A 121,098-nucleotide genomic window follows, 5' to 3' on the forward strand; every position below is an offset into this window, starting at 1 on the left:
ATCCTAAAAGGACAGGAAGCCTAGTTACTCGTGTGCTGTTCCCTCTCCCACACGCACATCCATTAATGCCTGAAGCCTTGATTTTTATTTAACTATTTGTTTCAATTAGGGTAACAAGTTTTATTAACGCTCCCTAATAAGTTACTCTGACAAAATTCAAGGCACTTCCCATGGCAGCCCTGGGAAGGGCCCGGTCGATGGCCCGGCAGCATCAATTGGCGCCGCCTGTAACGAGCCGAGGGCTCCAACATGGCTTCCAGCTCAAGGGAGAAGCACCTTCCAGGCTCACCCACCTCCACCGCGTCTGCCACCTCTTGCAGGGCTGTAGCAAAGCCCGTTTCCATTTCTTTTGCTTTTTACCTTAAGCCCTGGGAAAGAATTGGCACCTTTTACGATGTGCCTCTAATGGACCTCAGTGCCTACCGGTGAGCCAAAGAGACTGGTGGCAGCTTGCTGCCTTCGTCCCACCTGGTCCTGGGCCTTGAGGGTGGACAGTTGTCACATTCCCAGGGGACAGGGAGGGTGGAGGTGCTTGAGCCAGGCACTTTCATGGACCCTGGGCTTCGTTATCGGGTCTGGCTTTGACTTTGGAGCAAGGAACCCTGCAAAAGCTGCTTTGGTCTGGGTCCTCCGAAGGATGGAGGGGTCTAACTCTGATCAACAGGATATAGATTCACATACCTTGGTCTCTCTGTCCATCATTTCCTTATATATAAGGCATATATATACATATATCTCATGGGTGCTCTGTACTTTTCAGCATCAGCCCTCACGATTTAACTCTTAACGCTTTTTCATGGCTACTAACTGCAAGAGATTTGACACAAAAAAATAGGTGTTGCCTGAAAACCACAGCAAAAACCTACAAAAGACATTTAGGGAGACTCCGGAGCCCCCATTACTTCCTTTATCTAAATGACAAAGGATCGTATAAAACTTCGTGTGTCGCCCTTTGCAGGCTCATAGAAGCAAAGAGAGGAGACAGGACCTGGCTGGATCCACATTGGGCCTGGCTGTTCTAATCTGCTTTCCTAAGGCACCAGGTCATGAAGGATGCGGGAGAGGAGCGAGGATATTCCACGATGAGGGATAGGGGCTATAGAGGTAAATCAATAAGAATCTGGACTTCCATGAACACCCAGCTTCCATGAGAAACACACATTACGTTTCCCAGCAAGAACCATTTTGCCGTCGCATCATTGTGAGTTCTCCCCTAATCTGACTCTTTGATTTTTCCTGGGTGATGCTTACAAAGTGTAGAGGCCCTTACAGCATCACACAGGAGAAGTAGCTACCGGGAGAGGGTCATGAGGTGCAGGAAGATTTCTTTCTCTTCTGCAGCAGCACGAATAAGAAGGGCAACGTGCGTTGCCTCCAGAGTGAGCTTTTCACTGGTGTGACATAAAACAGAGCATGGACAGACCTGGCCGGAAATGGGCAATGTTGGATCACAGAATGACAGAATCAGAGAATCTTCTAGGTTGGAAGGGACCTTCAAGATCATCTTGTCCAACCATCAACCTAACTGACAAAAATAAACACCCACAAAACAACAAAATGCAACACCATCACTAAACCGTGTCTCCCAGCACCACGTCAACCTGCCTTTTGAACACTTCCAGGGATGGTGCCTCAACCACTTCCCTGGGCAGCCCATTCCAATGTCTGATAACCCTCTCAGTGAAAACATTTTTCCCAATATCCAGCCTGAACCTCCCCTGGCGCAACTTGAGGCCGTTTCCTCTAGTCCTGTCGGCCGTGACTTGGGAGAAGAGACCGACCCCTGCCTCTCTACACCCTCCTTTCAGGGTGTACCTGTATCACCCAGCTGAGCTCTCACAGCCACAAACACCACCGAGAACAAGGGTGTCTCTGCAGGGGTTATAAACGAAGACAGAAATTAGAGTACGAATCTAAATCAAGCCAGATTATAAAACCGGCAAAGATTAGGGCAATAAAACTACCCAAAATGACATTCCAGCCACGCAACCAGCTTTGTATGAAGTAGGACTGGCAGCCAGCTCAAGAGCTCCCCTAATCCATCTCCCTGCCCCAGACATGTCCTGCCTGGTCCATGCTAGTCCAACAGCCCTGGCTGCTAACTCCCCTCTGATGCCTGCTCCTACAATCACCCTGATTTTTAGATGCTCTGTGTCAGCGGTGCCGACCTAATCAGAACGTTTCATTCCTCAGCACACAGGACCGCCCTCCTATTTTCTTAGAAGGAAAAGTTAGGATATTTTTACAATTCCCACAGAACAGCATTCTTCCTGCTGACCTCGTACCCCCACCACAGCAGTGATGGCTTTGAATTTCATACAGAGTTCTTCGAGAAAAGGTTTGTGAGCTTCAAAGGCTGACCGGGTTTTCTAACTGTATCTGCCGAGTTTATAAAAGATGCCGCCTTTCGCTGCCAGCCTGGCCAAGCTTGGCCCATATACCATCAGGGAAAATGATAAAGGTTGAGTTTAATTTTCATTTTCTTTTTCATGTAACACGTCATCCCATTCCACACAGTTTAGGAGCCTTTCTGACATTGTTGAATATGCATTTTCTAATTGGGGGGGGGGGGAGGGAACAAAAATAAACTTCCAGGGGAAAATTTGCCACCAGCATTTGCAGCTAAGTTAGGTCCAGAAGTTAGGGACCTTTCTGTGAATAAGGCAATGCCATAGGTCAGCCGCAGCTTTTAATTCTGAAAGGAGGTCCAAGAAACAGAAGAAAAACATCTTTGTGATTGCCCCTCCCTTCCCCTCTAACTATTCACCCTAGAGGACATTGTTAACATATAATAACTGGGCATGTCAGAATCAATTAGGCAACTCATAATAAAGCAGATGCTGCTATTGTGAAGACAACGCAGTGAAAGTATGGGTGTAGGAAGGCCCTCAGCACAGTCCGGGCTAAGCAGATATGATGCTAATTGAATTCTTGCTGGCAATTTTTCACCCCTAAATGAACAAGAAAGAGAGGAATCTTAGAGTCTCATCTGTTTAGCTTGTGAACAGGAAAATGTTTTCAAGCCCAGTAAATGAGCAACCTAATCCACAGGGATGTTAGCAGGAGGGGTTTCTTTAAAAAAAAAAGCGATGCCCCGAGCCCCTGATTTGTTGAATTTGAGTTGTGCCCTGTTCCAACAACACCAGCAGTGATCAGGGAGTTGGTTATTTTATTTAACCTTAAGGAAACTGAGCGTTTCTGCAGTTTTTCCTTGTCCAGAGGCTGGAGAACCCACAAGAGAAGGCTTTTCATGCTGCCATCCAGCCTGCCACTTGCTCCAAGGCACTTTCAGAGCTTTACGGAGGCTCTGATGGCACAAATAGTCCAAGTACAAACAGAAGAAGGATGTACTTGGACCCTGGGCACCTGAGTTGAAAACAACTCCTCTATATGCCCCTTTACTGCTAAACCCACACCCAGAGACCTCTCCCTGAAAACTTGCCAATTCTCTCCCATTTTCCTTCATAATTCTGCCAGGAGGAGGGAAACTCAGCTTCAAACCCCAGTGTTTAAACCTGATGGGATGTCCCTGAAGCATCCTCTGACCACTGAGCAGGTAGAGGTACCTGCTGGCCAGAAGAGCTGGGGTTCAGGGGGACCCCTGGCTCTTCCTGCCTCCCCCGAGCCCAGAAAAGAGACACGAGACCTTCCCCTGGAGGTTTAGTTGCCCGTTTGCGCGTTCAGCCACACTAAACCCAAGGTGAGGACTCCCAGATTTTTACGTGGACTGAAACCTAAAAACCTGCTGGGTATTATTTTTAACTAACAGCCTTGCTTTTTATTACTACTGGCACAAAAGAAGTGATTTCTCCACCTCATAGTTATCAATGAGTAATTAAGTCTCTTCTAGTAACCCTATGCTGAGAAGGCCTTTTAAATTAAAATATTTTCCATTTGATTTTGTTAGTTGCTAAATGAAGATCGGGAAAAATAGGCTAATTGCAGCTATCCTAATTAAGCTCCTACAATAACCCATAATTACACCCATATTTATCACCTGTGTGCTGGACACTTTAACCTGTTGTGGTTTGTAATTAGCATGTCTGCGTCGGGGGCTGGAAGCGAACATCTTTCCTCCCCGGGTCCGGCTGGAGTTTTGATTGAAAGTGTGGAAACAAACTCCCCGTTTGTGAAACTCTAATTGGGGTAATTGAGGTGGTTTTCTTATTAGCAGCAGACCTTGGTTAGAGAGCTGGGCTGGCTTTTGGCACGCCGGGTGACTCTAAGTGTATTTTATTAAAGAGAAATTGTGGCATTACTGCTGAGCAGCACAAACATGGCCTTTTGGGAGGAGAGAGATTTGATCTGAGAGTTTGATCTCAGATCAATACTTGGGCTTCTAGCTGACTCGCTCTCTCCTTGCATTTAGGGGTGGGAAAAAAAAATAAATCTCCTCGTGCCTCAGTTTCCCCACCCGCAGAAAGGAGACAGGCCAGTGATTCAGGGGGTGGAGGCATCGCCCACACAGCATCCCTGATTCAACCCCACTTTGTCCCATCTCCACAGCCTGGCACCCCCTCAGCTCTCAGCCCTTCAGCCCGAAGAAGCCCAACCTGCCCAGAGGAAAGGAAAAACATGGTGCTTACAGCTGCTCCGTGCAGCTGCCGGGGGGTCTCTCCTCGCTCCTGATGTTCACAGCAAGCGTTTGCCTTCCTCCTTGGGCTGGGAAGGTGCAGGATGGGTCAGGAAAGGTGGGCACACCCCAAGCAAACCCACCTGCTCATTCCTATCCTCCGAAGGTGACAGAGGGTGGTCGGGGGGTGTAGCTGGACGTGGGGACACGTTTCAGAGCAGAGCTAGTTCCAGCTTTTCCAACTTTTACCCTGGTTTTAATCTCCTCTTGCCTTAAAGCGCCATCAGGCCAAGGAGAGCAGAGCTCAGGCACTGCTGTGTGTCTATCTGCAGCTCCCTGGAGCTGACAACAGGTTATTTCAGCTCTGCTTTCTGTAACAAGGGGGAAATAAAAAGAAGAGAAACCCCTCACATCCACAGACTAACTCAGAATAATATTGAGGTGGAAAAGCTAGGTCCAAATACCCCAAAAATGCTTGGGAAAAGGCTGGAATCCAGCCAAACTGCATGAAATGCCAGCCCCTCTTTCGAGGAGGGGAGATGTGGTTGTACTTTTACTCCTGGGCTGTTCTATGCTGGGGGGCTGGGGGCGGGGGGGGGGGAAGATGTACAAGTTTCAAGCGCTCCTGGTGCCGAATGGAAGCGCTTTCCTTCGGCTGAGAGCACCTGATTTAATGGAGACACAAATGGGTTTGCAGGGGAAAAAGCCTCTCCTGGCTGCGCTTTGCAGAGCTGGGGGCAGACACGTCTCTGTGTGTGTGTCCCCCCCCAACCCTGCACCCCTGGGAACCGGGGGGGACCCGGTGCTGGCAGTCACTGGGATGGATGCTCCAGGGTGAGGGGTGGGCTCCCTGGGGCTGGGAAACAGCAGCTTTGAAGGGCTCGGTTTAACAGCAATAAGGCTGTGAGTTTAGGGCACCCCTCAGAAGCAGGACTGGCATTCCCTAAATTCAAACTGTGCTGACTGCAAGGGAGAAAAATCTCTTTCCCTCTGGCGCCCACGGGACTGGCAAGCCCTGAGGAGCTGCTGGTTTTTCCGGGGAAAACCCCAGTTTCCAGCAGGTCCCTGGACATCCCCAGCACAGCTCTGCAGAGAGACCCTTCCCTGGAGCCTGTCTCTGCAAGAAACCCGAGGGCTCAAAGGGTCCTATGGTGTAAAACTGCAAAGTAAGGGGTTTTTTTTCGTGGCTAAAATGTTAGTGTTTCACAGGCCCGGAGAGCTGTGGTGACAGGAATGATTTCTCAGGGTGCTGTTAAGACCTCAAGGGGAGAGCTGCCCTTCCCTAGGGGAATGGTCCCCGACTGAAAGAAACCGAGGCTCCCTGGCCTCCTCAAAACACCCAACAAGGTGGGCTTTGATTTCTGAATCCTTTCTTACCACCTTTTTTCTTTCTCTCCTCCATCAGTTGCTCCTCCTCCTCCCTGGGTGGTCAGAGAATTTCTGTGGCCGTTCTGCCTGATGTTAAGGGGTGAGCTTTGGGGTCTGGGTCCCCTTCTCAGAGTATGGGGCAGGGAGGAGGGACAGCCTGTAAAACCATCCAGTTTGTGGCCTTCTGGATGGATAAACTCTCCCCTGATAGACTTTGGGAGGTAAAATACAGCGGGGGGGGGGGGGGCGGACACATGTATGTACTCTGTGCACTGCAAAACCAGTGTTATCCTGCCTGTCTCACCTGAAAAAAATAGAGTCCATGGTCTGTGTGCACAGAGAGATGGCAAATGTGTTCGAATTACAAACTGCTGTCTTCTAATAAAAGTGCTCTCATCTCAATTAAACTCTGTGGGTGTGTGGGGGGGTGTGTGTCAGTCTTTTGAGGACAAAGTTCTAGGTAAGCCCCACGACCAAAGCCACAGAGGCTTCAGCAGAAACCAACCAGTGCCACGATGTTTATAAGTTGTGAAGTGTATTGTAAGACTCACCAAAAAAAAAAAAAAAAGTAAAGAAAAAATGAGGGGTGTGATCTTTGCGCTAAGCATCACTGCCTTTATGGAAATACTCAGAGGAAGGAAAGAAGAAATTTGTTAAATCATGTCATTTTACTGCTCTGAAATAAAGGGCACCCAGCACTGCCCACGCTTATGAGGCCATTCAGAGCTGATTTATCGCTTGAGACCACAGAGACAAAATCAAGCCATTACAACCTTTTAAAAGCTTTCTTGCAACAAACTAAAAATATCCATTGCTGACAGATGCAAGCTGTCAATAAGGAATTTAAGAACTCAGTATGAAGAGTGGAAAGAGTGCAAAGTCTTGATAAACATCTCAAATTGGGTCTTACTCAGTGGGAAACAAGTAGTTTATAGTGGTAATTGTAAAGGGCATTTTACATTGAATCAATTAAATGAAAATCTTTTAAACCCTTTTTAAAAAGAGACCTTTTTAAGTTAACAGGTGATTTTAATTGGAACCATGGGACTTGCATCATGGGAGGTGGGTTGGGGTTTTTTTGTTGAGATTTTTTTTTGGAAGCATTCAATATAGGGGAAAATCGATACACTTCCATCAGCATTTGAACTCCTAGAGTCTTGCAAGTTGAATAGTGAAACTAAGCAAGAATTACAGTTTGCTCTGGTTTCGTGTGGCTTTTCCTAGCAATTAAATATGTCTCCATCATAACTCCTTAATTGTGAAAGCTGCAGGAGAATTTATCAAGACTGAGTTACCTTGGGATAACTATTTTTAGTCAGAATCCTCTGCCATAGCCTACTATAAAATAGCATACATTTTCAGAGATAATTTACCTTTAGAGAAGATGTCAAACATCCCAGCTGACACAATCAGAACCGGTAATCGCATGTGAGCAGGATTTTACTTTTAAATTACTTTTCTTACACAAGAAGACAGTTCCTTTTCTTCACAACCTGCTCCAGAACTATCAGCAGCAGGGAATGCCTGCGAGCCCCCGGGACTAACGAGCAAAAAAAACCTTCCCTCAACAGCAAACTGGCACTTGCCTTTTCGAGCTGGTGAATTCCTTTGCTTCTCAGTGCTCTGCACTTCGTCAAACCTGGCACTGCAAGGTGTGATCCAGAAACACCAGCTACCTGCCTGGGAGGAGGCTCAGGAGAACCAGGGGAAGGAATAACAGGGTAAAGTCTTGGAACTGGCTCCCTCTATGGAGCCCCGGAGGCAGAGGTGAGCTGGGTTAACCTGTGGATCCTTTCTCCCTCCCAAACAAAGTTCAATCTTTGAGTCCCATCTCCTAAAAGTCTCCTGTATCTCACCCCAACAGGGAGAGCTGGGGTCCAGGGAACTGCTGGAGGGGGAGGAAGGTTTGCAGCCCTGCCGGGAGGGTAAAACAGGCAGCAAATGCATCACACAGCCTACCTGGGGATTCTCCACGGCCAGTCAAAGGAAAGATCTTCCTTTCAAAAAAAAACCCCAAACAACTAAGTCTTTGATGATGCTCCCTTTTGCCAGCTTTGAACAGCTGCTGCCCATGAATTTAAACGTGTCCATTAGAACCAGTGCTGGAGCTGGAGGCTGCTCAGCGGCGAAATCTGTACAGAGACGGCGAGCTCCTCTTGTAGCTGGGGGAAGGAGCCAGCAGAGACAACCCTGGTCCTATCATGACTTTTCACTGGCCAGTCAGACACTCAGGGCATGGGTTTGCTTCCCGGCTTCGAGTGGAAGGAAAATGCCAAAGGGGAACCGAGAAGTTCCCCCAAGGAACACACGGAGGGAGAGAGCAAGGGCAGCCCGGCAGAGCTGGGCACCTTCATGCAACCAGAGCGTCAGCAGCTCCGGGGATTTTACTGTGATCTTTGCCAGAGACAGTGCACGTTCCTTAAAGCTACCCTGGAGTTACATCCCGGTGTTATCTCAAACAAATGAAAACGTGCGAGTCTCTAAAAGCAGCATTCGGGCCTCCTGGGTGCGGAAAAAAAAGCCTGGAGGAATGGCCTGGCTTGAGTGCTTGGAGGAGTTCAAGGGAACCCCAGCATCTCCCCTGCAGTTCCACCCTTCCCTCCCTCCCTGAACTGCAGGACTGAGAAAAGAGGCCAACCAGACTGAATAAATCAGGCATTGCCGGGAGTTTAGTTACTTTACAGAAGTGTTTGAGGCACAGGGAACATGAAACACACACACATGCACCCTCAAAGCATCAAACCAGCCTGTATCTCCTGCCTGCTTGCCCCCGTGGGGCTGAAACCTCTTTTCAAGCAGCCAGGAGCCGGCAGGCTTCAGAAATAGCTTTAGCAGGCACTAAAATGCCCTGCCCCACCGCCAGGGCTGGCTTTGTAGCCCTCCCACCCTTCCCCACATAGCATTCCCACACTGGTGGGCGACCGAGCGGCTCCAGAAAGCCGGGAAATGCCTCCCGCATCCCAGCAGGACGAGTGGGGAAACTGAGGCAGGGCCGGCGAATCACTGCCGGGGGGGGAGAAGGCGGCAATCCGGCCTCCGCATCTTCCTCCGTGGAATTGATGTGCTTCTGCCGTGCACTAAGTGATTAGTCCGCGGCTTCGCCGAGTGTAAAGTTATGGAGCGGGAGATCCAATCACAGGCACAACTCCGGTTGTGCTACAGGCCTATTTGAAAGGGTAAGTGTTCTGCATTTATTTTTTTCTTTTTTTTCATGCCTGCAACAATCTAGACAAATAGGCTTTTAAATTAAGCAGTGATTTGGAATATAAGTGAGTGCATTTAAGCTGCTAAGAGATGGAAAGATCCTAATGGCTGAAATATTTGTCATATCACAAATAAACTGGCTGTATCGGGAGCTACTAATATAACTAATTTTTACCAAATCCTTCACTGCTCTGTGATAGAAAATGAGGTCAGCATAGGTTGAGGCAACATAAAATGAGCAGCTGCTAGAAGGCAGCACAGAATACTGATAAAGGACTCTGCAGAAACTCTATCGCCTGCCCACGGAAAAAAGGAATCAGTTTGTTCAAATTAAGATACAGCTTTTCCAGAGCATCCAGGGTTTTAATGAAAAGGTGCCAACGAATACAGGCTTTCAATGGATCCGGAATACAAATGCGTACCGAGATACTTCCTCAAAGCCTCCCTATCCCCCTCGACCTGGGTTCACCCCGTTTTTCCACACTTTAACCGTGAGGTCTGTGCGACGTTTGAAAGGCACCAGGGTGTGAGAGAGGGCAGGAGCGTGCCCCGGTGCAGCCGATGAGAGTCCCTGGGATTTCTAGAGTTCCTCTGGTTCCCGTGGGGCTTTCCAGTTGCTGGAATGAAGCCCTGACTTAATCTGCCACTCACAAGGGGGAAGAGTGAAATGAAGAGGAATTCAGAGGATTTGGGCCACAGAGAGAGTCTCAGGCAGTGCCAGGAACAGCTCTTACACCTCTAGAGGTTCCGGAGCTCCCCAAATTCACCTTGTTTCTGCCATGCCCCCGCGCAATCCAGTTACACCAGTACAAGGTGCTCTAAGGTGTCACGTGGAGGGTAACACAGCCGGGGAAGAGAGGGAAATGCGCAGTGTCAGAGATGCAGCGACAGACTGTGTTGTGCCTACTGTGCTTTTAAGGCTGCCTCAAACATTTGGGACCAAGCGGGATGCAGCCATACTCTGGTTATGTGAGAAAAACAACAGAACTGTTTTCATTCTCATGGGGAAAAAAAAAAAAAAAAAAAAAATCAAGAAAACTTTGGAAGGGGAATTTCCTCCCTCCTTTACAGGCATGAACAGCCTGTCTTTGAATAAGGGAAGGATTCAGGTTGTAATATTTGGCCCTTTTCATTCCTAAACCACAAATGAGTGAAAAAAGCACAAGGAACTCCATTGGTCAAATGGGAAACTGAGGCATGGGGAAACTGAGGCAGAGAGAAATTGGGGCACAGAATGTCTTCCATAAGGGAAGAGACCGAATGTCTTCTCCCCCCAGGCAGGGCTGGCAGTGTAAAGCAGATTTTCTAGCTTTTCTAGCTTCCCTATCAATAAACTGGGACCGACTCCACCGTGGCAAAAACAGGTCAGAGAGGGGACCGGGGAGTCCAATTATTATTTGGGGTGCTCTGTTAATGCAGGTTCATATAATCCCGTCTCCCCGTGCCATGCGAGAGGCCGGTGTGGCCGAGAGCGGCTCTCCCGGGATCGATACGCAGAGAGTCCTGGCGGGGGAAGAGCGACCACTTGGGAGCATCGGACAATTTAAGAAAAATAAGATCAACATGGATTAGCAATAAAACTTAAAGCTTGCTGCATTTCCTAAATGGAATGGTAGAAGGGTTCATATTTGATAACCATTAAATGGTTTAATGAAATAATTATAACCCAGACTCCTGAGCCCGGCCACAATCAATAACTATGAGCTCTAAGCAACAGCATGATCCAAGTTCTGCCATTTTCACAGCGCTCCCCAGCAGGCAGAGTGTGCGACTATAAATGCGATTGACAGTAAAGTTGCATTAAAACATCCCCATCAAGGGCAATAATAGATTAAAGGCTACCGAGGCGCTGCAGTTGGCTGGTCAATATGCTTTATTTTCTGCATCACCCCCAATTTTGCCACCCTCCCGCATACTATTAGTGGGAGTCGATTTGCTGTCAATGACTGGCCCTGGCAAAAGATGCATTAATGCATGCTCACAAAAGCAGTGCGCATGGCATTATCACTTCACTCGCTTTCAAATTACAGCCTAATGCTGTCTCCAGGCAGCTTGTGACACGTTAACACTATGTGCGGTTTGTTGGTATCGGGCTAAATATTTCATGTCTAAAGATTTCATCAGAGATTCGATGACAGAAATAAACTACCGCCCGGTGGGAAATCATTCCGAATAATAGAATTAGGCATTGTTGGGCAATCGACGGAAAAAGGATGATGATGTGGGATGGTGGAAGAAGAGCAGAAAAAAGCATGAGGGGAGAAGGAGGGCTGAGCAGGGGGCTGCCAAGTACCCATTTCTCTGCTAACTAAAGGCGGTGTTATTAATGAATCCAGTGCCAGGGCAGAGATTGCAAATGGGGTGATTGTACCTTGCTCCCCAGATAGGAGGCTTAGGTGCTCTGTTGCTGCTTTTAAATATCAAAGAACCCCCCATAATACACAAAACACAGACATATATGACCAGAAGTTCGCTTTATTTTCTGCTGAAGCATATAAACCAGCCCATAACATGTGTGCCTGTGCATCCCTCTGCCACAGGCTGTATTATCCTCCAGAGCTGGTGAAAAGGGCCTCGGAAACTGAAGGCATCAACCAACAGCAGGATGAGGGGGGCAGGCAGCGGCAGAACATCCCGCCCCACCGCAGGGCTCCCGGCTGACCCCCGGAAAGCACAGTCGGGGCAGGAATTGGGGGACCCCACGAGCTGCTCAGAGCTCAGACACAGGGAGGGTGGGCTACGCAGCCCCTCACATTGCAGTAGCCAGAGGGCCAGTGTGATAGAGCCCGGAAGGTTACCCAGACCTGGACCCCGCTGTCCGGCCAGGCTCCCCAAAGGCAGCCCCGGCTGCCTATCTGCGAGCGAAAGCCCTTTATTCAATGCTGACTTGGGTGCACAGCTCAAAGGCAGCAAAACCTATTAATCCTTGCTTTTTTCAAGGCCCCAGGACCTCTGCATTGACTACCTCCTCCAGCAAGCGCTCCTGTCTTTCAGCCTGAACAAAACAGCCACAGAGTCAATCGTGTGATGAAAAAACAGGCACTTGACCAGAGAGAGGAGACAAGTGCTGAGGCTCAGCAGCGAGCAGGCTGCCTGGTCTCCTGGTTGAGCTGCGTTTTGCCTTTACAGCAAGCCCTTCTATAATGGCAATTCCAAACCACAGCTTTGATTCATGCCCTTTCCTCACAACCAGCTCCTGCCACCCACCACTGAACCCCCAGCTCTCGCTTTTCCTGAGCTGTTTTTATTATTGTCTTTTTTTAACGTGGGTTCCTGAGGATTATTCGAAAGAGTTAACAGCACCTTTGCAGTCGTTGGGGGTTAGAGAGTTCCCTCTTCTCCAAGGCAAAACAGTCAAGCACAGCTTGGCTAATTAACCTTAAGGCTACTGCAGATTATAAACCTGCATTTACTTGCAAAACATGAGTGTTTAATCCCCCCAAACCCCATCTTTTAATACTGCTTTCTTCTTCAAGAAACTGTGAAAGTTCCTTCAAAGCTCCTTTTCTTTGCATTTTGCAATACGTGGAGAAAAGAAACTGAGCCTGACTCCCGGAGCAAACACGTTTCCCTCCCTCAACAGCAAAGTGCTTAATGTTTTATAATAAAGCTGTACAAGAAACCTAAAGCTTTTCTCTTACCTCTGCTGCCGGACTCCCTGTGTAACCCTGTGGTTTTCCAAGAAGCTGAATTAGGTGCTTGACTGGGACCGAGAGGGCTCCTTGGAAGCCCAGCCTGACTCTGCCCCAGCTTTGGCTTCCCCAGCTGGATCACTGACTCCAGCAGGAATCTCCTTCCAGCCCAAACTCAGGCTACACACCTCTATCCCAGTTTTACCAAAAAATAAACACACTCTCTCTCTCTCACACACACATACACAGAAAAATTTTGTAATACCCCAAAGCAGGAGCTTTTACAGGGGCAAACCAGTAACATACTCCTTACCTGTTCTTCAAAACAGCCCCAGCACTCTTTGTCTCTGCAAGCAGACACCAAAACACTTTGAAAAGGAATAAAGACTTAATTCACCTTGGTGAAGGCACCCAGAAAGCAGTCGGTAGCGTCCACGCTGACTTCTGAGCTTGCAAAGCAAACCCTTAAGCTAATTCCTGCCTTGTGAACAGGCTACGCAGCATCTTCGTGTTACCTGCAAGGGAGTCAGGGATTCCTCCTCAATGGAACCAAATTCAGCCTCCTCTGGTGAAATACCAAGTAAAAACCCTCCCTTAAGCCTATTTACTGAAACATTTTTCATCCTTTCTTCTAAGACAGGCTGCACTGGTCACCGATAGATCTCAGTTTAGCTGGACTTTGCTCGACTGACTATTCTTAGGTCTCTACAGCGTTTTGGCGTAGCTGCCCCTGGACATCAGCATTTCAAATCCTCCCCTGATCTCCAGTATGAAACCATGAAGGAGAACAAGTCCCTCAGCATTTCCATACCAAGCAGAGAGACTTGGAAAAGGTCCTCTGCTCACCACCAAGGCTCCAGTGGGAAGCCACAATGCTGACTTCAAAATGAATGGTCTTTCCTGTCCAAAATTGCTGTTACCAGACTAACACAACCTAAAGGCTTCGGGAAAGGCAACCTGGGTGAGAACTCCCAGGGAGGTGAAACCCCGGTAGCTCCTAAAACCCCCAGATAAACTATGAATTAACTTTGCCCTTTCTGTTAAGGCAGTAACCAAAGGAAGGGATTCCCACAGCCAGCTCTCTCACAGCCCTTAGAGCAGGGGAAAAACCAGGCAGATATTACCAAAAAATAGAAATAGTACTAGCAGAGGACGCGGGAGCCGAGTGGCCTGAAATCAAAGCCTTTGCAAGAGGTTCTGGGCTGCAAAATTCACCAGTTGGGAAAACTGGGAACCCAAATGGGGAGTTTGCCTCCTGCAGAGCTCTGCTGTCGCTGTCAGACGCAGAGTTGCTGCTCTTCTTGGCCCCTGCAGAGACAGATCTCGCTCATCGGTAAAGAAAATTAAGCTGAAAACCCCGCCGCTTCGGAAAAACACGAGATCCTCGAAAGATCCACAAAATAAAGTTGTATAGACATTACCAGTGTTTTGGGGTTTTGCCTGATTTCGTGCTCCCGGGGCAGCAGCATCACCGGCCCCCAGCGAAGAGGGCAGCACCACAGGTGCCTGCCCTTGGCATCAGCCTCAGCAGGAACGGCTGGGGAGATTCCAACTAATTACCCAATCTATACCTAATTAAGAAACACTTGTAGCAGAAAAATAAAAAAAATAATGAATTTAAGTTTTTTAACAAATAAGAAAAAAAAAAAATAAAGTTTTTAAAGAAAAGAAAATAACTTGAATTCTTCTTGAATTCAAATTCTTCTCAAATTAGCCATGCATTCCCCTAAAACCAGCTCCCCTGTTCTGCACACAACTCTCGGGGCTCCTTTGTTGTTATGAATGTAAAAACTCACAATTTTGACACTGTTTTCATTCATTTACTTCCCTAAAACTTCGCTATGCCCTCGTGCAAGCCCTACTGTGACTGTGACCCCCCACAGCAGCCCCTTCTCTCCCCCTCTCGGTTTCACCGCCCCCATGGCCTGACCCTCACCCTGTTTCTGCACTTTTTCATGATTTTCACTGGGAAACCTCATCCCTTACCCTGAAAAGCCTGAAAATTCTGAATCCCAGCTCCGAGAACCCCCAGAAATGCCCTTCCGTGAAAACAGTGCTGGTTTCTAAAAACACCCTAAAACACCACTTTCCAAAAACTATTTTCATTAAATCTCCCCTCCGGCAATAAAGGCACTGCACACTCGTAATGAGAGATGCTGCTACGGAGGAAATTAAAGGCCATAAACATATTTTTGGGGATTTAAAGCAAAAGCTGCGGGGGGGGGGGGGGGGGGGGGAAGCAAGAAAAAGCGCCTCCTCGTTATTTCATGGTCTCTGCTGCCATCTGGTGGCCATTCTCCAAGAGAAAAAAATGCATTTAACCGTAGAAACAAGATGTTCACCCGACAGCATGGGGACTTTTTTTTTTTTTTTTAATTTTTTTTTTTCCACTTTTTAAACTTTTTTTTTAGCTTTTAAAATTTTTTTAACTTCTTTTAAATTTTTTTAATTTTTTTTATTTTTTTCATTTTTTTATTTTTTAAACTTTTTTTTTTTTTAGCTTTTTAAATTTTTTTTAACTTCTTTTTTTAACTTTTTTTTTTTTTTTAACCCCACCCCCACTATTTTGTAAGAAAGTGTAATTAATGTTTCGGTTATTCCCCAGTTATTAACTTGAAATTATAATAGCCTCCTGGCAATGCGAATGACATTGCGATGAGCGGGCGCAGACATCACGGGGGGGGTCACAAAGGGACAGTCCTGCCTCACCACAGCACTGTCCCACGCTAAGGTCACCCACTGTGCCGGCTTTGGCTTGGACAGGGTTAAATTTCTCCAGGGTGGCTTGTGAGGGGCTGCGTTTTGGGGTTCCTGACAGAATCAGTGACGACAGCGCAGGGATGGGGGGAGTTATTGATGAGCAGTGGGTGCCTTTTCTGGTCACACACCAGTGGACAGGATGGGGGGGGCACAAGGGGGACATGAGGGGACACGGAGGGATGTTCCATACCATATAACAACATGCTCAGCAATAAAAGCTGGGGGGGGGTAGAAGTGGGAGGAGGGTGGAGGTGGACGTTCAGTGTGATGGCATTTCATGGATTCACAGGATGGTTCAGGTTGGAAGGGACCTTAAAGATCATCTAGTGCCACAGGGACACCTCCCACCAGACCAGGTTGCTCCAAGCCCCCTCCAACCTGGCCTTGAACCCCTCCAGGGATGGGGCAGCCACAGCTTCTCTGGGCAACCTGGGCCAGGCTCTCACCACCCTTAGAATAAAGAATTTCTTCCTAATATTTAATCTAAATCTCCCCTCTTTCGGTTTAAAACCGTTCCCCCTTGTCCTTGCGTCCCCAAGCCACCACGACATGCGACGGAGCCCTGCCTTTCCTGGAGGTGGCTGCCCATCTGCCTTGGTGGGGTGAAGCAGTGAATGAAGTCCTTGTTTTGCTTTGCTTACACAAGCAGCTTTGGCTTTCCCTAATAACCCATTTTTATCGAAATCCACAAATTTTCTCACTTCTACCCAGGGGGGGTGAGCATCCGGCTGCGTGGGGCTGAGCTGTCAGCTGGGGTTCAACCATGACGCCCACCAAGCAGCTGAAGGGAAGGCAGTGGGTGTCGTTTTTCTGGGTTTTTAGAACGGCTTTTGATGGTGTCCCTCATGGTGTCCTTCTGGACAAGTCGTCCAGCTGTGAGATAAGCAGGGACATGGCGCACCGGGTGAAGGACCAGCCAAACGGCAGGGCTCAGGGGGCTGTAGTGAAGGGGGCTACATCTGGCTGGGAGTCAGCCACCAGCCGTGTTCCTCAGGGCTCCATTTTTGGGCCAGTTCTGTTCAATATTTCTGTCAATCACCTGGATGCAAGAGGTGAGTCCATCCCTAGTCGATGGGCTGATGGTGCCGTACCAGGAGGTGCTCAAGGGACAGGAGGCCTTGCAGAGGGACCTAGATGGATTGGAGCATGGGGCAGTCATTAATGGAATTAATTTTAACAAGTCCAAGTGCCGGATTCTGCATTTAGGGTGGAGTAACACCAGGCATGAGTATGAATTGGGAAAGGGGCTGGAGAGAAGCCCTGGAGAAAGGGCAGCAGGCTCAAGAGGAGCCAGCACAGGGTGCCCCAACAGCCGAGAGGGCAAATTGCATCTTGGGGGGCATCATAACGTCACTGGATGGTCAAAAGCGGTGATTATTCCGCTGTATTCAGCATTGGTGTGGCCTCACCTCGAGCATCGTGTGCAGTTTTGGGCCCCACAGCTTAGAAAGGATGTGAAGGAACTCAAATGTGTCCAGAGGAAGGCCACCAAGCCAGTGACGGGGCTGGAGGGCACGGACAGCCTTGTGAGGAGTGGCTGAGAGCTCTGGGTTTGTCTGGAGAAAAGGAGGGTGAGGGGTGACCTCCATGAGGGGACGTGGAAAGGGAGGTGCTGAGCTCGTCTCCCTGGGATCCAGTGAGAGGACACGTGGGAACGGCTCCGAGCTGCGCCAGGAGAGGTTCAGACTGGACATTGGGAACCATTTCTGTACCCAGGAGGTGGTCGGACATGAGACCAGTCCTCCTGGAGTGGTGGTGGGTGCCCTGTCAGTGTTTAAGAGACATTTGGACAATGCCCTTAATGCCCTTAATGATAACATGGTCAGGCAGTTGGACTAGATGACGGTTCCAAGTCTTTTCCAACCTAATTAGTCCATCCCAGTGATGATTTTTATGGATTGCAGTCACAACGTAATGAAAACCACCGCTCCACCGCGCCAGGCTTCCCTGGGAGCAGAACTGCTGGCACTAGAGGCGGGAAGGTGAGATAATGAACGTGGTAATTAACGGTGTGGAACCTGCCGCTCGCACGCTGCGCCCTTCCCTGGATTATGCCTCAAAACGCTTTTTTTTTCACCCGGGAGTCCTGCAGGGTGAAGGTATCAAGGGCAGCCTCCCCTTTACCATCCAGAGGAGGATCCAGAACGACCTGGGTGCAAAGAGGGCAGACAATGAAGTGTTTTAGGGCTCTCAGCTGCTCCTACCTTGGCATTTCATCAGCCCCTAAAATCCATCCATCCGACCGGGAAACACGGGCTTCGGGGGCCAATGGGAGGTTTGAGCTACTGAAAAAAAAAGAAAAAAAAAAAAAAAAAGATGATAAAAATCCCTCAATTCTTCTCCATTGTTGAGAAAGTAACTCAGGGTAAAGTGTTTCAACTCATGAAGTACCCAGATAAAAAATAATCAGGCTTAAATTAGTGATTATTCTGGATAATTCCTCTATATGTAGTAAGGGATATAAGAACTAAGATGATTTTTATGGTTCAAAGACTTAATGAAAATCGCCACTGCACCGGGAGCAGCGCTGCTGGTACTGTATATACCATATATATTGATAAACATACTAATATATAATAAAATACTAACTATAATAAGCAACATAATTGCTTATTCTCCTGAAGAGGCTGCCCAAAGCCACCTCCCACCTGGCAACAATTTATTTAAACGAAGAACCGCCTCCAACTCCCCTTCCCACGAGGAGGTGGTGGTGGGGGGAAACTTTACGTGATAAATCGGAGGTGGCGGGGGAAACTTTGGTGCGATAAACGCTTGTGAGACCAAGGGACAACTCTCCACTTTCTATTTTTATACTATATTTTATAAATACTCTTTACTGTTGTGTGTTTGTTAAGCTCTTCCAGTTCTCTGAAAATACTGATTTATTTTCTTTTAAAAGGGCTGCCTCTCAGCCTCGATTACCTTAATGCAGGTCTAGTTTATTGTTTTATTTTTATTTCGTGTCCCACAACCACTATGTATATTAAAACACTAGAAAGGTGTTTTGATTGTGGCACCTGGCCCCAAACCCCCCCATTTCACTGCTCCCCCACCACCTTGTGGCCACCAAAGGCAGCTTTTGGGCTGGAAAGAGCCCTCAGGCACTGAAATTAATGGTAAGAAACCATTGATCTCTCAACTCTCTTGTTCTGGAGTGTGTAGCTCTAATTTTAACTAGATTTCACTAGAAACCTCTCTCAAATCTGCTTTATGTGGAGCCTGAGGTCACACTCAGATGTGTCCATCTTTACTGAAGTTTATTTTCACCTTATTTTTTCCACACTCATCAGTACACAAAGAAGTGACCACACAAACATTGTGATGCCCATTAAATAGTATTTTATTCTTTAGGACATGAACTGCATTTCCACTTGTTTACAGTACTGTAAAGTGCAATGGTATTCATCTCCCCTCCTGTGCACATGTTCAAGTATTTAAAATGCCCAGAAAAATGGTTTGTTTTTTTTTTTTTCTTTTTAATTTTTTACAGCAGCTCAGTTATGGAGTTTTAAATCTGGCAAAATATACCCAGATGTGCCTACAGGTTTGGGTCCTTCACTCTTAACCCCCACCTGGGGGTCTCCTCCAAGACTAACTGCTAGTGGAATGCATTTCCCTGGTGTCCTTAGTCCACCTCCTCGATGGTTGGTCCAGAAGAAGCTCCACCAGATGGAGGAGCTCCACCACCAGGGAATCCACCGGGCATCCCACCGGGCATTCCTCCCGCACTCTGGTACAGCTTGGTGATGATGGGGTTGCACACCTTCTCCAGCTCCTTCTGCTGGTGCTCAAACTCCTCCTTCTCAGCCGTCTGCAAGGAAAACAATATCTCAGTTCCCACTGCTCTCAGAGGGTACAGTGCAAAAGTTACTTTGTCTTCTAGCCTATCTTCTCAAACTCTCAATGCAGATCAATTTTTCTGCTTTGTCTAGTTTTAACAAACCCAGCCCACTCATTTAGGACTCTCTCAAATCAATCCTACAGTTACATTGCTCCTGTAGGAAGAGGACTTCATTTAAGGTTAGAGAGGATCATACTTGGAAGCTACCCAGCCTGAATGAAGAGCAATTTAAAAGCTATATAAATGCTTGCTAGCTGTGGTCGCTCAGACATCCAAGGAAGGTACTTGGACCAACACGAGTCTTTCGACTTCTGGTAGAAACTACGAATGGCTTTGGAAATCACTTTCATCACAGCAACCAGGCATTCTCCATCCTCTGGAGCTTTCTTTGTATCTCGGTGAGACTCCAGAAGTAAACACTGACCCAACATGGGACATGACATACCTGATTCTTGTCCAGCCAGTTGATGATTTCATTGCATTTGTCCAGGATCTTCTGCTTGTCCTCATCAGAGATCTTGCCCTGGAGCTTCTCATCTTCTACAGTAGCTTTCATGTTGAAGGCATAAGACTCCAGGGAGTTCTTAGAAGACACCTTATCACGCTGCTTCTCATCTTCTGCTTTGTACTTCTCTGCTTCCTGGACCATCCGCTCAATGTCTTCCTTGCTCAGCCGGCCTGTGGAACACAGGTAACGGTTTCCCCATTAGCCATTTTCGGTGAAGGATTGATTACATCCTCCCATGCACTACAAACTCATTAAGACAGAAGGCAAATTATCAGCTGGCTCACGTCCCACCCTCAGAAACACACGATCCTTACCCTTGTCATTTGTTATCGTGATCTTGTTCTCCTTGCCAGTGCTCTTGTCCACAGCAGACACGTTCAGGATGCCGTTGGCATCAATATCAAAGGTTACTTCAATCTGAGGTACACCTCTGGGAGCAGGGGGGATACCAGTCAGCTCAAACTTGCCCAGCAAGTTGTTGTCCTTGGTCATGGCACGTTCTCCTTCATATACCTAGGGTAAAAGAACCAGCAAATTAAGTCCTAAGTTTGACCACACGTTACTAAATTGTAATGGGGTATTATCCTGCAGTGACATGGTCGCTCAGACATCCAAGGAAGGTACTTGGACCAACACGAGTCTTTCGACTTCTGGTAGAAACTACGAATGGATTTGGAAATCACTTTCATCACAGCAACCAGGTACATCCCAGCATCCCTTGCTAATGGCAAGGACACAGGACCTCAGGCCTAAGCTTTACTTCAAGGATCAACCTCTGGGAAGTGTTGACAGGGCCTTGTAACTCAGTAAGCACCTCATCAGTCCACCCTAGTGTTTCTAATTGCCTACCTGGATAAGCACACCAGGCTGGTTGTCTGAGTAAGTGGTGAACGTCTGAGTCTGCTTGGTGGGGATGGTGGTGTTCCGCTTGATCAGGACTGTCATGACACCTCCAGCGGTCTCAATACCCAGAGACAGAGGAGTCACATCCAACAGCAGCAGATCCTGCACGTTCTCAGACTTGTCTCCAGACAGAATAGCAGCCTGAACAGCTGGAAGAGAAAAGCAATTAAGAGCTCTGCAACAGATACGCTGCACCCCACAGTTAGCCCCATTGGCTCGCTCAGACATCCAAGGAAGAATTTGGCCATCATTAGTAGACTTCTGGTGGAAACTACGAATGGCTTTGGAACCTGATTCATCATTGCAAGTCCAAGTTCAGATTTCTTACTGCTTTGAGAAACTTTACCAATTCAGGTGGAATATTTAGGGCCTACGCTAGTACTCCTGAGACTTCAGTTCAGATAGTACCTAGCTAGCCAAGACCACCACCCAGTTTTAGTTCAGATGTGTATTTGTCATTACCTGCGCCATAAGCCACAGCCTCATCAGGATTGATGCTCTTGTTCAGCTCTTTGCCATTGAAGAAATCCTGCAGCAGCTTCTGAATCTTTGGGATACGGGTGGACCCACCGACCAGCACGATGTCGTGGATCTGTGACTTGTCGAGCTTGGCATCCCGCAAAGCCTTCTCCACAGGATCCAGGGTGCCACGGAAGAGGTCGGCGTTCAGCTCTTCAAAGCGAGCTCTGGTGATGGACGTGTAGAAGTCGATCCCCTCATAGAGAGAATCAATTTCGATGCTGGCCTGTGTGCTGGAAGACAGCGTACGCTTGGCACGCTCGCACGCAGTGCGGAGGCGACGCACGGCCCTCTTGTTCTCGCTGATGTCTTTCTTGTGCTTGCGCTTGAATTCAGCGATGAAGTGGTTGACCATGCGGTTGTCAAAGTCTTCTCCACCCAAGTGAGTGTCACCTGCGGTGGATTTCACCTCAAAGATGCCATCTTCAATAGTCAGAATTGACACATCAAAGGTGCCACCTCCAAGGTCAAAGATAAGAACGTTCCTCTCAGCACCAACCTGGAAGAGATCAATTTTCATAATAACGATTAATTTTCTACTGCTCATTTAGCGGGCTTACTAGTTGGACATCAGAGGTACAAAGTCTTCACGTAGCCTACCTTTTTGTCCAGCCCATAGGCTATGGCAGCAGCAGTTGGCTCATTAATAATTCTCAGGACATTGAGCCCTGCAATGGTTCCAGCATCTTTTGTAGCCTGACGCTGAGAGTCGTTGAAATAGGCTGGTACAGTCACTACAGCGTTAGTAACAGTCTGCAAAAAACACAAGTAAAAAGAATCAGTTATGTTCATTAACTACCCATGCATACTAAACTCTATTACATTCCACTGAAGTCTAAAATCTCACCTTCCCAAGATATGCTTCTGCAATTTCCTTCATTTTGGTTAAAACCATGGAAGAAATTTCTTCTGGGTAGAAACTCTTTGTCTCGCCTTTGTACTCCACCTGGACTTTAGGTCTGCCAGCATCATTCACCACAGTGAAAGGCCAGTGCTTCATATCAGACTGGACAACAGAATCATCAAATCGACGCCCAATCAACCGTTTTGCATCTGGGAAAAAAAAAAATCGGCCACATTCAGTATGTTCATTCACAAGGAAAAATATAAAGTTCTCCCTAAAAACAATGCACAAAACCCAATACACTGTATTTAACCTGGAATTCTTACTGCCTTGGCAGCATTCAGCCACCACAGCAGAGCTACAGCTGCTGTACCACAAACCACTGCCCTCTGGCAATTAGACCCAGACACTTAGTCAAGACCAATTAATACTAACTGCCAAAAACAACCTTCAGCACAAACAAGCTTTTTAACTGTGAGGCACATACTTTCCCAAGACGTAATTAAAGCTTAATTATTAGTCGTATTATTGAGACTAAAAACAAACTGGGAGTTTTAAATTACAAAAGGAAGCTTTAACTCTGCTATCAGTAACGTCCGTCATCACCACACTGGGCTTCCGTCCTTTAAGTGTGCCTATTTTGTAGCCTTACCAAAAACTGTATTGGTTGGATTCATCGCGACTTGGTTCTTTGCAGCATCGCCGATCAACCTCTCTGTATCCGTGAAGGCCACGTAGCTTGGCGTGGTCCGGTTGCCCTGGTCGTTGGCGATAATTTCCACCTTCCCATGTTGGAACACGCCAACGCAGGAGTAGGTGGTGCCAAGATCGATCCCGACAGCTGGTCCCTTCGACATCTTGTCTGAAGGAGGAGAAAAATAAATTCGGGTGTAAAATTAGGACTCAAAACATTTCACTGCTCTGTTTCCCTGCGTTTTAACCCGCCACGGCTCTACCGCAGGCGGTAATGCCTTTTAAACCGCTATCACGTGGCGGCCGACCACGTGGCGCCAAGCCACGTGGCCCAGGACTCCGTTTCCCACCATGCCCCGCGCCGCTGCGGTCACGTGGCCGGCGGACATCTTTGCTGCTGGGAGATGTAGTCTCCGCCGTAGCGAGCACCGAGCCCGCCCGGCCACGCGGCCTGGCACAGCCCCAGACCCGCCGCCGCCACCCCCCCCCCCCCCCCGAGCCCTCGGGGCCCACGGCCACCGCGATGCGGTCCTGCAGGTCTGTTCCTTTTCCTCCATCTCCTCCTCCTGCCCGCCTCCGGGGACTACAAACCCCAGCATCCTCGGCCACCCCTCCACCTCTCCCCCCCCTCCCTCCCACACAGCCCCGGGTGCTCCCGGCGGGAGATAACGCGGACGGTCAGTCTCCTCTATCCCTCTCCCTCCCCCCCCCCCCCCCCCCCCCGGCCCCCCCAACCATTTCAGGAAAACAAGGATATCAGAAAAATCGCCGCTAGATCGGATTTAAGAAAGGAAAAAAAAAAGGGCAGGGCGACCTCATCGAAACGGGGAGACCCATCGCTGCAGCGATAGAAGATCCTTCACCCCCCAACCCAGCCAGATCCCCCGCAACGCAACCGCCTACGCCGGGCAACGGCTCCCTCCCTCCCGCCCCGCTCTCCCCCCACCCCAGGCCGGCAGGCCCCGTTACCTGAGCGGCGCGGACAGGCCCGGACGCGCACAAGGGAAGCTGCTTCTGTGAAGTAACTGCTCAATGAGACCTGTGGGCGCCCGCCCCGCCGCCTTTATATACCCCCTCAGAACCTTCCAGAAGGGCCCGCCCCTCCGCTACGCTCCAGCCAATCCGCTCGCGGGGACCGCCGCCCTGCCCGCCAATGGCCGTCGGCCGGAACCCGCACCCGCCGTGACGTAGAACGGAAGAGGGCGTGCCCGCCGGCCGGCCGGTATTCTCGAACCTTCATGCGCTTTCCCCGCTCCCCCCACCCGAACCGCCGGCCGCGCCGCAACGGGCGGGGGGCGGAGCTTCGCGGGCGCGGCAGCCAGTGAGAAGCCTCCAGGGGCCGCATGCGGGTGACGACATCGGCTAGCGTAGGCTGGAGAGGGCGGAGGCAGGGGCAGAGAGAGAGTGGCAACCAATCGCAACGCGGCGTCCGGAGTCTCGTTTGCATATTTCGCGCGCCAGAGAGGAAGGCCGCTTGGGGCGAAAACGGCCAATCAGATCGCGGGGCTGGCGGGTTGATTTGCATAGAGGGAGGTGGGCTGCGGGAAGGGGGAGCTGGGCGGGGGGGCACAAGATGGCGGCGGGAAGGGGGGGGGGGGGAAATGGCGGCGCCACGCTGGGGTCAGCGATTAAACGCGGTTGGCAGCAGAATTAACGGCAGGCGGATCAAATCCAGCCAAAAAAGTGAGGGTTTGGCTTTCCGGTGGGAATGCTGGAGGGGCAGGGGGCCTACTCTGGGGCAGAGCCCTGGGAGATCGCCCTCTGCCCTGAGAAGAACGATGGCATTTTGCATTTTGATGCTCGCGACGTGTTGCCTAACACTTCCTGAGGGCTTCCTGCAGCATTTTTTGCTTCAGTAAATTTCTCTGAGTACGATAATTATACCAGCAGCTCTAATCCTTCATGCTCTGTTTAACGAGGCATAAGGCAGCGTCCTCTGATGTCTCCCCACACCTCATTCTCGCCCGGGCAGAGGAAACCATGTTGTCTCTGGTGTTTTAGGGTGACACCGGCTTCTCCACGGTGACACCCGGCCTCCACAGCGCCTCCAGCCCTACTTTTTAATCCATCCTAAGGTTTTCTTGCCCATAATGGCTGCCAATGCGCCAGGCTAAGGGACAAGGTGACACCCCCACATGGGTGCCGCTCGCTGCCTGCCCTCAGCCTGGCTTCCCTCAGCGGGAAGGGAAAAGGGTGGCAAATTGTGGCCGCTCGGCGTCCTCGGGGGTGAAGGGAGCAGATGGAGGGTCACAGACATTCGGCTGGTCTCAGCACCGGAGGCTGGGAGCGGATCAGAGGTCAGGTATCACGCTGGGTTGGGCTCCAGCAGGAGCGCTGGGAAGCGCCATCGCATGTTTACCGTGGCGTAAAAGACGGTGTGGAAAAGTCAGAGGGAGTCGCTTGGAGGATGGCTGCATGAAAAGCTGCAACCTGGCCAGCCTCTGTCACCCCACGCGGTGGGGAAAGGGGCAAAGGAACTTCTATAGCTGGGGCAAGAACTGCCACGGAAAAGCATCTCTTAACTCTGCCCACAGGCTTGGCCTTGGACAAGACCACTCCTGGTAGCTCCTTAAAAGTCCAATATCGAGAGGGGGGAACTATTAAAATCTCCCTTTTCAACCTGACCCCAATGAAATGACTGTTGGTGGTACCCTGCTGTGCGCTCGCCTGCACCCTCAGACAGATGAGGTGTTAACGCCGTCTTTCTTTCAGGCAATTTTGAGTGACCTCTGGTAGGGAACATGACGCAGGTAGCCCGGCTGGTAGCCCACTAATGTGCAGATTCTCAGTGCCACATGCCACCGGGCTCCTGCGGCAGAGGGGGTAGGTGTGCTGAGCCAGTTTGTGGCTCCAGTCCTTGCTGTGCCGTGCACAGGACTGGAACCTGAACTGGGAGACTTAGTTTGGAGTTGGTACTTGGGTGTACAGGGATAGAGACAGGAGTGGCAACAGGAAAAGGAAGGGGGGGTCCGTATTGTCGAGCACTATGTGCCACTCTCCTGTGCCTTTAAAGATAAGGGCTGTCAGTACGAAGCATCAGCCCGTATCTGACCAGGTATGGCATGCGAAGAGCACTCCACCCTGTCCAGAGTACAGGCCCCCGGTCTTCACGGGAGATGCTTCTCGGGCACGCGGTGCTAATTCACACTGAATACATCCCACACCAGCTCTCACGGAGCAAGGGATTGCAAGGGATTGCCTCTGCTTTTTTTTTGTTTGTTTGTTTGTTTGTTTCAGTTTTGTAAATCATGGGCAGAATCTCAGTAGGATCTAAGAATAGCGCTACCTGCAGCTTGAAATTAAATTAGTGACATTTCGATGTGCAGCCGTAGTTGGCACAGCAGCCTGATAGCGAGTGAAGGCAGCCTAAAGCACCAGTGAGTCAGTGCAGGGAGGAGGAGGAGGGCAGTTTGGCAAATGACTCATTTCATCAGAAACTGAAGGCTGTTAACATACTGGACAAAAGTGGCTCGTTTACTGTATATCAGAAAAATTTAAGGCTCAGCAGGCTGGACAAGTATTCTGTGCGGAGATTTTTCAAATTATGAATTCCAACATTATTTTTTGAAGCTGATTTAGTATATGAGAGATCAAGCACTGCTTCTCCTTTAAGTGTTTTAAAACAGAATTGGAAAGAGAGTGGAGATTATCAAAGACACTCTTCCTGTTCACAACAGCAGCATTTGCTGTTTACACCACACTTGCAGCTGCACTCCCCGGCTGAAGTTTGAAAATCAGGCATTTCCAAGGCCGTCCCTTCCCTTTCCCACCACGTTCTCCCCTTTCAGTGTGTCAGTACAAACCGATCCAGGTTAAAAATAACCCAAGATTCCTGATACTGTACAAAAGGATGCAATTGCACAACCCTCTCAAAACCTGTATCGCCTCATCAGGATTTTGGATGTCGCCGACTCAGAAGGGAGCCAGTAAAAGCATTTCCTCATGAATCAGGGACAGAGAGGAGGACACACCTATGAGACCACTGTGTTGTCACCCTGTTTTGTTTTAAATACTGCGTAATTATGTTGCAATTTTTACTCCCAGATTTCAGTAAAGAAGATTGCTGACGTTGGAAGACCTCGGCGCAAAACACCCCCGGGGGGAAAGAAGGCTGAAGCACTGCGAGAGAAACCAACCACAGTTATGTTTAGTTACCCTGAATTCCACCTACGTCTCCCTGGCCGGAGATTCCTGTGAGCTAGTTGGAAATGTTTTATCTGCAGAGAAGATCTAAACTGTCTGAAGTGTCTTAGTTGTTCAAGGTTTCATTCATTTTCATTGTTTCATGGTTTCATTTCTCCCTGTTCGGGAGGGACTGAAAGGCAGTGGGTGGTTCAGGAGTTGGGTCACAGGCGGAGGAGTGGGAGGTTTATATCTGTGCTGTGTCTGCGCCGCCACCGTTTATCTTATTAAGCTTGAAGCACCTACGTCCTTGGCAAAAATATCTCAGGTGAAATTGTTGCATGTAAGTCAAAACACCGTTTACTTCAATACACCCGAGGTTTCACCTATTTCATACCATGTCACATAACTTAGACTGGAAAAAAACCTACCCCAGCTTCCCCACGCAAATACGCACATAGTTCCTCGTTAGCTTAAAAATGGTATTTTTGACTCCCTACTTTTTTTCCCTTGGATTCAGCTTGACAGCATGTAACACATCATACCACAGAAGATGCAGCACAAGTTTAGTTGAGCTGTAGCGCTTCAGCTGCAGCACATTTATTTATAAAACAACCAACCAAAAAAAAAAATATTATGAAATCATTGATTCAAAGGAATCAATAATAAATATTTGCTTTCCTCTGAGTTGTTCAGACACAGTACAAGTACACCAATTATAGCAGGTAGAAGAGATGTAAGCGTAGTTTAGCTGCTGAGAAACAAAAGAAAGCTACGTAACATTGTATGCATTTAATCACACTAGTAATAACTGGTATATGACAGTAAATGCTTTAAGTACACTATTTTACAAAATAGAGTTTGGCTTATGGTGCATTTGCTTCCCTTATGCAACTCCTGATGGTCTCATCCGGAGCTCAGAAAATGTCCTTTGGAAAATAAAATACCTTTGAAACCATCTCTTGTATTTCCCTTGAGTAATAAGCGTTTCCCTTTGGGCTTCACACTGGCAACCAAAGTGCAAAATCGACTTTGTGTTCACCTGTGAGATGGCTGGAAAAAGCAGACTGACTTCTCTGGGCAAATTCTCCCAGCTGGCGGCAGGTGGCCACCGGACTGTGGATGGAGCATCCTCCTCTTTGCTAATTGCAGCTCTGGCCTCTGACTCAAATCTAACCTGCAGCATTTGGTACCCGGGCTGTGGCCAGCTCAACTGTTAGAATTGTTACCCATATTTTGGGGTAATAAGCTTCTGGTTGCTCAGGCATGTGTTCTTTACTGAGAAAAGCATTCCTGGTTTTATACGCATAGAGTAAGATTCCTCAGATGCAACACAGTTAATGTTAAGCACAATAAGCAACCATAGAAGGAGCCACAAACTAGTTGAGCAGCCCTGCTCGTGCTCTTTGGGACTTCCCAGTTCTGGAGTGCCTAAAACCTTCAGGGTCCAGGGAAAGAGCAACTGTGGAGCAATCCCACTTAGAGCTGCTGCTTCCCAGCAGTGACAGCCACTACCAAATCCACCAAAACACGGCCGGCCCAGGAACCTGCCTCTAGAGCGGCCAGGGAAAACAGGTAAAATCCCACACTATCCAACACCAGGAGCTGTCACAAAGTAGAACTTATCAAAAACCCAATACCTGATGTCTCCTCTCTTTAAATCTGTGACTCCAGACCACCTTCCCTGCACAACGGATCCAGACTTTGTCCTGCCAAGGACAAAGGCTGACTCTGGGATACAGAGAGCAAGTGAAATTTTGGTATGTGCGATGTAAATGGGTGACTGCTCCTAGGAAAAAAATTCTCGGGTCATACAGGGCAAGTTTGAAAACTATTTCCCAGAAGGAAGTAGCCCAAGCTGGGCTTGGCTTTGGTCAGAATGTCTAAGATCTCAAGCAAAGAAGTTAAATTCCACGTCTCAGTCAGAAAAGGAGGTTAATGACAGTCCCTGGAGTGAAAGAATTATAGAGTTGTGGTTCTTCTGTGCTGATCCACCTCCTGTAAACTCATTCCACAAATTGGAGAAAACCTTTCCTCCCTCAATTGGAAAAAAAACCCCTATTTTTAAAATAGAAAATCATCAGTCCAGGAATACAGGAATCTAGAACCTACAAGTGCTCAGAGCCGAGTCCTTTGGAGGAAAATATAAATGACAGATCTGCCTCCAGAGGAAGCCTGTCCCTATCTCCCATCGTTTCCTATTAGCCTTCAACTTGACATGTAAGACTTTCTAGTCCTTGGAAATGTTTATTCTGGCTAATCTAATCCCAGAGAATATTTTTTATGATTCTTGCTATTTTTTAAGAGTTGTGCTAAGGGTTAAGCCTCAACAATAGCACGTGGTCCAGCGTTTGGTGTAGAAGTGGGACACTGCACACAAATATTTTCTAATGGAAGCAGCATTGTGCTTGTTTACCTGCTCCTGGTGTATTTTCCTCACTATGTGCTCTGTCACTATCCTTCAGTCTTACCTGGATGCCTGAAGGTCAGGCTCAAGAATGCTGTTCGTTCAGTCTTGAGAAGAGCTCTCCATAAGGCTCCTATAGCACGGCTCACCCCAAAAACGGTGAATTCACAACCTGGCGAGAGCAAAGATATCTTCCAAATGCTTCGTCCAGGCTTTTTGGTAGATTGGTGGCCCTTGCTTTCGGAGGTAGAGCCTTCCTTCTGGATTCAGTGCCCAATCTGCATCACACTAAGGCTCATTCGCCACAGATCCCACCACTCCGGTGGAGTCACTGTGGCTTTGCGGTGCTGGCCATAAAAGCAGAGTCAGGCTCCTGGCCGTATCTCTCCGGGTGCATCGTTACGTTTATTCTGGCAATTAAAGCACCTCTGTTTCCTTGACATAAAGGGTCCTTCCTCTTTAGCAGAAAGGTTAGTTCAGACACATGCCTTTTTGAGGGATCCTCTCATTTCCCCTTTAGTTACAGCCTCCAGAAGCATTTCACCAGAAGACTGAAAGCAGAAAACGTCTGTTCCCTTTGGGGCTGATCACCAGACAACCCTCAGCAGAGAGTCTGCCTCAAAATCTTCAGGTAAAACAATGCATCTTTGAGAAAGTTCTCCGAAACCAGTACAAAAGACTCCTCCTTCCCCACAAAACCTCTCTGGAATATTATGAGTCTTTATATCTCCGTTGATCCCTTTTAAAAAATCCTGAGGTTTGGCTTCATTTCATTTGCACAGCGCCCAGCTGTTGTAGTTTTAAAATGCGCAGTGTTCCATTTCCAAAAAAAGATAATTTAAAAAGAAGGCTCCCTTTTCCCTCAAATGTATCTTTCTTTAAAAAAAAAATAATTCTGTATCAGAAGCTCAGTGCTGGAAGATGTAAGAAAGAGTTGAGTGGGAGGGCTTCTTGTGGGGTGAATAATCACAAGTGATTAAAATTAAGCTGACCAGTAAGATAACTAATCTAACAATTCCTATGTGACTGGTGGTATGTGAAGTGTTTCTGGACAGCAGGAGTCTCCAGAGGGTTGGTGAGCAGTCACACGGTCTGGAACGCGTGGCTCTGGGCAGGCACCATGACCAGCGTCGCTCCCATTTTCATCAGGTTATTGTAGTCAACTTTCTTTGGCTCGATTTCTTTCCCTTCCGTCTCCCTCTGGCTGTACTGGGGAGGAGTCAGATGGGGAGTAGCTTCCGTTGACAAAGTCCGTTGGCTGCGAGAGGCACTGTTGGCTGTCGACCTGGTCGAGGAGGAACCCGAGCGTGAGCTCCTGGAACCGGAGGAAGAGGAACTGGGCTTGACGAGATGGGCTTTGGGTGCCTCCGCATCTTCTCTGCAATCGAACAGATGACAGGGCTCAAATACCACAAAGAACAGAAACACTTATACATTTTACCAGATCGAATTGCTGCTGCAACAAGCAGTTGCTTAATGAAGCTGCAAATCACCAGGGCAGATTTGGCCAGCAGTTTGAGCAAGGTACAGGGTTTTCTGAATTCGGTGCTAAGTAACTTTGTGGACTGAACTCCCTGTTGCTCTGCGGAGCTATGGCTTGGATGGATTTAGAACACGCGCTGCACACGACTGTCTCTGTGTGTGTGGCTCTGAGGTCTGTGGAACGAATGCCAAGTGTGAGTACAAACAGTTCAGATAGAACTGTCTGCTCTGTAATCCTTACTCATAACGACAAATCACCTAGACAGGACCAGCTGAGACCAGTTTTTCTAGTTAAAAAAAGATGTGGGTAGTGAAAGAAGTGCAAGAACTGGGCCCAGAGAGAGGAGAGGTAACACTCATGCGTGAAAAAGTGATACAGGAGGCTGAAGCTCAGATTGAAAATAAGGAGGCATGCAAGACTTGAAAGTAAAGGGAAGGGAAGAAATCAGCAGAGGCTACCTTCTTGCTGGCAACCTGACCGCCAGGCAGAATAATCGGCTGCTGAATGGATTATAGAGACGCCTGATGGTAAAGAGATGTCATGTGAGGGCAGGCAGTCATTTACAAATAGAAATAGAAGGATGGAACAAGGCAAGGGGTTTCTTCAAGGGCAGGAGCAGCTAAAACCCATTCCTGGAAAGATCTTTTTCCAGCGCTTCCCTTCCTGAGAAGTTCAGGCTTGATTGGCTGGAGACAGATCTCTGCTCAGGGGAGTTAAGGGGCAGACCTCACACGCGTGTAACAGAGGAGCTCAAAGAACATGCGTCAGCGTTCCCGGTACACCCACTCAGGGCCAGGCTTCTCCTTTCTGCACACAGGGGATTTCTCACCCTGAGCTAAATCCAGAAGCACAGTTGTTCAAAATGCTCAAGAAAAACTGTGGGAACCTGCCTGCCTAGTAGCATTCCCAACATAAATTGCAATTGAAAAACAAAAAACCAAAAAAACCCAACCCCAAACCTCTCAGAACCACAGTGGACAAGCGGGTTGAATTTAAGTATGGGAAAGGATTATGCAAATGCTTTAAAATGCTGAAATTGCAAGCCTGAGAGAGAATATTTTGTTGAGTTGTACGCTAATTTGTCCTGGGGGAAAAAGAAGACATTTTCATCTATGTAATCATCTGGAAAGTCTTCACAAAGATGATTCTCAAGAAATTTGTCACTGTTATTTCAAAGAGACTTTGCAAGCTTTTTAGAACAACCTTTTAAGACACTTATATGTAGGTTACTTAAAACTGTAGTGAAAAGATGTGTGAAACTGAAAGAAGGGAGGGTAGGAGGTGAGGGATTAAAAAAAGGCGGCGTTACCTAATTTCATTTGGTGCCTCCTCTTCCTCGTATCTCTTCTTTTCTTTCCTCCTTATCGTCAGCCTCACCACCAGGAAAAGGAGGGAAAGTCCCAGCACCACGCCACAAACCGCTCCAGCGATCATGCCGACGTTTTGTGCATCTGTTGCCCAGAAAGCAAACGTGTCAGTCAATAAACTCTCACTATAGAGTCATATAGGATTTCACGCACTACAATTTATAGCACCAGGTATAAATCAGACCAGAATGTATTAATCTACTTATTTAGGCGTGTCTACACAGAGAAGCTGAACCAGTTTATCTTCAGGGATTGTTTCTAAACCTGAGCTAACAGTGAGTAAAGTGTTCACCTCTGGAAGGGTGGGATCACAAGTGCTACGCCTGCAGCTATGGGTCAGAACTGAAATGAGGAGGAAAAACCCTCTCACAAGAGCACAGAACCACAGAAAGCAGAGACAGACAGGACAACCCACCTGCCAAACAAAGCACCAGTTTCCTACAGGCAGAAGAGTGTTTGAACTATGAATGTTTCCCCATCAGGATTTTTTTTTTTCCTTCAACTTGCCCTGAAATGATCTCAATCCACTTGCAGAATGAATTATTCAATTGGGAAAAAAGTGACCTGAGGGGGCTGGAGAGGAAGGAGGAAAGGAAGGACGTACTCTGCAGGTGCAAGGCATTTTCACCCAAAATAACACAGTTAATGAGAGAACACTTCCTAATGTATGATACTTTATGACAACTCCTTGTGATAAGAGTGGTTAGGTTGGGTTTGTCTGAAAGTAGTTTCCTTAAGGCTCGTCCCTACGGAGGGTTTAGCAAACCAAAGTGAGGTTTTAAACCAATTCAGTTCAATTGGCATAAAAGCTGCCTGGATGCTTTTACTTCAGATGCCTGAGGCGAACAGGTTTTCCTTGCTACATGACCATATTCCAGCTATTTCAGGCCTGGCTGGGCACAAAAGTTCCAAAGCTATGGAATCTCCACAGAAGAGACTCTGCTATTAGCAGCCATTTATCACAGCAGATCCAGCTCCTGCCGATCTCCCCCAAGAGTGGCTCATAAATACCTGAAAAACAGTATTGTTTGGATTTGTCCTCAGTGCTGGGGCTGAACACCGCCCTTTTCCTTGCATATGCAAAGACACAGATAGCTGGACATGCACACACCCTTGATGGGGTTAATCAGGTTAACGTTAATGTTAATCTCTGCTCGGGACAGAATTTCTTACATCTGGATTAAAACCAAACTATCAAAAGTTTTTTTTTATTCTACACATTACTTCATGTCAAAGCCACCATTTCCAGTTTACTGTCTCAAGTGCAGCAGGTAAGTAATTGGGAATGATGGACCATCCACACGGAGATTTATACTTGAGAATAATCTCATGCGATCGCTCCAGACAGAAGAACCTCAAAAGATGGAGACTCTGGAACCTTTTAACTCACCATTTTTTCCTTCATATTTCATTAGTCATTCCCAAAATCCAAACTTCTAACGGACCAAAACATCTGAGCCCGAACAATGCATCTACCACTTCAGGTTATACAGAGGGCTGCTGTAATAAATGCAATAAATAAGACAACTACTTCATGTGACTCAGGTATGAATGGGCAAAGGTGTGGCAGAAAGTTTACCGGCTGGGATGGGGCAGCTGAGAAGCAGCGCTGCTCCTGTGGTGGTGCCAGTACTGGTTATGTGCCAATACTTACGCTGTACCGTCACCTGAACAACGCAGCTTTCTTGTCCAGCCTCATTGGTGGCAATGCATTGGTACAACCCCGTGCTCATCTGCGTAAGGTTCTTCAGGAGGACTTGGCCGGGATTAGAAATGTCTGAAACGGGGAAAAACAACATGGGGATTAATCAAAAAAAGGCAAAGAAACCTTAACAGTGGACAGGACGCAGAAGCACAAATTGAACTTCTGGATCCAATCAGTTCAGGAACAATCAATGATGCCTCAGAAAAGGCATCATTTAAGCATTTTCTTTGTCAACCTTCAGCAAAACACTACACAAACTCCTCATGCACTTCCTTGTTGAGGGTGGAGCACACCACAATGTTCAGCTGCAGCAGCGAGAGGCACTGTTACACCATTGCTATCACTGCCACCAAGAGATCTCCGTTTAAAAAGCAGGGACACGACTGTACACGTTTATCTGGGCAGTTATCTGGCTGTGAGCGTTCTGAGAGCTCTGGGAGGAAATGACCTGACTTACTGACTCTCGATGTAGGCGGGAGATGTTCGGCTCTCTCATCTTCCTCGTTTATGCGCTGCCATCGGTAGGAGATGGGTGCAGTGCCAGAGGCGGATCGGCACTGTAGTGACAGTTCCTTTCCTTCCAGCAGCTCCCCTTCCAGCCAGCATTTGGGCTTGGAAGGTTTTTCTGGAAGAAACAGAAGACAGGTCAGGCAAATGCAGCAGGCTATTTTCTCAGTGGAAAACCCTTTCTTTGGCAAAACACGTAATTTAAGCAGCTTCCAAGAGCTGTCTTCTCTGGAATGCATTAAGGAAATACACCAGAGATGTTTGTTAGGGGATTTTAGCTGCAACCCTGTGCAACTTCATAGTCTAAGAAGTGGAGCTGGCTGGCTCAGACACAGAAATGACACATTATAATCCTCTGGGACAGTTTCCCTCATGAGTACTTGCATCAGAGGAGCTCTATCACTGTCTTCCTCTTCTAGGTACTATTTAGAGAACACCCTTCTTCCCTCCCCTACTTCTCCATTTCTTCCTTCTCTCCACAGCAGCTGGCAAGCCACAGCACTTCTTCTGTGGGATGACAGTGTAACATGCCGCAAGCCAACCAAGAAACTGAAATCAGGGAAGAGAAATGCTAACCCCGGCAGATTATTTGTCACCTCCACTGACTTGGAATAGTTCGGGACATGAACCCAGAGTCCTCAGCAGGGGATCTGGACAGGGTGATCGCCTGATTCAGCTTAGCTAGAATATCAGTCTCATTTGTGTGATGAGATCATAGAGATTATTTGGAAAGAATGGTTCATATGATTTTGCAAGTGATTATAATTACCTCCAAACAGTTCTTTAGGCTCTTCCTGTGTCCTGTCCTTTGCCAAAAAAAATGCAAAGGCAGATGTGGAGTTAAGACAGTGAAACCCGATCGTGAGATGTCTTTGTATTTATACCCTGCTGAAATAAATCTCTCTCCAGGAAACAAGTCTAGCGATTTTTTTTCTTTGGAAGAACAATAAAATGACCTTACCTACAACCTTCAGGGTGATGCGGGCCCATTCGTACTGCCCAGCGTTTTTAACCTTACATATGTACTTCCCCGCATCGCTGGACTGCAGGGATATGATTTGTAAGGACGCATCTCCAGCAAGGAAGTTGGATGTGAAGGAAACGCGCCCTTTCTGTTCCTCATTCAGGTCATCATAAACACGGCCTCCAGAGTAAGTGATCACCTGAAGAGCAGAGAGAGTCACTAATGAGCCAGCTGTAATGTTACTTTCATGTGGGACAACAAATCGCAGCATTTCCCGGAACTGCAGACCAAGGTTCTGCACAGCTAAGTGACGTGCCAAGGGCCGCTGTGTCAGGGTGGAAAATTAAACCTGGATTTTGAGTCTGAGACCGATACGTAAACTGTATTTATGCTAAAGATTTATATTGGAGCATTTATACTAGTGTCAAAATAGGCACCAGCTGATGCCACAATATATAAAAACAATCTTTAATTTTGGCTGGTTTTGCCTAGCTAATTTAAGTTACGGCAGACTTCATTTTCCTAAGTACTAAACTACTATACTTTTTCCTAAAACCAAGGTTTCAAAAACTGGGCCTACAAAACCCAAGGTCAATTCTGAAAACCTCAAGGGCACTTCTGAAGTTTATCCAACAGTGACTGATTAAATAACAGTGTTAGTTTAAAGAAAACTCAATTGTAACACAACCTGTTCCAAGACAGCACGCGTGGATATCAAATAACTTCTATATTGTTATAAATCTCTCTAAATAAATCAGCTGTGTTTTCTACACATCGCTTACTTCATTAGAATAACTTGCAAAGATAATCACAGAAGCCTCTATAAATCAATGGCTGCTGCTGATGTCAACAGAGAAATAAGACAATTTTCTCAGCAGATGCTAACGAGGGCTGAACCTACCGCTTTTTGTACCGTTTCCGAGATGTGCAACAGCCACTCAATATCCAGGCTCCCTTGCTCCAGGAGGCCCAGGCGGTGGTGACAGGGCAAAGTCACGTTTTCTTCAGCCACTCTCTTAAATTCAGTCTGAGCCTCGGACAGCCAAACCGAACAGGAAGCTGAAAGACAAGACACCGGTGATTAGAGACCAGGATTAAGGATGCATTTCTGCACCGACAAGTGTTGCTAGCTTAGGTTTCGCCGGATTCTTCCTCATTTGCTTCACAGCATCAAAGAAAACCCAACGGCTCGGCTTCCTGGACAGATTGCAGCTGATGAAAGGGGACATCTAGATGTACATAGGCAGTTAGTTTCACACTAATATTTAAGCACAAAGAACAGATGGCTTCACACTCCAGAGCTGTCAATACTAAAGTCACACCCACATCCTCTACGCACTCAAAATTTCAGATAACCTCCTGGGTTTTGCCTTTGCCTTTTATTACCTTAACTCATAAGCAGTATTTCCACCCAAAAGACCTTCAGAGCCCATCGCTTTATTCCTATGTCAGTCTGACAAGGCTTGGAGTCTCCTCCCTAGCACTGGATAATGTTCGTTGTGTGCATTTCAGCACTAGAAATAAGAGACCAGCCTGGGAACAAGAGGGTTAATCCTAAGAAAGGCACAGTACAAATAGGCTAATGAAGTGTCTTTGAACAGCAACGTCTTTTTAAAAAAGAGGATGCAATTGCCAAGGTGAAACACTAGAGGGAAGCAGAGCCTTTTAAATGGTCACCATTAAAACCCAAAACACATATTAACTCCCTGAAACCTGGACCAGGAGAGGGCGCACCGCAGGAAAACATGGTTTTCACCCTGCACTGGGTTAGTCACCCTGAAACTCCCACTTTCTTTCCGAGTTTCTTTCTATACTGCATCCCTGCTAAAACTGAACAAAATCGGGGTGGTTCTTGGCTTTGCCTGTCTCCAACTTTTGATAACTCATGGACTCACCATGGGAAGTTCAAACTCAATTAAAACTGACCCCAAAGGTCAGAGGTATGGAATATTAGGGTGTTTAGGTCAGGGACCCCCCCAAGGTCTGCTGTGACACCAAATAAAAAATTTCCCAACCAAGTTTCTAGGACACAAATACCATCTGCTTTTCATGTATAAATCTTCAGAGCACAGTTGGGTTGCTGTTAAGTTTTTGCTGTGCAAGAAGAAAGCCTAAAAGCACTTTTTTTCCCCCCCTGTGAAACAAAGCAAGATGAAGTATCTTGCTTCTTGGACTAATTATTGCGAAACTGATGAAAACTGTGAGAGTTGGCAGCACTAGGAAGTCACATCTGTGATGGAACACACAATCCTGTGATCACACAGCAAGATTACTGGCAAGAGCATAAGAAGCTCTAGTTACATGGGCTAAATTTGTTCCTATACTTTAACTTTTCCTTTACCTTCAAGGGAAAACAGAAAAAGCCAGGAAAAATGATGTCCAACATGACACCTCATTCAGTTCATTCTGTGTCTTCAGGACCAATTCTAGTTTTAGAAAAGTCATTCCGTTCCTGCTCCCGTTCTCAGATCTGCCTCTGAGTTGTTAACATCACCATCCCTCAGCTCCCGATATTTAATCAATACTTGCCAAGCACTTCTATAGAAGGTATCACCTATGATGTGTGTGCACATACATAAAATGCCTAGAATTTTAAGACAGGTGGAGTCTTGCAAAGGATTAAGCTCTCCTCCCCAACACGGATCTCTACAGGAATCGATGAGAGTGAAAGCTCCTTTTCAGCCACATTAGCTGCTTTCTTTAAAGGGAAAATTAATCCAGTTTATCACTGGATTCACTAGTCTCAAAGCTCCATCTGCCAAATACAATTATTCATTCCGCCTAAGATGAACGCCTGCTTTCTCCTACAGCCCACATTGCTGCGGGCTGCCTTCATTAACATGCTGCCACTCGCTAGATGGCTGATCAATAAGTTTAATTTAAGCACCACAATAGTGAGCATTCACATAGCATTTGCAACATTTTCAAAGTCCCGTGCCAGCAGAGCACAGAGGTTTTGTGCACACCTCACAGGGTATTCTATGTTTTAAAAATGTAGTTTTATGATAAAAGCGCTGATGAGGATTATAAATCACCTTTTGAAGGAGCGTAACAAGCATCACTTTCATTCCTCTCTGGCACAGACAGACTGTTTTTAAGAGAGCTCACACCTTGGTTTCTTCTTCTTGCCCCCAGCAAACGTTGTGGATTTGAGAAAGGACCCCGGTGCCTATAAACTCATCTTCTAAATGGGAATGAGATGAGGCAGACACCCAGTGAGAGAGCGACTGCAAACTTCTAAAGGACCCTTTGTTTTTTCAAAGGTAGACGCAATCAGAGATAATTTGGAGCTGATTCACCACCGAACCGATAACCAGGTTGTCATGCACAATGTACTTTTTCCATGACATGTCTGTCTTAAAATAACCCAACTTGTCCCTTTAGTCCTTATTTGTTCTTCAGTAATGCCCGTGAAATCACAAGGAAGTCTGTAAGTTTTTCAGGTGTTCTAGACAAAACCCTCACTCTTTCCAGTCACCTATACCTGTACAAAGTCAAAAGGAAGCTCAAAACACAGCTCTGTAGAAATACCCAACAGAGGGTGCCAGCTATGGGAACTACCCCTGCAAAATCCAAAGAGAGCTTAATGTAAAGAAACCTCAGGCCCTTCAGTAGTTTGGGTGGGATCTCACTGTAGCAAGCAGTGATGAAATGGACGTTTACCTTCAGATTTGTGCTGGAATTTACAATATATGCCCGAGAAAGAAAAAGAAGGAAATAACCAAGAGGTGGCTTGAGTATATTAAGTGCTTTATTACTCAACAAAATAAAAACCCTCTGAAGTTCTCTTGTATTTGTGTCGATGAGGCCTAGCAAGAACAGGTCAAAGAAATGAAATTTTGCTGATGGTGCTTTTACTGTTTATTTTCCCCCCCTGCTCACTTTAGGTTTAATTTAAATGAGTACTGAAGGAGAGTGTCAGCTTATGGACAACCCCTTTCAAGTAGCAAACTCCTGCATACGCTGACCAGTTTGCAAAAGCTGCCAGCAAACACTTTAGCTCTGCTGGTTCCCAGCTGGCTCCGTACCTTCCCCCTGGAAGAGCTCCACAGCCACAGGAGGGCAGAGCCCACTCGGAGTAAGACCTCAAGGGCTGGCTCCAGCAGACAATAGACTAAGACAATAGATGATTTTCCCAGAAGTCAGACCCAAGAGTCTCGCTCACTACATGCCACATATATGCAGGCTCCGCTGTTCTTCCCCAAAAACCCTCTTCCCTTTCCACATCCTGCCTGCGGCTCTTTCTGCTGCAAAGAGCAGTTGGGGAATTGCTTCTTCCAGCTTTACTCAGGCCTTACTCAGCCCCTGTCCCATGACTTGGGAGGGAGGTTGGTTGGTTTTCCTGCAGAGCAGGAACCCTAAAGCTTATTGTGACTGCAGTATTTTGAAAGCATTGGCCCTGGGCCTGAAAAAAAAAAAAAAAAAACAAACCTTGGGTGCATCGCCAGGCTCGCTGACACACCACAGGCGACACAATGTTCTGTATTTTGGTGGGGGAAGACACCACTGTGATGTTCAAATGTTTGTTCTATTGTTCAGAAGACAGTAACTCACCCAACACCCTGCAGACAAGGGAGAGATATTATTTGTCCTCCATCCCTCACTGCTGTTTTAAATATCCAAGGAATACAGAGCAACTAATCTTTTAAACAATAGCAAAGCTGACACACCTACACAGGCAGCACCCAAACAGCACAAGCCGGGATTTACGAGGGGAAGGGCACAGATTGGGCCAGGACACACAAAGGGAGTCTCAGCCCTGTCACCAACAGGCCCTTCTGCCTTAAATATAGCAGATTTTAAAGAAAAAAAAAAAAAACACAAAATGGACAGTATCCTCCATTTTTCTCATGCAAAGAGGTCAGTCTTCAAGAACTGCCCAGAACTCATTTCAACACTTAAAGGACTACTAATTTTGAACATATCGTAAGTTCTAAGATGGTGTGAATTTCAGAAAAGCCTGCCCTTCAAACCAGGTTTAGAGGGAAGGAAGCAGCTCCTGTGCACTGTAGCATGTGCTGAGCAAATTGGGACCGTGTATTTGGCCTTATCACAGATTGCAACCACCCAAAATAGTGGTTTCATGTGTGAATCCTTCATGTGATGATACATGCTTTTGGATACGTGCTATTATGAAGCTTAGTTTATTTTCATGCCCATCCAATAACAAGTGCACGTATATATACAAATGCACATTATATATATCAGCAAAATAAACCTATCTGCAAGGCACATAAACATACAAACAAAATCCAAGTGAAAAAGAACGTTTCACTGACATTTTTATTTGTAGGCAAATTCATGTGCTAAAAGCTAAAAAGCTTCCAGATTTAAATATTTCATTAGGTTTAGAAGGCAGCTTGAATTAGGGAGCAACGCTAAATATAGATTATACTTCTAAAAAAGTAATAAGTCATGCTGTATCACTTAACTGCTAGAATGAGGAAGAATAGCCTAGAAGAAGACTCAGAGAATTGAGATATAAGAAAACCTTAATGATGCTTTGTGAACTTGGCCCAAGCCGTACCCCACACCAAGTTCATTTAAAATGTGAGTATCCACAACGGGTCTTGAAAAACTTTCAGTTGCTCCAGGCACTTCTACGATATTTCTTCAGATACACTTCTTGTAATTGATTTTGGCTTTTTTATCAAGAATGACATTTCCAACAGACTATTCCAAGATGCTGATGTCCACGGAGGAGTAGAAATGCAACCTGCAATTTTCCTGCAACCCGAGACATCCTGTACAAGCACTTGAGGGCAGCGACTCAGGAAGCAAGTGACTCAAATCTGCTGCTGAGGAAACCTTTCTTCAATACAACAGCAAAAGAAGGAATTCCAGTAATACCTACACACAGTTTATAGCACTGTCTGGACAATTTCCATTTCACCTGTGAAAAGTGCTCTGCTTTTGTTCATTAATATCAAAATGTTTCCTGGATGAAAGTGTGACAGGAACAGTGAATGGCCACTGTTGTCAAGGCTCATCACATCCTCTCTGAAAGAAGAGCAGTCCCCAACAGACAAGTTTTCTCCAGTGCAACCAATAATTTTGTGGTCTGATTTTTGAGTCCTCCTTGGGATACTCTTAAAAGAATTATTTTCACATCTATGATTCCACTAGCTGAAAATAGAGTGCTTCCGAGAAGGAAGTTTTGGTCCTGTAGTCCTCCCAGTAACACACATTCTTCTCAAAATCCAGGCAGGCTGTTGGAAGAAGTCACCTCAGTGCATCCAACAGTCCCATGCTATAGCTGGTCTCAGCTAAAACCTGCAGGCTGAGCTGATTGTAAAGTACTTTATTTTAGTCAAAATGATCCAAATCAGCAAAAACTTCTTACTTAAACAGTTTCAATTAGCCCAGAGAAAAATCAATACTCACAAGAATAAATACCCAGAGAATTACTCAGGCTTATAGTGTTCTTCTAGCTGAATAATCCTACACATTTGACTCGCTTGTTGTTGCACTAAAAACATTTATCCCACTCAAGAAAGTATCTGAAAAGAGAGTATCTGTCTAAGTTAAATACATACAAGAATAATATGTTTGAGAATTAAGAAACAAGAAGCCCAGGACAGCCTGCCATGTTGCGAACTTTGAACCACTCCTTCACGCCAGGAATTTAAGACATTTCACATCTGTTAGAGTTTGGTCTTTCTACAGCCTTGCAGGAAATTATTTATGAAGTTTTCTAAGGAAAAGCCAAAGCCTGACCCCCACTCTGTCTAGCCGTCATCACAGTGGTAACGAGCAAAATCTGAGCATTTTGCAACAAGCAAATTTAGAATTCTACATGCTTAAATAGGAGGCTGACAACTACTTTTATGCCCAAAGAATTACATGTTGAATAAAACTTTCAGAGATGCACGAGTGATTTGGAAGCTCAAATCGGCTAACTGCTAAAGACACTACGGACACTAGTTCTACAGTAAAGTATTTGAGGCTCAGTAGGCCTTAAAATTAAGCTCTATTGAGGAACCAAACATTTCCCCCCCACTATTACTGTTCAGTAACAATGAGACACATGCACATTAAGGCTTTTATCTCCCCTTTGACTCTTTTCCCCAGTTTGTGCTGTGGATAAACCAGAAGACAGCGCGTAGCTATGTTGGCTTGTTCCAGAGCTGTAAGGAGAACCCACAAGGTCAACCCCCCCCTGCTCACCCTCAGACCACACTAGCCCTAACAGTTACCCTGACAGCATTTTAGGCCAAAATAAATAGAAAATGGTGTCTCCTTACAGACTGCTATTTTGCATTCTTTGCGCAAGGGAGGAGAAGCTGGGGGCAGGCGAAGTCTCCTAAGGATAATTAACTCAGCCAAGGCTGTGCTCTGGGACATCTGCTTTGTGTATTCCTTGGCTGGCAGAGATGTAAAAGCCAAAGGTCGCCTTCTCCCGAGAGCTCGAGTGCTCCAAGTGACCAAGACCTGGCCCCCAGTGCATGCTGCCTGCAGCCCGCTCCCCTCCGCCTCCCTTTGATTTCAGGAATTCGGTTGTGAAGCAAAAGCATCTCAAATAAGAAAAATGTGAGCTAACAGTCAGCTCCCCCAGGAACAGGCTAGCTGTGTTAAAATAAAGAGGTCAGCCTATCCCCATCCATATCCACACAGCACTGCAGAGGTTCTCGGTAATTGGAACCACATGTGCTGGGGGCTGAGGTTTGAGGAGGCTGTTGAAACAGAAAGCAAAGGGGAAGAGTCCTGCATGTTGCTGAGTTTCCAAGTGGTGACGTGAAGCAATTGGAATTGCAACTGCCAGGGAGGTAGGAAGGCCCAAGGAGAACAGAAAAAGCAATGTTTCACAAAGCAAAGCCTCTGATTTTTAGAGGTGCAGGAGGGGACTAAAATTTGGCTGGTGATACGTGGGCTCCCCCCAACAGAAATAACACCAGCTGCAGAAGCATGGGCAGCAGTTGGCCACCAATCCTTCCCTGGGCAGTCCTGGAAGAGGCAGGGAAGTGATCTGTGGGATAGCTGTTACCAGAGTACAAACAGCAGACGTGACATGTGTTTTAAATGCACCATGGCTTCACACTGCCCTGAGGCACAAATGAGATGGTTCACCCAGAGCAGGTCCAGGTCTCACAAATGGCCCCAGGAGCAAGGATGCAATATCCCCTGGGGAAAACTCAGGATTTCTCTAGTACATTAAAGACAGGATCCTAGAGTACCCAGTAGACACATGCAATCTAAGGACCTTACCTAGACACTCCTAGAATCAAGAGGTAAAATTCTACCCCTGAAAATTCCAACAAGAAGTTTGCCTTTAGCACCACCACACACAACTGAATCCAACACTTGATTCCAATATTTGGAATACTGGAACAGACATGGAAGCTTTCCCTTAGCTGAGGATCTTTCACAGGCAGCCAGCAGCTATGTATGTCCTGTGGCTGTCCTTTTTCTCATTGCATCTTAAAAATCAAGTGCAAGTAGGAGATTCCGGGTTTACATCCCTGGAGACCAGAGAACAGAAAACAAGGCCTCAGAACTGCATCCTCCTATTTAATGGTTCACAGAGTGTTTATACAGAGCAATGCGTTAAGTTCCTTAGCCTTTAGTCCAGGCAAATGAGTCCGGCTGGGCTCATGTTCCCTTTCTCTGAAAGATTCTCTGGGCTGCTTTGTATACCTTCCAAAGCTTTGTGTTGAGGGAAGGGAACAAGACATTCCAACCCTAAACATCAGAATTTTAACTCCTTTTGCCCGTTTCCAAATAAGGATTGAAAGTATAAGAGGAAAGATGGTTTCTGAAATAATTTCTAGGGTATCTTCTGTCTGAGAAGTATGCTTAGACCTCAGTCTTCCAGTGAGCCTATTGTTGCTGTCAGTTCACAGACATAAAAATGAAGGCACACAGAAATGAAGTTATCTGCCCAAGGCAGACACCAAGCAGAATCCAGAATACAAACCCGAAGAGACAGCAACAAAACTGTTTTCAAAGTAGTATTTGTCCATCAGATCTTTCTTCACGGATTTCAAAATCCAAGGAGTAGGTTGCATCAGCTGAGGTAACTCTGAAAATCGGGGAGAGAGGAAGAGGCTTGAGAGGTTGATAGAGATTCCCAGTAAATCAATTCTTGCACTGAGGATTCCCTCTCCTTTTTATTTTCCTAAGCACCCGTGTAAGATGTTAAACAGAAAGCACTGAACTGATTGTGCTTTTCTGCTGCTTTCTATCATAGAAACTCAACTTTTTTTAAGCTTGCCAAAAAAGGTACCAAGAAACCCAGAAGGTCCTTATCACAAGTAAACTCCATGCCCTTCCGCATCTTTCTCTCGCAGAGATTCTCAACGAAGTTTGATGTGGTTTTAAGGTACCGGCTTCAGTCCCTGTTCAGCACATCCGTGTTACCTCAATGAGATGTTCAGTTGCGTACTCCTAATTGCACATAACATGGTATGACATCTCACTTATCCACTACAAGCACTACTAATATGATACAAAATGAATGCCTAATGTATTAGCACTCTGTCACTTTTCGTATTCTCATATTCACTCAATCTCAAATCCTCAGCTACAGCCTACCCTAGGGCAGAAAAATGAACAGCAGCAGCAGCTCCTCCCCCATCACCCCCATAAGTCTTGTGAAAGAAATACATTAAACTCTGCAACACTTCTGGGATGGACACGAGGTGCAGCCTTCTGGTCTGGGCACGGGACCAGGAACAGCAGCAGCTTAATTCTAAGAATTATGTTACAGATACCTTCTACTCAACTGTCTGCAGCAGCTACTTCTCACCAAGGCTATAGTAGTTGGGATCAATTACTTCGTATTTACTGAACCCATCAGAGGTTAGAAAATTAAAGAAGCCTCATTCTCTTAATCCTCATCCTTGCACTGGCTTCAGTATGAACCAGAAGGAAGAAAAAAAAAAAAAGGAGGATCAGGTTCTTAATTATCTTATCACTGATTCAACTCCCTCCCTGCATCTTTGCTACAGTTTGGCACAACAGCGTACCAGCCGCAAGCAGACTCTGAGAACAGATACATCTTTTCTCTCATTTTTTTTTTCCCACTGTTACCAGGAGTTACGGCATCTGGACATGTACACTAAGGTCTCAGATGAGTGGAGGCGGAGCTCTAAATCCCACTTTCTGAATCAGAGCTACAAGTTGAGCAAGTGGGGATTACTGAGGAATGCAAACCAAACTGTAAATGCTGGAAGAGACACCCACCAACTGCATTTTAGGAAGCTGGCATCACACAGACAATTCATTAAGTCTCTGCAGACTATTGCCTCGCATTGTGCCGAAGGATGTCTGATCTTTGGTGGGGCCTCGTGCTCAAAAGGATCCTGAGGTTCTTCCCAGTAACATTTACAAACCGAAGATGAGACTGAATACTATACTCGTGAGAACTTGCATCGACTTTTAAAGAGAGAAGCATAATTTGGAAAGCATTCTCCCCTCAGAGAGACAGCTTTCTGAAGCGGAGCACAATAGCTATTTTAACTGACAGCAACACCACACAGCTGCTGAAAGGGATTCTGAAGTTCAGAAAAGGACTGAAAAGTCAGACACAGGAAATAAAGAAACGTTATTTAACACCAAAGTATGATAGATTCCTGCATTGTTTTTTTTTCAGTGACTCTCAGGAGCACAGCTGAACCTAAGGCATTCTGGTACACTGACAATAGCCAGAGACAGTGAGGTCTCAGGAAGACGATTCCACTACCCACAGGATTCCAGTGGAGGAGCCGAGGGCCAAATTCCAACTTCTGGATCCATTCCACTTGACAACAGCCTACAATCCTAAAAAGGACATGACTATACAATAAAGTTACATTAATCAAATTGGTTAAGCGCAGCAACAAGGCTGCAACCTAAGAACCAACCTAAGAAAAATAAAGAATTACTGAATATTTTTGCTTCTGTGAAAGCTTCGGAATGTTCAAAAATATGTGGAAGAGTGCATTGTTTATCATTTTTCAGCTATGTATTTACCTATAAGCCTGTGCTGTTTCTTTTTTAATCTTGCTGTAGATTTATCAAACCCTAGTCTTATTTTAGAAGTCCAAAGCATGAATTAAGTTACCACGCAAGATGCTTGGAAAACACGTGAGGACTAAAACAGAAAGCAGATCCATTTCACTTCCCTCAGAAATAGAAGCAAGCTCGAAGTCCTGACTTTTAAAACCCAATTTTAAACTGGGTTTCAAACATGCAGGTGGAAAGACTAAAACAAAGCTTCGATATTACCGGAGCTAAAGAAAACCTGCAAACTGTTGCGGGGGGGCGACGGGACATGACACAACAGGAAGGGATACTAGTGCAGAATTAAACAGCTCAGAATCCATTGGAGCTGAACCACACTGAACTCCTTCATTCCTAATGGTCACGTCATCAACATTTGCCTCCGCAATAGGAACACAACTGGTGGGGAAGCACATTTTCTTCTCTGCTCACCGTAGGGCTCCAATGCCAGCAGCCGAAATGTGTGTTACATATATTTTGCATGTTTGCAAATACCAAGGGCTCTGCAAAGCAACAAAATCCGCAAAAGCCTAGGGCCATTGCTGGGGGAAACCCTGACTGAGAACATGCAAGCATCATGCTTGCCAAATCTTCCTGTGACCTTTGCTCAAAAGAGCAATCTAGTTCTCCTCTGGCACATGTTCCTCTCCTGAAGCGAGGGATGCCCCAAGTAAGACTGGAGAGACAGAGCCCTTTGTAAAAACAGGCACTGGGTATCAGCCTTCCAAGAGCAAAAGAGCCCTGTCTGAGAGCTCGCAGTACGTCACGGAGCTCTGGTGAGCAAGCACAACGTTTCCAAGATGCTGAACAGGAAGAAGGGTTTGGAGGGGAGCAGAGGGTCAAAATGGGATTCCGGCAACAGTTGAACAAATCTGCTAACTGGATGTGAAAAGGTCAGGCATCTTATCAAGAAGCATACTGTAAAGGTCAGGTGAAGTATACCGAAGTAAGCCTAGGAGGAAAGGGTAGCACACATGACCAGTTCCACCACTGTGACTCTAAATTTCCACCCTCCTTTTCAGTTTATTTAGGAGCTCTGACCAACTTAAAAAGCACCGAGCTTTTCCTGTGTTCTTATTCAGACTGAGGTCCCTACCACAACTTACTCTTCAACATCAAGAAATGTTTCTATCAACAGCCCTGACTTGAGAACAAAATAAATAGACTATACTACATTATTATCATCTTGTGAACAACTATATTTTGGATTTTGTTGTGATTAAGATGTGCATGCATCATCTTTCAGAGCCACTTTTAAAACTGCTGTTGAGGACAACAAATGGTATCTGTAGCACCTACCATAAACTCCTGATATCTCAGTTGCAACAAACTGCTTCAGAAGCCAGAAGGGACCTCCAGAGATCATCTAGTCCAATGCTCTGTTCCAAGCAGAAACTCCAGTCCCTTAATCACCTTCGTGGCCCTTAGCTAGACTCATATTTGTCTCATGTTGGGGAGCTCAAAACTGGGCACGCTACTTCACATGTGATCTCTCCAGTGCCGAGAAGAGATGAAGGATCCCTTGACCTGCTACCTCCAGTCTTCCTAAGGCAGCCCAGGATGCTGTTGGCCACCTTTGCCACAAGGGCATATTCCTGGCTTGCACTCACTTGTTGTCCCGCAGAAGCCCAGATATTTTAGCTGCAAAGCAGAAAGGATATAAGGTACAGGACTCACAGGATAAAAGGCTCCAGAGCTAGTGCAGGAATACAGGCAAACACAGGTCCCTGGTAGGAAAACTCAAGCTAGAAAAGGACCTCAAGCCCTGATGCAGAAGTAAAGTTTCCTGGACAAGCTGCAGCTTCTTGGCGCCTCACTTCTGTCCTTTTCAATTTATGTAAGAAAACCTGCATGCCTCAGGGATGCATATGTAAAGCTTACAGAGGGAACAACAAAATTATAGAGAAATCAGAGCCAGACTTCTCAGAGATGCACAATAGAGCGGATGAGAGACAATAGACAAGTTCTAAAAAGGGGAATTGTGATCAGATAATAGGAAAAAATTTCACTGTTGGGCTGAGCAGCCCAAGGTAAGCCGACCCTCCTTTGAGCCAGAGACCTCCAGAAATCCCTGCTGATTTATACTCTTCTGTGACAAGCTCTAAGTGTTACAGGAGGTTAAGGAGAGACCTGTGAGGCTCAAGCCCCACTCGCTAAGCCTTAGGTCTTCCTGCTTCTCTGCAGCTTCCAGATACCCAGAAAAAAAGCACACAGTGCTCTTCTCCCACTGCCTTCTCTACAGAGAAGTTCTTAAGTGCCACGGTTTGGTTTCAGCAGCCGTGACACACAAACTGTGTACACAGCTGCTCCATCGGGGTGGTGGGCTCTTCCATGATTAAGTCCATTGTAATGTCTGGCAGCCATCTGCCAGCCACATCTACAGCAAACCCCAGCTCTCCCAGCACGTGTGGTCTGTGGGGGTAACTAAGCACATAATTTATTTGATGAATTCAGCTTTTTTTTTTTTTTTTACTGCTGACAGTATCTGTGAGCAGGTCACAGCTGTCTCCAGTTTCACACCAGTACAAGCTTTTTTTTTTTTTTTTAATTCTTCTCTCCATATGATGGAAAAAACAAGGTGTTTTAACCAGATACATCACCTGATACTGCTTCCTGATTGCCTGAAGTTGCAAGTAAAGGCATTATCTACTTAACATTGAGTTTTCCCCAGTATTTACTTGGGTAACACTGAAATTTATTTCAAAGTGCCAGAACAATAGCAAAATCATTAACTGATCAAAGAAAGTGGCACAAAAAGGGGCAAAGCAAATGAGCTAAGGTAAAGCACAGTACTTGACGTTATCCAGCAATGCTCTGATTTGGGGAACTGAAGCAAGAACTGGGGAGCTCAAACACTCCAGTTTGTTTCCATACCCTATTGGTGATCCTGGAAATACACATAAACCCAGTCTCGCAGGGAGGTACCCTCTCTGCAAAAGCCACAAAAATATGCTTTCCTGCAAGTTGAAATCAACTTTTTATATTATTGCCATTCAGTGGGTTAATTTTGTCTTCAAAAATTCCCAATGTTCTTGAGCCGGAATTGCCACAAAAAGCCGCCAAATATTTGGCTAGTCTCTGCAGTACTCATGGGTTTTTGCTGGTTTGGCTTCTCTAGGAAAAAAAGTATTTTCTTTAATAGGAGCTGACACAGCTTCTCCCCCTCTGTTTTAAGAAGGCGTTTGCAGTCAGAAGGAAGACTGGATAAAAACACTGTCTAAACTGAGCACTCCGATCTTCCTCTGCCTCCCCAAGCTGCTGTTCAGCCTCATACCCTTCACCAAGGGCATACACAGCTGCAGGTCTTCAGTACCTCTGCAAACCAGCCATCAAAACACCTCAACTCTAACTTGTTTGTCCTTTACCTTGCACATCCAGAAACCGTAGGTAACTCAAGCCTATCTATTACTCCTCAGGGACTTGGATATCACCAAAGAGACACCAAAGGACAAAGAAAATGAAATACATTCAATTAGGTCTATCACTTATTTACTTTTAAGCCTTATGGACTTCATCCAGTAGCAGTCAATTAACTACTTTCATATTGCATAAGCAAAAACATCCTTAACACTACCCTTCCCCACAGTGTGACTTGTGCACATTGTACAATTAAAAGGACAAATTCATGACTCCCCTTGACCCTCTCACACCAAGATCTCAATGTTCTTTTCACAGCTGTATAGCAAAGCTCCTAAGTATCAATGTTTTCAGTTTGCAAAGGAAAAAAGCAGATATGGAAAGCTCAATTTGCCCACGGATAACTAGGGACACAAGACTGACCAAGTTCCCAAGGAATCAGTGGTAGAGTTGGGAATAAGATCTGCAATAAGATACGCAATTCACAAGGTCCACACAAATCAAACCACACACTGGAAACACCTCTGGACTGGCTACTTGCAGAAGACAGGAGTTCTCAGTGCCCTGAACCACCAGGCCAAGCTTTAACTCCAGCTAAATTAACTTATTTTATAAAAGGCAAAAAAACCGGGCTATGAGTTACATTGAGTCTCATGCAAATTACCACTCAGTGCCAAAAACCTATGGAAAAAACCCCTATATTCCTACTGTGCTGAATTTTACAAAGAATGGCACCCTAGACACAGACCATGGGGGGGGGGGGGGGGAGGGGAGGGGAATCAGCTCATGTCAGCTCATTACTTCTAGTTACCAAATAGGACAGAAAGTGAAGCCAGCACAGAGCTCAAGCTGCAAGGAGGTAGCTGGCTTCTTGCCCGATACATCGGTTCATTTTTCTGAGGCCCCTTCGAGCTTCACATGGCTAAAAAAGGAAGTTGGAAAATGTTCTACTGAAAACAAGAAATGCTGCATCTCTCCCTCTCGCTCCCTGCCTGGAAGGAACGTCTCCAAGGTAAGCTTCAGCCACCCAAAGGAAGAAGAGCAGGCTGCTATGATTTCATCTGATTCTTTGCTTCTTAAGGGAGGCATGGGAATAGTGACCAGCCATCAGCCATTCTTAACACTCATCGTGTTCCCAGCTGCTGCTGAAGAACTTGGCTGTAAAATACAGGTGTCAGGTTGTACCATGTCCCCTCCAGCTCTTTGAGAAACTCCAGATCCTGGAGAAAAACACGGTCAGTTTCTTTTACACTTAGTGCTGGTGCCACATGAGCACAACTGGCAGCTGACCATGTCTCCTTCTGAACCCTGCACAATTGTTACAAAACCTAAATATTTACCCATTATTACTAAAAATGGCAACAAAATAAATCTCTATTCAGACTACAGGAGCGAGGTTTTCCTGCAAGGCTTCTTCTGCCTGGAACCACCACAGCACAGGGAACAAACACCCCAGAACAACTCCTCAGCACTGCTGCAAACATCCCAGTGGTCCCTTTCATCTTCAACCCCACGGTGCTCATTAAGAAACCAGCGTCACCAGTACCATGTTGGTTTTGAGAATGTAACACTAGTTCATTGGATGGAGAACAGAACAGCCGCTTCACCCCAAGCTATGAAGCAGTGAATTCCAAGAAAACCCCTTGTCCTTTCAAAACCAGCCTCCCCTCCCTGCACCAGGGTTTGGGTCCGGCAGGGGGGGAAGGCAGTTACACAACTGCTGCAGGAACCGAGGGGGAGAATGAATGTCAAAACTTGCTAAAACATGAACCCGGGAGCCTTGCGGATTCAGTCTCTAACATCCATCAAACATGATTAATTTTAATGTCACAACATTTTAATGTCAATTACTTTTAATGTCACTGCTTCTTACTTACTAGCGCAACCACATTTTAGAGCTGATAAGAGATTCCCCCAAAAGAACTTTTAAGATCAAATAAATAAACAATCAAAAATAAATGCGACAAACACAAGCAGCAGCCTGGTGCCTCCCTGCTATTGTAAAGCTCTTGATGTGGTGAATCTGACTATTTCAAAGGCTGAGGCGGTTGAGAAACAGAGCATCTGAGGCTTTCATGTTTAGGGCCAAATTGCTACTTAGTAAAAATTTGCTTCTACTCCGTTTCTCTGACTGCATAATTCGGCTAATTCAAGATGTCTGTTAGACACATGGCTCGATAATATTTACATTAGGCTAAGCCCTCAGACAAGGATATATTTTGTTTAGTTGCTGTGTAGAGAATAACAAAGTCATGATTGCGGGTATCTTAAAATGTGTGTACAAAAGGGGAGACAACAGGCAAGTAAGGACTGAAGAGGAAAATCACAGAAGAGGACTCGAAGCTTAAAATCCTTAGGTTATCAAGTGGCTGGGGAAAAACTGGACAGCTGAAGATTTTTTCAAATCAACAGGGATGTTAACTCCTCATATCACTTCAAAGCCATTCAAATGCTGCAAATTTAAAAGCCTGTACTTTGATTCAAATCGCTCTGAGGAGCAGCAGATAGATGGGAAAAGAAACAGCACAGAACACGTACAAAGAGGGACAAGGAAAGACCATACTCTGTACCTATATATGTACAGTACTTGCTTGTTGTGTGCTACTCTGGAAAGCAATTAACAGTATCCTCCTCTTGATGCAACATTCAAATAGCTACTGTACATCCAGAAAGTTAATTGTTTTTAAAGACTTGACTCAAGCTGAAAAAAAAACTTGTGGGTATAAACAACAGGAAAAATTGATACTTGAACTTCTGTTTGTTAAGCTTTTTTTTTTTTAAATAGCTGGAGAGATTGACAAAGCCCCAAACCCCATGGGGTTTCTCAAAACAACAAAAGAAGCCTTGTACCTATCTTTAGAATAAATTATAAGACTGAGGATAAGCAAGGGCTCTATTCTAATATGAAACTTAGATGGATAAGAAAAAAAGATGTTTACAGACAAACTACAGAAAACAAAGAAACTGGAGAGTAAATCAGGCACCTGCATGGTCTTTTTTAGAGCCCAAGAACTGACTTGGTCCACTCATTATGGAGATACACTTGTCCACCCACATTTGCACTTGCCACCTCACTTTATGGGAACGTTCTGTGGAACTACTGCAGTTTTACTTCAGAAAGCATATTTTTTAGCACACAACAGTTCAACAGGACATTTTAAGTGCATAGTTCCATCAGTGTTACCAAATTAAATCTCAGCCCATAATACAATTGTAAGAATGAAATGCAGCACTTATTAGTAGATTTTTCAAAGCCAGAATAGATGAGTTTTGATCATCCAAGTTTTCAGTACAGCAGAGACCACAGAACATCACTGTGATATTTGCACAGTTTGACAGGTCTATTCCAAAAAATAGCCCTGCTTGCTCCACTGATAGACTGCTTCAGCTGCACATTAAACTCCCTGGTAATTCCTCAAATTTTAGCTTCTATCTTGCATTTGTCAAGGTTCAACTTCTAGCTACCAGCTCGTGAAGTATTGTAGATTACAGAGCCCTCAGAGAACAGTTATCTAATAAAGACAGCAGGGGCTGCCCTGATCTTGGGCTCTGTCCGGGAAGGGGGGAGGATTCGCACCACCCAGCCCTAGCTGTCAGTCTGTGTCAGGATCCAGGGCTCATTCAGAACCAAGGGTGGGATTTACATAACTTGATGAGTTTGTCTCCCTCTTTTCAGGGAATCAATCACAGCACCCTGCCTCTTGATCTGGGCAAAGTGTCTATCATGTCATCCTCATGTCTGTGTTCGCCTGGACACACTGGTGCTCATCAAATAAACATTTACTATAAAAGGTATTCAGGTAAAACACAAGAGGTGCCTAGAGATACCAGACAGCATGTTCTGATAGAGGTTTGTGTATATCTGACAGCACGCACAGCCCAGAGTCATCTCCCAGTCTTAAACAGTTCACATTCCTTCCTTGAGCTAAACCCTGTTCGGATGCTTTGTTTCAACAAGCTGAAAAGCAGCCTCATACCGGGGGGTACTGCAAAGACCTCTACCCTGACCCACACTAAGCGAGACTCCAGGCACAAGTTCGTAAAGCACCACATTCCAATTATTTACACATTTCCTCTATGCTGAACCAGCCAGAGGGGAAAAAAGCATGGCTGTGAGGCTGCAGGGAGATCTGGAAGGCCAGCTCCTCACAAGACCATCTGAGGCTACGTCAAACTCCACAAAGCCAAAGCTCAAATTCCTCAACAGGTTCTCCAGCCTCTTTTTGTTCCAACTCCTCTATCAATCTAAGAAATTATCCAGCCTGTCTTCTCTGTTACAGCCAGCTCAGATGCACTGAAGTTCAGCAGTTCAGACCTATACACTCGACTGCTGTCCATGCCATTTATTTATACTCTGATATCAGCCATGAAACATGTTTTCCAGTACAATCGCATCAGTAAGGTCACACCAAAACACACCTTAGGCAAGTTTTCTCCATAGACTGGTTCCCTCTTTTCCACGGCAAGCTGCATACATCAGGTCAAGGATGTACATTTGCTAAATAGCATCCCAATTATTTTTCACCTGTGCACCTTACTTCTGCCATGCACTTACAATCCATTAGAAGACAGAGTTGCAGTCACAGCGGGGTTGTAGTATAACAGAACACCTGCAGGACCAGCAAAACCTGACACACTGTCCTTTCCCACAACCCAAGAACTGCAAAAGCAAGACTTGAGTTCTCAGTTCTTTAAACAGACTTTTCCCTTCTGGAAAGATCTCATCTCACAGGGCAGAAGACTATCCAGACTATTTCTGAAACTGGCATCATTAGTGGCTATTCACCCCTGGTGAGAAGACACGATGGTAAGCACCTAGTGTTGGAATATTACAGACTGGCAAACGCAGAACACCCATTTTGCTCAGGAATGGACATTAAGAAATGGAGCATCTGGCTACTAGAAGACAGATTCAAAGTGCTTAACTTCTATTCAGGAAGACATTAGGTACTTAATAAGCTCAGTCACAAGTCACATTATGCATTTACATACTTGAAGTAATGAATCTAATTTTCCCCTAACTGCCTAATATTTGGCAATAAGTTTCCCACATAAGCACATGATTCCACATACTATCAGTTATGGCTTCTCTTCCACCTGGAGGAACTGGACCATTTTGGAGTGAAACAGTCATTTAGGTTAACTGTGAGTCTCATCTGGTCCAGTTATTCCTAGCTCCTTATTTCCATGTTTGCTGTCAGGCAGGAGGAGTCTGACTCACTGGCTGAATCTATATAAGAGAAGTGAAATACTTATTAGGGTTACTGTAGAGTTTCCAAAGCATCTGTCAGTCTGATGCAATTGTGACAGCTCACAGAACTCAATCAAGGGCATGAATAACTGTGACGAAGCTATGGGCCACAGGAGGAAGTATAGCTAAATGAGTACATTAGCTACTTGCTGACTATCAACATCAGGAAAAATCTGGCCAGGGAAGGGTCCCTTTTTCACCCTATTCCTGTATTATTTCTTCAGACAAGCTTCCTAATAATAATTGGAAACAAAGTAACAGGGTAAGTGGTTATTCTAACCCTTATTGTACCTCTTATTCTGTAACACATCCTTATTAGACACTAGCATTCTGACCAGGACACAGTTTTAATGCATGAATCTTGCACTGATAATTAACATGCCTATTTGCTCTTTGGTTGCTGTATCTAGAGTGACAGAAGGTATACACCCCTCATTTCCCTGTTACTTTACCCTCCCAGCCTCTGCATCCTGCGTTTCCTCAGCCCAGCAAGCTCAAATGGAAAAGCTGCAACAGCTCCATAACACTGAAAATAGTTTATTATTATGTTTGCCTAGTGGAGAAGGGAAAAGAAATCAAATGGCTCCATCCTGTAGATAACAGCAGTTCATCAGCCCCAGACCACACAAGTCTCCGCATCTGGCCCTCATTAACATCTAAAAACAAAACTAAAGAATCTGTCTGCCAGGCAACGGGTCTTACTTGACATTTATGCAGAATAAGCCAAATAAGATGTGCCCACTTGCAGGGTCCCTATTGATCCTCAGGGATCATTTGGGATGATTATATGGACCAGCATGACTGCAGCAGGCATAACAGGGTATGGTGATTAAGATTTACAGTCTGGTTTGTGGTGAGGCCAATTCCCTTGATCAGGCAGCTGCTTCTGGCATCCTTCAGGACAAACTGCTGTTTGGGGAGGGAGGGCATGGTGCAAGGGGAGGGACACTGTCATGGGTTTGCTCAGAAATGTTTTATTCAGGCTGTTTATCCTCAAAAGAACGTTTTCCTTTTAGATTAAATTATCTGGATTCTGTTTATTCTAAACACAGGAGACAGGACTCACACATTTCCTCTTTTAGGAAGTATGGCTGAGTGTATTTCCTACAAAATTTATAATTTGTATGGCTCCTGAAGATTTCAAACTCTTCTTTCCATGCTGGAAGAACTGGCACTGTCAGAGCACAGTTACATCCCAGTGGCATGAAACACAAATGCAAACAGACAACAGCTATAAGCTCTTTGGAAAGGGAAGGCTGATAAAAACCATAATCAAACTATTTACCAATACTGCACACCGTTTTGTATAAAGACCATAAACCACATTATATAATGAGATATTTCCCTTTCTACACATTGGGAAACCAAGGCTCCAAAAGGACTTTTCAAACCACATACTGGGATTACAGTTGAAATGAGACAAGTTAATGAACAACATATCTGAACCTTACCAGTGAAAAGTTTTCATTCTAGTAAGACATAGTCACCACTGGAACTGGAAGCAAAAAACACAGATTCCTGCCTTCCCATCTCTTCTCTTTCCAAATCTGACTCTCTTGCTGTAAAGATACTACCAAATTTTGTAAGCCGTTTTCCATTCATTAGTCACACTCTGCTTCCTACAGGAAGTTGCCATCTCCACCTGAATCACAAAGGAAGTGTCTTGCTCAGCTTTCCAAGAGACCTGAAAGCCAGATAATGAACAGAGCTCCTCTGCCCACAAGGCCAACCTGTCTCAACATTCACAGCACAGCTCAGGAGTGATGCAAGTCTAATGTTCCAGTATCTTTAATCTCTCACAGCTGCCTAGGACATCTTTCCTGGCATCTACTCTGAATGTTCATATATTATGCACTACTTCTGGTTCGGAGGGGGACGTAGAGAATATATGAACAGTGACTGCTATTTAAAATGTCTGCAGAAATAACATTTATCTGCTACATCAAGTCTTCCCTGTCTGCAGAGTATGACCATAACTGATGGTGGGTGTTTATAAAGCATGCATAATCATTACCTGCTCAATTGCTGCTGTAATGCATGGTTGGCACTAAGTGCTGCCCATCGTGGGGCTCCACCAGCTTCCTGTACTAGGGGAATTCTTCATGTTTTGCTTTTAATTCTGCATCATAATCAGGCCCTAATTTTATGCGTACTGGCTCAGGATATTTTTCCTTTCTTTTACATTGTCAGTCTGCTTGCCACATCCTTGCTGAAGGGGATTCCTCACTTTAAGTCCTTCTCTTGGTAGGGCAGGATGGCCTCTTTTGGTTGAGGATTATAGGCTCTGACAGTGCTGACACAGAAAAATAAAACCCCAGAATGATTTAAAGCAATGAGCAGGGCTGTTCCCTCAAGATCAGAAATATATAGCTACTACTGTCCTTTCCTCCTGTAACTCAGACCCATTCTAAACCTGGCTACTTACAGACCTTATCCAAAGAGAGCAGGTCTCAGACTCTTTGACAACCTCCACCCCATCAATGCACTCTTCATTCACTGATAAGATTATCAATTTTTAGTAATAAAGAGACCACACACTGTGAACTAAAGTATTTATGGCCCAATATCACAACACAAATAATATTAACTGGGGCAAAGAGATCATGCTGCCAAGCAGATCCATAGTGAAAGGGTGTTAGTATAGTGAGCTCAGTTCCAATCTACTCCACGCAGATGCTTTAGAAAAACAGAATTTTTTTTTCAGTGGATTTTCTCCATTCTGTTTATACAAGATCAATAAAAATGAAGCAGCATTTAAATCAGCAGCAAGGATGGAAAAGCATTGCCAATTCCTCCCTGAAGAAGCTCCTCCCTTGCAGGAACAGGAAATTAATTTCCCTTCCAAGGACTAAGGATGTTCCTGTGCCAAACTCACTGCATCAGGTGCTTTCAATGTAGAGACATTTTCCACCCCACTGCTAGTATCTGGAGATTTACAGCAAACATCCCTGACCCCATCAAAGGCTTATGAAGCCCCAAACCACAAGAAAAGATATGCATATAGAGTTAAAAGTTTCAGCACACTCAAAGCATGGCTCATTGGCATGAAGGATGCCAGCAGCTATTGAAGTTGCTGTTTTTCTGGGTAGGCTGGGTTTTCCAAGCACATGGTTGCAGGAAAGGAAATATTGATTGAGAGGACAACCCTGAGGACAGGGACTAAAAGGAAAGCTGTAGCCAGAAGCAAAGCAACACATGGTTTTGCACCACGTCATATGGGAGAAGCTGCAACTCCGCTCTGTAAAGTGGGGAACACAGGCAGGAAGGGGCAAGGTTCTTAGATACATCATATGCCATTGCGAAGTGATAAAAAGTATTTGCATTCAAAGCATTCTCCTCAGGGAAGGCAGCTTTTGTCAAAATAAAGGACATGCCTCTGCCCAGCACAGCCTCCTTCAAGCCAGAGTTTTAAAGTACATAGAATGTGCCCAGTACAGCTCTTTCAGCAGTAGTAAATCACTTATAGCAAACAACTGGGGTTTTTTTACCATTCACTTAACATACTCCTAAATTGGGACGTGCCATACACCACTATTATATTCTCAAAAACTAAGCATGTGAATTACCAGTGCATTGGTTTCTGGAAACAAAGAATGGAACGGGGAACAGTCCACATCTTCAGTAGTCCTCAGAGAACCACTAATAAGAGAAACAAATGACAAAATGCTGATAATGTCTAATACTGCCTTCAAACCAAGCCTGGCTGTCTTTCTGGAAGAGAGATTTTACTCAACTGATTAAAATGAACACAAAGATAACAAGGATCAAATCCTATGCCCTCCAATATCATCTTGCAATCCTCAACACTGCCCTCAATTTTGTTCTAACTTTACCTTTGAAGAGGGGCAGAGTTCTTTCTATAAGACTACTTGAAAACCCTGTCACTGCATGTATATCAAGATCTCAAAGCTTTCCCAGATATGCCTGTAAAATAGATTTGTTAGATTTTTCTTCTGTGCCTTTAATGTACTAAAATCCAGCGAAGCTGAGAAGTCCAATAATCCCAACTGCACACTACAGGGCTTCTCAGTAATTAGGACCGTTAGCAAAGTATAATAAACTTGTGAGCAGATACTGCTTTGTGATCTGGCCAGAATAAGCCCAATTTACATATGCCCACAACAAATGAGCCCCCTCAACATCCCATCTGAATACCTTGGGTTCCCAACTTTTCTGCCTTCTCACTGCATGAATTTATGCTCTAGAGTTACACAAATAGATGCTAACCTGGTCCTGGCTTGGTTAGACAGCGAGCAGGAAGAAAAGTAGGTTTAATACATTCTGGATCGCTATGCAGCTTCCAGGTCCGCAGCGTTGTAGGGAACCAGTGCAAACAGGCAAAGAAACAGTCCCTGCATCAGAGTACCTACAACCCAGAAAATACCATCCTAAATAGTTCCATCTGGTGCAATAAGGCCCAGTTTGTTCCATTCACATCCTGGTTTTGGCTTTCCTCCTCTCTTCTGGTGCTTTCACAGCAGAGGATATGGGGCAGGGGAGGATGCTCGCTGACAACTCCAAAGAAAAAGAACCACCACAGCCTCCCCTGCATTCAATGCCTTTTACTAATGGAAACGTATTCACTGCTATCCCACAATGGAAGCAACATGCCCAGGGCATTACTAAATAGGAAAAAGATGCAAGCTCAAATAATTAGAGGGAAAAGTATTGTGCAATGCAGGATCATTAGCTTCAGAGCAGAGGAGCTCAGAGTTTTGAACTTTTCTTGTACCAGGTCATATTGGGTCTGAATTAACAAACAGCTGCAGAATTGTCTCCTCTGTGTACTCCAGGGGTAGCCCTGGGCTAAATGGAAGGAGCTCTGACAAAGCCGGATGAGCTGGGATCCATTTGTGGCACTGATGGGAAGACTCTTCACCCATTAAACTAGTGCCTGACATGTCTTAACAGACTATCACTTTGGACTTCTGCAGTTCTATTCGTACAGTGATTTCAAAGCACTTTACAGCTCTTGAGGGAAAGGCTGCTATGCTTGTGAGTGCTCTTACACTTACCCCCCAGAGCAGCAGCTGAGGCACAAAGCAGTGGAAGCCAACATTTCCTAATGCACCCCCAAAACTTTGAATGCTTAAAGTATGCCCAACGGCATACATAGTTGGTGTGACCAAGCTCATGTATCCCCAGACTCACACCTTCAAAAGTACTGACGCTTTGAAACACTTGAAGGGGAGACAGTCAAAACTAACAGGCACTTAAAAATGGAGCCTGAATTACTAAATCACTGAGTCACTGGCCAAACCAAGAATGGAATCTGGACATCCAGAATGCTGCTTTGACCAGAAAGCACTCGAAGTCACTTAAAACCCCCCTTTTGAAAAGAAATTTTTAGAAAAATCACAGCATTTGTTAACACAAAAGCTATGCTTTGTCTGGTTAAAATTCCCTTTGTCTCCAAGCAAGAGCTTGAAACAATGAAGAGGGGTTTTGCCCACAGCACAGACCACAGCAGAACAAGACAAAGCTGTGCTGTGGAAACAACCATCCAGATTGGATGGATTCAGTAAAACAGTTCCTTATGTGAAATGCGGAGACTCCTAGGGAATTGGCACCAAGCTCTCTGCAAGTGCCACCTCAGGAATCTACCTACTCAAGGCATCAAAACAGGTAATGCCACAAAAACCTCAGAGCTAATGACCAGGAATTCTTTGAAGGCCTCAGAACAAGAATAACGCCAAATTGCTCACCTGGAATTGAATTTCTGAACTTTGCTGACAAAATGTACACGGTCTGCTTTGTGCTCAAGTGGGAAATAATATCCAGTGTTTGTACGTTACAGCAGCATCAGTTCTACAAAGAGACACACCGGTCTTCCCTTCCAGGAAAGGAGGTGAAGCTGGTACAGGCAGCTCTCAGTGACATCCAACCCCAGGCAGAACAGAATAAACACAGGAAAATGAACACCACTAGGACCTCCTTCACCCAGATCACCCATGCATATCATTCCCACTTTAAAAGGGGATGGCCATAGATCCTCCCTCACCACATGAAGCCTTCATTTGATGCTGCTTTTGAAATCTGCTAAGGTCCAGCATGTGACTCCCATTGTATATTGACTCAGGTTCCTCAATATCTGGCTCCTAACATCAGACCAGGTCTGCTGCTCATCACCATTAGTACCATGTAAAACAGTCTCCCCAGTGTTTGCAGAGCCCTGGTCACAGCTAAGGCTTTTAACAAGTACTATAAAGCAAATAAAGAAAGCAGTTGCTAATAATAAACCCTACACTCAGCAGGCCCAGCTTCACTCACAGCCTAGTGCAGTATGACTAAGGAAATGAAAGGCTTCACTAAGTGTGATTGAAAGCTGTGACACCATTTTAAGACTGTTTTTACACTCCAGCAGGCTGAAGTAATGCTACCAGAGACATCTGAAAATAAGGTAGTGCTCCAGCTTCCACTGGCAATCGTGTCTTGCTTTGTTTTTCAAAGGACACAATAGCTCTTAGGCTCACCACTGGATAAAACACACCACACCGAATTCTTCACTTCACCTACCTAGAAGTCAGTCAAGTTCCCTCAGCAGACTCCCGTTTCCCATTTTGAGCACACTAAGCTGTTTGCTTTCCACGAGCAGTACTTTCGCATGCTCATGTCTTACAAGACCCACAGAGCATTTAGCAGACATTCACCGAAGCTGCATGTTGCTGCACTGAAATGAGTCCTAGTGCCAGTTAACGCCTGGGGAAAATGAAGCAATTTCCTTAATATTACTCAACAAGGCAGGATCAGCAGCAGGATTCCCAGCACCCCGCCAGACACTGGCCTCGAGTCTCACTTCAGCAGATTTGCTCTGGAATTACCCTACCACAGCAGAGCTCCCAATCTGGCGCTGTACCTTTTTTCTGCAGAGGTTTGATAAACTGTCCTTTGTTCAGAAAAAAAAGCCCTGATGTTGGAGAACGTGGCTCCTTTTTCCTCTTGTCCCTGGAATTGTGATTGGAAATAATTGGAAGTGTCACTGGAAGTAATCAGAAGTGACAGTCCCTGGGCTATAAGGCTTTTGCTTCAAGTCTAACGATCCCCCCCGCAAAACAAAACCTAAATTTAAACAATGAAGTCATAAAGTGATTTGCCTTCAAGGTTGAAAACCCTGCAATATTTTTTTTAAACAAAAAAAAAAAAAAGGAAGTGCCTGACTCTGTTTTAGTTCAATATTCAAGGCTTGCTGTGTTATATGAAATATTTCCACCACACACAGAAAACCACCCCACCATTTCCTGGCACTCTGCAGCCCTACCCTACAGATAAAGCTTCGTATCTATATTAAACATTTCTATGGCCTTTAAAATTTTATCAACCCTTTAAGAAAAAAAAAAATAGCCTAAGCAGTTTGAGTTATAAGACTCAGCCAGCATGCATCTAAAATATTCCAAATACTAGAAAACCACCTAATTTCAGTATTTTTGCTGAGGCACAAAGAGGGGAAGGGAATGGAGCCACTCTTTTTCCACAATGCAGTTCTGGAAAGGCTGCTTATCAACCTAGTTTGTGCTGAATGCCATCCAGGCACATAGGGAAAGGCAGTCTCTGCTCAAAAGAACTTACAGCCTCAATAACCAAAGAGTAAAAGGCATAAGGAAGCAGAAAAAGAGCTAAAGGGACCAACACAACTTGCCAAGACCTAGAACAGAGCAGGGAACTGCATCCAGATTCCCAGCCCATGTATCGACCACTCTCTAGTACTTGCCTGAGGTGTTGCTTTTTTTTTTTTAACCTTTTTTACCTTTACTCCAGCAAAGCACACCTTTTCCTTCTACAAAACAGCCTTTGAGAGGCATTGCCACTGTCAGAGTACAATATTGTTAGTTACTACACAACTGCTGCTAGTTAAAAGATTATAAGGGGGATTATCTGAGTGAATGCTGGGGCATATGCTCCAAGACAGACATACCAATATATTCCCCTTTATCAAAAGGCCCAGGGAAGGACAGGAGACTCCCACCTATCATTTAGCGTAGCTGGCTTCCAGGTTCTGCTCTGCCAAGCAACTCTGCAAAATAGACACTTAACTACAAGTGATTACTCCACAGGTATACAACAACTGGAAAGACTAGATTCTCCTGTTATACGCAGAAGTAATTCAGATACTAAACACACACGGCCCAGAATTTCCTCTCTGTTGAGGGTTCTTCTGGTAACACAGCAGTCATTCACACCATGAGGGGAGCTCCTCTACATATCAGTACTAAAAAGCCATTTATACTTTATGAAGTATCTTATTACAAAATAAGGATAAGTCAAACCTTCCCATTGCTTCAAAGTCACCCCTCCAGATAGCAGCTCAAGGACCTCTGCTTGATAAATTGTACATAATTGATTTGCTGTTGTTCAGTGATGTGCTCATCACTACTTCTACCCACATTTGAGGACATACTCAAAGGGAAATGACTTTAAGTCAGAGCTGCACGGGTTCTAGACTTAACAGCTATCTTGCCTTTAGGCAGCGTGCACCCACCTGTACCTTAACTTCCTCCTGTTAGATGGGCTTTATATACTTCTCTAACCAATATGGCCCTATCGGACTGAGTTACTCAAAGGTTTATATAAGTGTGATACTTAACCACAAAGGATGCTACACAAGTAGCAGCATTATGGTAGACCAAACGCAGTCTAGTCATGGTCATCAGTTGCCTCTAACTGTGCACGCTCCATTTCAAAAGACTGTTTCCAGGAGAGCAGCCTCCCTTCTGCCAATGCATATTATAAGCACAACAAAATTTTCACTGACCTTTTCCTACCAAAGGCAATTAAACTGCAGGCACTATGCTGAACTTCAACCTTTCTTCCTCATCAGTTGGGAACAAGTCACATGCACTAAGGCTTCATTCTTCAGCCACAAAAACGGATGGCAGCTAGACAGGAGAAAAGACAGCCTGGAAATATACTGTAATGTATATTGATTCTTGTGGGACAGCAATTCTGACATCATGAATCTGGGTCTGGCCCATTAAGAGAAATGCTGAGTTACACATTTGCCTTTCAAAACCACCAAATGCTTTCCATAGAGAAGATGGAGCAGGAGATGAGGACAGGACTTGTTTCATGATCGTCTATCACACATCATGATCTTCTATCACACATTCACCACCTTCAATGCATCTTCCAATTGCTCAGTACTCATTGTAATGAAAACCTAGAGCTACCTAATTAGTCATACGAAGAAACCAAGGTACCAAAAAAGTGGCTTGAGAAAAGCCTATCAATGGTGCTTTGCCGAGGCAGGGCAGTATCCACCCTCCTCATCACCCAGTTGCTTTTTCTAGTACTTTGTGAGCTCCTGGGGAAAAGGACCAGCTTTATACAGCGTTGCTAACCCACTGCTAGAGCTCCCAGTCACTATTGCATACACCTTCTCTGTGTTCTGCCCAGGGAAAAGGGTGTTTTAGACAAGGTTTGAACCCCAGTCTGGCAGAGGTGGGCTGCTGTTATTCCACAATACTCGGCAATACTGAAGCAGCAGATTGAAGATAGACCAAGAGAGAAATGCTCTTGGTTCTGTTGACTTCTCACTTCTGTTGACTTTACTTCCCATCACTTCACACGTTTTCCATTGCTGTGCTTCCTGCGTAGCCATTTCTGGATCCTCCACTATCCTGTCATTTGAGTATCTATTCACAGACCTCAGTGACCTGACTTCACCCTTGGCTTTTTGCTGGGCCACTTGTGTAAACTAACCGTTTCTAAAAACAGATGAAGAAACAGCTTTGGGGGAAAAAAAAAGACCCATTCATCTTTTCAACAGGGCACCGCCAAGTTCCCACTGCACCCAAAGTAGCCTCTTTTGTAGCACATTAGTGCACATAAGATATTCACAATATGGTGTGCACACGAGCCAAGCTTTCTCTGCAAGTGTATAAAATACATTGCAGATACACAAGCAGTGACTACTGCCCTGGCTAACACAGGGGACTGATACAGCTAGAAAGCTAAGGTATGGTTTGACTAAGGCTGTGGGGACTATTTCTGAAGGGAAAAGGCACAGAAAGCATCTTGGAGCACCCCACTTCGTTGGTACTAGACACACTTAGTGCAACCTTTCAGCATGGTGTAGCAGACACTTACACACAAAAGATTATTCAAATACACACAAGCCTTTATCAGAGTGACTGTTTACATTTTCTTTTCAGGCAGCTCCTGAAAACTCAAACAAATCCCAGATTGCAAGCCTGCTAAGTTCCCCATAAAGCCCTGTATTTGCCTTGAGGAAAACAGGGGCAGTTGTTGTGATCCTGAGGATAAACATCAGGATATCTCCAGCCAGTTGTGCAATGACATTTCTGGGAAGCTTGTGCTGCTCTTACACAAAATGTCCTTCTGAAGTGGGCCAGAGTACCCCACAGAAACAGACCACTAATTCTACGTGGAGGAGACAAGACCCAGGGTGGGCACAAAGGCAAAACACCAGTTGTTCTCCATGGGAAAACAGAACTCCTCAGCTATTTCCCATAAAATGAATTCGTCTTCAGAATTTCAACTCAACTTTGGCATGCCACTTTTCCTCATTCTGGAAAGTTGCCTTTTTCCCTCCTTTTCCTCCCCTTGGTAATATGGGGAAAAACAGAAAGGATCAAAGTAACCCCCCAAAAAATATTTTTTTAAAAGATGCTAAAAATCCAAACTATTTCATATAAAACAAAGCACTTCTACAGAAAAATAAGCCATTTCTCATCAAGTGTCTTGACAGAAAGTATTTGATGAAAACCATCCATGGCTTGAGAAGAATTTTAGTGTCTCACAAGGAGTGTTAACCCTGATATCCTGCCAGATAGCAACTCACTCAATTATGTCTCACTCCTTTGAACTCCCCCCTGGAGTGCCAAATGGATACACTGCTTTGCTGCCTTTCCTTAGGTATTCTTAAGAGATCTATTAAAGAGCTCTTTGCCCTGTCCTAGAACTAAATTCACACTACTCTAACAGGCTGAATCTTGCCTACAGTTGATGTTTTGTTGACTGCTTTCGGAGTGTTCATGACAGAAATGAATTGTCAATTACATGAAGCTGTCCTTGGGAGTAAAGTCTTTTGAGCCAAATAACACCAAGTCACCTGCATTCCATCAGAATCCAATGAAGGAAAGAGAAGGTGAAATACACACGAAGTCACACACAAAATCCCTTTTCACAGCTGCAGGTTTTTCTTTTTGTACTCCACTCCTGAGCCAAGGCTTTGTTTTTGTTAAGTGCTGTAAAAAGATGGGGCAAACCCCTTGTCCCACCAAGCTTTTAAGTACCATGAAGCAAACAAAGGCAGAGGAGCCATGAGAAAACTAGGAAATAACAAGTGTCTTATATATTGGTAGTTATCGCTGAGAAACTCAGGAAATACCCAGAAAAATCAGCAGAAATAAAAGATCCATCAGCTTAGTTCTCAGGTTGCTTAAACCAGTCTCCCTTGCTTTTTACTAGTTCCAGGTTGAAGCATTCCATTAAAATGTAAAGCTTCCCAGTAATCTCACTGGGAGCAGGAGTATTTTATTTTTTTGAAATAATGCTGCAGTGGTTCTTGGCTTTGCTGGAGTGTAGCATTGCAAGGGCTTAGGGAGAAGGATCTCAAGGAGATGTGATAGGGCACACTGCAGGTTGCCTGTGCAGGAGAGAAGGCCAGACTCAGCCTACTACAGCACAGCCTCAGGCTGACCTACTGCTGCTGAACACTGCAGAGCTGCTTCCGTATCATCACGGATTTTCGAGCTAGAAGTCGGGTGAATACCTAGGCAAATGCAGGCTGTCAGACCCAATTGCTCATGCCAACAGGCACTGGAAGGATCCGCACCATAACCTTTTTCCCAGTGAGACAATCAGAGTCTTGGTGTTCAATGCAGCAACCGGATACCCCTGGGACAGAGCTATAGGAGAGTCACTGACCTCAGAGCTTAGAAAGCAGAGCTCTGCTGCACCACTACAAAAGGAACTTTTGCTATTACAGCTGCGCCCACTCTAGAAACTCCCTGTATAACATCCCAATTCTAACACACTGAACACATCTTTGTCAGATAATCATAAGCCAGACTAAAAGGGCATTGAGGTGAGCAACCCCTAACGCTAATGTAAAGATTCACTGCCAATTGCAGGACACCAGGAAGCTGGGTGACAGATTTGGCTTGGCACATGTACTGTTTTTAATCTTGAACCCCTTGGTTTCTGAAGGGCCAAGCACATACACCAACCAACAAGTGAAGAAAAAGCACATTATACCAGTGTAAGAGCCAGGCATACAAGCATCACCCCCATGTGAACATATTTGATTACAAGAAAAATTAGCTTTGTACTTTACTGGAAGGCTCATTAAAAATATCCAAACACTTGGAGAGGGTGAAAGAAGGCAAAAGGAGAATTCCAGCACCTGGAAATTTAAACCAATTCAGTAAAACATTTAAATGAAAACATTTGCTGGATTTTTACTGGCTGAGAAACACAACATTCTATTGTGAAGTTTTTACACTCAGTAGTGAAGAATCACAGATATTTCCCTTGGAAAATTCCATTCTGATTTTTAAGAGTGCAGTGTGTGACACAAGGAGTTTGAAACAATTTTGACCAGCTGTGGGCTGAGATGAGAATCAGATGTCAACCACTTACATGTAGGCACACACATTAGCACACATCACCTTCCACTCCTCACCCCTTCCTTTTTCATTTACCCAGCCTTTACCAGGGGAGGAAGCATGGTCATGCTCTTGCCCACACTTTAGGAACATCTTTCATCTTGTCTTGTTTTAAAAGTCTCCTTAAAACTAATTGTCTCCTGTTTCCTGTCTCCTCACTTGCCCCAGAGAGGCAAACAGTGTAAGATACAAGGACTGTATATATTAGGCATGCTATTAGTATGTTAAATAATGAAAACTCAAAGCAGGCAACCTCCCTTTCAAGTTTGCTTGGCTTCTCTCAACCCTTATTTCCACATTAGCCTTTCACTTTATCAGCAAGAAGAGCAAGCCATCATTGGCATTTCCATAGCTTTTTACTGCAGAAAATCAATTAGACTTTCCTCTAACAAATGAGATTCCCCTGACTCCTTGTTTTCAGGACTATATAGGAACAGGGAATCACAACACTTCCTTGCTTTTCTCTACAACACGCTCCTAATGTTGGTGAATGAAGCTGAACACAGAGCAGAAAGACCAAGTTATCTGTTGACAAGGCTGGAAAAGCCTGGGCAAGACATGGGCAGTACAATGACTAATGGAGTACACCAGGAAACATAACATTCCGGGGTTTTAAGCTTTGGGAAACCACTTATCCTCCCATCACCAGTGCCTGGAGAACTCCCACAGAGAAGGTGAGAAACTCAACACATGGGTGAAAGCATTAGCTGTTGAGGGCAGGGATTGTCTTTTATTTTGCGTTACCAGCATACTGAAGATGCCTAGGTGCCAAAGACATCAGAATAATGATAGCCCCTCTTCTGTTTCATAAAAGCAGCACTCATCATCCAAAGGTAAATTGTCATTACACTGCAGCCAAAAGCATCTTTTCTCTGGCAACAGCTTATTCCTTTTGCTCCGAACCGTCAACATATAGGAATATCCAGCAGCTGAACAGGGTGGCAGACCAAAGACTGTAGTTCCATTTGCCTCCATCAGTGAGGTAAGCAACCGACCCTTCTGTCCCTTAATTTCCACAGAGCAGCCTTCCTGGCCATTGCTGCAGGGCTGACCCAGCCCAGACACCTCTGGCAGAAGCCTAACTGTTCTTTCTAGCCTTGCAGTCTCATCTCCTGGAGTCTTCTTTGAACACTGTCTCCACCACATTGAGACACAAATGGCCAAGGCAGATGTGCAGGGGGGACAAACTGCTGCTTGCACTCCCCTGCAGGTTCTGCAGCATGTCCAAGCCCCCTGTTACACTCCTCCAGATAAAACCTTTGCTAACAGCAATCCCTGGAGTAAAAGTCTTTTCTACAATTTATTCAGCAGCTCTACAAATGCTGCTTGTCTTTCAGATATATAGAAATCTGGCTAGTCCATGTTCCACACCTGCAAGACTTCAGGAACAGGGCTGTTCCCTACAACATTTCTTTATAGTTGTCCAAAAACTCTATTCTACCTGTGCCCAGCCGCATCGGTACACCACCCTGTGGGGCTCAACTCTTCCCAGGGAATCGAAGACCAACCCACTTTTTCACACCTGTACCCAGGTTCCTGGGAGACAGGAGGACCCAGGAATCAGCCTTTGCCCAAGCACAACAGAATTCAAAGCTGTCTGCCTGTCAGCACTATCTCATGAGCAGAATGGAGACAGAAGCTCACTCATCACATTACAGTGCCTCTGGAGACGCAGAAACCCAGGCTGCTTCTGAGTCAGTCTTGTAGGCAAGCCCCCTCAAAGACCTCAGGGCTGCAAACTCTTTTCTCCATAGGCTATGGCTTTAACAAACAGCTCTCTTCAGCCCTTCTCTCTTCACTCTCCTTTAATGTCTCCTTTCTTGTTCACTGCTCCTTTCCTATTCAATCTCCGCTCCTCTCCTATTCAACAGTCAACCTGTACCTCTTTTCTTTCCCTTCCTTCAGCAGCCCTTTTTCTTCCCATTTCTTGCCTTCCCCCTTTATCTCTCTTCTCCCATCCTTCCCCCCCAACTTCTCCCTCTTGCACTTCAACACATCTGTTTCTAATCTTAAGCATCAACTGCAAACAATAACCTCTTTTTATTTTAAAATCTGAATGTTAAATGCCCAAGCAAACCAAAACAGAGTTAAACAAATTTGACACTATGCCTGAAACAAAGACATTTTGTTCACCTTGTTTTGAGAAAGAGGTTCAAGTCCCTCGCTAGTTCATTGCTTAAAAGCACTGCCCTCTTTAAACAAGAAACATACATTCCAAAAGGAGTCTGTTTAACCACCACTTTTAAAAAACAAATCCAGATATTAAAAGAACTCTGGCTACCAACCTGCTAATAAAGCAACAAGAAAAGCATCGGAACCTAAACACCACTGAAATTGGAGTTTTCCCTAAAAGTTTTCTGTACAAATCCCTTTCTCTCCCTCATCAGAAATGAATTTCAGTCATGCAGAGAGGGCGCATGGAAGTTTGATTAAAAACACTAAACAAAACCCAAAAGCCAACCTACCTAAAAAGAGAATTGGAAGTGCAGACATTCCGTCTCCAAGCAAGAGGGACTTTTCCTCCCTTTTTCTTCCTTTCTCCCAGGAACAGCAGGCAGACCTGCACAGGATTCAAAGGAACGCCTCTGGAATGCACTGAGCGTAATTGCATCCATGTGCCAGAAAAATAACCAACTTCACTCTTTCTTCCCTTCTGCTATTCATCTCCTTGCCCATATTCCATCCAGATTCAGTGAGAGCTTTTAGATCTCTGCAGCTGGTAATTCGGGCCCTGGAGTTTCTGGAAAAGAAGAGACAGAGGCAGCGCAGCAAGGAGTTCGCATCTACGGCAGCATAGAACAATTTTGCTTGTCTGAAAAGGAGAGAAGCAGGGGAAAACACTGTGCTCAATGTTCACCACATGGCTGCCTCCCAGAAGAGCCCCTCCCTACCATCAGCTGGGATTAATAGTGAAGACCAGTCATGTGGGTGAGGTACAGCTAATTTCTAGCAATAATACACATATTTACCTTGGAGGGAGAAACAAGAGGATTTCTCTAGTGTCAAAACAGTTAAGTTTGGAGGCAGTAAAAATCCAGCATGGAAAAAAAAATCAGATTCGTCACTCAAGGGCTAAAGAGAGACTCTCAGAAAAAAAGCACACATGCTCTTCAGAATGGTAAACACACTCACATGCATACATTATTTTTATTCCCTTTTGTAGCTAGTAAATTGCAGAATTAAAGCTTTTAGTCTTACAGCAATACTTTCTCCATTTGCTTCATGGCTTTCTTTCCGAGTTTTTAAGAGAGAAAAAAATTCTAAAAATTGATTTAATTTTGCATTTTATCTGTGCTTCATTGATGAGAGAAAAAGCTAAATCAAGCAGAAATTGGTTGTCTTCGTTTAGTGACTGCTATGGGATGCAACTTATAACTCACTCCCAAAAGGCATTTTAAGGCAGCCCGAGAGACCTTTACAGCCCATCTTCAGCTTCGCCCTCCTGCAGTCAGCAAGTGAGCAAGTTTTAAAAACTAGCTCAGGCACTTCATTCCATTTCTGCCATCACAGCAGTGGAAAAACCCCTCTGTTTCTGTAAGAAGGATCAAATGTGGTAGGGAATATTCACAGAAGATGACTTGGACCATCTACTGAGCTGAACCAGCCAGAACAGAACTTTTTTTATTCTTTAGTGAAACACGTATACATCTTGCTGCTCAAACAAGGCCACGGAAACAGTGATGTTTTACACATACGCATATACACAACTGTTGTGATCTCTTGCACTTCACACACACACTCTGGTGATGCTTACCTTTATATCCGTATACCCTAGGATACAGCTGCTTTTCAGAAAAGCAAAGCACTTCCAGCCAGCCTTCTTGGGAATATTACAGCAACTATAAAACCATTCAAGAAGCTGAGTAAGCATCTGGGTGTTGCCACAGCTATACAGATACCAAACCGCCACTAGTTAGTTTAAATCTGCTGAAGTGCATCTACATGAGCAGCAACAGCATATTTTCCTAAAAAACAGGCATACTCAAAGAAACGTCCACCATACACAGCCCAGTGAAACAAAATTACCCATCTTGTGCAACCTGGGGCCAAAAGAAAGCTTTGGAAGACATAACAAAAATTCTTTCCCTTAGGAACACTTAGGAAATTATTTCCAAGACCTAAGAGAAAGAGCAGGCCATATGCAAGGCCGCCAGCCTGTGGTTTGAGACCTCAGACTTCAGTTACAAGTTCTCTTGTTATCTCCCTGTGTAACCCCATCTACACATATTTTCTACATACCTCCCTTCTAAAATCAGGGATAGCATGCTTCTCTCCTCTCCCTCTTCAGGGATCAAAACAAACACAGGATCTTTATTAAATCCACAATGAATCCACACTATGCTTAAAAGCTCTTAATTTCAGTACAAGCTTTTCAAGCATTTACTGGAAGACAAGATACACCACTATCCTGGACAAAATCAGACCTAGATTCAGGCAGATCCCATGACAGAGAAATAACATGGATAAAAATGATCCTTGTGCATCCTGTCTCATGTAAGTTCATTTGCTCCCAGCCTCAGACAGAAACAAAAGCAGCATTTGGCTCCTCCTCTCCAAAACAGCTGTTCTCTCTGTAACAGTGAGAAAATATGTTAAAAGAGCATATTCAACTAATATAGACTGATGAGACAAAAGCAATAACTATCAGGTGAATGTAACAATTCCTACAGAGCAGTTGTACCTATCCCATCCACCCATATCTTAAGAGCCCATTCCTTCACAACTTTTCCTGGCACACTTGACCAAACAAGCTGCTGGTTTTCAAACAGCTGAACGGATCTGAGAGAACACCATTGATTTTCAGTGCAGGACATAAATCAATGGAGAAAAGTGCATTTAATCCCTTCCCCCGCTCTCCAGAAGCCAAGCAGCACTGAGCTTGTCTCTCTGCATTACCAGTCTGACAGAAGATGTCCCACGCTATGCTGGAAATACCCAGCGTGCTGCTTGGCTTTAATAGAATCAATGCATCAGAAAGCAAGACAGAGAGAAGTGTTGTCACCCCGCACTCAGTGCCCAGCCTCCACCGAAACCCACAGAGCCTGGATGGCTGAGGGATGTACACAGAGGAGGAGGGGGATGTGGAGAATGAAAGAGGAGGCCATGCATGCAAAATCTCCTCTTTATCATCTCAGATAAGCCGTTCCACAGCCTACAGTCACATTGTCCCTTCAGGAAGCTCCTCAAGAGCAAGCTATGCTTTGGGGTTCAGTGGGGATTCTCCCTCTGGTGTTCGTAGCCATTATGGCAGGGGTATCTGCCTTGTTTGTGTAACAGCTCCCGTGAGAGGCTAGTAAGGGCTGGTGTAAGTACATACAAGGACACCCATGGCACATCCTCTCACGACCCTGTTTGAGGGAACAGGTCCTCTCTGCAGCACACTATTTTTCCAGAAGGGACAAATTCTTCTAGCAGGCTTCTAAATACTTTCACCTGTCTCTATATAATGCCAGCACAGCATGGGAGATCATGCACTTCTCAGCAGGGAGAACAGCGAGAGACAGAAACTGGTGTGTGATATCATAAGCATTAAAGAAAAAGGTTTCATGAAATACCTTTATAAACTGAGTTAGGTTTTCAGGGTTCCTATACTGCTGTTGACAGGTTCTGACTTTGAAGTCTAGGGTAGGTTCAGATTAAAATACCTGTATACAAATGCCCATAGAAATCTTCATGAGCCACCGACCAGCTTTTTGGAGGTCCTCCCTCCCTCTCAGCTTCTGCCCCTATCACATTTACACAAGCAATCTTTTTCAGGAAAACAGGCTCTCTTAAATCTGCACGTCCCAAGAGCCTGCTCAGCCTTTGTTAGCTTGTTCCTGCACCTCAAGCAGTAGAAACATCCAGAGGGTAACCTTTCCTTAAGCCGTAAAGATTTGTTTCTCTATCACATTAAGCTCTATTTTCCTGCAGAACTGCTATTTCATAGTAGTAACACAGAATGTTGCTACTCAGCTACCCTCTTGTGTTGATTCTTTATTAAGTCTGTTGTCTGAGACTCCCAATACAAACTTATCTCACTCTGTTTAAATTATTTAAGCAGCTTACTGATACAGCCAGGAGAAGAACAAGGTTCATCCACCAGGAGAGCCAAAAGAGCACTTTGATTCTCTTGAGCAAAACCATATTCTGTTCAGCTTTGGCTTTGCAACTGAAAAAAGCACAAAAGAACAATCTGACAAAGGAAAAACAAACTACACAAACCAACTAGTGTCTAAATGAGAAAAATAAAAACAGACAACAAGGAATATTAGGATAATAAATAAGACCTTTCACAGAGATTTGTATTCACAATAAGCCATTAGTGAATAAAGGTTCCTTTACATGAGCACTCAAATATTGACTTATAAACCAGTTGTTGTTTAAGAAGCTCTCATCTCCCAAACAGGCTTCAATAATTGAACATAAAAGCACTATTAGTCATTTAGTATTAGTAAAACATCTCAGTTCAACAAGCCTTTGCACTCAGTGTTAGTAAATGTATCTCAGAAAAAAACAACTAACCAAAGAAGAGCTCCTTGAAGCTGTAACTAGTTTGAGGTGCCTCAGTCACCACAGTGTAGTACTCCAATATTTATTTTTATGTTTGTTTTATAGGAATACACCCTTACACTTTTAAAGATAGCCTTACTTTTAATATAATTCCATAACTAAACTCTGCATTTATACTTTGAATAAAAAAATGAAAGAGTTCCTCACACACAGAAAGCATTTTTAATCTTAAATAACTTTTAAGCTGTTACAATAGTTAAAAGCTTAGAACAAAAAGTACTTATATTGTACTATTAACTTATAATAAAATGTAAGCTAGGTAAAAACCTACAAGGTTTTATTTTTGTTAACGCCAAAACCATTAAATATTTTTATAATATAAAAGCTATGCTTTTAAGCAAAGCCCTATCAAAATTTTCCTAAGAAAACATCCCTTTCAAGTAAAACATTACCAACTAGCCTACTACAACATAGAGACATCATAAATAAACAATAACAACTCTTCAACTCCACCATCCACTCCCCTTCCAATAGAAACAAACAAATCAATCAAGAATGCTGGGTTTTATTCTGTATCCTCGGAAAAACCTGCCAATGAAACACCCTGCTTTAATTTCCCATCTGTGAAATTGGATAATTGGCAAGTAAAACTTATCTACGAATCCCAGGTGTGAAGCATATGTGATTGCCCAGGGAGGGTCAGGACACAGGTGTGGAGCACATGAGATTAAATGGGAGGGTCAAAACACAAGTTAAAAAACAGGGGAGAAGAACAGTTGGTTTTCTTAGGTGGAGTAGTTATGGTAGAAACGAATTTAAAGGTTTGTAAGTTTGAAAGGTTTTTAATTTTTTTAAAATGTATGCTTTAATATACATGTAATGGGTGGTGACAGAAAACGCTGGAGGAAAATGTGAATAAATGGGTTGGGAAGAACTACTTATGCAAAAGCAATGGCTAGAAAAAAAGGAAGAGAAGTTAGTTGCTGCTTTAACTGCAAGGTAAGAAAAAATATGATTTTTAAAATTTTTTAGTAAAAGTTTATTTTAATTTAAAAATACTTTAAAAAGACAGGTTGCTTTTTTGTTTTAGTTCAAGTAAAAAATTCCTGTATTACTGATCTGTTTGAACCATTAAACACTAAGCATGTAAAGGTGCTAGATAGGTGCTAAGTGGCCAAGAAGGCCACCAGCATCCTGGCCTGTATCAGAAACAGCGTGGCCAGCAGGAGGAGGGCAGTGATGGTGCCTCTGTACTGGGCACTGGTGAGGCCTCACCTCGAGTGCTGTGTCCAGTTCTGGGCTCCTTGCTACAGGAAGGACACTGAGCTGTTGGAGCGTGTCCAGAGGAGAGCCACCAAGCTGGTGAGGGGTCTGGAGAACAAGTCATAGGAGGAGAGGCTGAGGGAACTGGGCATGTTTAATTTGGAGAAGAGGAGGCTGAGGGGGGACCTCATTGCCCTCTACAGCTACCTGAAAGGAGGGTGTAGAGAGGTGGGTGTTGGCCTCTTCTCCCAAGGGAATCATGACAGGAGCAGAAGAAATGGTCTGAAGTTGGGGCAGGGGAGGATTAGATTGGATATTAGGAAGAATGACTTTACTGAGAGAGTGGTCAGGCACTGGAACAGCCTGCCCAGGGAGGTGGTGGAGTTGCCATCCCTGGAGGTATTTAAGAAGTGTGTAGCCATGGCACTTGAGGGCATGCTCTAGTGCCTGAGATTGTTAGTTTGTGGGTGGTGTGGTGTGGGTTTGTTTGTTTGTTGTTTTTTGTTGGGTTTTTTTGGTTGGACTCAATGATCTCAAAGGTCCCTTCCAACCATGAAGATTCTGTGATATGTTATGGTAATATTATGGACATAAATCACTTGTTTATAAACAGAATGAAGTGAGTAAATAATAGTTGGTAGAACAAAAGAACTAGGGAATGTTTCAGTTAAGATGACCTGAGTTTCTGCTTCTAGGTAGTCAGGTGTTAAGTTTTAGAGAGTATCTTTGAGAGGACCTTCTTCCTGTCTTACACTTTTAAAGTAAGTATAACTTTTACATTTTGAGCAATGGTTTGAGAATATGAACTCGGTTTAATTATATGCTTTCCTATATTTTAGTTACAAAAAAACATGCTGGAGAATGATTAAGTGAGATTGTTTAGGTGTGTTTTTCTCTAAACTTTAGGGAGGCTTGGGTAACTGTGGTGTCTTTCTAGCCACTGCTTGTGACTTCTGAGCATTAATAGTTTAGTTTCGATGGAGCTCTTTGTGTTAGTATAGTTTTCTGTTGGAGAAGCTTTTCTATTGTTGAAGCTCTTAATGAGGGAAGGCACATACCATTCCTACTAGATTCAACTCTTTAAATCAATGTTTGCTTTCTAGTGTGTAGTTGTTTCTTTGAAATAGGAATAGCTTGGTAACTTGATGCATTTAGGTTGGTAGATATCATCAATCCTTTTTGCTACCCTCGTCATTCATCTATTATGTGATATTTAGCACATCTACTTCTTTTTTTTCTGTACTCATTTTACATAGCACAGTAGTTGCTAGTATAGCAATTAGCAATATGGAATCTGTATCTTAGTTGAAGCTTTCAGACGCTGTGAAACAAAAACTAGAAAGCTTGTTTGCCAAGTGTTTTCACAGTATAAAACACTGTTAATTCTGGGTATGAGCTCTTTCAGAAATAGATGAAACTGAACAGATAGTGGAAATCTGCTCAGCTGCTTAGAAGCAAAAGAAAGCAATAATGTTGTTTACTGTAATTGAACAGATAAGATGTCAATACTGGAGGACAGAATTCTTTTAATTAACTTCAAAATATAGTCCTTTAGTACTGAGTAATAAACTTGCACAATTCCTTGCAGCTGTTTTTTATATTTGAATGTCTATCTTCAAGTGCAATGTAGTAGATAAGAGGGCTCATCATGAGCACTGTCTTGACTCTGTAGAAACTTCTTTCTTCAAAGGACTTGGTAAAGGTTAGTGGAGATGAACTCTGACCTGCAGAAAAATGAGACTTTTTTTTTTACCCCAAGAACAAATGTTTAAGCCTTTTTAAATGAAACTGTTGAAGGTACAAGGTGAACTCCATATTTTACTTCTCTGTTGTTCTTCTCAGCTTTAAACAAATATTTTGATACTTTCAATATAAGTATCAGTGCTGCTTTTGAACACATTTATAATAATACGCTCCAGAAGAGCAAGCTATAATCTGCTTCTGAATGGCTTTCAGGTAACTTCTGTCCAAATACTTCTGGTCTTTTAAACTCTCTTCTACTAATAAACAACTAGACTGAAGCTTACATTCTTGACCGCTTCCATCACAAGATGTAGTCTGTAGGACACAGCATTGCCAGCTGCCTGTAGAAAAGTCCTTTTGCTTGGATAACAGAATATAGCATGTTTTGGTTAGCAAACAAGATTTTCCTCTCCGTATTAGAAGAGGTGACTTAGAAGTGCTGACTTGAAAAAGAAGGATCTTAAAAAACATCAAGGGGAAGGAAGAAATGCTTTATGAGTGTTCCTATAAATAAGCTTATGAATGCTTAGCAGTGAACTTGAAGTTGCTGTATATATAACCAGCCAGGGCAATCTAGGAATATCCATGCTGAGACTGAAACTGCAAGTCTTGTTCTCTTGTACTTCTCCTTTATTCAGCCTCAGAGAAGGGGAGAGGAGGAATAAGCGGGTCACTTCCATATGGAAATGGTCACTATGTATTATTTCCACATCCCTGCTATCTTCCCTTCTGCTTCCTTAAAGTAGTCACCAGTTTGTTAGCAGAAGTGTTTAACAACTGGGTAAAATCCTCTGTGACCCTAAGGAGGAGGAGAGATTTGTATCAAACCAGAGAAGGCAAAGAAATGGCTTGTATCTTAAGAAATCTCTGTGTCTCATCTTGGGACCTTGTCCTTGGGGACCACGGCACGCATAAAACCAATCTCTTGACTATTACCCAATTCAACTTGGAAGTAGGCAAAAGTTTTTGTTGTGTGGTGGCTGCTTCCAGAGCACAGGAAACAAATTGAAAACTTCACCCAACTGCTTAGTGGCTGTACTAACCCCACACACAATGACCGAGCACATGATGATGCTAAAATGATTAGTGGAGACTTGTGGGCTCATTCTAAAACATTTTTTCTAGGTCAATGTCAAAAAACACTGTGAAGTGAAAATGACATGGGGTAATGTGGTTTTGAATGGCAGCCAGTCTGTTGCAAGCAGGGACCAGGCAGAAGCCTTCTGTCCCTGGAGCTTTTGTTTTAGTTTTTACTAATACAGAGTTCACTTACAGCATGTGGAATAACTACAGAGCCTATTTATTAAAGGATGACTACCACAAAGTATTAACTGGAATGGTATGATGGACTTCTATGGAGGTGATTGTGTGGCATTTGAGCACCTGCAGCCTGTTCAAAAAAAGCCTGTATCAATTATAAAATGCTGGCTTTTCAGTGTGGAGTCTTAACGGGTTTGGGTTTGTGCCCTGCGTGTCCATATGCTTCAAAAAATGCTGAAGTTTGTGAACTTGACTGGGCACACTTACATGTGCAAACATGTTGTACACTCATGCATATATAAGCTACATAATCTTTCAGCTTTTCTGTTGCAGTTTGCTTGAGGCAAATGTCCTGTGAGGTTATGTTTAAATAATGCCATCTAAGATAATCATTTAATGTATATTACTAATTTAATGTGAGCTGTAAGGAGTGAAGGTTCCAAGACCTGCTCTTTCAGCTCTGATTAAAATGCCACCGTGGTCACTGAGGCTGTGACACTGACTCTCTATGGCTAAAAGACACTCAGGTTTACTGCCGAGTTGCTAAACCTTTTCTGACAGTCCCAGTGGCACCAAAGCCATTTAAACCCAAAGGACTCTTTTGAGAAGCGATAGGAAATCGTGAACGCAGACAAGGGACGCAGGCCGCGAGAACCCATGTTGCCAACGTGGGCAACACTCTTAAAAGTTCCTTTTACAGCTCTGCCTTTGTTATCAAGTTGTGACTGGGTGAAATCCACCTCATTCTTCAGACCAGCTCAAGCAGTGAAATAAAGGCGGTGAACGCTGCAGGCTAATGCATGAAATCCCTTGACTCTTTCCTCATGGCAGCATGTTCTTGTCTGGTGGTCTGAGCGATAGTCAAATTGTTCAGGCATCAGTGGGCAGCCTGGAAGAATCAGGACCATGGTCAATAGGAGTAATTTGGTAGCTGCTCAGGCCAGTACATGAGGGAGCAATTGCTTTCTGGATGAGGCAGCTGTCTCACAGGTGGCAGCACCTCAGGAGAACTTGTCTCTCTTGACCCCTGCCTTAGCTTGCTGAAGTGAAGTAAAGCTTCTATCTCGTGTTATTTAACATCTATTCTGACACCTTATCTATTTCTCTTTTCATATCCTCTGAGGTATTATAGCCTGGTTCCTGTTGGAACTTTTTGCATAGATGTTAAGATCTGTGTGTTAGACTGTCTCCATCCAGGACCAGTCAATTTCCGAAGGAGTCTTAATCTCTTCTTGATGTGGGTCTGATAAATTTCCCTTAACAGAGTTACTGGTCTATTCTCCACTTTTTTCCACCTACTGTGACTATTCTTGGGAGATGGCATGGGTTTAAGAATTTGGAAAAGGCTTATTGCACATGTACTCTGCTGTGAATTAATCATGTTATTAAATGAGTAATCTTTCTCAAAGGTATTCCTGGCTACTTGAAACTGGATTTTGGTGGATTACAAGGAGTTCTACTTTAAGGAGAGCAGATGGACAAGATGGGTTTAATCAGGTTTCTTGATAGCTGAATTACAATAGCCCAGCATCTCTAAGGAAACCAATTTTCATGGTCCCAGTAGTAAGGAGAGAACCAGAAGGATCTCCTTCCTATGTGCATAGAAATATTCATGAAGATGTTGAGATTGCTAGGCTGGAGTGGGAGCACGATCAATAAATAAAGAGCATCAGTATCTCATGACATTAGTGAGGAAAGAATGACATCTCACTTGCTTTTATTTCCTTCTATTTTAGAACATTCAGGTTATAATATTCAGCTCAAAATGACACTTGAAGCAAGTTTCTGAGGATTTGATGAAAAAAAAGTACTTTGTGTTCCACTAAAGGAATCCATTAAGCCCAGTGGGAGATGAGCAGCTGTGTAAGACCTCCCAAAGCCCTATCTGTGGGGCACCTCAGTGTCTAAGATAGCTGGCTGCCAGGTTGCAATGCCCTTACTTCAGGCTGGAGAGATCCTGGAGGAATATCAGGAATGCAGGTTCCCCAATTAGCGTACATAGGCAAGGAAGCAAGCAGAGTGAGCTGGTAGGTTTTCAGTATGCTGTCAGGGCTGGTAACTGTAGCAGAACTTCAATCCTATTTTTTCAGAAGGATCAAGGTCTTGTATAAGCAGTAAGTTTGGTACTAAGTAAGAGATGAGCTCCATCTAGCTACTTTGGTATCTGGTAAAATGTTGTTCTCATGTCACAACTGTTATCTCTTAGATGGATAACGACAGAACCATTTTTAGACTATTCTGTTACCTAAAGCTAAAGAGGAATGCTGGTCTGTCAGCTCTTCCATGCAGTACCTCCTCTGCTGATCTAGAGATCTTGATCTCTATGAGGGGAATCAAAGTGTTTTGATGTGATTAATTTCTAATCCAAATGTATTTAAACTTGAAGCTGACCAGCCTCCATACAAATGTTGAATCTGCCCAATATTCTGGCTCAAGTAAACTCTCAAAACTCTACATGATTGTTTCTTTCCTATCTGCAGGACAGAAATGCTCTGGAACTGCTGATATATAGCACAGGAGGAGGCTCTTTACTTAGTATAGATGTAGCCCAGATTGGGAAGAGCTAAAATGCATCCTATAGGTTTTGGAACAGAGCTGACTTTTTCCAGCTGAGATTTTCCCCTTGAAAATTAATAAAGGCATTTGAGGGCTGCTAAATATCTAGGAAGCTGGAGGTTCCCACATAGCTAACTTCTGGCATCTCTTCGAGCCCCTGAAATAAGCTGATTATTGTGAAAGAATTGTAAAGGGGGACAGCCTGCTCCATTCCTCCAGCGGAGAATCTCATCAGGATATCATTAGAGTACTCAGCCTCAGAAATGCAATCCGAGAGGCAGCAATCCTGTCTGTGTAGGCTGTGTGCAGCTCCCCTGCCGCTGGAAAAGTGATGCTCAGCCTAAGCACACACGGCTGTTCTGGTACATCAGGAGAGTGGTGAAAGAGGAGGGGCTTGGCAGGCAAACTCCTGTTCTGAATGACTTTACCTGGAGGTAATCTTTTCCGCCAGGCTGAGTCTGACATTAAAAATGGAAGAGGCTGGGGACATTTTCCACCCAAAGCTCAATGGAAAGTGGCAGGTGTCAGATTTTTGCAAATTTCTTTCTCTTAACTCACAGGCTTCTGCTGACAGGGACTTGAAGGCTCCAACCTGGAAAAGCTCCAAACTAAATTTCTGCAACTAACTGAAAATACAAAATATTTTTAAAAGGTGGAGGGGAGGGGGAAGGACAGAGATGTTAAAGGTACAAATGGAAATTCTTCAGCCTGGAGAAAGCAGTGTGGGGGAGAAATCTCATTTGTACAGTGCTAGTCAGCTGAAGATGCTCACTTGCATGCTGGTTTAGTCACTCAGAATATTGTGTCTTTGCCAAAAACACTGAACTTGGAGCAGGCTTTTCCTTCATTTGTCATACAAGTTCACATGGAGAAAACTGCTCACTGGTCAGGTCCTTTGGCTAACCCCTCCTGGGTTACCAGCTGCACCTTCTTTTGTATATTAGATTCAAAAATGTGTATCCTGTATGTAAGCTAATTCAGTATCATGCTATTTAGTAGTTTACTGTCAGATGAGGAACAGATGCTATGAGAAAGTAGATCCCAAATTTAGGTGACTCATTTCCTGCTTGTAACAGATACATGACGGATCTGTCTTGGGCAACACTTCTGTCTTTTGTCATGGAAATAAATTTTGTGGAATTAATCAACCCTGCGGACTATGACTTGGATAAGATAGAGTCTGAGGACTTGAGGCATGTGATGAAGATAATGTGCTTTAACCAGTTACTGTGTGTCTGATGCATTGTCATAGTTATTCATGCTCTTAGGCCACTACGATTGCGAGGTTATGCAGCTCAGTTTAATTGTGATGGGGGACATTCAGTGCTTAAGCTGTGGTGCTTGGGAACCTCTGTTTTAAGGTGATGTTCAAACTGGGTCCATGTTTAATGTCAGCTTTCACACTCTTGCTTTGAAGTAGTGTGTGAAGTCCCACCTGGGAGTGAGTGCTCTTCCCTCCCCACCTCCCTCAATGCTTACTTGGAAGAATAAAATAAAACCAAAGATTAAACCTTTGATTTTAAGAGATACGTTAGCCTGAGACATGCAACACAGAATCTGTCTGGGCTCTGTAGGTAGGAATATACTGTATATTGACTGCTTGAAGGAAACTGCTTTGCATAATAACCAGTGCAGTTTACAGACAGGGGAATTAATCTGTGTACATACCTTAGGAGACAGTTGCTTGCTTGCGCCTGGACAGGAACTAGATGGAGCCAACTTGCTTTCAGACACTTTCAGCTTCGGATTACTGAAACAAAAGAATGTTTGAAGTGAATAATCTGGCTCAATTAGACCTCTGAATGAAAGACTTGTGTTAATATAGGCAATGTATTGCATTCACAGAATGTCAAACTGTTCCTGTTGGGTTTTATTACGAAGGTTTTCTGGGTACGTGATGGGGTAGAGTCAAAAGTGAGGAGGAAAATACATTTGACTTCTGGAATTAAATGTTCAGATAGTTTTATTTATACTTCTGTCCCTTGCATTTTGTTGGTGGATAGAATTAAGTAATTGACACTTTTGATGTTCCTGTGAAGCTTTCAGGTTTCAGTGATGCTGCCCCCTTTAACAGGAAAAGAATTTAATCAGTTATATTGCACCTAGCTGTATGAGCTTTAACTCCCCTTCTCTGTCTAGAAACTGCATGCACAGGGTCCTCAGTTACTAGAATTCCTAGGCAAGACTGCTGTTCTGAAAACACTATAGAGTTGAGGTGTCGCTTCTTGCCCTTTGATTAAGTTGTTCCTCAAGCATTACTATTCTTATTCCTTGACACTATAATTATTTCCTCTAAATTTAGTAGCCTGAGGATAAGAAGTTGGAGTTGGGGGAGGAAGAAAAAAAACTTCTTTCCTCTTGGAGAAATGTTTTTGGTTGCTTTTGTGATAAATATTTTCAGTGAACTTTTAAACAAGTTGTCACAATGTGTAGCTATGAAAATTAACAAGAGTCTCCATGAACAGGTTGTGCAGTGATAGTAATGTGAGATGCGCTGTTACTTTGACAGTGGCCCAAACATAAAAGGTTTTTAATTATATACCCACCCAGCCTCAGCCCAGGAGCACAGCTGCTGGTTGAGAGCTCACAAGGTAGTAGAAACCTTCAGGTGAAGAGTGTGTACACGCGTCCTGGTGAGGATGATAGGATTTCTTAAGTAGCACCGCTTTCATCATTGTCTCATACCCTATTCCACTACTGCAAGGTTACTTAAGTCCTGTATTAGTTGTGGTCATGCACAAGAATATTCTCCCTGCCTGGTGGAAGATAAAATCTTGAGAGTGGAACAACTGCACTCGATCAGAGCCGAAGCTCAGAAATCGCAGTGTTCCGTGTGTTACGCTTGTTGATAGTAAAAGCTTAGTGGACGAGTCTAAGAAGCAGGCAAGCACGGCTTGACCTTCTCCTTTGCATCACCCTGATGTTTTACAAGGAGTGATCTGGAGATTCCTTGAGCCAGAGTCTGTGACTGCCTCTTAATGTTTGATGGTTGAAAAAATAAACTATTTAAACTGAATGGAGCTGGGGAAATCAGGAAATTGGAAGATAAAACCTACTGTTTTCGTCTAGTCCATTTGTGACTCAGTACTGTTTTGTACAAATATATGGCTCAGTGTTTTATCTAGCATCCCATGTCATGGTTTCTGTGAAATTTCAGAAAGCATAAACAGTCTTAGGCTTTAATGTGAGTCACTGAATGCTTAGTTATGCTTATAACTAAGCATTTAGATAAGACGGCCTATCAACATCTGCTTGTGTTACAGGATAAAGTACGGCTGTGCATTACTGCAACTGAATTCCTTCAAGTACCTTGTGCGTTTTTGTACTTAGTGCTGCATTATTCCTGTGCTCAAATAGATTTATGTACCGTATGTAATAGCACACAGATTACCACATCTATGATTCTCTATTAATGGAGAATTGGTCCTTTAACTGTAGCGTACGTAAAAAGTTGAGCTTTGCATGTTCTTTCAGTATGTAGCTCTGAATTATTTACGACTGACCTTCAAAAAGGAAGGAAAAAAAAGAAAACCCAGTTAATGGAAATGCTTTCAAAATGTAAATATCTTTCATAAGTACATTGTGTGTCTTTGTGAGGCTGAAGACAAAATAACATGTCTGGGAGACGATAAGTAAAAAGCTCTTTGGAACATAAATTGTAGGAGTTGTACCCTGCTGTCTCTGAGCAAGGGGATACTGGGTGGTCTGTCACTTGGGGGAAGCAAGTTCTGGCACTGTGAAGCATGCAGATGTATCTTTTCTCTTATGCTGTATCTCAATCTTCACAGCGAGAAGAAAAACAGTGAGATAAATCACTGAGAAATTCATTTTCTGGGAAAGGGGGATGCTTGCTCACTGATATTGCTACCGTTAGCCAAAGAGGGGTATTTGTGGTTTTGCTAACGGATGGAACAGGCCATACTAACCCTTGCCTGATGTTGGCATGGAGTTTAAATAGAAGTGACCCTGGCCTTTCAGACAAAAAGATATTTCCATTAGTTTTTGGCACCAACTTTTCTATCGCAAAGTCGGCTGTTTTGACTCTTAGTTTTCCCTGCATTACCACCTTTGGTTTGGCAGGAGGATTTTGATCACTTCACTCAATAACTGCAGTTATTAATCATCTGGTTCTGCTTGAGTTTCAGAAGGGAAGGAGACTGGGAACTCAAGGAGTTACTTTGAATTCCACCCACGGTTACTCTGCAAAAAAGATCTTGTGCTTGCTAGTGTATGCTGGGCAATGTGGTCTGTGGTGGGGGCCTAGGTTATGTGCTTCTGCTGAAACAACCTTTTCCTGTGCAATCAATAATGAATGTGACAGTATCCTCTCTGTTTACGCAGGTCACGCTTCCTTTACCTGTCACATATTTTGCTCAGTTATTTCTAAATGAAGGCTTTGCTGATACTGAAGCGTTGGCTGTGAGTCAGCCCCTTACCTTGTCTCAGTAACTGCATCTTCAGTGAGTTCAAGTAGGGATGTTGAGTAGTTAGAGGTTGGGGAGCAACAGCTGCATCAGTGTCTGAAATTGGTGTGATTTCCCACAGTGTATATGAAATCAACTTGGTGTCAAGGACAGCAGTCTGTTTGTATTTTTCCTTTCATCCTCTTTGCAAGCAGCCCTTATTACTTCCCACACTATCCCATTACTGTGATGGGAAAAATTGTTTCTCTCTTAAGACTGTGGGGGACAGGGTGGGAGGGAACACTGAGGGAGAGAAAGGCTGATGTGGAGGGAGCAGCAAATACTCCTCATCTTTGAGAATCGGAGAGACTAGCTATAAAACGTAGACTTTTCCCTGCACCATCAAGGTCAAGTGATTTGTTGCTTGTTCTCTTGACTGATGCTCTAACTTGAAAGTGGATGTTTGTTCAAAGGTCTAAATTGACAAGCCTCAATTTATCCATTCCTCAGAATAATTTGGCAGCAGATTTGATGTGACATCACTAGAGTGGAATGACTGGATGTCTGAGGGGAAGAAAGGGGGCTGAAGCAGTTATGTAATGGAGAAGGAAGACAGGACACTAACTTGAATGTTTCATCTGCTGATCCAAAATGTGATGTCCATGTTGTGATGTGAACTTAAGGCTGGAGGTGCACCTCAAGAACTGGATTCCATGATGCTTGCTGAGTCTTTTGGGCCTGCGTGCTTCTGACATGGCTACATGGACCTTTTGGGAGCTGTCCCTTGATGTCCGAATGCAGAGTGTTCCACACTCTACTGAACATAACTAGAAGCCTGTTAAAAGGAAAAATATGTTTCGGGCAGATATCCAAGTTGTTGCAGACAATGTTACAGATATTGTGTTTTTTTAGATGTCTAACTGCAAAAAGGAAAGAAGAATGTTGCTTAATGAATAATTCATAGATCCTGCTCTGTTAGGATTAATGCCTCTAACTGGGCAGATGACTATCGACGTTACTGGTTTTCTGTAGCTTCTGTGTTGGAATCCTGGTCACTGGATGTTAATTCTGTTAAGTTATAGGGTCAGATGGAGGAACAAATGGCAAGAACAATGAGGATGCATTGTTGTAACCAAACACCTTTGCCTTTGTGCTCTAAAGGAGCTGGGTTGTAATAGTGGGAAGTAAGAGCTGAAATTGCTTTCTCTTCCAGAATTTTGTTGTTGAACAGGTCACGAATTTGAAAACTGTGGTGAAAGCCACTCAGTAATGGGGCATAAATTCCATGCTGCCCAGTATCACCTGAGAATAGTTAGGTTCTGTTCCTTGTTTTAATTAGACTTCCTAGTTTTTACAGGTTAATGCTCTTAGGCCAGAGGGAAAGGTCTTTGCCCATTTGGTTTGACTGCCCTATGTTTTCTTGGTTGGTATGAGAACAGAACTAGAAGCTGCTGTTACAAAGGTGTACCTGTGTCTTGGCATTAGCTCATTTTTGCCATGAGTGTACACCTAGGTGCCTGATGAGAAAGAACAGTTAATTCTTGGGAGAAGGGCAACAGTCTTAAGACTTGTGCAATCAGTGTTCATTTCCTGGCTCTACTACAGAAGTTGTGGGTTATGTGGAGCTATTAGCTTGATCTCTCAAAGCTCAGGTTGCCCATCTGTGAAAGGAGGGCTACAATTTCATGTTTCTTACACACTAGTGTTTACAGAGCAGACAATTTCATGGGCACATGGAGTAGTCTCCTCTTGAAACAGAGTTTTGGGCCTGTCTGGGAACTCTTTTTCACTGGAGCTCAGGGAAAAGCCACTCCCAATCTGGAAAATGATGGGGAGGAGAACCAAGAATAATGCACTAGAGGTGTTCATAGTCTGCCTTGCTTTCGGGGGAGGACATGAGATGAGGGAAGCCTTGAATGTGTTTTGTGGTTTCAGTGTTTGAAGAATAGAAAGTTGACTTGTGTGGGAGAAATTCGAATCAATTTTGGGCATGTTACTTGTCATTCCTCTGGCAGGAAGGCATATCCACCATCTTTCAGAGGGCTTCTGCCATTCATGTACGTGCACACACACACCACACTGTGTGGTACGTGTCTGTAAACTTTTTCCTTCAGTTGGTACGATGCTTGTGATTGCTGGTAGCTTGGGAACGGAACCTATTCCTACTTTGTGTTTTGCACAGTGAAGTAGAAAATGTCACCTTGTTTCAGATTCTCCTCTGTCACATTGATTACAATGATCTTAGAGAAGGGCAGAATGATCTTTAGCAGCAGAAACCCATGATTCTTGCAGCTTTCATGCTCTGCAGGAAACCCTAGAAACTGTTCAGCCTGGCTGTCAATATACCATGGAGTTAGAAAAAAAGTAAGAAAATTTTTATTCCTACTTGACAATTTTTTATTAAGAATACATGCTTTATTCCTGTCTTGTGCCTTTAGTATTGATGAAGAAATTGTCTAAGGAGGTGCCACTTGTACCCTGTGCTCTGACAAGTGAGGTAAAGCCAAGGACTGATTTTAACAAACTTTGATTTTTGCTTTTTATCACCTGAAGGTTTTGAAGTGAGTTGATTCAAAGGTGCTATCATCATGGCTAGCCTCTGTTCTGGAGCTAAGCCAGGGTAACATGGGATGTGTCTACTGTGTGTCCTCCACCATAACTACATGTGCTACTTCATTCTATAGTCTACATTGAGAATGTATGCTCCTAACTCTGATCCTTATCTAAAGGTTTGTAGTGGGTACAGGTTTTGCTACATTAGATACCTGCAGTATATAGTTTGTGGGTATTGGCATTGTCTTAGGAGCATTTGTTAAACTGCTACTGTGAGAAAGGGAGGGGGGGGAATGCTATCATGAGCTTTTTTGCTGAAGAGAAGTATACATTGAGCTAAACAGAAATGTGACACTTCTCAGCAATTTCTGGCCACAGCATTTTAACAGAAAATCAGAGCATATTTATTATTTGAAGGTAGAATAGGAAAAATCTGACTTGTAAGTTGAAATGGAACAAAGGACATAGAGAAGGAAGACAGTGGTCTATTCCAGTCATTAAATATTGAGGCATATGTCAAAACCAATGAAACTGATGAGAGTGCTTCTGTTGATGTTATCGTTATGAAAATTAGGACTGGAGAGGAGATGCACAACAGGATAAAAGCTCTAGGGCATGACAGACGCAGGTTTATTAAAACTAGAGTTCCAGACAATAGCTGTTGTTAAAAGTAAAAATTGTACTGAAGTAAGCCTCCATGTCTCATCCTGTTCCTCAGAGGGGGCAGTAGAATGTTATTTGAGTTACAGCAGCATTGGAGAGCCTCAGAGCTGTGTGTGTTCACAGTAGGTACTCTACAAACGCAGAACAGATACTGTAGCTGATTTTTTTTCTTTCTTTCTCCGTGTTGGGCTAAGGGAAAACTTGGCATTAAAAAGCAACTGTTTCATGAAAATGTCATTTCCAACTTAAGTAAAAGCTTGGGGTTTTGTATTTGACTATTGGTTAATGGCTTATGAAATAATGAGTTTCCAGGCTCTTATTCTTTTAGTAACGTTGCCACCTAGTGGGCTTGGTCGGAAGGAAGGATGGTGGGTGCTGTGAAACCATGGGGCTGATAGGACTGGATGAGGCTGGAAAGGAGGGAGCAGAGCATGTTCCCAGTGCTTAGGAAAGGCTGATGGCACTTGCCTTTCTCAATGTTCTACTTATCCCCTTACCTTTATACAGCCTTACCTAGCAACACTTTTCTTGTTAACAATTACTTTTTACACTTAGCTATTCAGTTGCTATCTCATCACTTCCAACTTCTCGGTGCTGTATTAAGAGAAGGCCTATTTAGTGGATTATAATGTGCAGTTTTAAAAGCAGTGGGCAGTAACTTTGAATTTCTGAACACCTCTATCAAATACGTAACAAAGAAGTACAGTGCTAAAAATAGCTCATTCATTGGAGATTTTAGTATCTCTTACTTCCTGAACACTGCTCCTTAACTCAAGATTTCAGAGGGCTTAGCTTGCAGGTTGGTTAATGTTGTTAAATGCCACATCCATCTGATGCAGCATGGAGAAGCAGCTTCTTGAATGTTCTTGATATTTCTAATACCTAGGGCTGTCCTGTAACCCTTCCACTTACCAGTATCGATGAGACACCTTTGAAGAATGAGAGAACTTGACTTCCTCTGCTGTCCTCGTGTCCTAAAAAAAAAAAAAAAGACAAAATCCTTCTGTGAAAAGAGTTGATATACCTTTCTTTCTCCTGAAAAAATCTGGCAGGTTTTCAAAGGCAAGGGTGGTAGAGAGAACACTTGGACTCTTTGGCCTGCAGCATCAACAAATATAGTTGTTATTACATGCTGTGATACCTTGTGACAGTGATGGACAGAAGAAAACAATTCTGTTAATAGCAGTACACAAGGCAGTTGCATGGATTTGTTCTACTCATTTGCAGGAGGAAAAAAAGAATCCTTCTCCCCTTCAAATTTTTGTGCTATGTTCTTGCCATAACAGATAACTAAAAGAGTTTGTGGCCTGAAAAATGTGTGCACATACCACTATTCTGATATTTTTGTTAAAATTCTGCATTTTTTCCATTGCTTCACTGTAGAGCAACCTGGTTTTGAAAGGGAAAATAGATTCTAAAACACTGCATTCTAAACTAAATGCTTGTAAAATCTCACAAAGAATCTCCTTTAATGTAGAAGGTTGGGAGGAAAAAATAGAAATGCCTGCTTATTGGTTCATGCTGCTGTTGAAATACTAGATTTCTCTGTCACAAGGAACAAGTGTGTGTGAAATGAGCTTGTGGGTTGCCTGCAAACCAGAAACATCCCTTCTATTTCCATTTCATAACAAGCATTCCTGGGGGAGACTGCCAACAGTTTTTACATGTTATCAGTGATTATCTTGATACACAGAATAAGCAGTGCCTGACAAGGATTCGGGCCCATCAGAAACCATACTTAGCATAGAAACTACAAATGCTAAGGGGATGCGAAGGTATGAAGTAGAAGAAAAGGGAGGCTAGCTGGCTGGGAGGTGTTTGCTCCAGTTTAGAGCTGTAGCCTCTGTTCAAATGTAGCCCTTCTCAGCAGGGATTGGAAGCCATACTTGATTGCATTGTGAAATGTCTCTCCTTTGTTCTCAGCTCTCAATCATGAATGCTCTGGGAAGTGTAGATCACTTCAGTCTGGTAGATGAAAAGATGAAAAATGAGTTCTAACAGACCTCGGAGCCTGAATAAGTACAGGACATCCAGTTTTTGGCTTATCCGGGTGTCTGCCCCTTGAATTTGCAGTTGTATGAACATATGGAATGCATGCATCAATGCTGTAACTTTCAGAGGCACCAAAACTGCCTCTTACCTCTTTGTTCCAATACCGGGTTGAAGTGCCACCAGAGCCTGAGGCCTGCCCCATGTCCCAGTAGATGGAGCCCTTGCTGAGCCTTTCCATTTTCTGGTACTGCTGCATCTCCAAAACACACCCTGGTAAGGAAAAAATCAGGAAAGAGTTGCAAGGCAAGGGTTAGTGGGGTAAGGAGGAAATAGCAATAGTTGAAATTTATTTCTTTGCATGAGCTGATCCAGAAGATAAAGAAATTGCTACATGGGACAAGCAGAGATAAGAAATTGCCCTGGTAAACCCACTGCACTTAAAAGCTTAAAAAAACTGAAGCGGTTTTGACCACAGCTTAGTGCTTCATCCCTGCTAGGAATTTAAGGAAGAGGATGCAGTAGACTAGATCATGATCTAACAACAGTTTATAAGTCTACTCATGTCATACCACATTAAAGCTTAAATATGTTTCTCCCCAGGCCTCCAAAGAAACTTAATGCCTTTCCCTAGTGCTTTTATCTTTTTTTTCCTTGCACTTCAATTGCAAGCATGCTCTTTTGCTGCTTTCCACAGTAAATTTTTTCTAGGTCATGATTTTTATCTAGCAATGGAAGTTAAGCAAGGTTAGCCTAGGTTAATATTTGAATAGAGAGTTTTAAATTAAATCCATAAAGTCCGAGGAGAGATTATTTATGCTGGATTTCTTCCACATTACTTTGGAAAATGTATTCCAGGAGATGCATTTGTGGTATGAAAGAGTGATGTCCTGATGGCGTATGCTTATTGGTATTAAATAGCATGTGGTACTTCTGTCTGAAGTTATTTTTGGCTTTATTTCAAAGCAGAGAGAGTATCTTGTCATCTTGGTTATTCCATCACAAGGAAATATTGCCTGATCACTCTTACAGTTCTACAGTGTTTCAGGTGGCTGCTTTCCACTGCTGCTTCGAACTTATTAGGAGTGATAGATATGTAAAATGTGCCCTTCATTGCATGATAAACGCTCCAGGAAACAAATGTTATTTTGGTGCCCAATGTCAGGGTTCGCACTCTGAAGCGAACTACTGGGTCATGCACACTGGCAAAAGCAGGATGGTCTGCAGGTACATCTGCTGACAGAATGGCTATTTCCTTTATGTGTGTATTTTGGTGGGCATTAGCAGGAACCTAGGAGAACAGATTGTATAGAAAACAGATGGCTGCTTCAGCTGTTCACAGATGTCACAGCAATGTCCTAGCAGTGTTCTTTGCAAATACCTGTGTATGCTTTTATCTGTTACTGGAGGCTAGAAAAAATTGCCTGAAGGCAAAATGAGGAGCCAGGACTTGTGCAATTAACAGGATTTCATGCAATCATTTGCTTTTTGGGTGAAAGTCCTTTGTGTGAGGCTGGCTCGGAAGGCTGCTATTTAGCATAAGAGGAAAGCAAATTCAAGCTGGAAGGTGCTTATTAGGCAATGCTAATTAAGAGCTAGTCTGGATGTGTTGTGTGTTGCTGGTGGGGAAAGGACGTTTTACTGAATTTCATGCAAGCGAATGTATGCAAATATGTCTTCTGAATTGCTTAACATGAAAAGGATTCAAGTGGCATGTTTTTTGTGCTCTAGACTACATAATAAGGCCTAAGAGGGCATATAAGGACTGTGGATTCTCCTGTATGACAGAAGCACAGATGAGAACTTAGAGTGGGGATGTCTAAAATGAGGGATGTTGTAGAGAGTACACTGATGGTACAGGGTATTAGGGGAAGAAGTGTGACACTGTTAAAGAAGCATTGGCAGGGGTTTTTGTAAGAAATAGTGTTGTTCGAGTTTGCTAATCTACTTTCCTCACCATCGTAAGTGCCAGAACGTCAGCTTCATAAAAGCGGTAGCCGGCAAAAGGCTTTGCATCACTGAAACAGATAAACAGAAGCCTTGTCTGATGGGCACCATCATTACAATTTTCCATTTGACCCCAAGAAAGGTCTTTCAAGGGTAAATGGTTGAAAATGGTGTCCGATTGACTCTTGTCACTCAGAATACCTTGAAAGGCCTCACTTCTAACTCTCCTGAGGTAGTGTTTTAAATGCCCCAAATGATTCTCACCCAGAGATAGTTCAACAGTGGGTTACAAAAATCTAGTCCTATTATCATGTAGCATTTAGGAGCCTTAAGCATGGACAATGAGTCTGTTTTGCTAGGTGTTCTATAAACACTGAGCAAAATATAGTTCCTGCCCTACAGAGTTATACTGCATGCAAATTAAGTCAATTACAGAAAGCTTAAAATAGCTCTAGCAATTGCTGGCACGCTGCAAAGAGGCTAGACCCTACCACATCCTGTTCACTGGAATTTTGTGGTTGACATCTGAACAGCTTCTTCAGGCTGAAAGACACAGAAGGCTACAGGAAAAAATTGATGGATGTTCCTCTTTTTGAGAACAATGCTTTTTTTCTCAAAAGGGAAAGCTTCTCCTTTACAAGGGAATAAAAGTACGCTTCCCACTAGAGCTTTTCAATCTTCCCTGAGGACCTGTGGGAAGGGCGGTCATCTTAAAAACCAAGGTGTGTTGTAATATTCCTTACTGAAGAGACTGTCCTTACAGTGCTGGTCTCTTTTCCTGTAGGTATGGATCAAAGCAGTGGCAAGAAAGACACAGCTTTGTCAAGTAAAGCCTAAACTTGTAAAGGGCTCTGACATACTGAGTTGAGCAGTGGCATTCATTTATGAAGATAGTCTAGGAAGTCTGAGTTCAGTTAAGCACGTATTTCACACAGGATGCCTGCACAATGGTGTGAGTTTGTATTTATAGCATCATGCCCTTGTGTTAAGTGGTTTGCTGCCTCTGTTCTTTCTTTAATACTCTTTTCTGTTCTGCTAGCTTCTGGTATTCAGTCCTGAAATCTGACTTCCCAGTTGTCAGCAGTGTCCTGCTGGCATCCCTAGAGAGCAGATGATTTGTAGTAATCAGTGTTCTCAGTAGCAATCAGCTTGCCTTTCAAGTGGTTAGAAATTCAAGCTGCACTTGGAAAATGTTTATTGAATGTGGGAGGCAGCACATATTCTTGATAGAAATAAGGAAGTCAAAAACTTGCTCTGAATTTAGGTGGCTTTTAATGTTAGCATCAAAAAGCACACCAGTTTTTGCAGCCCGGGACATGTGAGGAACCACTCTTCAGGCTGGAAAACCATGACTTGAGCACAACTGAGATGAATTAGGGCACCCCTTAGATGTGGGGTGAGGTTTGAGTGAAGATCCATCCTTTACACAGCAGCTTTTCTTGACCAAAGTGGAGGTCACCAGTGAGGGAGGCCTGACGTGGCCAGGTGATGTGAAAACAGGAGGGATTTGTAGGTGAAGTGATGAGAAACATGGATTTCTACTGACCTTGTCACCCAAAATACTTTATAGAATTATCTTGAAACTTGGGTCCAGTGACAGCCACCTCTAGGTGGTGGCTTCTGAATGCAGTGTGGCTATGCCACCTGACAGTTCAGGATGGGAAACTCTTGTGTGTCTCCCTGGGAAATAGACTTACCACACAGGAGGTAGTTTGTGTTATTTCCTGGTGGAGGTCTCTAGCTCAGTTACAGCTTTTATGTTAAGATCTCGGTATGCTAAGGACAGCTCTTCTCCCCCAACACTCTTTTTGTATGTAATGCCTCTCGTCCCCCAGTTTTGTACAGTGCAATGGTGTGGCTTACGTAGCAAAGCTTGTGCGTTTTTCGGGTCTACACAAATGAATGTAGATCAGGCACAGATTTAGTAAAGGAGGCTAGAAGGTCTGAAGCCTATGACAGAAAACTGTCAAGATAATGCATGTTCTCACTTGACATGATGTGATAGCAGGTTCTTCCCCTACTCAGATTGGGGAATGCATTTGCCACTGCCTTATATAAAATCGGAAATCTAGCCTCTGGGAATGCACTGGGTATGGTTGTGTAATAAAGACTGCAGCAGGGATATGAGTCTGGATAATACCAGCAAAAATAATTCATCCTTCTACATTTGATACAAACCCTGTAGCTATGAAAAAATGGCTTGGCATGAAATCTTCATATGAAGGTCTATAATTTGCCATAGTACTGGAAATAATTTTGATTGTTCCAGTCTGGCAGACCTGCTACTGTCATAACCTCTCAGTAATCAAAATAAGTAATGTGCTGCTGGCCTTGCCTGCCACATGCCCTGACCCCCCAAAGGCTCACAATCTCCTCCTAGTTTCCCGTCTACATACTGGAGTCTGGCTGAAGACATCTACTTTTCAATTCTAGGAGACACGTTTTTATGCTTATTGCTACCCAACCTGTTGTCAGCCAAGAAGCTGTTCTGTACCTCAAAGCAAAAATCCTAAAGGAAGGACGTGTTAAAGTGAATCATGGCAAGATGTCTTAGGAGAGGGACTCTGTCTTGATGCTCAGCCTCTACAAACAGCCCACACTTGTGCTCTTTAGAGCATTTTACCTTAGAAAATGGTCTTGGTAGAAGATCAGTGTGACCCAAGTGTTAAGTGAGTGTTAATGGAGCCTAAAAGTACAATTGTACTAGAGGGTAAATAAAAAGTTGCTAGCATATCTTGTATGGCTTTTTTGGTTTAGGTTTTGTTTTTGCCAAATGAATGTGTTGCACTGAAGGGGAATACTGGCAAGTGCCACTGTGTCTTTTTTCCTCCCCTAGGCTGTTTGCTGATAGATTGTGCACAGAATGATTGCCGTGAATATTTTACTTTGCTGTTCAACAGGCTAAAATGTTACCCTAGGAAAATACAAAATACCGATGCTGTTTGGTGAACGATGAGTAAATAACCTAAGCCGTGGATCAGAGGTGTTCATATGATCTAGATAATGGAATAATGAATTTGTATGTAGCTACACTTTCTGGAAAGCTTAAAATTCAAATTCTGCACTTTGTCTTGGAGTGACTGGAGGGAACTGTATGACTGCCAGATTTCTCCAGCTCTTGTATTCAGACAAGCAAGAGGTTTCCCTTTATCAATACTTGCATGCAAGGACTTGTCTCTTATATACGATTAGTAGAATCCTCAGATTTCATATCAAGTTTTCTCTCATGGTTACTGAAATAATCTTTATGCCCAGAAGAGGTAAATTTGCTCTTACAGTGGACTATTTGTTCCTGGTGTATTGTGTTAAGAAATGCCTACACCTTTTTGGCTTTCCATAGAGCTAAGGTTAGCATGACTCTCACTGTTTTTTCAGCTAGTAAGTTTAAAAGTTCAGTCAAAGAACACTGTTTGTCAGAGGGATGTTTGTTTGCAAAAGCAGCAACGGGTTCACTCATTTGATGATAGGTATAAAATTTTCTGCCAAGGCAGCTCTTGTGTGTCTAAGACAACACAAAGTAAAACTGAGACAGGAAAGCTTATTCCACAGTTCTCATTCACTGTGTTTTCCTTGTAATCTAAGTTTTACAAACCATGTTCCTAGGGAGATTTACAACTGAGGCCCCAAGGATCTGTGGTAAAATACTACTTGCCTTACCCCAGCAAGGGCCCCTTACCAGAGAAGAAAGGAAAAGCCAAACCATAATGAAATGAGGGTCAGAAAGGAACACGTCATCCTGTGTTTCAGCTTGCCTAAACTTAAACTAATATTACTGAAAAACACCAATGGGACTGGTTGTTGCTTCACATAGATACAGATTCAGTATGCTGCTAGCTGTGAGAGAAGAAATTGCCCTTGCCAAATGGGGACAGGCTATATTTTACTGTTGATTTGAGTTTCCTGGAATAATTAGAAAGCTTGTACTGTCACCACAACAACATGGGGAGACACAAAAGGTATGACATGGTAGTCTCTTGCTAGGATAAAATGCATATATGCTGCATGTTGTTCTACCTGAGTACATTCACATACCAGACATGAGGCAGTTTATTGCCTGCACCTTGAAATCCTGACAATTGGCAGGTGCTTGGTGACGGTTTGGGTTCCATGACTAGAATCACCTCTATTTATCCAGCTTTCTGTTCTTTGGTTTATTCTTAATTCTCTCTGTGTCCATGGAAGGGAGTAAAAGAAGGAACTCTTTTTAAGCAGGAACTTTTCCCTACCTTTCTTTCAAAGGGAAAGGAGAAGGAACAGTGGCATATTAGCTCTATTCTAGTCTCTGGCTGGACACAGCTCTTGGATGAATTGCAAGAAGTTAAAAGCTCATGGCAACATGATCAAGCAGTTAAAGGAAGGTATTAGGAATTCAGCTGAATTCTATTTCTGACTCTGACAAGGCTCCCCAGGTGGCACACAGCAAAGTCACTGAACTTACATCTAGCTTACAATAACCTTTCCCTACAACTAATTCCTCTGTAGATCTTTTCCAGTGGCAATAGCAGCTCTCAAGTAGGAAACAGGTCTATATGAATACTTGTGTTTGCTAATCTTGCAAGGCTCTCAGCCTTCTCTGCACATGCTCTGAAACACTGGGTACTCTGAAAGCCCTGGAAAGGCACTTGTGGAATTGCAGGCTTGGAGGGAAATTGGTATAAAGCAAGCCTATTTCCTCACTTATATCTTGGATAGGCTAGGCTGGTACTCACTTGAAGGTAGTTTAGCATCTAGAGAGATAATGTGGCAGCAAAAATCCCACCAAAAACCAACCAAACAAAAAAAACCAAAACCAAAAAACAGAGAAGGTTCTTCATTTGGTAAACACTCATCTAGTGCAATGGGGAATTCAAACAAAAGAAACTTAGCTACTGAAAAATACCATCACAGTGCCTGAGCAAAGGCATTAGCAATTGCAATGGAAGTACCTGCTGCAGAATTCCCACAAAGTACTCCCACAAAGTGCTCCCCATATGAACAGTCAGTAGGGTTTCCTGTAAGGTGGCAAGACAAAGATTGCAGGTGCCCAGCCTGGCAAGAACATGGCCTGCCAGAGATGCTGAAGCAGAGGGTTGCAGGACTGCAATGGTTGGCTCCCCTGACCTGTTTGTGAGGCAGTGCCATGGCCAAAGGAAAAATCTGGCTGTGGGGGGACAAAAGGCTGAGGGGGTAGATGTTTCTGAAGCCTCTCCTCCCCCTTCTCTCAGCAGGGGGCCTGGGCACAGCTGTGGGGACTCTGCTCCCCGTGATGAGCTGAGAGGACTCACCTGCGCAGCCCTGCTCAGCTGAGGTAATGAAGGCTCCGTGGGGGTCCCGATGCCCCCTCTCCTCGTGGGGCAGTGTCCCTCTAGGAACCGGCTCACTTTATTCCACTTTACAGGTCACAGGCGGGAAGGGCCAGGGGGATACAGTGGCCCTCCGGGGGGCAGCAGCCCCTTAGCGGCCGCCCGGGCCGGGAAGAAACTGAGGCAACCTGCACGCGCGCCCTGCTTCTGGAAGGTTCCGCCCGTGTCAGGTGACCCCCGCGGTCTCGCGAGAGGCGGGGGGGGGGGGGGGGGGGGGGAGTGTCTCGTGCAACGGGTGCTAACGGTCACCTCGCGCCGCCTCAGCCTTCGGGGTAGTTAAGCGCAATGCAATACCTTATAAACAGGTAAATTTATTTTTTTTTTTAATATAATATTTGAATCCGTCCTGTGTGCTGGGGCCCGGGAGTGTGTGCGATGCCGGCTGGGGGTTGAAGTGCCCCATTTTGTGGTGGGTGTTGGGAGTTGGAGGACTGTCTGCTGAGGCTGTGGCTTCAGTGTCTTTAAAAAAAAAAAAAAAGTAATAAAGGAGACTTTAGGACCCTTCTTTTTGGAGGTCAGAAAGCCGAATTCAGGTCTTCAGTGCTAGTGGTTCTGACCAGTAGACAATCTATTATTGCTACAGTCCTTGCTTCTTTAGTGTCCTGGTGACCTCCCAATTGCTGCTGTTGCTATAAATAGTGTATGTTATTGGTGGCTGGCTTTTTTTCTGCACAAAAATAAGCAGGAGTGTGAGGTGTAGTACCTGCAGAGTTGTGAGAAGGGGCAAGTCCTTGAAAAATGAGGATTGTTGGAGTGTCTGAGGTATCAGATCGTCTGTGTATCCGTTGTTCCCTTTGCCTCAGGCTTGGTGAAATAAATGGTCTTGAGTTTCTGCATGGGGAGGAGCGACTGGGAGAAAGGACCTGCTTGCAATTATGGCTTATGATTAAGGGGAGTTTTTGTCTCAACCCTGTTGCCACATTTCAGGTGGGCTCTCTTTTTTTTTTTAAATTTTTTTGCCTAGGTTTCTGGAAACTGACTAGTTGCTGATATAAAACCTAGAGCAGATGCTGTAAATATGAGTTAAGTGTTTTGGTTACGAATGTTTTAATGTTTGAGCCAAATATTTCATTCCAGGTCTTCAATTGTATTAGTTTGCTACGTGATTCTCCTCTTTTCCTAGGTTTGTGGTTATTAATGCATTTAATAGCAATAACTGTTTTGTTTTTTTTGTTGATTTCTGGAACTTGAATGTGTTTCACAGCTGCAGGGTTCCTTCTGGGCAAGTACTTTCAGTGTGAGACTTAAACAGGCTCTCATGAGGGAAGGATGGATTAGTCTTGAAAGGAAGGTTTTTTCTTTATCGCTTGCTCTGTGCATATCTGCTTGTTTAAGAAGTGTTTTACTGAAACAATACAGTAGAAGGACATGAAAGTGATGAACCATTGTTATTGCCAATCCCCAAATGTGCTCAAGTAATCAATCTTTGGGTGACTTGGTTAGGATCTCGGTTATAATACCTTTGTGTTCTTGGTTTATAATTTGGGCAATAAAAATAGATGCCAAAGTCAACAAATCCAAAGAGCCCTATGCTCCTTAGCTATTTTAAGGTGCAAAAAATTTAAGTTGCATTTCTGCATATTTATCTGGAGTAGGTGTGCTTAAACAAATCCCATGGCAGAGGCCCCAAGAGTTGAAAAATATAATCAGCTGTTTCAGTGACTTGAAGTAGGAGCAGCTGTGACTTTACTGCTGCATTCTTTCAATTTAACTGTGTGAAATGAAAGTTTAGTACACCCCTGTGTAGGGTTAAGAAACTGCCTTGGTTTGCATAGGTATCAGAAGCTCAGTTTTTAGAGTGATTGTGCTGAAGCTCCAGGCAGCTGACAGTTCTTGTTGCTGAAGCACATGTCTTGGAGTTTAAGGTGTACTGAGTTTAAGTGTGATGGCTTGGGGTTTGCAATCTCTATGTAAACCAGTGACAGTCCATAATATTCTGTGTTCCCCAAGGTCGGGCTGGGGAATGTTTATTGTAGTTACATTCCAGGAAGACTTGGGAAGTTTGAGCTTTGAAGGCAGATGCTCTTCCCATATGCTCAATGCAATTTCTTTTCTGCTATTGCACTGGAAGCTTTCTCATTAGATTATTTTGAAGAGAAACTGTTTTACTGTTTAGCAGGAATGATGCCCTTGATATACTGGTGATTTTTCACTGGCTTTGTTGTTCTCTTTGCTTTAAAGATCTTCTTGAGGAATGTTTTGTGTGGAAATGCTAGAGAGATGGGGAATTTGAAGAGCTAAATTTGGGCAATGCATCTGTTTGTGGAGTGGTTTTGGTATGAGCAAACATTGCGAATATGCTAAATGACTCTAATAAAACAGGCTCAAGCACGGTCTTTTTCCCTGAAGGCCTGCCCCGGTGGTTGAGAGCTGTATTAATCTTGCATCTATTATTAAAGACCCTGTCCTTGAAAGAAGCCTTGAGGCCCTGGTTTTCCTCATGAACTTTTATGTCTCTGGTATTTACTGTCTACTGCTGCCTGTCTGTCTCTAATGTAATCTATCAGCTTTATGCCTGTCTTGGCCTTGATGGCAATGGCCACTGGGATGGGAGGGTAAAGGAGAGTAGTGAAGATGTCATGACTCTTCTGTGCTTGGCTTCTGGCCTTTAAAATAAGTCTCTAATTGTCACCATTACTCTGGCAAATGATTTGGATTCTAGCCCAAGGGCGCACAGCTTCTAACTCAGCCTTAAGGTTGTTCTAGAATTAGAACAAACATTTTGCTCTGAGTTTGAGCACCAGGTTTATATCTGAACTTGCATAAGGCTTTTATTTGTGCAGAACTTGGTACAGATTTGCCTTTTTACAAAAAGTAAAAATTGAAGTTGCAAGGTTGAAATTGCAGTTCTAAACCTGTCAAAGTTCTGATGTGTGTTTGAAAGTGGTATTGTTAGAGGATAGGCTTTTGTCATCTGCTTGGATAGCTCCAGATAGCCCCATCTACCAGAAGGTTAAGCTTCTTTTCCTGAGATCTATTAGTTGCAAGTCCTTTTATTGCTCTAGGTGTTGCAAGACTCTGCCTGTATTACAGTGTGCTTGATCTTCAAGTCTAGCATAGCCTAATGTCTGAGGAACTGGGAGAGAGTGAAAAAGTTCCTCAAGAGCATATGAAGTAATGCATGAATTCATGTGGAAATCTAAGTAATAGTACTAACGTAACTAGAAAAAAAAAACTTTTCAGAGGCATGTTAACGTTGATGAAAGAGCTGTGGTTTGATAACTTGAGTGAGCTGAGCATACTCATAGGCATACCTAAATCTATGGAATCATAGTATCTAAATGAAACTTCAGTTTCGGGTTTTTCACTGTTAAGAAATGGTATCAGAGGCTGACAGTGGGTAAGTTAGCCATGTAAATTTCTAAAAGGGCCTTGTCAGCTTGTCAAGGACTGGATTGTTGTAATACCTTTGTTTCTTCACCTTATCAAATTGTTATGGATTGCAACAGGCAGTTGCAAACAGAAACAGAAAGTTTCACTGATGTGTAGCTCTGTTAGAAGTCTGCCAAATACAAGATAGGGAGTCATTTTACAGCATGCAAGACTTAGATAATAGGTTTATTTCCTGAGAAAAGGAAGCTCAAAGCTATTTCATTCTTTGCTGCCAGGTCTGTTTTGCCCACTCCTGTTGTTAGGGTGCTAGGGCTTTTGAGACTATACCTTTTTTTTGCATCCAATTACTCATCTGTGCTTTTTTGTTATTTTAAGTGGCTAGTCTGAAGTAAACATGAGTAGGATGTGTAGGATGCAATGGTTCACTGAAGAAATTCCGCACCTACAGTTGAGCATTTCTATGGAGAGTATCCAATTGCAGCAAAAAAAACCCCACCTTTGTTAAAAGTATTTTTCAAATCTGCCCTGACCAGAATGTTTAGTTCTGGTGCAAATGGCATGTAGACAAAGAACTTGTCGTGGAAGTGCTTTAGAGAGTGACTTAATATTTGTATTTTCAAGTTCTGTGTAGTCTAGATGTGCTTAATTTCTCTGCCTCAGCACTCACAGGTACCAAGATGGCTTTTATCTTAATTCTTGATGCCTTTTTTTGAAACTAGATTTGGCTATGTGGAAAAAATATGGAAGGAAATTAGGTCAAAATCTAGAACCTGTTTCTGTGATAGAAGCGCTGTATCTCAGGAAAAGAACCCATTTCCTAAAGAAACTCCTTTTATGTTAGTGTAGTACTTACTAGCTGACAAATTGTAAATTGAATCTTGTGATCAGCTGACAGATTGCTTTGTCGGGTGAGGGTGTTTGGATAGTTTAAACTTATGTAATGTGGGCTAGCAAACAGTGAGCTTTTTGCTGAAATGTTTTCTAAGAGAGGTATCTGAGTGCGCTATTGTTTCCCAAGAGAGGAAGTGAATCCATCTTTGGTTGTGTCATTTCACATTAGGCTCTCCCAAACACTGGATTACATATTCTGCCAATCTCCAGTGGGGAACAGTTGTGCAGAACGCCCAAGGGGACTGAGTAGATGTCTAGTGACCTCTTAAATCATGAAGTCACTCGGATCCCAAGCTCCAGCTGCCTTATGCAACACCAGAAGCTGCTCAATTTCTTCTTGAATTTCCTGTCTTTAAGTAGGCTACTTTCCTTTCTCCCTGCTCCAGTTCACTGGCAACTGTTTACATGGAAATTTATGGGTGGTGGGAGGGGGGAATAAATACAACTGTTCTATTTTCTATTGGAATGGAAGGGCCAAATTACAGTTTCGTTCACGGTTTCCCCTAAGGACTTGTCAATGAAGAATGAGGTCTTTTTTGGCTTTTCTCTCTAATTGGCAGCTGAAAAAGTAAAAGCTAGCCACAGCAGTTCCTAGCTGGATGGAGGCAATTGGAATTGTGAATGATTTGGGAGTTGTACTTGCAGTGCTGAACTTCCAGCTGCTTTCTCTACTTGGTTCAGGACAGAAATGAACATGTGGTCCTAAACTAATGATGTCTGAAAATAGGGTAACTGAAAGAGTTCTCTAGTGCAGATAAGGTTTTGGTCCTAAATTCTAATCCCATCTCTGCCAATCTTTTCTTTCTCTTTATGGGATGGTGTGCTTCTGCCTTGAAGGGAAACTACTGTAACATTTGGAAAGCAAAGAAGACTACCTAAGTCTAGTTCTGTGGTATATTTTTCTAGGAGACAGATGTATTGTCTATGCCTGCTCAGAGAAAAAAACACTGTGTAATAATAAAGCGGCATTTGACTGGTCTTACCCTTGTATCAAGTCTTAGCAGAAAACTTCATATTTGGGGGGATAAGTAGGAACCTGTTGTGCAATTAGACTTAATCCCATGTCTAGCTGGGCTACTTTAAGTGTCTTACTTCTTGTTTGTAAAACTGCTTTTCTTTTGCAGCTTATCAATATCCACATAAGTCTTTGAGGTCAAATTCCATTCTCAGAAGCACTCAGTTAGCTTTGTGCAGACTCCCTGCTTGCAGAAAGGAGATTAGAGCCTGTGGGAGGTAAAATGGTAGAGTTGGCTATAGGGGCACAAATTTTTTCTCTTCCCAAGGGAACAGATCTAGATCTGAAAATAGGCAGGTGGAAACCTGATGTCCAATTGCATAATTACTGTAAGCACAGGAAGCACATTTTTTTGGTACTATTACTGTATTTTTTTATCTTCAAAAGTCACCATCTTGGCTCATATGGAAATCCCTGTGTAACTTTGTCATTTTAAAACTATTTTAAGCTGTGCATTGACAGCTCTGTCTTCAAGGATGCTTTTCTGAGCCATCAGGTGATGCATGAAGGAGTAGGTTTCTGGAAAGGGTCAGCTTTGCTTTTTATAGATGAGTGTTCAAAACAAGAGAGATGAAGATAGCCTTAACATAACAAACTTGTTTGAGTAAGGGTTGTAGTTGAAAAATAGCTGTAGCCCTGATAAATTTTGGCTTCTGGGAAGAGAATTTTTTTTCAAGTCTGAGTAGACAAGCCCAACACACTGATCATGGTGTGAAGTTTGCACTATATCTGTATGGTCTCTTGCAGACAGACCAGTACTTATTTTGCCTCTTCTCTGTGGGCTGACAGTACAGTGAACTGTGCTTTTCTTGAGTATACCTGGTTAGCTGAAGAGCAGTGGCTTTGGTTCTGTGCTTGCTTGTATATAGCAAGGAGAGTAGGCAAAACAAACAGCTTCCTCAGTAATATATCAAGGGATGGGACTATATTTTGTGGACTACTAGTACTTTATGCTGTGATGGGCTTAAATGCTGGCTGTGCTCCCAAGAGAAGTGAAATTTGCAGGGAAAAATTCTTTGAGCAAATATTCCTGCTTAACATCCCGAGAAAAGCAGTTAAAGGAAGTCGTTGGGAGGTGGCTGTGTTGCTTGTTAACTGCTACCTTGTATATAAATGTTGCCACAACCCAGTGGTAATCACAGCAGTGGTGGGTCTCAGCAGGTGTAACTAGAACAGTGTATGAATTGTACCCTCTGAAGGAGGACTCTCATGCTGGGAATTAGGGGGAGACTACCTTTTCCACTTGAAGGAATTGGGAGATTCAGTTTTACGTTTTACTTGCTCTATAGATGCTACTGTGTACATGAGCCAAGTACTGTAGCAGCACAGTCTGGGGTCGTGCTGAGTAGACTAATGCACCCTGCTGCTCTCTTGTCTCTGTTTAGATTGCATCTGCTATCCAAGATAACCTGGGTATCTGTACTGCAGTGTAGACAAACCTTTAGTCCCTGACTGCAGTTTCGTCTGGCTGCTGCAATACTCCTTTATGCTAGATGAGGTTGTTCTCTAGAAGGCTACTTGTGCTTTGACTACAGTTGGTTCACATCCTTGCAAAAGGTGATTGTACTGTCACATGGCCTCACAGGTATTAAAGAACAAACACTAGAGTTAGCCAATGTCTGAATTAAAACTGTGGTAGGAAGGCTGAAGTTTGCTTTGAGAACGAACAGTATAGGAGCAGCCCTGAGTTATACTTAGAGGGGGAGAAAAAAACATGTTGCAGTTGGTTGGGTTTTGTTTTGTGGAGGTTTTTGGTAATGTGCTGTCTACACCATATGCTTGAAGCTGCGCTTCATTGCTCTGACCGTGGTCCACTTGGAGGATGTGTTTGGTTATGAGCAAAAGTCTTTCAGGAAATGTGCTTTTTGAATTTTTTTCTCTGAGGGTAGAGCATGTCAACCTACTGAAATACAGTCTATCAGCTTTCTCTGACATGCATTGTACAGGTCAGTCTGTTACCTGACACTCGTCAACCACAGGATGGGATCTAGTGTTTCTGTTGGAACTGGAATTGTTAGGCGCTGTACTGAACTGTGATTAAAAGGCCCAGATACCTGAGTCTCAGGCTATGAGAACTTGGTGTTCAAATCCCGAGGGCATGTTTTTAAGGAAGGAAAATCTGGTCTGTAGTCAGTGAATTAAGACGATGTGCGAAAAGCAAAGTGATCATGATCAGGACAAGAGGATCACATCAAAGCTGTGAGCTTGTTTTGGCAGAGGGGAGTGGTATACTCTATTCATAAGTGGTTTAATGCTAAAACTAACCTGATTACCCATTAACCTGCTCTAACTCAGTATCTGTGTCTTCTGTATGTCATTTTTGTCAGGTATATATAATCCTAGTGCCCTAACATCTCTTGATTCTGGGAACAAATACTTAAAACTCCCCAAGAACTGTATTCTTGCTGCAGATGGTGGGGACAGATGCACAAAACCTCTGACACTCTCTAAATGCCTATGTAAATGGAGGAAGTGTAAATACTCAGACCACTCCACTTCAAAATTCAAGCCACTTTGTTTCCACCTCCAGTCCTGTGTGTTTGGTAACAGTGGGATTATCTTAGTTTAGGCACTCTCTTTCCATAGCAGACCCTTGTTTTGCTGGTAATGGGTTTTGTTTGTACTTTCCACATCTGCAGCTCCTTTTTGGGGGTTTTGTTGGCTTGGCAGCCTCTTGTCATTCCTTTGAATATCTCTTTTAGATGACACTGCGAAATCCTATGTGATGTGGATGAGGGGTTTCTCCAGGAGTGGCTCTGAGGATGGATTTGAAAGCACAGGGGAAGGAAGATCCCTTCAGAGGAGAGAGCTGCTGCTTCTTTCTGTCCTACAGCCAGAAGAGGGTTAACAAGGCGCACAGCTCCTGTGCAGGCAGTGAGAGATGTGCTACGGTATGAGAGGAGTGGAGCAGCTCTCTGTTCGGTTTGCCAGCTGTCAGACCCTGCATCTCCGGAGCTGGTGTCCGGCTTGCACTGAAGGATCCCCGCCTCCCAACCCACCCTGCATCCCGCCTCTCCGGAATGGGATCTTCCCCTCTTTGCACGGTGGCGTCTGACGCGGGCATGCTGCTGTGAGGCGCTGGCTGATGAATGAGTGCCCCTCCAAGCAGAGCCAGGTAAGACAGCCTTACTCTTGTTCCCATTCCAGCCGGGAGTCAGTGGCAGTAGCATAGGCACTGGGTTTTCATGGTCTGTGGGAAACCGGGCAGATACATGACAGTGCTGGTCTCTTAGTATGGAATAAAAAGTACAGGTCTTTGGGGACACTGTCACACTGTCCCCTCTGGAGGTGTCTGAGGGGACTTTCTTTGTCTTATCAGATGTGTTCCCTATTTGAAGCATTGAAGTTACTGCAAGTCAATAGTAAAGCTATTAACATGGACTGTTGAAAAGGCTGTGATGTGAAAGATGGGCTTTGGAGGGATAAGAAAATCTGTTACTTCTCATATGTTTCATTTCACAAAATTTAAATGTCTGAGTCATAGTAATAAAAAACTACACAGCATGTAAGAATAGAAGGCGTGTGTCTCTTCAGGAAGGATGGTATGTTCAAATAACTGTCTACTTAATATAGTTTTTTGTGGACCTCCTGGATATTGCAAAACACTTGTGCGTGTATTATGTCAACTATAAAAACAAGCTTTTTGCTCTGTTCTTGTAGCTCTTAATTCTGTGGGCTTTTCCTCTAACTTAGTTGTTTGTTTTAAGGAGCTTTTATGTTTTCCTAGTTTACAGGTTTAAGTGATTGCCTTGGAAATAGCATGTTAAATGTGAGTTAGCAGGCTATTGAACACAGGAGTTAGTCTAGCTTTCTCATTTGAGTTGTCAGAAAAGCTATTGCAACAAATTAATATCAATCTGACCACACTTTTCATAGCTAGTTATCTGTGTGCTCTTAGAATTAACTTAAACAAGGTTCCTGAATATCTGATGTAATTCATACATATACACATGTATGTGTGACAGGAGGCATTACTTAGCGCAGTAAACAAACAGTTGCCAAAAATCCTTGGCTGAAGTCTGGGCTGAGCTAGACAAGGATTTTGACTGCACATTGATTATTCTGTGAATACTCTTGGCTGAAAAAAAACATCCACCTAATCTTATTAATAGTGATCCGTCTCAGAAGCAGGCATTAGGCCTTAAATAAAAGATGACACTGTTCATCTTGGATGTTAGCTGGTTGTGATTCTCTGAATGTTTGACAAAGAACACTTATAAAATAGTAGTGCTGTATGTTCAGGTGTACAGAGTGAGTGCAGAAATGGCCAACTTTATAAACCGCTGGAATTCTGATAAAAATGTCAGACTTCGAAAGAAAAAAAGCAGGTGAAAGCTTGACTTATGGTCTAGGTAGGATTCCCTCTGGTTTTTGTTAGTCTTTTCCACAGCTTAGTGTCCTGTTGCTTATAGCAATTGCAAACATGTAAATGGGAATGAAAGAATACTATGATTTGTGACCAGAGCTATTTTGCTTGTTTCTCATTTATCTAATAGCCAAATGTTGCATCATGTGATCTATATAATCCATTGTGCTGGTGTGCATATTTCATGAAAACATGCTGAAGCAAATAAGAGGAAAAAGAATTTTAGGGTCAACATGGAGACATCAGGTGCTGTTACCATTGCCTGCTTTTGACCTTTCCCATACAAGAATCCTGAAACAATTGGGTAAATCTTAAATAAAAGATCTATTACAGGATTATATGGATTTTCATGTATTAAAGAATGATCAGGATTTGTATCTTGCTTTATCTGGATTAGATCACCTCTGAATGCTTCCTCTTCCTTTCTGTTTGCAACCTGTATTCAATGAATACTAATGACAAGACTGGAGCTCAGTGTTGGAAAAGCAAAAGTTTAAGGCTTGAAGCTCCTGATGCCTTTTTCTTCCCCGAGCGTGGAAGCAGGGGAGTAAATACTTCAGTCTTTGGCCTATCCTGGAAAGAACGTGGTCTCTTAACACTTTATGGCATCAGTTTTCTTTTGTGAATGTAGATGTTTATAATTAAAATCAATCTGGCAATTTATTAATTCCTTGCTAGGATGTCAGAGATCGACTCCTAAACATAACAATGTTAGGAGTGAGCACAATTAGAGCACCACCTAATGATGCTCTTGAGGCTCTTGTGTGTGCCAAGGAGGCATGCTGGTGAGGTTCCTTGGAGGATGTGTGCAAAAATCGAATGCCTCAGGTAATGCCATGTGGCTGGAGTATCTATTAGATATATATAGGTAAGAGAGAGGGAGTACCTGACTTGAATTTCCTGACCAGCAGCTAAGAATGTGCACTGAAGTACAAAATACTGTTGTAGTTAACGTTCCCTGGGTACCTTGGAATAACCTATGCAGGCTGAAGAAATAACCTATGCAGGCTGAAGAAATGTCTGATGGTGTTTCTCCATTTTTGAGCTGGCCCTTGCTATGGAAAAGGAAGAATACCCTTGTTAGCTGTTCGCACTGTTTCCCTGGGGCAATGAGTTAATTGCATCTGTCATTGGCCTAGCCTGTGTCCCAGCTATGAAACTGAGTGCTAGTGAAATCTTGGGAGAGAGGGTGTTGTAAATCACTGGGTTAAGGACATGGGAGTCCTGTGCAATGGCATAAAAATACATGTATGTGGCAGCAGTGGGGAGAACCATCTTGAAGAGAGCTTGAAAAGGTTAAACTTTCTTGGAATGTATGGGCTTCAAGTCTCACACTCCCTGAAACACCTTACATGATTGTTGACTTAGTGTCTTCCATTTGAAATTCATAGATGAAAGGATTCTGCTTATTCAGTTGAGAAGCAGGAGTGTATTTTGACCTTGATGATCAGTACAAGCTGGAATATGTACCATGTTTAACTACCAAGTGACTTGTAGAGTGAAGAGATAATTATGGAAAGGCTGTGCATGCTGCCAAAGGGCAGAAAACGCATAATTCTGATTACCTTGCCTCTTGAAAAAATTCTGGATCTTGGAGGAGACTGTCATCCTCAGGAAAAAAAATGAAGCAAGTAGAGCACATCACCTGACAGAATAATATTACGTTTGGCTAAACTTTCTATGAAGGTTCTGTTTGTAAGACAAAATTTAGTTGACTGTCTGGAAAATACTATGCTTGTAGCTGGACTGTAATGTGCCTGTATCAGAAGGCAGTTTAAGCACCGATTTTGAGAACTTGTTCAATTCTACATAGAACTACTGTTTACTATTTCTAAAGCATCTGTTGCTCTGTAATTACATGAATGACTTAGAAATATCTTCTTTAATGTGACTCTTCACCGTCCATTGGGGTTTTTAGCAAACGGATTTCTAAAGCCAAGCTTTTCTCTTGAACGGAGTTGGATTTATACCCTGAATGATGAAGTGCTGGAGTTCTGGGCTCTTGGTTAAGGAAGGAACCTTAAATTCATTTGGGGATGATCAGTAATGTGAAACAGCAATACTAAAAGGCACTGTAGGAGAAGAGGGGGGACCTCACCTATGGGATACAATTGTGTTTTTATGGACTTTCATGGCATGTGTTATTTTTTAATTAAAAAAAATTGCTGATGATAACACCCTATCTTTGGCAAGATGTTTGTCTGGCATGCCTGTGTTTAGCATAATCTTTTAGTGCATCATGCTTAATAAATGCTTCTATATGCCTTGCTTTTGTGTGTTGCAGAGCAGGATGTCACCCCAGTTACACCCATTGTCACACTTGTCATGCATGCTGCAGCCATGTGAACTTGTGACCTGCGTATATATTCTCCTGATGGGACAGACATGAAGCACATAGGGCAAGTGAGCATCAATATGGACTAAGCTACTTAATGCAAAGGGTTATGGTACATAAGTTTATTAGTAATCTACTCTGAAATGGAGATCTCAGGTCTTGGAACAGACTTGCGTACTGCAATAAGTTTCTATGGTAATGAAATGCAAATCAGTAGCTCTTCTGTGCTTCCATGCTCTGATAAGTCTTTATTGGGGAGGCAGGTGCAGGGTGAAATTAAGACACTTTTTCAGTCCTGTGGATTCTGAAATAAGTACTTCCTTATAGGAGGCAAACAATATTCAAGCTCAGCTGGATCAGGTGTGCAGTCAGCAACTTACATAAGGTGAATTTCATTGCATTTCGTATGTACAAATTAACAAGTGTGAAACTGTGTCCTTGATATCGAAGGCCTTGGGTTTGTCTAGAGTGTACCCCTTCATGAAAGGCAGGATCAAGCCTGCTGTTCTTGGATGGCATATGGACAGTAAGATGTATTTTAAACTGCTATATAAAGATATAATGACAGGTTGGTTAGAGGGCTAACGTAAGACACTTGAAGGCTTGAGTTTTGTCCCTGCTTCATTGTAGGCTTCTAGAGTCACAGTAAGTAGGTCATTTAAGGTCAGCCATTTTAAGGGTATGCTGGTGGATGTTGGTGGTATTTGAGTGTCTAAACACTGTTGAATGAGTGTGAGCTGTGCTGGCCCTCAGCATCTGGCAAGGAGGATGCCAGCATCTTCCTGGATGATGTTGTGATATTAAATATGGAACAAATAGAAAAATGCTCTATAGTTGTAGTGGGAACCAGAGGAACATCTCAATTGATAGACTGGAGTTATCATTGCTTCTAGACTAGAGCTGCAGTTTGTCCTTTCTTCTCTCCTTCAGACTTCTTAGATTTGCTTCTTCTGGATGCAGTCTCTTTTCTTGCTTGTGGTAGCTATACCAATGACTGCCTCTGAGACCTCACGTGTCCTGGACCCCTTTACTTAGCTTTGAATACTCTGAGACTGCTTGCTATGCCATTCCCATGTCAGGTTATGGGATTTGGCTTGAAAGCTTGATGTGAAACAAAATGGTAGCTCTGTTGCTTGTGGCAGTGCCTGCTGGTGGTGTTCCGTTTCAGAGAATTATTCTGTTTCTGTTGCTTGTCAGTCTTGCACAGCAGTGCTGTGTACTTGTAAATATTTTGCTGCATCTATGGGGGGCTACACAGATGTTGCTATGGGGTCTCTTGAGCCACTGAAGATATGATTGTGGTGTTCTATTGCTACAAGATTGTCAAAATGTGGGTGGGGTCCTGTGTAGTGTTTCCTGTCTGTAAACCAAGAGTAGGTGGTGTGCTAGTTCCTGTTGATCCACTGTTTTATTTCTGTTTTCAGTTTTATGCTAGTTCCAGCACTCAACACACCTGCTGATTCTGATGCTTTTTCCACCTTCCACTCCTCTCTTGGATGTTTGACAGGATGGACACCAAGGAATTGACTTTCATAAGTATGATGATACTTGGCTTTCTAAAATAGTGTAAAATGGAATGACCTCTGTAAGGGATGGAGAATGTCATGCCTCTAGCTGTGTGTCTGTATCTGCTGATGACAAGGAAAAGTTTGGGTGTGGGGATAGTGTTGTTCCAGATCTAGCTGTAGAACATTTTGGCCTATTCATACATGAGGCAGGAGTAATAGATGAGAATGACCATGCTGTGTTCTAGCCTTATAGCTAACGTGTTTTGTGATGTAGTCTGTTAGGCTTTTCTATGACATATACTCAAAATCTGAACAGTTGCCCTGTATTTTTTCCACCATCTCTTCTTTGTGAGACAACTGGATCATATAGTGCTGCTTGTTTCCTATGTATACTGCATTGCAAGGAAGAGGGATTGGAAATGCTTTTTGGAGATAATTATGACTATTTTCAGCCCTTGTGTCTTCTTAGAGAGAAGATAATGTGAAAGAACAAGCCGTTGTCTCTCCCTGTGGTGTGACACTCATCACTGTGACACATGACGCAGTAGAAAGGGCAGAGACCCGCAAGCTGTAGAACCTTGCTGCCCTCCTGCCCCCTTAAGCAAGGAGGGAACCCATCCAAAAAGGAACAGTTTACCTGATCTGACAGGCTTGGTTTTCAAGTTAATTGTGTAAAATGTGGAACAGAGCATATACAGGGAAGGAAGATGCATCTTCCCCTGTGCCTTGCTTGTCTAATGCCAAACTAACCAGGTGGCTCAGAACCCTAAAGTGTTTTGCTTTTTGGAGCGATTTTTGCTTTTGGTAGAACAGAGCACAGCTGGGTAGGGAAATGAAACTAAAGGTGCAGTGTGCTGGTGTATGCTGTAGTGCTGATTGAGTGTGAGATTTCTGCAGCTTTCTCTCACGTATTTCCATTTCTAACTAGGTCATTTACAGTAACCATGCCTAGCTCGCAGGCCTGATGACTGCAGTAGAGCCACGTCTTTTCTCTATTCCAATTCTTAATTAATGGATAAGGTATTCATTTGAAATAGCTCTTAAGAAAATCTGCAGTTGGGGGGTCAGGAAGAACAGAATCGGCATGGTTGCAGGTCCCCATATAGATATTATTTGATTTGATGATACGACAGGAAAAACTCACTCCTGGAACTGTGTGTTGCTCTTTCTTATGTTCTAAATTAACTCTGTGGCAGGGAAAGAGAACAAATAACCTCAAACACTAACAGATAATCTGTGTTGAAATAAAAGATTAATCAAGGAGCAGCTCTGGTGCACTGCTGTGATTGAGGTGGAACTGCAGAGTTCAGCTAATGACTTACTAGTTGGCTGAAGCTTGAGTCCCAGGAGAGAGCACTGTTGGGTTAATATTTTTTTTTTTACTGAAATGATTCATGATCTTTCAGCTTGCAGTATTTGCTGGCAGACTATTTTTAAGTTCTAGAAAGGGAGGGAGATGGATGAAGTATACTTACTCCCTTTTAAGTTCCTTGGAGCAGTTATTAATATATCTGCATTTATCTATATGCAAGGCACCCAACTGTGACCTTGCACTGCAGGTTCTAGAAACTACCACAGTACAACTATTGCAAGGGAGAGTGCAAGTTCAAATAAATGACCTTGCAAAAAGGTGGCTTAATCCAAAATTATGTTAAGCCTTTGTGTTGCTGATCAGGATACAGGTATTACTATGTTGTAATCTACAGAGGCAGATTTGTTGGTGAAGCGTTTTCAAGTTCTAAAAGAGTATTTGCATTTTAAGGCTCACAAACTGAGGACTACTCTTGAGGGATCTGTGGATGCACCACTATGTAGATGTTTTCTGGCTATGAAAACAGCTTGAAGTCTGTTGTGTCCACATCAAAGAGCACAATCTGTCTTTCAATTTGTGTGATACTAGTATGTATATACTTGGATGTGTTTGAATACTAGTGCTTTGCACCCCAAGCTTGCATGACATGTTTTACAGTATGAGTCTGGGAAAGCTGCATCCGGGTAGCATTTTGTGGTACAACCTGCAGTGTCTGGGCTACATGTGATGAAGACGTGCTTGAGGGATTTTGGCCCTGGAGCAGTGACTGGGAGACTCGAAAGAATACTGTGTGGTTTTGGTAGAGCTTATCTTTTGCTGTAGACTTGGTATGATGAGATGCAGAGTACTTGTGATAATAAAAATAGGAGCTCTGTGCCCAGTAAATACTCACTGCAAGCACAGAAACCATCAGCCTCAAGTCCTAGGTTGCTTTGAAATTTTTTTTTGTTGAATACAGCTCAGAAGGAATAAGAAATACTGACATGTTCATCCAAGGAAGGCAAGCGTCATGCAGATTGACGCCTCCTGCGCTGAGAGACTTAAGTAATGGATTTATGGCAAGCGGAATGAGAAACTAGCCAAATCTGGTTTTATCACTTGGCCCCTGTCTTGCTGTTGCCTGTTCCCTTCCTTTGCTCAATTTTAGTTTCTCTCCCTTTAGCTATCCTTTCTTTGAAGTCAAGCATGCCTTTTCTCATATTTTGAATCTGTTTGGTCTGTAATTGCCTGCTAGGTGCAAACCTGCTATGTGGTACTAGTTTTGGTACTAGTTTTGGTACTAGTTTTGGTACTAGTTTTGGTACTAGTTTTGGTACTAGTTTTGGTACTAGTTTTGGTACTAGTTTTGGTACTAGTTTTGGTACTAGTTTTGGTACTAGTTTTGGTACTAGTTTTGGGTCTTGCAACCTTAAATTCCAGGGAGAGAAGGCTGTTCTGTTAGGCTTGGCCTGGATTAGCTATTGGCTTTTGGTAATGATGCTTTGCCCTAGCACTTCATGGCCTCAATGCTTTTTGTGCTTTCCCTCCTCCACAGGTGAGGAAACCGGTGTAGAGAGAGAAAGTCATTTGTGTAATGTCAGGCATGTTTAAAGGTCAAGTTATGAAAACAATTTGGGGATTCTCCTTTTGTTGATAGAACTTTGTGGCCATTGCTTGTAAATGACATGTAACTCCTAGCATCACATGAGGTGTCCAGAGCTATGTTTTCTTTGCAGTATGTGCACTTCTGTTTGTGGACTCTCTTGGGTCACTTGTAGGGTTCCTAAGGAGCATTTGAAATACTAACAATGCCTATAGGTGGTTTTCCTAAACTTGCTATGATGGGCTCACAAAAAGTCAGTTTGGTAATTCTTACCTGCCTTATTGTGAATTCTGAAGTTTCAGTAAAGTGGGAACAAAACTTGAACTTAATGTAGCACCATTTTGAGTCTTCAGAGCATAAATACTGGAAGGACCTAACTTCCTGACTAAAGAACAAGAGGTTAATTGGATTACTAGAGATTAACAAAAATGAATAGCTTGGTGGGAGTAGTGTGCTGGGAACCCCCAACCAGCCCAGGCAGTTTCCCAGCAGTCTTGCTGTAGAGGATGTTTTAAGACTTGGTTTCCTGACAATGCCAGGTCAGCGATCATGCCTTAGGACTTAGAGACCCTGTGTTAGGAAAGGCTCTTGAAACAGGGCACCTGGAAAAGTGGTCAGCAGCATGGAGAAAATCAGTGGCTTGTTCGTTATGCTGATGTGATTGTTTGCTGTGTTTTCTATGGTTACGACTAGTCCAATCCTAATGAAAGGCATGAGAAAGATGGCTTTTTTTCTATAATCAGTTCCACCCTTTGTGCTGGGAAATGGTTACAGAACAATCTGTTTCTCATCACCAGGCTGGAAATCTCAAACTGTATCTAGATAGAAGTTTTACAAAATGGTTCTAATCCTTATTTGTGCCTCGACCCACACCCCTCACCTACCTTTTCACCCTCAAGTTCAGCTGTGTTGTGACTGAAACAAACATCCACATAATTGTCTTGATTCATTTTTATCCTGTTATTCCTTGCTTCACACTCTGGAGGCCTCTTTAAATAACGGTTGGCTGTGTGATGTTTTATCATATGAGTCACTGCAGCTGTCATCTAGCCAACATGTACACATATAAACTTTCTGTTCTAGCCTAATTTATCAATTTCTCTTCTGCTTTTCCTGATTTTTTTTTTTTTCTGCACCAATTTTCTTGTCCCTTCTAATATTTACCTTTTGCTGGCTCTGGGGTACCCCTTGGTTTTGAAGTCTTATGAGTGCTTGGCAAGATAAAATCAGTAGACTAGAAACACAAATTCCCCAGGCTAGTGGAATTTTTGTAGCCAAATAACTTGGTTCTGCCACATTTTCCACTTGGTGGCAAAGTTGGTGAGTTTCCTGTAATTTTTTTTTTTTAAACTGCAGATTCAGTTACCAAATCTGTGAGATCCTTATCCTTGGCTTTCATTTTCATCTCTATGCTTTCTTTTACAGGATAGAGAAACCAGTGTGTGGCATTTGTCTCTAATCTCATCTGAACTGAACATCTGCTCTTCCTGGCCTTTGCCAGAGAAAGCTTTGGGAATCTAGGCTAGATAGAGTAGGGGAAAATCTAGTTATTTAGTATTAGAGCTGTCTGACTGTCGAAAGACTTAACTTCCCCCTTGTGTCACAAAGTGGGGGGGGGGGGAATGTGACTAACATGTACCAAGGCTTTGGGCTACCTTGGTAGTCTAAGAGAAGCTCCTCATTTTATTTTAATGAGGCCTTGGGTTACAAAGGCAACTGTATCTCATCTGTCACATAGCAAAGCTAGAAGAGAGCTAAATGGGGCAGTGTCCCTAAAGTTTTAACTTTGAACTTCTGTGAGGCAGTCTGCTGCCTTGGAGTGGGAGCGTTTCAGCCTCTGCCCTGCTAGAGGGTCACTCGGTACTCATGGGTTTTGGCTGCTTTTGAGCTGTCCGTGCAGTGCTGTATGGGCATCTTGGATCTGGAAATACTCATATCTCCATTTGCTCTGAGTGCTGCCGCTGAGCTAATAAGCCCTTAGAGAGGATGTTTGTGCTCCCTTCTCAAGCCTTTGCAGTCTTATGGCTGGAGTAAGCAGATCAGGCCAGCTGTATGTTTACTATTTGTGTAGGTAAGTCTTTTATCTCCTAATGTATCTTTGAGGAAGGGCCTGTCTTTTATGAATAGTTAAAATTTGAGGACACAGGCCTTTAGCATTTACAGGAGCTCCTTGGCTCTAATGCAGTACAAATAGCATTGGTCTTGTGTAGGTATTATCCCTATATATGTAGTGGGGGGAGATGGGCATGAGGAATTTTCCGTGTAACAGGAAATTTAACTGCAGCAGGAAATAAAACCAAGCTTTTAAATCTCAACAGTGGTTTACATGCCAAACTTGTCTCTTTCTAGTGGAGTATACTTGCTGCCAGAGTGCAGATAATATGGATTGCAGCTGGGGGACATAAAGCCAAGCTCCCTGCTGCTCGATGCTAGCTGATGCAGCTCTTTTGAAATCAATGGCACTGCTCCACTTTATGCCAGCTAAGAACTTTTGCCTGGAGTGATTTGCTTTTTAATGTGGTCTTCCAGGGCTGTCCATGTCACTGCAAGTTTGTGCTTTTATGTGGCCACATCTTTTCATTGTCTACTTTGACTGGTAATTGCAGGAATTGAGACTGAACAGGGTAGGCCAGGTGGCATTACTGACAGTGTAAGAGCTTTCCAGAGAAGGAATAAGTGCTTTTGTTTTGCTTTCTGCAGGCATTACTTTTGAAGGCAAAATTCTTTATTAAACGAGTCCCAAGTTGGCTATTTCCTTTGGCTTGACGTGCCAAAATGTCAATTAATACCGAACAAAGCTTCTTAAATTTGAATGTGTCAAGAGATATTTCCATTTAAACAGTGTTGAGTACTCTGTTTAAACAATATGGAATAGAAGAGTTTAGAGTGGCTGTGAATCTTGGCACTATGTGGGCAACAAAAGAAATCTTTGGGATGTTTAAAACATGTTGTGAAGACCCTTTTGCTAAAGCTGATGTCATTAAGCACTCAATTTCAGGTCAAAGTCCAGGCCCTTGAAAACCACTCCGAACCCAAACGAGACAAAATGACTTTTGCTCTGTTTATTTCTAAATGCAGCTTAGTTTTTACAGGCTTGTTCGCATGAGATCCTGCAGTGGCTGCTTGAATCTGTTTGTTTTTAAGAGCCAATTGAGTTCTGTAAGCAGGTGCTTTAGGCTTTTTCTGGTGGCGTCCCTTTCCCCAGCTTGTGAGTCTCATAAAAGTGTAGGAATCTAAGTTTCATGCTGCTCTGATGTCAGCCTGTTGTTCTTCTGTGATGTTTGCTGATACACTTTTTTTTTTTTCCTCTCCTGTTACTCAGTGAAGGCCTAAATGAAATTATTCTGGGCTATAATTTAAGTGTCAAGTGTAATTATGGCTGAAATTATCTCCTTACTAGTGCCCCTTCGGAGACATCCCTTCATCCTGAAGGGTGAACAGAAATTGAGATGAGATTGCAAAGAGGACAAGAGAAAATGCTCTCTTGTGGACAGGGTTTACAGGTTTTGGCCTAAAGCAAAGTGATGAAACTTCATATAAGAGTATGTAATGTATGGTTAGAGAGGCTATCAGGAGTATAGGAGTAACTGAGTCTCTCTGTCTGGCATAACCTTGAAAGAGGGCTGAGGTGCGTAACTCGATGTAGTCTTGGGTTTATAGCAGCAATCTGGGAGTCAGCATTGCCCGGTTTATGCCCTTCTGAAGATGGACATTGGTGACTGGCTGGATCTGCACTACCAGTCTAGAGCAGATGCTTCTGGATTTTTTTTTTTGTTGCAATACAAAATAGCTTGAGAAAATTCACAAATTCATAGGTCTGTGTCCTGTCCCTTGCTGCTGTGGCACCTGTAGGACAGCTCTGCTTCTTCAGTTGTAAAAAAAGTTCTGCTGTTCATAAAAATCTGTGAAATGGCTTTCACTTATTAAGCGTGTTTTAGTATCTTGTGTAACAGTACTCATGAATGTTGTGGTGTATCAGTGCAATGGAGCAGGATCCTGCTGAAGTAGTTTAGCTGACTGCAAAACTGCCAGAGAATTGGAAAATGTCTGAAAACTGGGAATTGGGCATCTTCATCTGCTACATGGGTTGGGAAGCATGAGAATGGCAAAGAACATCTCATCCTTAACCTCTGTGGTGGATAAAGTACGAGACTCTTGGACTTGTTTCCCTAAGAACTTTGACAAGTTGGCAGAGGCATGTAAAGGTCACTTCTCTTACTCTTGACTCACAGAAGCTGTTGAAGTTTCAGAAGGGGTCTGTTCCTTTAGGTATCCTTTCCATGGGTTTACATATTGCTTTTCTTTTTCCGTTGGCTTCTGGCTCCCTCCAGACTCAAGAGGGAAAAGAAAACTAATCACAGCAACGTAGCAAATCCATGTTAATAGTTTTACTATGAGCATGCTCAAAGGTATGTGCTGCATATGTGTTTAAATATGAAAGTAAATGGGGTAGAGTTTTGGTGATGGCAAAGAAGCTGCTCTGAGTAACAGCTTGGTGTATTGAAATCCAAATGTGCTGCTTCCAAAATGTCATAAAATGTATGTGTAGCATTTGACTGTCTGTGTGCCATCTGTGTGTTTTCTAGTAAAGCTCTGAATAACTTGCTAATCGTTACTGTATGTTGTTCCTTTCTTTAGCACCCTTGGATGGTAAGCGGAATTCCTGAGAATCTTTATTTTTAGGGGTTCAATTCAGCTGACTGTTCTGCTTTACTGGAACTCTTATCTGGAGAGGAAATGAAGTCGGGAACTCTTACACCTTCTTGAGTGTTTTGGATTAAGTAGTGATTGCATTAAAAAAAGCAAAAGGCTCCCACTGTAAAAGGGGGAGAACTCAGCTTCCATATGCTGAGTAACAAAAGATGCAAGTTAATGTGTCAGTATCAGACAGAAATGGAAGTAAAGAAGTGATTTGAGGAGCGAAAGAGGGGAGAGAACATAATGTAGGCAGTTTGCAGAAGATTGCTTAAGAGCAGCAAAAATAAACACTTGATTAGTCTGTCAAGGTAATTCTGTTCAGTGGTAGTAGTAAATCTGTTCCAAGCACACCCCTGAAGGATGGCTGCTTTTTCTGTTTGAATTTTGATTGTTACTGTAAACCTGGGGACGATGTCCCACTACTGTAGTTCGAAACTGCTATCTTCATGGCAATAATGATATATAATTCTGCAGTCAAGGTGCTACAAACAGGCTATGAAGCTGTTCTGTTATGGGAAAACTTGAATTGTAAAGCTAGCAAGGAATACAGGTAATAAAATTATGAAATTGAGGAAAATGGGGATATTGATAGATGTATCTGAAGACAGCATCTTGCCTGAGGCCCTGTCCAGTGCTTAGCCCCTGAGCTTATCACTATATACTGAATTTTACGTTTGTGAGGATTCACATTGATGTAGACAAGATAGGCATCCTCTAATTCCTTGAACTTTCAGAACTGAGTAGGCATAAACGGGAGAGGAATATTCCATGCTGAGGATTGGGGCAGAGAGGAAGAACTGCTTGATGCTGCTGCTTGTGCTGGGGAAAAAACAACTCTGAGATGAATTCAGAAGATGCTTACAACCTAAAAGTTACAGAAAATGTTTCTTTAACTTCTGTTAATTGTGGCTAGAAGAGAAGCACAATAGCTCATGAACTGAGAGTGTTTTTTGGCTTCAGTCTGTACAACACTGATATCTCTTATGCCTGTTTATACTATCCATGTAGCTGTATGATTGGCAGTCCAAGATAAGCAAGACTTGTTTGTGCTTTTGAGATGTGAAAGAGTGGTTATTAGAGGAGTACAGGTGTCTATTGAAGCTGTACACAGCATAGTTTTATTTCAAAGGGTTTACTTAAAATTGATTCTCTTATGTATTTGTTGTTGTTCTTTTGACTAACTCCTTATTAAAATTGGTTGTCAGAATGAAACCAAAGGCTCCATAAACTAACGACTTGAAATTGTAAACTTTGAGTCTAGTTCTTGCTTAATAATGGTAGCCTTTTGCCCAAAGCTCAGCTTTGATTCTTTTCATAAGCATATGGTGAAAACCAATTCTGAGCTTTGAAGAGATCAGATTCATGTAATGCTTGAGGTTTTGATGGCTCAATTCCAGTGAATTGAAATTTGCCTTTGGAGTTTGTGATGCCTTTTCTTTCCTAGGTTTGAGTTAGCATTCTGCAGTGGAGAAAGCAGAATTTTCCAGCTGTAAATAGCAGCCTGCTATAAGGGCCAGAAACGGTTTAGAAAACTGGATTTGCTGAAAGATAAACAAGTTAAGGCTATTCCTGAGCCTTGAAGAGAGGGGAATTTTATAAGGGAAGTGTTATGTGAGTTAGGTTTTGGCAAGTAATGAGGGGAATGCGAAATCAAGCAGGGCAGGAAAAAATTTGAGGGTTGTGGTGTAAGGTTGCAAAAACAATAAATAGCAGGATTTGGGAAGCTGGGGGCACAGCAAGATATTGTGTGTGCCTTTGGATTCTGGTCTTATTAGACAAAAGTCTTGCCTCACATTAACTTAATGAAAAGTAGGAATAGCTTCTGTTAGTGCTGTGTGTAGCTCGTCTGGCTGTGAGTTATGATCGTGTGTGGTTTCACAGTATTTCACGAGTTCAGGGTTGTGAACTGCAGCTGAAGGGATTAATGTGAGTTTCCAAAGCAGTGTTTGAATACAAAGATCTCTTCAGGTAAATATAATCCGAGAGAGAATGCAAAAGAGCAGGCATTTTTCTTTCAGAGCAGGCAGGGGCTTGGAGGTTTGTAAGGTTGAGACTAGTTGGGGTGTGTGTGAACTGACGGACCTCTCCTAACCTTTCTTAGCTTGGATCATATTTAATTATGCCAGGTTGTGCCAGACTGGCTCCTAGGTTTAGTAGTGTTATGGTGTATTATAAGCATATAGACAAATAGTTGTAAATCTCCAGTGCCTGTGGGCGCTGGAATCCCTGGCCA

The 121,098-nt window shown here is 43.7% G+C and overlaps 2 protein-coding genes and 3 non-coding genes across 5 annotated transcripts; all 5 read right to left on the bottom strand.

The window, feature by feature from the left end:
* Window positions 1-18,778: 18,778 nt before the first annotated feature.
* Window positions 18,779-23,880, bottom strand: HSPA8 (heat shock protein family A (Hsp70) member 8). Its single transcript, XM_074162551.1, has 9 exons — window positions 23,815-23,880; window positions 22,805-23,014; window positions 22,156-22,361; window positions 21,909-22,061; window positions 21,252-21,807; window positions 20,736-20,938; window positions 20,201-20,399; window positions 19,824-20,056; window positions 18,779-19,348 (listed from the first exon to the last, which is right to left on the bottom strand). The coding sequence occupies exons 2-9, from the start codon at window positions 23,007-23,009 to the stop codon at window positions 19,163-19,165; spliced, it is 1,941 nt and encodes a 646-aa protein (XP_074018652.1). The 5' UTR covers window positions 23,010-23,014; window positions 23,815-23,880; the 3' UTR covers window positions 18,779-19,162.
* On the bottom strand, window positions 19,639-19,736 carry LOC141474591 (small nucleolar RNA SNORD14). The gene has a single exon (XR_012463634.1). It is a non-coding gene; the product is annotated as a small nucleolar RNA SNORD14 (small nucleolar RNA).
* On the bottom strand, window positions 20,486-20,583 carry LOC141474590 (small nucleolar RNA SNORD14). Its single transcript, XR_012463633.1, has one exon. It is a non-coding gene; the product is annotated as a small nucleolar RNA SNORD14 (small nucleolar RNA).
* On the bottom strand, window positions 21,006-21,096 carry LOC141474589 (small nucleolar RNA SNORD14). Its single transcript, XR_012463632.1, has one exon. It is a non-coding gene; the product is annotated as a small nucleolar RNA SNORD14 (small nucleolar RNA).
* A 3,655-nt stretch (window positions 23,881-27,535) lies between the features above and the next one.
* On the bottom strand, window positions 27,536-70,428 carry CLMP (CXADR like cell adhesion molecule). The gene is made up of 7 exons (XM_074162493.1): window positions 70,080-70,428; window positions 36,302-36,459; window positions 35,398-35,599; window positions 34,387-34,554; window positions 33,879-34,001; window positions 32,167-32,308; window positions 27,536-30,752 (listed from the first exon to the last, which is right to left on the bottom strand). Exons 1-7 carry the CDS (start codon window positions 70,105-70,107, stop codon window positions 30,458-30,460), a joined length of 1,116 nt encoding a protein of 371 aa, XP_074018594.1. The 5' UTR covers window positions 70,108-70,428; the 3' UTR covers window positions 27,536-30,457.
* Between the last annotated feature and the right edge of the window lie 50,670 nt (window positions 70,429-121,098).

The sequence above is a fragment of the Numenius arquata genome, chromosome 22, assembly GCF_964106895.1.
Source record: "Numenius arquata chromosome 22, bNumArq3.hap1.1, whole genome shotgun sequence".
In the NCBI taxonomy this organism is placed as follows: Eukaryota; Metazoa; Chordata; class Aves; order Charadriiformes; family Scolopacidae; genus Numenius; species Numenius arquata.

Coding starts and splice junctions, on each gene's coding strand:
- CLMP (XM_074162493.1), bottom strand. CDS start 70,107: ATGTCTGCACTTCCAATTCTCTTTTTAG. Junction 36,460..70,079: donor ACTTCCAATTCTCTTTTTAG/GTAGGTTGGCTT, acceptor CTTGTCTTTCAG/CTTCCTGTTCGGTTTGGCTG. Junction 35,600..36,301: donor CGGAAACGGTACAAAAAGCG/GTAGGTTCAGCC, acceptor TCTGCTCTTCAG/GTGATCACTTACTCTGGAGG.
- HSPA8 (XM_074162551.1), bottom strand. CDS start 23,009: ATGTCGAAGGGACCAGCTGTCGGGATCGATCTTGGCACCACCTACTCC. Junction 20,939..21,251: donor GGCTGTGGCTTATGGCGCAG/GTAATGACAAAT, acceptor TTTCTCTTCCAG/CTGTTCAGGCTGCTATTCTG. Junction 19,349..19,823: donor ACTGGCTGGACAAGAATCAG/GTATGTCATGTC, acceptor TTTTCCTTGCAG/ACGGCTGAGAAGGAGGAGTT.